The sequence below is a fragment of the Episyrphus balteatus genome, chromosome 1 (genome assembly GCF_945859705.1).
Source record: "Episyrphus balteatus chromosome 1, idEpiBalt1.1, whole genome shotgun sequence".
Taxonomy (NCBI): Eukaryota; Metazoa; Arthropoda; class Insecta; order Diptera; family Syrphidae; genus Episyrphus; species Episyrphus balteatus.
In genome coordinates, this window is record NC_079134.1 from 166,795,689 (window position 1) to 166,939,867 (window position 144,179).

General features: G+C 30.3%; 12 protein-coding genes and 4 non-coding genes across 16 annotated transcripts; 10 read left to right on the forward strand and 6 right to left on the reverse strand.

The window, feature by feature from the left end:
* Window positions 1–1,121: 1,121 nt before the first annotated feature.
* Window positions 1,122–10,022, forward strand: LOC129912031 (UDP-glycosyltransferase UGT5-like). Its single transcript, XM_055990118.1, has 4 exons — window positions 1,122–1,789; window positions 1,854–2,022; window positions 2,083–2,760; window positions 9,840–10,022. The coding sequence occupies exons 1-4, from the start codon at window positions 1,122–1,124 to the stop codon at window positions 10,020–10,022; spliced, it is 1,698 nt and encodes a 565-aa protein (XP_055846093.1).
* Window positions 10,023–12,185: 2,163 nt separating this feature from the next.
* Window positions 12,186–12,269, reverse strand: Trnal-uaa (transfer RNA leucine (anticodon UAA)). The gene has a single exon. It is a non-coding gene; the product is annotated as a tRNA-Leu (tRNA).
* A 9,696-nt stretch (window positions 12,270–21,965) lies between these two features.
* Window positions 21,966–23,844, forward strand: LOC129912039 (UDP-glycosyltransferase UGT5-like). The gene is made up of 3 exons (XM_055990131.1): window positions 21,966–22,647; window positions 22,708–22,876; window positions 23,125–23,844. The coding sequence occupies exons 1-3, from the start codon at window positions 21,986–21,988 to the stop codon at window positions 23,842–23,844; spliced, it is 1,551 nt and encodes a 516-aa protein (XP_055846106.1). The 5' UTR covers window positions 21,966–21,985.
* Window positions 23,845–31,011: 7,167 nt separating this feature from the next.
* LOC129912046 (UDP-glycosyltransferase UGT5-like) lies at window positions 31,012–38,772 on the forward strand. The gene is made up of 7 exons (XM_055990144.1): window positions 31,012–31,025; window positions 31,492–32,028; window positions 32,085–32,253; window positions 32,313–32,950; window positions 37,240–37,776; window positions 37,827–37,995; window positions 38,053–38,772. Exons 1-7 carry the CDS (start codon window positions 31,012–31,014, stop codon window positions 38,770–38,772), a joined length of 2,784 nt encoding a protein of 927 aa, XP_055846119.1.
* A 554-nt stretch (window positions 38,773–39,326) lies between these two features.
* Window positions 39,327–39,401, forward strand: Trnav-aac (transfer RNA valine (anticodon AAC)). The gene has a single exon. It is a non-coding gene; the product is annotated as a tRNA-Val (tRNA).
* Window positions 39,402–39,462: 61 nt separating this feature from the next.
* Window positions 39,463–41,198, reverse strand: LOC129921509 (UDP-glycosyltransferase UGT5-like). Its single transcript, XM_056003367.1, has 3 exons — window positions 40,523–41,198; window positions 40,271–40,439; window positions 39,463–40,203 (listed from the first exon to the last, which is right to left on the reverse strand). Exons 1-3 carry the CDS (start codon window positions 41,185–41,187, stop codon window positions 39,478–39,480), a joined length of 1,560 nt encoding a protein of 519 aa, XP_055859342.1. The 5' UTR covers window positions 41,188–41,198; the 3' UTR covers window positions 39,463–39,477.
* A 2,008-nt stretch (window positions 41,199–43,206) lies between these two features.
* LOC129912054 (UDP-glucosyltransferase 2-like) lies at window positions 43,207–43,878 on the reverse strand. Its single transcript, XM_055990156.1, has one exon. The coding sequence runs from the start codon at window positions 43,876–43,878 to the stop codon at window positions 43,207–43,209; it is 672 nt and encodes a 223-aa protein (XP_055846131.1).
* A 1,129-nt stretch (window positions 43,879–45,007) lies between these two features.
* LOC129912062 (UDP-glycosyltransferase UGT5-like) lies at window positions 45,008–46,715 on the reverse strand. The gene is made up of 3 exons (XM_055990169.1): window positions 46,037–46,715; window positions 45,787–45,955; window positions 45,008–45,733 (listed from the first exon to the last, which is right to left on the reverse strand). The coding sequence occupies exons 1-3, from the start codon at window positions 46,699–46,701 to the stop codon at window positions 45,008–45,010; spliced, it is 1,560 nt and encodes a 519-aa protein (XP_055846144.1). The 5' UTR covers window positions 46,702–46,715.
* A 2,328-nt stretch (window positions 46,716–49,043) lies between these two features.
* LOC129905884 (UDP-glucosyltransferase 2-like) lies at window positions 49,044–50,822 on the forward strand. Its single transcript, XM_055981510.1, has 3 exons — window positions 49,044–49,738; window positions 49,826–49,994; window positions 50,057–50,822. Exons 1-3 carry the CDS (start codon window positions 49,074–49,076, stop codon window positions 50,780–50,782), a joined length of 1,560 nt encoding a protein of 519 aa, XP_055837485.1. The 5' UTR covers window positions 49,044–49,073; the 3' UTR covers window positions 50,783–50,822.
* Window positions 50,823–52,071: 1,249 nt separating this feature from the next.
* On the reverse strand, window positions 52,072–52,144 carry Trnav-aac (transfer RNA valine (anticodon AAC)). The gene has a single exon. It is a non-coding gene; the product is annotated as a tRNA-Val (tRNA).
* A 4,746-nt stretch (window positions 52,145–56,890) lies between these two features.
* Window positions 56,891–63,363, forward strand: LOC129912071 (UDP-glycosyltransferase UGT5-like). Its single transcript, XM_055990179.1, has 3 exons — window positions 56,891–57,693; window positions 61,895–62,063; window positions 62,121–63,363. The coding sequence occupies exons 1-3, from the start codon at window positions 57,032–57,034 to the stop codon at window positions 62,841–62,843; spliced, it is 1,554 nt and encodes a 517-aa protein (XP_055846154.1). The 5' UTR covers window positions 56,891–57,031; the 3' UTR covers window positions 62,844–63,363.
* An 11,371-nt stretch (window positions 63,364–74,734) lies between these two features.
* LOC129912079 (uncharacterized) lies at window positions 74,735–106,149 on the forward strand. Its single transcript, XM_055990191.1, has 9 exons — window positions 74,735–75,447; window positions 94,020–94,188; window positions 94,261–94,978; window positions 95,421–96,012; window positions 101,564–101,732; window positions 101,793–102,498; window positions 103,276–103,711; window positions 105,202–105,370; window positions 105,430–106,149. The coding sequence occupies exons 1-9, from the start codon at window positions 74,783–74,785 to the stop codon at window positions 106,147–106,149; spliced, it is 4,344 nt and encodes a 1,447-aa protein (XP_055846166.1). The 5' UTR covers window positions 74,735–74,782.
* Window positions 84,328–88,131, forward strand: LOC129921445 (UDP-glucosyltransferase 2-like). Its single transcript, XM_056003274.1, has one exon. The coding sequence runs from the start codon at window positions 87,138–87,140 to the stop codon at window positions 87,804–87,806; it is 669 nt and encodes a 222-aa protein (XP_055859249.1). The 5' UTR covers window positions 84,328–87,137; the 3' UTR covers window positions 87,807–88,131.
* Window positions 106,150–114,324: 8,175 nt separating the features above from the next.
* Trnak-uuu (transfer RNA lysine (anticodon UUU)) lies at window positions 114,325–114,397 on the forward strand. Its single transcript has one exon. It is a non-coding gene; the product is annotated as a tRNA-Lys (tRNA).
* An 18,337-nt stretch (window positions 114,398–132,734) lies between these two features.
* On the reverse strand, window positions 132,735–133,570 carry LOC129906156 (glutathione S-transferase 1-like). Its single transcript, XM_055981812.1, has 2 exons — window positions 133,430–133,570; window positions 132,735–133,309 (listed from the first exon to the last, which is right to left on the reverse strand). Exons 1-2 carry the CDS (start codon window positions 133,525–133,527, stop codon window positions 132,736–132,738), a joined length of 672 nt encoding a protein of 223 aa, XP_055837787.1. The 5' UTR covers window positions 133,528–133,570; the 3' UTR covers window position 132,735.
* A 2,994-nt stretch (window positions 133,571–136,564) lies between these two features.
* Window positions 136,565–137,399, forward strand: LOC129921485 (glutathione S-transferase 1-like). Its single transcript, XM_056003326.1, has 2 exons — window positions 136,565–136,747; window positions 136,808–137,399. The coding sequence occupies exons 1-2, from the start codon at window positions 136,650–136,652 to the stop codon at window positions 137,376–137,378; spliced, it is 669 nt and encodes a 222-aa protein (XP_055859301.1). The 5' UTR covers window positions 136,565–136,649; the 3' UTR covers window positions 137,379–137,399.
* The last annotated feature ends 6,780 nt before the right edge of the window (window positions 137,400–144,179 follow it).

Consider the following 144,179-nt stretch of genomic DNA (forward strand, 5'->3'; position numbering starts at 1 on the left):
CAAGTCTTAACCCAAGAAATATAAACTGATCAAAAACCGAGATTCGACACAAAGCTTACCATTTGACAATAAATAAAGACAGAAACGGAAAGAACACGAAAAAGAACTGCAGCACTGAGAAGACTGATGGAAAACATGGTAGAGCCAACGGCGAGTTGGCGAAGGCTACTCGACTAACAATTTTGCTTCTATAAAGTCTTACAGTTGCTACTATTGCTTCGGTAAAGCTTAGAGAAGCAAAATTGTGGATGCACTTAATCAAGAGAAGTATCGGAAACAGTTGGCGGCAGTGCAAAGATATGAGTTCTATATGGTGACAAGATCTTACATAACTGTGCCAAAATCAGCCGTTTTTGTAGTTGTTGGAGTAACCTCTGTCGATCTCCTAGCGACGGAAAAAACGTGCACGATAAAAAGGTAGAAATGGATTCTAAGCAGCTGACGAAACAGAAGTGAGCGTTGGAGTTCTGAAAGCAGAAGGCGAGACTGATTAGGAATATAGCTGATTGAAATGACCGGAAACACAGTGAGGTTAACTCAACATCACCCAATTACTCACTAGACATGGATACTTCAATGCTTTTTTTTACGAGGAGTCCAGCCTGCCAGGGACTCTCAAGTAGCCGACGTGCATCATACCTTCTTTGTCTGGAGCAGATGTAGAACCGAAAGAAATAAACTGGACAGCATTGTCGAAAAGGTGCCTGATAGCGAACAGAGCTTGAAGAAAAGAAAAGGGGAACAGTTCTTGAGCCAAGACTAAATTCTAAAATAGATACCTACTATCTACACAAACAAATGATTAATCTTTCGATCTAAAATTAAAAAAAAAAAAATGAGGTCTCACGCCTTATCTTCTTCAGTCAGGTTCATAATTTCTTCAACTGCCTCTACTAAATACCCTTTTCCAAATTTTAAGTTAAACGATTTTCAATTAAAATCTTCAACAAGATCTCAATTAAAAAGCTGCCATTAAACAATATCATTTTCCCCCATCTCAGCCGATAAGACTTATCAATTTCACCAAAAATCTGATAGCCCCCTGAGAGAAGTAAATATAGAGCCAATTTAGAAAATTGTTCCATACTTCAGTAGATTTTAGTCTACCGTAGTGAATAAACATGGCCAATCCACGGTGTGATCTAATAGTTGCTAGTTTTGTAATCCTTACGACTTTTTGTGTTGTGTCGGATTCAGCACGAATTCTCGGTCTCTTCCCAACGCCAATGAAAAGTCATCTAATAATTCACAGTGCAATTGCTGAAGCTTTAGCCGAACGTGGTCACGATGTAACAGTTGTTTCATCACATCCCCCGCTAAAAAAGAATCTTCCCTATCGATATATTCAGTTAAGTGTTCCGGGTATTTCGTCAAATGTTATGGCCGAAGCAGTTAATAACCCACCACCATGGTACAAAAAGATGTTCTTCTTCTTGGAATCTATGAATCACTTTGCAAATGCAAGTTTACATCAGCCACCACTTCAGAAATTGATGAAAGAAGAATCCTTCGATTTGGTTGTTCATGGATATTTCTTCAATGAATTTCTACTAGGTGTTTCGGCACATTTCAAATGTCCTGTTGTGATGTCCTTTACAATACAAACTGTTCCGAATATTAATAATTTGGTTGGAAATCCTCAAGAGAAGTCTTATGTACCGACTGTAATGGCAGGTGGTAAGCAGCCATTGGGTTTCTGGGAAAGAGTGAAAAACTTCCTCTTTGTCGGTTTCTTGGAAGAAATTGCTTTGGAACTTTATCTGTACTGGGCTCAAACGGAGTTGTACCAGTAAGTGGTTGGCAACAATTTGGAAGAAGTAGAAATCCAACTGATTTTGTACATTTTCTTCCAGAGCCAACTTCCCATCGGACAAGTATCCTTCGTTAGCAGACATGAAGAAGAATATTTCACTGATAATGACAAATCATCATTTTAGTCAGAAACCAATTCGTCCAAATGTTCCTGGTTTGGTAGAAGTTGGTGGAATTCAAATCAAAAGTAAACCAGATCCATTGCCAGAGGTAAGAATCTATCAACTTTATCGAAGTGAAAAAATTTCTTATCATGCCAATTTTTTTCAGGACATTAAGGAAATTCTTGGCAATTCCACTCAAAATGGAGTAATCTACTTCAGTCTTGGTACCAACATCCACAAAAGTCATCTTGATAGTTCAAAAGTCAAAATCATATTCGAAGTTCTTTCGAAACTTCCACAAAAAGTTCTATGGAAATGGGGTGATTCAGAGGTTCCCGGGGAGTCGCCAAACATATTCTTCAAGAAATGGTTACCACAAGATGATATTCTCGCCCACCCGAATGTAAGACTTTTCATTACTCATGGTGGTCAAGGAAGTGTTGTTGAATCTCAATACCATGGTGTTCCAATGGTGGGAATTCCCCTATTTAGTGAACAAGGTACCAATGTTGGTAATCTTGTTAAGGAAGGTTTTGGTTTGGGAGTGGATTATGCCACTTTAACGCATGATGAATTCAGCAAAACAGTCAACGAAGTCCTGACAAATAACCGATACAGAGATAATGTTCAACGGTTTGCTAGAATCTACAAGGATCGACCAATGACTGCTAAGGAAACAGCTGTTTATTGGGTGGAATATGTTTTGAGGCATCGTGGTGCACCGCATATGCAAAGTCCTGCGATACATTTGAATCACTTCCAATTAATGTCATTGGATGTTATTGGATTTTTTATTGTCGTTGCTTATGTTAGTTTTAAGATAGTCAAAATTCTATTTAAATTGGTGATAAAGTTGGTTTTCAAGTTAGTCAAAGGAAAGAATAAAACAGATTAAAATTTAACACAAAATTACTATTCATAAAAAACTAACGATTTTTTAATAAATTTTTTTAAATTTGTAAAATTAAAGGCCATAAAAATACTCAAGTACTCATTAAGTATTTATTTAAGTGTGTATGAATAATTATTTATCTTGTTTCTGATTGATCTTAATCATGATGATGAAGCAGAAAAGTGAACTTGAAATTTCTATCGAGTGCTTTTTTTGGGTTTGTTTATTATCAAAGAAGTATATTCCTAAATTTTACTGTGATGTAGATTTGGTCAAGTATGTTATTAGTTTTGATGATATCTGCATTTTGAATTTCTTTAGTTTTGATATTTTCCACAGCAATAGTGTTGACACTTGTTTATAAAAATTGAAAAAAAAAAAAAAATAAATTTATCAGGGAGTGCTGAAATTTTTCCCGCCGACACACGTTCCCTAAATTAATGGTACCTACTTTCCATAAGACTAAAATCTAAATTGTTGTTTTTTTTTTAACGGCTTTATCGATTTTGATTATACATGTTATTTGCCAAATAAAATTGTGCTTTTGAAATTGAAAATATTTTTTGGACCGTTATTAACGGAAGGTAACATTTTTTTATGAATGTTATTTTCGTAAATGACACAAGCGTCAGCTAGGAAAATTTTTGAAGAACAACATTTAACTAACGTTAGTAATAAATTTATGAAAGATTTAAAAAAAAAAAATTTTTTTTTTTTTTGAAAAATCAATTTTTTTTAAAACGGCCAGTGAATTTTTTTTAAAACTTTGTTTTTATGTTTTGATTAATATTAGGTTAAGCATTCCAGTTTTATTTTAGTTTTTCAAAATTCTTATATAAAAAAAAAATGTTACAAGAACGGCTATAACGATTTTCAAAAAAAAAAATCTAAAAATAAAACAATAAATCAAATGGAATGCTTCATTTGAAGGTCGAATTCTTTTAAAGGTATGTTTTTGTAGCTTCAGACCAAATTTTATATTAATTTTTAAGTTTTTTTATTTAAAAAAATTCCTTTTACGAATTTTTAAACGGCTTTAATATTCTTAGCAACTTTTAACATAAGAGCAAGTACGTGTCGCAGGGGCGTACACTCCCTTGGGGCAAGCGGGGCGGCGCCCCGGGGCCCCCGACCGACCCCAAAGCCCACACTGGCGACAATGCAGAGAAGGAAACTGTTAGCATAAATTGAGTAACGAAGTAAATTAAAATGTATTTGAATCACTTCGGGAAACAAATTATGTCATTCAGTGTAATGTAGGTATAATGCATTGGTAGCCACACAATATATATTGATTTAAAAAAAAGGTTACCCCAGGGGCCCCAAAAAAATAACTTGCTTTTTTGAAAGAAAAATTATAATTTTATCTTAGGGACCCAAAAAATATTACTTGAAAAATCCTTGCAACCACAAATAATACATTAGGGGCCCCAAAAAAGCAAAAAAAAAGTTTTGTTAATGGCATACCAAATATAACTTCAAGTCAATACATAAGCAAACAACTTCAGGGCGTCAAAAAAAAATTTAATTAAAAAAAAATTGTTTTTTTTAATTAGGTACATTACATTTGTTGATGGATTAATAAAATTAAGTAGCGCCAAAAAATATGAATTTGGGGCTCCAAAAATATTATATAAAGGGTCCCAAAAAATAATTTTTCAAGAACCCCGTTAGTTGAGGGGCAATCAAATATTAATTTGGGGGCCCAAAAATATTCATCAAATTTTCTGATGGCATGACGACAAATATAATTTGAGGATCCTCAAAAGCTATTACTTCAGTGGTTCAGAACAATCAAATGGAAAATTAAATATCAATTAAGGGGCCCCAACATAAATACATCAGGGCCCAAAATAAAAATATTACGTTATTGGTGGCATTCCGAATATTACTTCAGAACAGAGGCCCCAATACCTATTAATTCTTGGCTTATTTTATATTTTGAAAAATTATTTTTGGGGCTATGTTTGATGATGGAAAAACCAATGTGTACATATTACTTCAGAACAGAAGAACTATCAATTCTATGCTAAACAAATTTTTATTTTAGGGGTCTCTAAATATTTAAGTTTGGGGCCCCTACTACAAGTATTTACTACTTTTATGATAGACATTTTAAGTAAGTAAATAAACCTAAAAATAAATAAGCCATACAAAAAAAAAATTGTATGGCGTACCTATACGTACTTTTTCTTTTTGTATCTAAGGGGCCCCAAAATTTAGTCTTGCCCCGAGCCCGGCGACTCAACGTACGCCACTGACGTGTCGTGCATTTTATTTGAGAAACCGACAAAGTTACGAATACCAGAGTCATGAGCGACAGAGTTATGCTCGTCAATGTTATGAAAACCCGAAGTTATGAAACACCGAAGTTATGAAAACCAGAGCTATGAACACCAAAGCTATGAAGCGTGTTTTTATTTTTGGTGCAGCCGTTGATTTTTCTCTGGTTTTTCATAACTTTGACGCGCATTATTCTGTCGATCATATTGTTTTTGGAAAAAGTCACTCAGCATTGTTTTTTTTTTTTTTTTGCTAAAATGACAAAAAATTTTCCTTTTATATTTCTTGCTCATTAAATCAATGATTTTTTATTTGAACCTTACACGACATAAAGTACAAAAATCCTTGTGGGGGGTTCTCCGAACATCGTTACCTACTCAAAACTCAAACAAGTTTACGATGACAAAAAATTCTCTTTCTTTGGTCAATATATTCAGTCTCAGTCAGGATGGGGATAAAACTTTGAAATTAAATTATGACACTCATTTTCATTATGAACAGGGCGATTCGTCTTTGGTTCTAAACAATCTTCATTTATTCTTCCAATTGACTAACGTTGTCGTTCTCGTCGTTGTCGTGTTGGATTTTATAGACAGACGCGTCTGTCCCCCTCAAAATTGATTGCATTCAATTATATTTTCTTCCTTTTTGTTTCTTTTATTATAAAACTCCCTTCCACCCAGAGGCTTCTATAAGTCATCAAGGATGATGTATCCAGAGGAGAACAAACAAAATCTCTGTTAGATTTTCAATTAAAAAAATTTCAAAGCTATAGGAAAATGCCAAAAGCAGAAAACTGGGGTCCCCAAAAAAACTGAAGCAATTTTATTAGAAAACTTTCCAATTGACCATTTCATGGGAATAGAAGCCAAAGCCATGTCATATAACATTCTATACTTTATTTTATACATCAAATACCCCTAAACTAGGAAAATTGAAGTTGAAGTATTTCGAATAGGTATGAATGTGTGTGTGTGTGATTTTGGTTCGCATTACAAAAAAACACCAAAAGTGACCAACTCACAAAGACCTAACCGAAAATATATTGAAATTATTTTGGCAGGAAGTTTTTTTTTATTTTTTTCTTTCTATTTCTTTGTTCAAATGGATAACAAAAAGCCTTATCGAAGAGAGCTCAAGCCAAGAAGAGTGTCAGTCTAAAAGCTGTCAGGATTGAGTGACATATTTTCCATTTTGAAAACTAGCGAGTCTAATTGAAATTCCGGAAATTCTTTCTTTCATTTTCATTTTGTTATAGTTCAGTTGAGTAGAGAGAGAGTATACGAGTATGTACCAAGTTTTCTGATTGTGTATGAGAGGGAACTTTTTAATGCTCAAGCAAGGTATAGACTTGTGACAAGAATGGCATTATGTTTGGTAGTTAGACATACTTTTCCAATTTGGTTCGAATTCAAAATAGAATAGGAATATAAAGATAACGAGATGGGTTTTTGTCATAAAAATTTATATCTTGAGATTTATTTGGAAATTTTAATTTGATTATGAAACACATGAGTGAGTTTGGTAATTATCGATAGATTTTTAAATTTTCACGATTTCAGAATTGTTGTTTATAAGACGTTCATGGGTTTTTATTGCAGGAATCGTTCAATGAGTCATAAAAGAAAAAATTGATAAAAAAAAAATCCTTACCAAAACATTCAAAACAATCATAAACAAAATCAAAAAATTCCATTTTTTGAGTTTTTTTTTACCTTTTTGGCTGTGTCTCTTTTTTGGGCTGAGATAGGCATTAACATTGCTCTAATAAAAGAAAGGAGATTAAATTTCCTTCAAAATGCGTTGCATATTATTTTTTTTCCATTGAAGCTAACCGAAGTATGGCCATTTGAACCTATATTTTTTTCTTACTTTTTTTGGGGGGAAAGTACGATAACTTAGCAACCAAGAATTGATAGCGGTTTTTTTATAGAGTTGTTAAATGCAATCATTTTTTACTATGGGAGAGGGTGTCTGCGGGAAGGGCAATTCAAAAAATACTTAAAATCAAAAAGAATTATTAAAAAACAACGGCAACACTTACAGTTATGAATGATACTTTTTTCGAAAACTTGAATTATACACTTAATTTAAATTTTACAACCAATTTATTTAAACCAACCAAAATTTTAGAAAAAAAAAGTTTAAAAACCACACTGGAATACTATTTTAAAAAGGACTGTGGATTTCAACACGAAGTTTATCGATAAAGTAAATTGCCTCAATTGATTTCTGATCAAACACTGAAAATCATTATGTTCATATGCCTTCTTGTTTTCTTAGAAAATTGAAATATAGAAAAACTACTATCTTAACCAGGCTCGCCCATTTATTTTGAAAAAACAATTGATTGAAATAACCTAACTTAAAAATTTAAATTAAGTGTATAATTCAAGCTTTCGAAAAAAGTATCATATGGTTTAATATGATAATAAAATCTTTTTTAATACTAATTCAGCTTTGTATCTTAGCAAAAAAAAAATTGAAATAGATTATATGTGTTTGAAAGTTTCAATTTTCTCAAAAACTAGAAGACATAGAAACATATAGTTTTCACTGTTCGATAAGGAATCAATTGAGGCAGTTTTCTGCGTGAGTAATTTTTTTTACTAAAATTCACAGTCTGGACAAAAATAGTATAAAATGAGTTTAAAAAAAATTTTTTCGCCTATTTTTAACTTTGAAATCGATTATTTCAAAAACTATTGGTTATATTATATTGATTTAAAAACTAGAATCAAATGTACAATTTTGCCTTTCGGAAATGGTATAATTTATTACTGTAAGTGTTGAAGTTGTTTTTTAATAATTTATTTTTATTTTGATAATTTTTTTTTAGAAAATTGCCTTTCCCACCTAAACGGGGAGAGATAGACCCCCCTCCCAGAGAAAAAAATGTTTGTATTGAGCTCCTCTACAAAAACCCGTTTTCAAATCCTGGCACCCAAGTTATCCTACTACGTTCCGAAACAACATTTTTGTTCTATACCTAAAAGTTCGAATTTCTGTATCTGGGTTGAAATCGAAATTTTTTTTTCTAAGACAATTTTGAAGTGATTTTCATAAAAAATACTTCAATTGATTGGAAAATAGATATTGTTTTAGAATATATTTTTTAAATAGCATGTTGTTTTGAAAACATATACTTTAATTTAATGCCGAAGTTGGGCTAATGACGAAAAAAATGTAATTTTTGAACTTTGACAGCTTATAAATTCTAAGTGGTTTAACCGAGTTACATGTTTTATACATTGTTAAAAAGGTATATTTTTTTTCTATCGGAAACTGTAAAAAAATCGAAAATGGGTAAAAAATTGATGAAGCTAGAATTTTTTCAATGGGGGAAGGTCCAAAAAACCGTTATTTGGCCGTAACTCCAGATTTTGGGGGTGTTAGGGGATTTTCAAATACCGTTTCGTAATCAGTGCGACTAGCTCTACAAAACCTGATAGGTCTCCGCCCGCGTATATTTTGAAACCTCATTTTTGTAACACCGTGTCATCAGCGTTCAAAGGAAACGTACGAGCTCATGATTTCATGGATTCGAGCGATAGACTTTGGCAATCAGACGCATCGTTGCAAAACCGCAATTTGGAGGCTAGTTTCAGCGCTTGTATCGAAGAATATATCCAAATTTGCCATATAAGCTGAGATGACAGCAACCTGATTCTTTAAATTATATCCAAGCTTAAGAGACCGGTGGTGTGCATCCTCAACCTGTTTTTTAAAGAAGATTTCCCATTAAGTCATCCTCGATGAAATCGTAATAACGTATCTGCTGGGGTCATTGGCAGGGTTCTTTAGTAGAGGTCTGTTCAATGCATCGAATTAGTTCTCCTTGTCTAAAATTTGAATTCAACCGAAAAAAAATGGTTGTTGAACTTAACAGATGTATGCTTTATCGTCTCCTGATTGTTACTGTCTGGTTTATTCAACAAAAAACCTAACTGTTTTTCCTTCAAAGTTGTCAACACTTGCTATCAAGACCACATTCATGTGCTCATAAACTTATTAAAACCTTTGCAAAAAGATAAAACCCTAGAGAGAGCCAAATTACTACTTTTCTACATTTTATTGCCACGCCCCTTCACTCGACAAGAAGTGTAGAAAATTAAATTTGTCACCATTTTCAATTGCTAACTGAATAAATGCACACAAAAGAAATGAAAAACCCGAATGAACTCTCTCTCAAGTGACTCTTTACAGAATGAAAAACTATACTTTTGAATCAAGTCGAGAGGTAGGTAGGCGTACAAATAGGCTAGGCTAGAGGAAGTGGGAAAATGTCTGAAACGGACAGATATACCCTCTGGAGTGGTGTTAAGTTATCCATTTATCCGATTCAAAGGAGAATTCTGCACACACAAAAGATTTCCTTTTTCCCATTTTCCCTTATTTTCGTCTCATCAACCATTCTAACGAAAGTGGTCCTTTTCTCTCACTATTTCAAACGACATTCTAGACAAAAAAAAAATACATCCAACTCACCCTTAAACTAAGTATTTTTTTTTTTTTTTCTTAACATGCACCATCCTTCGAATTGGAATTTAATTGAATTTCAAGAATCTCCTTTCTACCATTCCAAATATCAAGATCCTGTGATGTAAAGAACTTAGGTACAATTGTCCGGAATATAGCGAAATTGGTAAAAGAGTGTGATGGAATATAAAATAAACCAAAGAACACCAAAAACTCTCAAGAATTGAAATAAACACATTCAACCCTCGTCACGTCCTTATTTGCATAAGGAGGACTTTATTCATTTTTTGTGTGTGAGAAGTGAGAGTGTCATCTTGAGTGGCAAAGATTACTGTCAAACTGTTCTGCAATTCGAATTATTCACACGTCAAGCTCAGCAGCCCATCTTCACCTCCGATGTTTCCAACCAAGAGAGAATACGAGAATACGATGATGATGACGACACAAACTAGAGAGACATCCATCGGGGACAGACGGCACTATTCTAGTGACATTTAGCTTATTTTCAGATTTGTCATCAAAAAGGACCAAAAAGGACTCAAAAAAAAAATTAAAAAAAAAGCTTGTTCCTGTGGTAGCGCATATAATGCCATTCAGTCTGATGTCGTACCCATCTAGGAGTTGGGAGAGGGAAATTTATTCAAATATTATGTCGCCTTATCATAGGAAAATATACCTTTTTGGACCAAAATACTTGACTTTTGTCGTCTTCGTACAGTATTTTATTGAATTTCTGTAAAATGTATATCCACCGCATATCACACTGATGTTGCCGATGCCAATGCTGCCGACAAAACAAAACAAAAAAGAAGGGACTTGTGTATTCTTCCAGTCTTTTGAACACGTAAGAGCCTTTAGGGGCTTGTCAAGTTCAAATGTCAATGAATTCAAACAACAAAAAGCTACAAGAGAAAACAAGAAAATGGAAAATGGCAAAAACACCGGAGTGATGCGAGGAACTTCGATCCCAAGGGTCTCTGCTCTGCTTCCCTCTGAAGGAAGCAAACGCTTCCACCTCTGATGTGTAACCAGCAGCAGGCGGTTAAGTGGTTGTTGAGGAGTTCTCTGGAGGGTACTTTAGAACTTGTTCTAAAGCGAAACATTATCATTTTTGTTTTTTTTTTTTATTTGCTGGTCCGAAATGTACATATTTATTAAAGTGTCATCGTTCGTCGATATGATTTTTTAGGAATATCTAACTAACCTGTTAGCGAGATAAGTGATTTGATTTTTGATTTGTGATAGAAGGAGACAGGTGGTTTGTTCAGTTGGCTTTTATAGAAATTAATATACATTTTTTGGAGGTATTTCAATTATTTTACTGTCTTATGTGAACAATCGGAAAAAATTTCAAGGCAGTGGTTGTTTTTCGACGGTCTTTATTAGTCTTTATTAAAAAAAAAGTCTTTTAATGCCTTTCTCTATTTTATAAAACATTTTTGAAAAAAAAACTTATCCTAACTTTATTTAACATTAACCCTCTACTGCATACGAAGCCAAATATGGTTTTGTCTATTTGTATGCACTTTTCTCTTCTCTGTCACAAAAAAATGGTAAAGATTCAATACAATCCTCTTCTTTGTGTTTCTGAGAACCCATAGAGATAGTTTTTTCGTGTGTCCGCGCGCACTTTTTTACATTATCAAAACGATATTTTTTTACAGCATTTTTACAGAATTTTGATTTACAGAATTTTGATGTACAGAATTTTGAAATACAGTATTTTGACCAACCAGAATTTTGCTATACAGAATTTTGACTTTCAGAATTTTGTTCCTACCTACAGCATTTTGCACATACAGAATTTTGACATACAGTATTTTGGCATACAGTATTTTGAATACAAAATTTTGCAACATACAGAATTTCGATCAAAACGATATTTTTTTACAGCATTTTTACAGAATTTTGATGGGTTGGGGTCGAAATTCTGTATGTTGCAAAATTCTGTATTCAAAATACTGTATGCCAAAATACTGTATGTCAAAATTCTGTATGTGCAAAATGCTGTAGGAACAAAATTCTGAAAGTCAAAATTCTGTATAGCAAAATTCTGGTTGGTCAAAATACTGTATTTCAAAATTCTGTACATCAAAATTCTGTAAATCAAAATTCTGTAAAAATGCTGTAAAAAAATATCGATATTTTTTTACAGCATTTTTACAGAATTTTGATATACAGTATTTTGCCGTACAGAATTTTACAAAACAGAATTTTGCATGTCAGTATTTTGTTCATACAGTATTTTGACGTACAGAATTTTGTATTTACAGTATAATGACGTACAGAATTATGGTATTACAGTATTTTGACCCCACAGAATTTTGTCGTACAGAATTTTGACAAGCAGAATTATGACCCGCTCCCAAAAAAAATTATTGGCCTGGTCTTGGGAGGGCAAAAAGTACGGAAGCCATATTTGGCTTCGTATGCATTAAGGGGTTTTAAATCTACAAAATTTGTTAAATTTTTTTGTTGTAAATTTCGTTCCTTTACATTTTTACTTTGCTTGGAAGCTATGTTTTACTTCAGAAATGGAGCCCCTTCGCTTTTAGAGACATTTTTTTAATGTAGAGGGTTAGCAAAAATAAAAAAAAAAATATAATAAAAAAGTTTGTCAGGTGTGGGGTTCGAACCCACGCTCCCTCTCGGGAACCAGAGCTTAAATCTGGCGCCTTAGACCGCTCGGCCAACCTGACGTTGAAAATGTCTTGTCTTATTGCATTTTGGAACCGTTTCATAAATATTTATGTACCTATTGTTGGTTTTTGAGTTCATTCTTATTCAAATAATATTTTTCTTTTGTTTTTTTTTTTTTGTTCTGAAAAATATTTCAATTGAAAAGAAACAAACAAATAACATCATGAGTGTTCAATGGGTACGATTATGGATTTGAAAAAAAAAAAATTGAATTTAACATAACAATCAAACTCGACATTCAGATGATAGAGTAGGCAAAAAAGGTGAGACCGGCAATTCTTTGACCGTCTTCTATTCGTAACTGTTTTATTCGTAACTCAGTTCACAATTGCCAATAAAACACGGCTTTTGTTTCTGTTCTATTGGGAGCTACATGTCTTTAAGGATAGGATGAATGACTTCAAATTTGGTATGGAGAGTTTTTTTTTTTTTTTTGAGATTTTCTTGAAAAGTTTTCGGAATTGAGGCTCTTCCAAACCAACGCAACGGCGACCGACGACTGAATACTCTGCTAACTGCGTTTTTTATGACAAAAAATTGCTTGTGGCAATCATAAATAAAATGCACGACTGGGTCGCACGAACTTGCTCTTAGAGTTAAAGTTGCTTAAATTTTTAAGACTTTTTATATAGAAATTTGGAAAAAAAAAATTAAATAAAATCTGAAATTAAATTGCCCTCCAAAACAAGTATGCAGTTTTGATTGATATATTAAGATGCATTTTTAGAAAAAAAAATTTCAAAATCGTTTGAGCCGTTTTTAAAAAAAAACTAATTTTTTATAAATGTTTTTTTTGGCAAAAAGTTTTAAAATAAAATTGGTACCTATGCCATTTTGTAGAAATCAATAATCAACATCTGAAAACAAAATTTCAAAAAAATTCAATGTCCCGTTTTCGAAGATTTGATTTTTCAAAAAAATTTTTTAAAGATTTTCTCGATTTTTGGACCATATCTATTCAACGGTTAGATAAACGAAAAAAGTGTATAAGGCCTTTTTTGTAGAGCGTTCAATTTCCTACAAGAATATGAAAAGAAATTTGGTAAAAAGTCTATTAATAAAAAAATTATTTTTTTTTAGTAGAAGCTTGATGTAAAAATGGAAAATTGCAAAGCGGAGGACCTTCCCATTAATATAAAGAGCTCATATTTGGTGTGTATATTCTAGAGGTGTCTAGCAATCGATTTTTCGCAGTACCAAATCAAAAAAAAAGAATTTCGATTTTTTTGACCCACCCCAATGTATAGTACCTATATCGCAAGTAAAAAATTCAGTTTAGGAGAAAAGTATTTTCAAATTAACTCTAAAAAATATGGGTCAGAGAATAATTTATTAAGACAAAAGTTGTAGAAAATAGAATCTTCGAAAATATTTAAGATGGCGGCTTTGGTTCAAGCTCAATTTTAACAAAAAACTAGTTTTAAGCTCCCAGTGACTCTCTTTACCGTTCTATGTAAAAAATTTCAGGATTAAATTTTTTCCATTTGAAATGTGACTTTCTCGTAAACTTGAAATTTTATACGGTGATAGGACTTGTGGTGTATACAAAAAAATTTGAGATTTTCAATTCAGGGGGCGTGGCATCCGCCCATTTCCGCTGGATTTTCATAAAATATTATAGAGCACTTCTGATTATCGTAGAATCTTGAAATTTAGTAGAATGGTAGAGCTGGTAGTTTTTTATACAAAGGAAAAAACTTAAAGTTTGAGAATTTCGGCCAGGGGGCGTGGCAACCGCCCATTTTCACTGAATTGTCATCAAATATAGAGATTTTTAATTCTGCAGCCATGCCTTGCAAAAAGTAGTGAAATCACAACAAAAACACTACTGTTAAAAAAAGAGCCAAGTTCTCCTATGTTGAAATTATGCTGGCACAAAAAGTATTGAAATGTAAAAGTGTACCAAGTTCTAAAGTTTTTGTTCAAATTCGTATCAATAAAATTTTGATTGTTTACTTGGCAATTTTTGAAATAACTTTAAAAATCGATGGTTAAGAAAAATTGTCAAGAGAACAATCAAAATTTTATTGATACGAATTTGAACCCAAACTTTAGAACTTGGTACACTTTTACAGCTCAATACTTTTTGTGCCAGCATAATTTCAACATAGGAGAACTTGGCTCTTTTTTTAACAGTAATGTTTTTGTTGTGATTATATTTAACAAAATATTCCAAGTGTAAAATTTGGCAATTTAGACAATATAAATAAGGTACCTACAAAAAAAAAATCCAAATAGAAAAATTTGAAAGTTTCAGGACCTTTGCAAAAGACGGCTTCCTGTAAACTTAAATCTTCACAATTTTCACACTATCCACATTTAAGTGTATCAAACAGCAAAGTTCATTAGGAAACCACAATACCTGAGTTGCATGTAAGTTCTGTCATTCGAAAAATATCAGTTCATCTATTTAACATGTCTAGCCGCCTACTTTCTCATACAACGAAAGAATCCTTTTTTGTATTCAATACTGAAATATCATCCTGGTCATGGTAAAAATCTAATCACAGCTCCAACAAGATACCTTCCACATCCACTTCCACACCCTCCTTTAGTTCCACCCACACATTGTAGCCTAGGTATATGAGTACATTGGTCCAATATATTTAGTAGTTCCAAACATTTTATGTCCAGCCAAATGCTACAGTGTGGTTAGACATAATTTCCAGTCTGTATAACTTCCGAAAAGAGAGTCTCTCCCTTAGCCAACGTTATCTTGTTGCAATTTTTGGCAAATTTTGCACAAAAAAATGATAGAAAAAAAGACCGACCCAAACCTTAACAGAAAAATTCCCCAGACACAACCGGAGGCAGGATGAAACCCATCTGGACGTTTCCTGCGGTTTTTTGTTAAGTGATGGAAATGATGGTATACAATTTTTCCTCGTACTCATTCATACACAAGGACGAAGGAGGCTGGCAAAAGCAACAACAAAATAATAAAAAAAAAAACAGAACTTATTTATGACGCCCCGACAAAAATTTCAATCTCAAAAGGTTGATTTATTATTGCACTTTCCAAAAAGATGGAGTTTCGTCCTTTTGTCCTCGGATGGTAAAAAAATGGACAAAAAAAACAACACAAAACTCATCATGAATGGACCCAGGAAATTCATAAAAAACTCAGATCTCAACGAAAGACCGTATCCTTGTTGGTTCTGATAGAGCTCTACTATATCTCTGATGTTGCGTGAATTGATGAGTGTATTGTTTGTGTGCGTGTTGCGTGCGAAGAAAAGGCCAGTCTTCTCTGCTGTTTGGTCATAAATCAAAGATTTCACATGTCAAGCCAAACAAACAGGAACTCTCGCTCCGCATTTGAGCACAGTGATACCAATAAACAATCGACCTGATTTTCGTCCTTTTCCATGGCATTTGTTATTGAGTCCTCGCTCATTTCCTGCATATCGATTGGTAATCAATTACAACCCACAAAGCTTTTTGTCCGAAAATGGTCACTATAACTGTTATATATATCTCTTCGATATATATCTTTCTATGAGGCTGTGTACCCAAAACCAACATCTTTATCATCCTTCGTCCTTTTTTGGTTTGATCTAAGTCAATTCTTCTTTTTCTTGGTAGAAATTTCTATACCGACCGAAGAACGGACCCCGAGAAGAAAGAAGAAGAGAAGCCACACAACTTGTTTGCTTTAAGAAGAAATTAATTGAAAAAGTTTTATGTTAACAGCCGCAGAAGAAAAGTCGGAAGAATAGGTTTTGGGAGATTGTGGAAGAAGAAAAAGTGCAGGCAGGAAGCAAAAAAATAATAAGGAGCCTATATAGATTTTTTAAAATACCGGATCTGTGGAAAATACAAAACAAATCCAAAGAAAACTTTGTTTGTTGTTGTTTTTGTTTTTCTATTTTTTATCAGCTTTATCGAGCTTAGTTGAGGGTTTAAGAGTCTTGGCGTTACGAATCAGAGATGGCGACGAAGATATAGGAATACAAAGGAAATGATACAATGGTATGAATGGTTGTAAAAAGGATTTTCCCCGTTCTGGTTGTTTAGTTTACTTTTTTCTTTTTTTTTGTCATAGAGCTTCCTTCTAGCTTTGTAATGTTGACAAATAGCCCCTTAGTGTGAGGCCATTATTCTTTTTCTCTGGATGGAATGATTCGATTGGGGGGAGGAAGTAGGATTTTCTTTTGGTTTGTGTTCATTATTTTTTTGGAGAAATAAATGCAAATCATCTTAGATTAGCAATTTGTTGTATAGGAAGCCACAATTAGTTGGGTGAGATGGAGATATCGATTGATTGTTGTGAAAATTACGATTTTTGATTCCGTGAGAGAACTTTTTCGATTATTTAAGGATTTAAGGATGGCTTATTTCTATTGTTCTTTTGTCAGCGTAAAAGAAGAAAGTTTGGAATGCTAACTTGAAGTTTCATTTTTTTTTTTTTCAATATCAATACAACACACGAATTTCAAAAAGAATTTTATCAAAAAAAATAATGTCTGGTTGATAGTGCAGATATTATCTAATTAATTGAAGGTGGACTGTTGATTGAAAATCACAAACGCTAAGGAAGAGATATAATCAAATCGTAAGAGATTAAACGGTTCATCTAATTATTTATCTATCTATAGAAGCACAATAATCTAAGTGTGTGGTAGACTATCATGAGTAAGCAGATTACTTGAAAGTTCAAACCGCTATCGCTGGACTTAATATGATTTTAATAGTTCGATTAAGTTTTAGGAAAAGAAAAACTACAAAAGTTAGAAAGTATACAGTGTATACTAGCTTAAGATTTATTGTTTTATTTTCACACACAAAATTTATTATAAGTATGAAACAACAACTTTTGAAGAAAAAAAAAATAAATTAAAAAAACTAAAATAATTAAATTAAAGTTGATATATATATATAATATAATCATTATATCAATAGGTACCTAAAAGAACCGAAAATTTCGTAAAATAGAAATTTGATGCCCTTATTTGAAAGTGAATAAATAGAAATAATTTTTAAAACCTTCATTAGCTCTAAAAACCCTCTTAAAAAGTCGACTTTGGCGTTTTAACTAAAAGGTCGTTTAAATTTAATGCTCTATTACTTAATGATGTCAAACTTCAAAAAAAATCCTTAAAAGAGAATGAATAAAAGAATTTTGTTTTTAAATTTAAAAATTTTTTTAATGACCATTTTAAATTTAATGGAGACTCAATAAATTGGCTCTTAAACAAATTTCAGAACTTCTGTTATAATTTTTTCTACAAAATATTTAATGGCATGTTTCAATTGAAAGGCAAGACTATGATTTTTGGTAATTTTAAAATCAGTTTTTTATTTTTATTTTAAAATTAATTTTAAAAATATATAAAGCTTATATTTATATACATAACTTTCAATATAATGCTTAAATGCTTAAAAACCACCGCATAGGTACAAATTTTATAAATTTTTTGAACTATAAAAATGGTTTAGCTCAAAAAAAATTTTCATGATCGGTGCACAAAGAATCGAAAACTACATTTACACTTTTTTTTACTTGCGATATAGGTACTATATATCAAGTTATGCATTCGTACAAAAAAAAAAGTTGAGATAACATTTTTCCATGACATTACGATGATAGAGAATGCCAAAAAAGTGGGTCCCGGAAGTCCTACTATCTGTATGTCTGTCCATAGGCGGATCCAGGGGGGGGGCACGGGGGCACGTACCCCCCCAGAACTTAAAGTCCATACTTAAAGGAAATCAAACTATAAGAGTTTTAAAAATATATGAATAATAACAGAAAGAACTTGAGTGAAACTCTTGTCTATTTCTGGCTGAAAATGCGAATGTTGTTGATTGTTGCATCCCTTTCCCATGAAAAGCTCCACCTCAAAAATTTGCACTTTTTTCGTTGTTTTTTTTTTTTTAACATTAGTGTTTTTAAAATAGCGGAACAAGTCACAAAATTGCATAAACTATATATTATAGAACTGCTGAATATGTAGAACAAACTTGCATTTCAGAAGTTTGCCCAAGTTTGCACCCCGAAAATAAAGACCCCTTGAAAAAAACTCCTCAAAAGCGACCCTTACTTATAGATTTTTATAAATGTTATATTATTGAGAAAATTTCTCCAGGGATACCTCTAACAATATGTAAAAAAAATAGTGTTCCAAATTTCAAAAGAATCGGTGCAGTAGTTTTGAAGTTATGAGGAGCACCGGCGTTGAAAACATTAGTTGTGGGGATAACGATTTAAAGTTTTGAACTCTGGACTAAAAGACTAAAACGTTCCTAAGGGAAGTATTAAAATACTCATAACTTGGCCAATTTGGCTCCAAGAGACCCACAATTTGAACACAATATTCTTGAGGTATAAAACAATTTAACCCCTAGCTTCTAATATTATAATCTTTAAGTATTGCTTTATCGAAATAGTACTTCAAATTTCTAATAAATAGCACCGATAGTTTTTAATTGACAGTTAATGTTGAAAGTTGGACTTTTTTTGAAAATAAGCAAATTTGTGTAAAAACTACGAAATTCAGAAAAAAAAATAGTTTTTGTTAGTAAACCCCACGGGGTTTTATTTTTGGATTTTAGGAAAGTGCCTAAAAATTAATATTAGATAGTTTTTTGCTTGAATTTTTGCATTTTTATATAAAAATAAATTATTTAAACTTTTTTTTTACTCCCAAAATATCGAAATAACTAAGTAAATAATGACTTTATTGAATTTTTAAAAAAATACGTGTTTTATTAAAGATAAAGGCCAATCGATTGACTTATTTATTTTTAAATTTACGACCTTGGGTTACAAAAGGTTAATGCAAATTAAAAAAAACAAAACTGGGTTTCCCGGCAAAAAAGTATGATTCAGTTTTTTTTTTGTTATTCTGAGGAACTTTTATATTTATTAGAATGAAGTCTTTAGTATTTGACTAAAAACTACTAGGTCATTAACTAATGGTATAATTATGTCCATAATATTGCAAAATTTTATACAAAATCAATTAAAAAACGTAAACATTTTTTTTTTCAAAATTTCATCTTTAAAACTTAATTTCTCAAAAACTATTTGGTGAAACAACTTAAGTAAAAAATTAAATAAAGAATAGATTACTAACTTTAATATAGCACAGAATTGTACGTGCATTTTCTGATTTTTTATATTTTTTTTCTTCCGGCTAATCCAGGAGTAAGAGGGTTAGCACTTAAGTGGCTTTTACTGTAACAAGAAAATGAAAATTTTTCCTTCCGAATAACTTTTTGGTCATTTGGTACCTATTTTATGTGGGAAATGTCCCTAAATATTTTTGGCCAGGTTTTAGACCACTGTGGGTCGTTAAAATTTTCTGCTTGTTAGTCAGTCGTATGGTACTTCACTTTATTTCTAACTGTTATTGCTGTTTTTTTTTGCCAATCCGTCCCTTGTGCCCCCCCCAGAAAAAAATCCTGGATCCGCCCCTGTGTCTGTCTGTCTGTATAAGGAGCTACAGCCTAAACGGATAGACCGATTAATGTCAAACTTGGTATGTAGCGTTATTTAGCGACTCTATAGAGGGGTTTCTGGAATTAATGTTTTTGAACCAAAAATAACGGTACTTGTCATATAACGATTTTAGTAAATTTTAAATTCCTCAAAAACGGCTCCAACGATTTTGTTTAAAAAATTCAAATCTAAGTTTTAAGGCAAGATCTATCTTTAAATGGAAATTTTTTTTTTGAAAATCATTATTGACGGTACCTGCCATAGAACCGTTTTTTTTTTTTAAACCCAATTTGCTCCGAAACTGCTTATTCGATTTCAACGAAATTTTTTGTGAAGAATCATTTATATTATTTTAATATAAGCCAAGAATAAAATTTCGAAAAAAAATAATTTTTGGATTTTTGAAAATTTTTTTTTGAAAAATCAAATTTTCAAAAACGGGACATTAAATTTTGTTGAAATTTTGTTTTTAGATGTTAATTAGTGATTTCTACAAAATGACATACCAATTTTATTTAAAAATTTTTTTTTTCAGAAAAATATTTATAAAATATTAGTTTTTTAAAAAACGGCTTTAACGATTTTCAAATTTTTTTTTCTAAAAATGCATCTTTATATATCAATCAAAACTGCATACTTGTTTTGAGGGGCAATTTGATTTCAGATTTTATTAAAAAAAAAAACGAATTTTAAAAAATTCCATCATTTAATAGGGTAAATAGGTGCAACGCGGCGTTGTAGAAAGTTGATTTTTTTTTAATCGATAGAAAAATTTACCCTGACAGTAGTATTGAAAAAATTCTAAAAAAAATTCGAAACCAATGGGTTTTTAAAACTAAAATATGAGGTAGACCTTTGACAAAGGAGTGATTATAGGTAGGGAAATTTTTGTTTGACAATTTGAAAAACGTTATTCAAAAGATAATAAAAAACAAAGTAAGGGGTGTCATACGGTTTTTTTTTTTTTTTGAGATAACGGTAAAAAAAATGGATTTTTGGATGTTGGAAGTGACAAACCGACTTTACAGACAACCACTTTTTTAGTTGACAACATTGGACTAAAAAGAGAAAAGAAGCAAGAATCAAAACGATTTTTTCGAAAGCGTGTTTTTTTTTTTTTTTTTGATGAACTAACTAACTTAAATTTCTTCTCATTTGTATAATATGCACATTATTCCCATTCCCATATATTTATGTGAACCTATAAATATGTCGAAAATCCACAATTTAACTATTTTTATCACCTTACACCTCTATTAAGTACCTACCTACTATTTTTGATCTGCTACTGTGCTCTCAAATTGTTTGAATGACGAATAAATTTGTAGAAAATTTATGGTATTATTAGTCAAATAAATTTTCAAAATTGTTTTTCTTTTTTTATATAGGTATAGTGAGCAATAACTTTATTTTTGATCAAAAACCCAAAACCTTCTTTGACGTAAATATTCAATTCATAAAGCTCTTTGTTAAAAATTTGCTTTTTATTAAAATTAAATCGATAGTAATCAATCGATATTATATTATTAGACTCTGGTTAATGACAGATATTTCTCTTGCAGTTCTTATCATATAAAATATTTATTAGTTTATAGAACCCATTGTTGATTAATAACAAAACTTTATTGAAATGAGCTGTTCGGTACCTGATTAGATCTTTGACACATGCTGTAGCCTGCGCTACATTTACTATCAAAATAGCCTAAAGGTCACAAACTAATAATTTTTGAATGAATCAGCAAAAAACTTGTTACTCGTAGATAGTTTTATCACCCACGAAACTACAATTTATCTTCAATTTATTGTTCTCGCTGGGTTCTATTTAATCAGCCTTTGAAAACTAAATAAAAGAACCTAAATTAATAATAGTCGACTTTCACATGAAAATTAAATCAAACACCTGATTTATTTTCATAAAACTAATTTTGTTTAATACGTCGAAAATATTAGAAAATGTTGATAGAATAGAAAAATATTTATGTGACAATGACCTTTTATTCAATAACAAATATTAACATTGAGAACACCCTGTTACTAAGGGTAGCTAAATTGGGTTTATCTTAAATCATTATCAATTTTTAAAATTTTATTTTCATCTAAATTTGTTTATTTTTTCGTTTTTAATTCATAAATGAAAAGGCACAACATCATGATAGATAGCAAAAATATTTAATTAGGTTTTTAAAATTATTCCCTACTATATCATTTCATTTTTGCTTCAGTGTTGACTATCAGTATTAATTGAACTGCTTTCCTATTAACACCGAAATAATGAATCTTTCCATGAAATTAATTTTCGGTTTGATTTGTATCATTTCCGTTTTCAACTCAATTAATTCCGCTAGAATTCTCGGTCTATTTCCGACACATTCGAAAAGTCATTTGATAATTCACAGTGCAATAGCTGAAGCTTTAGCTGAACACGGTCACGATGTAACAGTTGTAACCAATCATCCACCTTCTAAAAAGAAACTTCCGTACCGTTATATTTATGTGGATGTTCCACCAATATCAGCGGAAATATTTTCAGAAGCTGTTAATAAACGACCACCATTTTACAAAACTATAACCGCCTTTATTAAAGGCACTTCGGAAATATCAAATTCAAGCTTGCATCATCCTTTGATGCAAAAATTAATGAAGGAAGAGTCTTTCGATCTGGTTCTTCATGGATACTTTTTGAATGATTTTCTATTCGGTGTGGCAGCACATTTCAAGTGTCCTATTATTTTATCATTTACAATGAGACCATTTACCAATGTTAATGATTTGGTGGGAAATCCTCAGGAATATTCTTATGTTCCGACTTTGGCGTCCAGTACAAAGCAACCGATACGATTTTTTGATAGAGTGAGAAACTTTATCTACGTTACGATTGGAAGAGAACTCGGTTATCGGCCTTATTTAAGATGGACTCAGGAACAGTATTACAGGTGGGTTTACATTTCCGGTAGAATCAAAGCAAAATTCTACTACTTTTTTCCAAATTTCAGGGCAAATTTCCCATCGGACAAGTTTCCTTCGTTAGATGCTATGATGAAGAATGTTTCACTTATCTTTACGGCCACCCATTTCAGCCAAGGTCCGATTCGTCCTGATGTCCCGGCAATGATTGAAATTGGTGGAATTCAAATTAAAGAAAAACCTGATCCTCTTCCCGAGGTAAACAAACTTTTAAAATAGTTTCTTTCGCTTCTAATAAAGGGTTGGGGTCAAAATTCCGAAAACCCAAAATCCCGAATGGGATCCCGAAATCCAGAAAAATTATATATGTAAAATGAAAAATTTAAGCAAATTTTTCGGGATTCTGGATTTTCGGGATTTTGGATTTTTGGGATTCTGGGTTTACTGTATTCAAAATTTCGGGATTGTGTCCGTCTTCCTTTAGTACAATCTTTCTATGTTTTTAGGACATCAAATCGATTTTAGACAATTCTAATGAAAACGGAGCAATCTACTTCAGTCTTGGAACAAATATATTCAAAGGACATTTGGATCCTTCCAAAGTCAAGATTATATTCGAAGTCCTTTCGAAACTACCTCAAACAGTTTTATGCAAATGGAGTGATGCCGAGTTTCCCATAGAATCTCCGAATATATTTTATAAAAAATGGTTGCCACAGGACGATGTTCTCCATCATCATAATGTTAAGCTATTTGTTACCCACGGAGGTTTAGGTGGTGTTGCTGAATCACAATATCATGGTGTTCCAATGGTTGGAATTCCCCTTTTAAATGATCAACATGTAAATGTGGAGAATATGGAAAATGCTGGTTTTGGTTTAAGTTTAGATTATGCGACTTTGACTGAAGAAAGTGTGCGGAAAACGATTGTTGAAGTTTTATCAAATCAGACATACACGGATAATGTTCAACGATTTTCTAGACTTTATAAAGATAGACCCTTGACTGCTAAGCAAACAGCTGTTTATTGGGTGGAGTATGTACTTCGCCATCATGGTGCACCGCAATTACAAAGTCCAGCAATCCATATGAATAGTTTACAGCTATTGTCACTTGATGTTATTGGATTTTTGCTTGCTATTTTGTATGTTGTGTTTAAGATCATAAAAATTATTTTTTTCTTTGTGGAAGGATTGTGGTGTAGAAATAAGCTAAAAAAAGAATAACAAAAATTTAAGAGCTGTGTTTTCTTTTAGGGAAAGTGGGGGCAAGACCGTTTTTGGACTGTTTGTATGAAAAAAACGCGTTTCACAAGCGTTTTAGACGCTTTCCACACGCGTTTCAGACGCGTTTTGTACGCGTTTCAGACGCGTTTTGGACGCATTTCGGACGCATTTCGGACGCGTTTTGGACGCGTTTCAGACGCGTTTTGTACGCGTTTCAGACGCGTTTTGGACGCATTTCGGACGCGTTTCGGACGTTATGGATAGTGATGGGAACTATCGAATGATTTGAACTATCGATAGTTAGTAACTGAATGATTTGAAATATCGAATAGTTCATTCATTCATTCATTTATTCATTCCAATAAAAACTATCGAGTACACTATCGAATAAACTATCGAAAAAACGTGTTTCGGACTCGTTTTGGATGCGTTTTGGACGCGTTTCAAACGCGTTTCAGACGAGTTTTGGACGCGTTTTGGACGCGTTTTGGGCGTGTTTTGGACGCGTTTCAGACGCGTTTCGGACGTGTTTTGGACGCGTTATGGACGACTTTCGGACGCGTTTTGGACGCTTTTCTGACGTTTTACTGCTGTACTATCTCACTTTTGGAAATGAGTATGATAAACTGCAAGTAAAGCTAAAGTGTGACTATAATAATTTTAAAATATTTATTTTTGGACGGTTTTTTTAAAGATGAACATTCACATTAAAATAAGATGAAGTTCACATTACATTTAACTGAGTTTAAGTGGAATCACTTTATTTGAAGCGGATTGGACCTTATTTTAAGGTGGTGAAATTTAATGTGCGAACCATCTTATTTTAAGATAACACTTTTTTCTCCGTGTGCTTTTCGATTCTTTTAGTATTGCAATCTTTATCATAATTAATGACTTTCCAAGAAAAGAAATTTTTAAATAAAAAAAAAAATTCAATTTAAAAATCTTAATTCTAGTAGAAAAGTCTTATCAAGTGAACCGGACTGTTTAGAAACCAACTATTTGGATTATGTTAATTAAAATTTTTTATGAAATTGTTGGGTTGAACCTCTTTTTAATGAAAAAAATTGTTTATTTCGTAACATTAGGAAAGAACGCTTATTAAAAGGGTGACCCTTATAGGGTAACGTACCCAGTGACCGACACCCTTAAGGGATAATTTGTGTTTGAAAATTCATAACTTTCCCTACATTGCTTCAATTTTAATTATTTAAATGGTTAATTTAACTATAAGAAATGGTTTTTAAGTATAATGAAAGCAAATATAATTTAGTAATTCCTTAAAAATATCAAAATTAAAAATGTAATACCTTACCGGTTTTTTAGTTACCGACACCATTTTTTCAGTAGTGGACACCCGATTTTTTTAGTAATGGACACCCATATCTAAGCTGCATTTACACTCTTGGTTTTATCGCCGGTGTGTAAGATGTCCGTTTTTGAATTAGAACCAAACAACAAGACGGTTTTACTACTGACATTCTCTCGTTGTACGGTGTTAGTTCAAGAAGGAACATCGTACACCGGCGATAAAACTGAGAATGTAAATGCAGCTAAGCATTCAACTACATTTAATGCACTTTGCAGATCTTCGTCTTTGTTTTTCTTCTGTTTTTGGCCTTTTTAAATAATAGCCTGAAATGTCGACGCCGACGAACACTCAAGTATACTTGAAAATACTGTTTAAACCTAGCTTACAGTTCAACTTATAACAAAACTTAATTTTCAATACCTGGGGTCGAATCACGGTAAAAGAAAAAGGTAGGAACAGATAGCGTTCATACGTTAACAACCGTGTGCCGTGATTTGACCCCTGTTCTCTGTTCTACTTTAGGTGGGCTATTCTGGTTCTGTAAAAAGTTTGATGAAAATAGTTTTCATCGATTCTGATTCAGTGGAAACATGGAAATTAAAGTCAAAATTCTATCATATGAAAATAATTTTCTCATCGAAATATTTTCTGTGAAAAGAACAATACGTACCTGCCATGAAAGCAAAAAAAAAGGAGCTCGAGCCCAAATAAAAAGATTAGCAGTCGAGCAATACAAACAACCGTTGAACTGCGTACCCACATTATATATCAAAACACAAATTTTGATGGAAAAAGGAAATACATCCTTTTTTTAACAAGAAAATTAAAAGTTGCCATAGAATACGTCAAAAATTATATTTTTACGATCATAAGTTAACGTTTTGACTATTGCCGTATCTATTTAATCAGTAGAAAAATGTAGGGACAGGTAGCTTAAAAGCAAAAATGGAATGATAAAATGAAAAGTCGAATGAAAACTCCGATGGTGAAAATTTTATCATTTCATTTTTTCACAGAACCAGAATAAGGACCCAGACAAAACGTTACATGCCTTAAAATTAAAAAGAAAGACTTAGGAACACAAAGAAGATTTGACCTCAAACTTGAAGGTGGAAGTTTTTTTTGTAAATTAAACGCTAGTACCTACCTATGTGTGAACTTAAGGGAAATAAAAATAGGCAAACAAGGGCTAAGTTTTTAGCGTGTGCATAAAAATGACTGTCAAAAAAAAAAGAGTGTGTGTACACATGTACACGCGACTGAAGTTATACTTCTCATTCAGTTTATGTAAATGAATTTCATTTGATATTTTTAATTTCTATTATTAAATTAATTAACCCACACTTCGTTTTTTTACATTTTTATCAAGTGAACAATAAATTAATTCTTTCATCCTCCTTGCGTCCATGTAGTTTTCAATTTATTCTGTGAAATTTACTCATGTTGTGCGGTTCAGAACGTACGGTATATGGTCAGTGGCGGATCCAGAATTTTTTTCTGGGGGGGGGCACAAGGGACGCCTTGTCGCCATGTCGCCATGTCGCCTTGTCGCCATGTCGCCTTGTCGCCATGTCGCCCTGTCGCCATGTCGCCATGTCGCCTTGTCGCCATGTCGCCATGTCGCCATGTCGCCTTGTCGCCATGTCGCCTTGTCGCCATGTCGCCTTGTCGCCATGTCGCCTTGTCGCCATGTCTCCCTGTCGCCATGTCGCCTTGTCGCCATGTCACCTTGTCGCCTTGTCGCCATGTCGCCATCAGAGAACCAAACGAGTCGAGTATTGTTTACGAACATCGAGTGCTTACTCGAAAAAAAACGATCTCGAACAAACAGAATCAACACAACTCAAATATGTTCGAGCTTTCCTGTTTAGGAGTATGATGACTCGTACCGTTTAGAAGATAATCGTATTCAAATCGCAATGCATACTTGTCATAAGAAAACTATTGAAATCAGTGGGCATTGATTTTGATACGAATATCTTTTTAACGGTTAAAGCAATTAATTTGCTGCCAGGGAACTTTTTATAGAACGTTTAAGTCCCTACAAGAAAACATCTTGCTAATTTGAAAATATTGAATTTTCAGTGAATTAGAAAATTTTGAAATTGAAAATTGATTTTTTAATTTTTTTCTCGATTTAAATCGTGAATAACTTCTTTAGAACTCAATTTAGAAAAAATTACTATGAGACCTTTTTTGTAGAGAATTAAATTTCCTATAAGAATCTGTCGTGGTTTTATTTTTCTATTCACTTATTTGCTCATCACAAAATTCCAAAGTGAAACAGTCAAATTGAAAAAAACACTTCGATTTAAAAAGCTTAATTACTCGAATACGGCTCGTCTGACGAAAATTTTCAATCAGATCTTTTTTGTAGAAAATTTAATTTTTTATAAGAAAAAATGAACAGAATTTTTTTTTACTTTGATCGTCTAGCAGTTCTGTTGTAAAACATCATATCATGTATAAAAATAAAAATAAACCGATGATAGACCTCTTAAAATTTTTTTTAACGGCTCAAATTTTCACCAAATTTTTTTTTCATCATCCTGAACAAGATTTTCGAAGTAACTTTCAAAAAAAAATATTTTTTTTTTTGGCCCAGTCTAATATACAATTATTTTTTTTTTAGAATACCATTCATACCTTGGTTGTTGATGTCCATAGGTATCAAAATTTTTCACCAAAATCACTTTGAAGTAAAAAAAAAAACACTTAGAAAATTGAAAAAAAATTTCGTGTTTAGTTATTCGTTTATTTATTTGTGAGGTGGTAAAGGGATGCAACAAACAATAAAATTCGCATTTCCAGCCAGAAATAGACAAGAGTTTCACTCAAGTACTTTCTGCAATTATTCATATAATTTAACAACTCTATTAATTTGATTTGCTTAAAGTATGAACCAGTTCTGGGGGGGGGCACGTGCCCCCGTGCCCCCCCCCCGGATCCGCCGTTGTATATGGTTAACGAAAGTAAATGAATTTTATGAGAATTGTGTGTGCTTCAGCACTAGTAGTAGCAATATGGAACTTGCAGGGTTGCTACAAAGCTCAAAAGTGAGCTGAGCCCAGCTCACATCTCAGCTCAAATTTTGAGCTAGCTCACTTTTGAGCTATGTACCATAGCTCCAGCTCATTTGAGCTGAGCTGAAAGTGAGCTGAGCTGATGGTTGAGCTGAGCTGTTGTGTGAGCTAAGTAAAGTGAGCTGAGCTGTGGTGGGTGAGAGGATACATTGATTTTTATTTGGAAAGTATAATGAAATTTGAAGATATTTTAAACTTTTATAAAACACCATAGCTTAAGATGTTTGGTTCTAGTTATTAATGGAATTATTTTAACACATGGATATTTTTATAAATAAAACAGATAATTTTTCGTGATCTTTTCTCTTGGGTTTTTTAATAGTTAATATATTTTTCTATTTTTTTAGTAAAATATTTCTTTTTTTATCATAAAAAAAAATTCCGGTACAATCCGGTTTTTCGACTATTTTCAAAATTCCGAGAAAATCGCGTTTGAAAATTTGGGTAAAATTTTTGTTCGAAAAATCCCCGAATCTTTGAACGCTCCTGGAAGCTAAACCGCTTGAGAGCAATTTTTGGGAGTGATGCCAAATGATAGCTTTTGTCATGGGCCTACGCTTTGCACATTTTCAGATTTTTAAAAAATCGCCTTCCATGTTAAACCGCCACATCATGCCTATTTTTTCAGAATCGTGCCCATTTTTTTTTTTTTTTACTTTTAAGTTCTCCCGGTTTGAGAACGCGTGGACCTACAGGGATGGGAGTTGTACCCAAATGTAGGTTTGAGTCCCCGCTACCTTTTGGCATCAAAAATTTTATTTCCATTTTCTTCAAAATTCCGCGATATAGGCGTTGGAACGCTTTGATCTAGAGACAGGGGAGTGGTGCCATATGAAAGCTTATATTCTCAGCTACCCGATAGTGGTATAATCCGGTTTTTCGATTTTTTTCAAAATTCCGAGAAAATCGCGTTTGAAAGTTGGGGTAAAATTTTTTTTCGAAAAATCCCCGAATCTTTGAACGCTCCTGGAAGCTAAACCGCTTGAGAGCAATTTTCGGGAGTGATGCCAAATGATAGCTTGTATCATAAGCCTACGCTTTGCACATTGTCAGATTTTTTAAAAATCGCCTTCCATGTTAAACCGCCACATCATGCCTATTTTTTCAGAATCGTGCCTATTTTTTTTTTTACTTTTAAGTTCTCCCGGTTTGAGAACGCGTGGACCTACAGGGATGAGAGTTGTACCCAAATGTAGGTTAGAGTCCCCGCTACCTTTTGGCATCAAAAATTTTTTTTTCATTTTCTTCAAAATTTCGAGATACAGGCGTTGGAAGTTAGGGCGCTCACTTTCAGCTCAGCTCACTTCCAGCTCAGCTCAAATGAGCTTAGCTATGGTACCTAGCTCAAATTTGAGCTGAGCTGAAATGTGAGCTTTTTGCAACTCGGGCAACTTGCCACATGGAAATTATCACATGCAACTTGCCACATGTAACTTGCCACATGCAACTTGCCACACGCAACTTGCCACATGCAACTTGCCACACGCAACTTGCCACATGCAGCTTGCCACATGCAACTTGCCACACGCAACTTGCCACATACAACTTGCCACATGCAACTTGCCACATGTAACTTGCCACATACAACTTGCCACATGAAACATATAACTTGCAACGTGTTGTGTGTTTTATGTTTGCCGTACTGCGGCGTACTGCATTTTTAAATACTAAAGTACTGCCTACTATAAAGGTGAAACGACAGCCCTGCTACCCAGGGTGATCGCGTCATAATCCCTTTGACATTCTTGTCAAAAAGTAAATTTTCATACCCACCCTCCCATAAGAAGTATAACTTCAACAATACACACACCTTGCATAAATCGAATGAATCGTTTTCAGATTCCTTTCACACTTTTTCAAAGTAATTTTACACAGTCGAAAGGAAACCCACTTATAAACTTATTAAAAAGCGCTACGCGATGCTTTGAATCTTTTGTTTTTTTACACGGTGAACTGTAAACTAGGCCTTAGGGGCAAACAAAAAGTGGTTTGAAAATAATTGGGCCTATTTGGCGAGATCTTTTATACTGTTATTCTGCAGAAAAAGAACGGTGTCCATAACTAATATCATCAAACGTGCCTAATTGCGCCAGTTATGGACACCAGTGTCAGTCACTGAATTTCGTTGAACATTATATTCTAGTTATGAACACCCCACGTAAAATTAAATTATGTTATTATTTTTGTAATAACTTAAATTGAAATAGATCTACAAAGCAATTCTCTAACAAAATATTCAATTTTAATTTTTGTACCATATACAAATATATTGTTTAAACAATGATTTGTACTTACGTCTTTCTTAAGAATTTCTCAAGTTTCATGCACTTCACAGAGGTTCGAAACTTGCTACTTTTATTACTACAAAACCAATCACTACCAACCATGAAGTAAAGTGTTTTCTGATAGAACATACATGCCTGAACGCGTTAAAAATAGTTTTCGTACGCTACACCCTAACAAAACCTTAAGAAAACGGAAAAACTGTGCCAGGTGTCGGTAACTGGCAAGGGTGTCGGTCACTGGGTAGTTTACCCTATTATAATTTGTTTGTTTTTATTTGTTTTAATTAAAAATATTTTGCTATACTTTTTTTTAAATTTTATATTTGTGCAAGGGTTTGTTATTATGTCTTCTTTTATTAAACACAGCAGTTTGCATGCATTCAATAAATTTTTTTAAAGTCATGTGTGCATATGCAACAAATTCTGACAGCAGTCATCCGTCAAAAAAACTGCGAACCCGAAGACTTTCTTAAGAAATAAATAGACAATGCCTTTAAATGAGTAAATTAAAATTTGAAAGAAATTTTATAGCCTCCAAAAATAGGATATTAGTAAAAATTATACATTTAACCCACTAATATTTATGTTCTAAAATAAAATCCTTCTTAACTCACCAAATTTTGTAACCACCCTGTTCTTAAGATATCTGTTATTGTTTATCAAAAGTATTCAAAATACAAATCTTATATTCATCAAAATTTGGGTTCTATCAGCTTGATAAGGTATTAGAGAACCTTCCTCCAAAACTATGATAACAGCGCATATGAAACAAATAACATATTGCCTTCCAACGTATTTCGTAACAGTTTTATTACGGTCACTGTGCTATTAACAACGATATCATGAAACTTTCCTTAAATTCTGCTTTCAGTTTAGTTTGTTTGGTTTCTTTTTTGGTCGGGATAGACTCCGCTAGAATTCTCGGTTTATTTCCTACACATTCAAAAAGTCATTTAATAATTCACAGTGCAATAGCTGAAGCTTTAGCTGAAAATGGACACAATGTCACAGTCGTTACCAACCATTTACCTTCGAAAAAGAATCTCCCATATCGCTATATCTATCTGGATGTTCCACAAATTTCAGCTGAAATTTATTCTGAAGCTGTCAATAAACGACCAGCATATTACAGAACAATAACCTCTTTTATTGATGCAGCTTCGGAAATTTCAAATTCAAGTTTACATCATCCGTTAATGCAGAAATTAATGGACGAAGAGTCCTTTGACTTAGTTCTACATGGATATTTATTTAATGAATTTTTATTTGGTGTTGCGGCTCATTTCAAATGTCCACTTGTTCTGTCATTCTCAGTAAGACCGATAACAAGTGTCAATGATATGATAGGAAATCCGCAGGAGTTTTCTTATGTCCCAACTTTGGCTACCAGTGCAAAACAACCAATAGGATTTTTTGATCGAGTTGAAAATTTCATCTACGTTAGAATTGGAAGAGAATTGATATTTCGTCCTTATTTATGGTTTAGGCAGGAAATGTATTACAGGTGAGCCTTATTTCTTCCAGTGAAGACCCTTCAATAATATTTCATTCCAATTTCAGAGCAAATTTCCCATCTGACAAGTTTCCATCGTTGGATACCATGATGAAGAATATTTCACTGATCTTTACAGCCCATCATTTTAGTCAGGGACCAATTCGTCCAGATGTCCCGGCAATGGTTGAAATTGGTGGAATTCAAATTAAAGAAAAACCTGATCCACTTCCTGAGGCAAGTTCAATTTTTCAACATTTTGTTCAGCTTCTAAACAAATCTTTCTCACTTTTTAGGACATAAAATCAATTTTAGACAATTCCACTGAAAACGGAGCGATTTTCTTCAGTCTTGGGACAAACATATTTAAAAGCCATTTAGATCCGTCTAAAGTCAAGATCATTTTTGAAGTTCTATCAAAACTTCCACAAACAGTTCTGTGCAAATGGAGTGATGACGAATTCCCAATACAATCCAATAACATTTTTTATAGAAAATGGTTGCCTCAGGATGATATTCTAAATCATCCGAATTTGAAACTTTTTGTTACTCATGGAGGTTTGGGTGGTATTACCGAAGCCCAATATCATGGTGTTCCAATGGTTGGAATTCCCCTAGTAAATGATCAACCTGTCAATGTTAGGAATATGGAAAATGCTGGTTTTGGATTAAGTGTGGATTATGCAGCTCTAACTGAGGAAAGTGTGCGTGGAACGATCATAGAAGTTTTATCAAATCAGACATACAGAGATAATGTTCGAAGATTTGCTAGACTTTATAGAGATAGACCCTTGAGTGCTAAGCAAACAGCTGTATATTGGGTGGAGTATGTACTTCGGCATCGTGGTGCTCAACATTTGCAAAGTCCTGCAATCTATATGAATACTTTCCAGCTGATGTCACTTGATGTTATCGGATTTTTGATTGCTGTTTCGTATGTAATTTATAGGGTTTTGAAAATTTTGTGTTTGTTTCTGATAGGAATGTGCTGTAGAAATAAATTAAAAAGAGAATAAATTTAAAAAACTCTATTGAAATAAATGTCTTTATGATAACTTATCTACTTGTTAAACTTATGTTTTTAGAAATATTGCGTCTGTGGAAAAGATACTTAACGGGACATCGATCGGTCTAAACTACCTCTATACCATCAATTCAATGACCATTGCCGACTAATAATGGAACTCAAACAAAAACCATCGTTTTTGAGAGCCAAATCGCCGGGGAACTAACGCTGAAGTACCGCTCCCGAACAAAGAAGGGAATTTCGTCAATTGAGCGCCGACGCACTTTGCACAGTTTTAAAAGCATTGAACCATCACTGTACAACGGGTTCGCGACTGTCAGAAATTACTTTTTTGCTGAAATGGATGTGGTCAAAAAATGAATATTCTTAAAAAATTCAAGTTTGACTTTTTACTTAGGACGTCTCTTTTTTTTTGAAAACTTGACGACCAATAACTCTCTACCAGGGTTACATAGACCTGATAAGTAATTTCGACGAAAAGGCGTTTTTCGAGCTGATTTTCAACAGAAGTTAGCACTGCGCAAACTGTATCTTTCATCATGTGTTATATTGAGCTCAGGATATCTTCGTGCGGTTACGCTGCGGTGTTTTGGGAACCTGCGGCGTTACCGTCCGATTGGTTTTAGTAATCAACACCGAGGCTAAGGGTTTCGATAGAGTTACGGTCGCGTTTTTAGCAGCTGTTTGCTCTTATTTCATGATAAAGGTTTTGGTAAGTAGCGGGATCCTTTAGTTTATTGATGTTAAATTAAAGCACTCAAGTGGTTTCATTTTAACGTAGCTGTCATGGTTGTCTCCAGAAAGCCCAGTCTATGCATCGGCAAGTTTATTTGTTGACACGTCTAGTGCCTAAGGAATGTAAGGGCTAAACGGTACCTTTTTGACTGTAAGAGATCTTCTTCTCTTCATCAGTTGCTAGTTCTTTTGGGCGTAACATTGTACGATCGTGAGGGTTACGTCAGGTACTCCAAACGGTTACACTATTGACTCTCATGAAATAAGGCTATTAAAATAAAATAAATACATTTTTTGTGGCATGTGTAAGGCAAGGCCTTACTAACTAATTCGTAAGAATTATTAAGGGAACCTAGAATTTGCATTTTAGAAATCAGTCTGAAATGCAAGGAAAAGTTGCACTTTCGTATGATAATCATATTTTTGAAAGCTTTGTCAAGTCTCAGAAAGATTCATTACCCTCGAAATTATAAGTGAAAGTGATGATCGCACTACACAAACGACACGAAGAAATTAGTCTTACTGAATTCTTCCCGTGCGGGAAGCCTTTTCGGAGACGCGTGGTACAGTATTACGAGTTGGTGACTTATAGCTGCTTAATCCATCTCATAACGCATAAACTCTATGTAAATCTACTTGTATGAATGTCGAGTTGTGGGGGTCCTTCATACCTAGCGTCAAAAAGTGTCTTTATATTTCAGAAAAATCAATCTTTGCCCGAGTAAAATGACCAAATATAATTAATGTATGAACATTTTTTATCAGTTCCGTAAGCAGATTGCTTCAATCATGAATCCTATCCTTGTTAATAAATCTATCTTAAAGAATCCGAAGAAATTAACACCTGTAACTTTGTCTTATTCATGTATAAAGTGAGACACTAAAAACGGAAGGCCTACCCACTAGTCGGAAGGGCGACCGTCGAGTTACTTAGCTCATATGGTTAGAGGTTAAAATTAGTGTCAAATGAAAGATAAGTTGATACTGAAAACAAAAAAAATAGTTTTGCCACTTCTAAAATGGGAACTTCCATGTGGCAACCCTATTTTAAAGGAAAAATTGTCACATAACTAACACATTCATATCTTTGTTGTTTGGCCAGATAAAAAAAATTTTTTAAATGTCAAACGAAAGTCAACGAAATAGTAAAAACAAATAATAAAATAATATAGAGAACGTAACCCAACAAATGTGGCAACCCCATCCAAATTAAAACAACACTGACAAAAGTCTTCTTTGAACAAAACAGTATAACTTTTTATGCACTAGAAAGCTAAACCATACACCATATTTTAGATAATACTCTCTTCTATCTAAAAAATATCGGGTGCCACCCCGCAAATGCACACAAGTACTCGGCAACCCTACTCAAATGCTAAAAAACGCAAAAATCACTTGTTTTTTAGATAGAAGAGAGTCTTAGCTAAAATGTTATGTATGTTATAGCCTTTTACTCTATCAAATATTATACACAAAACAAGTGATTTTTGCGTTTTTTAGCATTTGAGTAGGGTTGCCGAGTACTTGTGTGCATTTGCGGGGTGGCACCCGATATTTTTTAGATAGAAGAGAGTATTATCTAAAATATGGTGTATGGTTTAGCTTTCTAGTGCATACAAAGTTATACTGTTTTGTTCAAAGAAGACTTTTGTCAGTGTTGTTTTAATTTGGATGGGGTTGCCACATTTGTTGGGTTACGTTCTCTACATTATTTTATTTTTTTTTTTTACTATTTTGACTTTCGTTTGACATTTCAAAATTTTTTTTTATCTGGCCAAACAACAAAGATATGAATGTGTTAGTTATGTGACAATCTTTCCTTTAAAATAGGGTTGCCACATGGAAGTTCCCATCTTAGAAGTGGCAAAACTATTTTTTTGTTTTTAGTATCAACTTATCTTTCATTTGACATTAATTTTAACCTTTAACGTTATGAGCTAAGTAACTCGACGGTCGCCGCTTGGACTATACGACTATACCTTAAACTAATCTATCAGGAACGAAATAGCAATTTTTGTATACCTACCTATTGTTAAAAAAAATTAAATTGCACGACTGGGGTCACACGTACTTGCTCTTATGCTTAAAGTAACTATAATGTTAAAGCTTTTTATTCAAGAAATTTAAAATTTGATATTTTGAAGAAATTTCATAAGTAGTATAAAAAAATAAATCTGTTTTTATAATTAATAAAACTCCATTTTAAATTATCTTAAAAAAAAAAAACAAATATGCCATTTTATTTCTCGTATAAAAAGGTATTTTTAGAAAAAAATTTTTGAAAATTGTAGGAGAAGTTTTTTAAAAAAATAGTTTTTTATATATAAAATTTTTTTAACATTTTTCAAAAAAAAAGTTGGTATGCCATATTGAAGAAATAATTAATTTACACATAAAAACTAAATTTCAAAATTTTTCATTGATCCGTTTTCAAAAAATTGATTTTTCAAAAAAAAATTTTGAAATATTTTTTAAAAATCCAAAATTGCGTTTTTTGAAAATTTTCTAAAATTTAAATATTATCTTTACTTACACACGTTTGTATAAAAATTTTCATTTAAATCGGGTTAATGTTGTACGAGATATTCAGAAACGAAAAAAACCGTTCTATGACAGGTACCGTTAATAACGGTACAAAAAATATTTTTTTTATTTAAAACGTTGGCTATTATGTGTAGTACTACACACAAAAATTTTAACCAAATCGTTAGAGCCGTTTTTGAAAAAAATTAACTTTTCTATTTCCGTTATATGGCAGGTACCGTTAGTTTTGGTCATAAAAAAAAAATTTCAATTTCCCCTCTAGGGAATCACCAAAAACTGCTAACTACCAAGTTTGAAGAAAATCACTTCACTCGTGTAGGCTGCAGCTCCAGATAGAGACAGACACACAGACAGACAGACAGACAGACAGAATTGCCGGACCCACTTTTTTGGCATTCTCCATCATCGTAATGTCATGTAAAATTGTTATCTCGAGTTCGATTTTTTTTACGAATCCTAAACTTGCCCTATAGTACCTATATCGCAAGTAATATTAGGGGCTACCTAAGGGCAAAGCAAAACCGGTGAAATCTACACGACTCCTAAAAGTAATTTCCACTAGGTAATTCACCTTCATTGTTGAAGTTAGCAAAAATGCTATTTCTGATACTTGAACTTATATTAGGTAATTATTATTGATTTAATCAAAAAACAATAATTAATACTAACTGGTATTGCCCTCGAACAAACTATTAAAAATTTTTTTAATTAATAAGATCAAGATTTATACAACCCCCTTAAGTAACAACTTGCTGAATAGAGTATCAGTGTAACTTATATATTCCCTCAGATATGAACTATTTCACCAAATTGTTTATCGGATTACTTTGTATCGCTTCAAATTTGTATTCTATCGATTCTGCAAGAATTCTCGGTCTATTTATTACTCATTCCAAAAGTCACTTAATAATTAACAGTGCAATAGCAGAAGCCTTAGCTGAACGTGGACATAATGTCACAGTTGTATCAACACATCCATCAATCAAAGCAAACCTCCCATATCGATATATTTATTTGAATGTTCCACTAGTATCAGCTGAAATTCTTGCAGAAGCTGTCAATAAACGACCTTCATTTTTAAAAGCTTTAACCTCATTCATTAAAGCGACTTCTATTATTACAAATGAAAGCTTACATCATCCACTTATGCAGAAATTAATGAAAGAAGAATCTTTCGATCTGGTTATACAGGGATATTTTCTTAATGATTTTCTATTCGGTGTAGCTGCAAATTTCAAGTGTCCAATTATTCTATCGTATCCAACGAGGCCTACATCCAATGTCAACGATTTTGTGGGAAATCCTCAAGAATTCGCTTATGTTCCAAATATGTTAAGTCCTGCAAAACAACCAATAGGATTTTTTGATCGAGTAAAAAATTTCATCTATGTTAGAATGGGAAAAGAAGTGGCTTTTCGGTCTTTACTAAAGATAAGCCAGGAATACTATTACAGGTAAGTCATATATTTATAGTCAAGATCAACTTCTCTCGAATCATTTTTAGGGCCAATTTTCCATCAGACAAATTTCCATCGTTAGATACCATGAAGAAGAATATTTCGATAATCTTCACGGCTCATCATTTTAGTCAGGGACCAATTCGACCAGATGTACCGGCAATGGTTGAAATTGGTGGAATTCAAATAAAGGATAAGCCTGATCCTCTTCCTGAGGTAAGTTAACTTTCTTCAAGAGTTTATTAAGTCTATAATTATAAGATCTATTTTTAGGATTTAAGATCAATTTTAGACAATTCCACTGAAAACGGAGCAATCTACTTCAGTCTTGGAACAAATATATTAAAAAGCCATTTGGATCCTTCGAAAGTGAAGATCATATTTAAAGTTCTTTCGAAACTACCTCAAACAGTTTTGTGCAAATGGAGTGATGATGAATTTCCAATAGAATCTCCAAACATCTTTTATAGAAAATGGTTACCACAGGCTGATGTTCTGCATCATCCTAACGTCAAGCTTTTTATTACCCATGGCGGTTTGGGTGGTATTACTGAAGCAAAATATCATGGTGTTCCAATGGTTGGAATTGCTTTATTTAATGATCAACATGCTAATATGGAAAATGTTCAAACTGATGTCTTTGGCTTGAGTTTGGATTACAAGACTCTTACAGAGAAAGTTATGAGTAATGCCATAAAAGAAGTCCTATCCAACAGAACTTATTCAGATAATGTTAAACGGTTTTCAAGACTCTACAGAGATCGACCCTTGACTCCAAAACAAACAGTTGTTTATTGGGTTGAGTATGTGCTGCGATATCATGGTGCTTCACATTTGCAAAGTCCAACAATTCACATGAATAGTTTCCAGCTATTGTCACTCGATGTGATTGGTTTCTTGATTGCTGTTTCGTATGTAATTTTAAAGGCTACTAAAATGATTTATTTTATCTTGAAAAGGATATTGTGTGAGAATAAAATTAAAAATGAGTAAATATAAGTAACTTTTTGTTATTCCGATCAAAATAAAATGCACGACTGGGTCGCACGAACTGGTTCTTGACACACTTTTGTGAAAACCGACGAGCGTCTCTTTTGTGAAAACTGACGCGCGTCACTTTTTGAAAACTGACGGTCGTCAACGGTATGAATGAGTAGGTATATTTTCTTTAATTAAAAATAATTAGAGAACAAGGTCCCCTAAATTTAGTCTAAGATCCAGATAAAAGATCCAATAGAGTGCATTTTATTTAGAGTTAACGATTTGTTTGGATGCAAACCAGCTTTATAATATTCTTTGATTTTTCACGGGCTGTGAACTGTGTCAAAAGAAAAATGTGTATGCATTGAACCTTCCCAAAGTTAAAAATTGTTCTTGTATTTTTTTTCTTCCGTTCGTTTTTCTACTTCAAATTTGAAAGAAGTTTTTGTTTGGTCTCCTTAGCATCATTCGTTTCTTTCCACTAAGAACTACTTCTACCTCGTAATAAATCAGTCTCGTTTGAATGAAAAGACCCATTGATTAAATTAGAATTAAAACTATTAAGTGTTTCCGTGGTGTATAGTGGTTATCACATCCGCCTAACACGCGGAAGGCCCCCGGTTCGATCCCGGGCGGAAACAGTTTTTTAAATTTATCATATATTTTTAATAATTAAGTTTATAAATTTAAAATAAACTCGTATTAAATTAGTTTTCTTTATTCTTTTTTACTCTTTGACTTCGTTCTCCAAATCATTGATTTTACAAACAAAAAGATAAACTTGAAAACTTTGTAAATAACATAAATGCAAGCTACCAAAAATCCAATAACATCAAGTGAAGCCAGTTGGAAGAAATTCATATGTACTGCAGGACTTTGCATATGAGGAGCTCCATGATGTCTAAGGACATATTCCAACCAAAATACAGCTGTCTGCTTGGCTGTCATTGGACGATCTTTGTAGACCTTGGAGAATCTTTGAACATTTTCTCGGTACATTTTATTTGACATTACTTCGTTGACAGCACTTCTCAGTCCCTCCTCAGTTAGTACTGAGTAGTCAATTGACAATCCAAATCCTTGTTTGACAACACCTTCCATATTCGAGCTTTGGTCAGCAAATATTGGAATACCGACCATTGGCACTCCGTGGAACGATGACTCAACAACACTACCACCACCTCCGTGAGTGATGAAAAGTTTAACATTTTGATGTGGCAGGATATCATCTTGGGGCAACCAACTTTTGTAAATAATATTTGGAGATTCTCCTGGAAGAACAGAATCACCCCATTTCCAAAGAACGGTTTGTGGTAGTTGCGAGAGAACATTGAATAACGCTTGTAATTTGACAGGATCTAAAGTGCTTCCTTGAACATTTGATCCAAGACTGAAATAAACAACTCCATGTTCGGTTGCATTGTCCATAATTGATTTTAAATCCTTAAAATGAAAATTAGAAATATTAGGTACTTCAGGAATTTGAATAATCCATAAATAGTTTTCTTACCTCTGGCAATGGATCAGGCTTTTCCTTGATCTGAATTCCACCAATTTCTACCATACCAGGGACATTTGGACGAATCGTTCCTTGACTAAAATGACTATTTGTCAGAACAAGTGAAACATTCTTCTTCATTTCTTCGAATGATGGATACTTATCAGCGGGGAAATTCTTGCTAGAAAAGAAAACAATAGTTATTAACTTCAAAGTGATTCAACCTTTATGTTTTTTGGACCGGAAAACATTTGTAAAACCTACTTGTATAAATCTTCCTGATACCATTCTTGCAAATACTTTAAAGCAAATCGCTCCCCAATATTTACAAACAAAAAGTTAACAACTCTTTTGAAAAATCCCAGCGGTTGTTTGCCACCAAACAACGTGCTCGGTACATAAGCCGCTTCATTAGGGTTGCCAACGAGCCCATTTAAAAATGGCACAGTTTGAACCATAAATGACATCACAACGGGACATTTAAAATGTGCCGGAATTCCCAAGAGAAATTCATTGAAAAAATATCCCAAAATAACCAAATCAAAAGATTCTTCAGCCATTAGCTTTTTCACCTTTGGATGATTTACACTTGAATTCGCATAGCTATTAAATATGTCCATCATAACTTGAATTTTCTTATAAAATGGTGGTGGATTGACAACAGTTTCTGACATTTTACTAGCAGAATATCCATCGATATCGAGTTGTATGTAACGGTAGGGGGGATTTTTTTTTATCAGTTTGTGAGTTGAGACCACTGTGACGTCATGACCTTGTTCAGCTATAGCATTTGCAATGGCGCTATGAATGATCAGATGGCTTTTGGAGGGGGTTGGAAAGAAACCTAGAATACGTGCTCCATCACAAGACGCAGTGAGAGAAACTATGACTAATACACTTGAAAGCACTAATTTGATTGCGAACGACATGATGGCGTGGCACTACCGTTCGGCTGGAGAACTTGTTCGATACTGAATTTCGAACGACAAGTTGCAGAGCTTTTGTGTGAAAAGATATTATTTATCATTCTGCATGGGAATAATAAATGATCGATAGCAAAAAGCGATAAGTTTTAACCGATAGAGGCGATTATTGTATTAAAGCTTTGAAGAGCTTCAAGATATGATATTTTTAAACTTCAAAATTAGCACGGAGCCAGATTTTTTTTTATCGATGAAACGACAGAAAGGGTGCAATGAAAATTCCAAGTTTTCGACTTTGCACGCAGGATTTCTTCTTTAGCTAAGTTTTTACCATGTTTCGTTAAGATCCCAATTTTCTTTTATAGAAATGATGATTAAAGCCGGTACCAAATTTTTGGTTTTCTCTTTTTTTGAAAAATCTTAATTTAGCAAATTCATTGATTAACTTGAGACATGACTATGCAAAAGTTTCGTTTTTTTTTTTGTTTCTTATCAAAACTATTATTGGAGTTGAATTATTTCGTGTCATGGTCTAACGACTACTTGCGATATGCAAAAAGTAATTAATAATTAGACTCGTGATGTATGTATAGAATTTAAATAAAATATAATCATGATGATAAGGAATTTCTGTTTGCTTGTCAACCAACCTGTTTTGATTTTAATTACAAGCGATTTATTTTTAACTCAGTAACTTAAGTGGATAAAATTGATATTTTTGCTATTTTTGATATTTTTGACAATTTTTATGTTTTAATTTTAATTTTAATTTTAATTTTAATTTTAATTTTAATTTTAATTTTAATTTTAATTTTAATTTTAATTTTAATTTTAATTTTAATTTTAATTTTAATTTTAATTTTAATTTTAATTTTAATTTTAATTTTAATTTTAATTTTAATTTTAATTTTAATTTTAATTTTAATTTTAATTTTAATTTTAATTTTAATTTTAATTTTAATTTTAATTTTAATTTTAATTTTAATTTTAATTTTAATTTTAATTTTAATTTTAATTTTAATTTTAATTTTAATTTTAATTTTAATTTTAATTTTAATTTTAATTTTAATTTTAATTTTAATTTTAATTTTAATTTTAATTTTAATTTTAATTTTAATTTTAATTTTAATTTTAATTTTAATTTTAATTTTAATTTTAATTTTAATTTTAATTTTAATTTTAATTTTAATTTTAATTTTAATTTTAATTTTAATTTTAATTTTAATTTTAATTTTAATTTTAATTTTAATTTTAATTTTAATTTTAATTTTAATTTTAATTTTAATTTTAATTTTAATTTTAATTTTAATTTTAATTTTAATTTTAATTTTAATTTTAATTTTAATTTTAATTTTAATTTTAATTTTAATTTTAATTTTAATTTTAATTTTAATTTTAATTTTAATTTTAATTTTAATTTTAATTTTAATTTTAATTTTAATTTTAATTTTAATTTTAATTTTAATTTTAATTTTAATTTTAATTTTAATTTTAATTTTAATTTTAATTTTAATTTTAATTTTAATTTTAATTTTAATTTTAATTTTAATTTTAATTTTAATTTTAATTTTAATTTTAATTTTAATTTTAATTTTAATTTTAATTTTAATTTTAATTTTAATTTTAATTTTAATTTTAATTTTAATTTTAATTTTAATTTTAATTTTAATTTTAATTTTAATTTTAATTTTAATTTTAATTTTAATTTTAATTTTAATTTTAATTTTAATTTTAATTTTAATTTTAATTTTAATTTTAATTTTAATTTTAATTTTAATTTTAATTTTAATTTTAATTTTAATTTTAATTTTAATTTTAATTTTAATTTTAATTTTAATTTTAATTTTAATTTTAATTTTAATTTTAATTTTAATTTTAATTTTAATTTTAATTTTAATTTTAATTTTAATTTTAATTTTAATTTTAATTTTAATTTTAATTTTAATTTTAATTTTAATTTTAATTTTAATTTTAATTTTAATTTTAATTTTTTAATTTTATTTTTAATCAATTTGTATGGAAATCTTACCTGTATGCATCAGCTTGAAACCAATTGATTAAATTATTCAGCACAACACCTTCAATAAAACCAACAAACAGGAAATTCTTAACTCGATCAACAAATCCCATTGGTTGAGTTCCGCCACCCATCAAACTAGGAACATAACTGAGCTCCTGAGGATTTCCCAAAAAATCATTAATCTGTCCAACTGCACGCACTTGGAATGACAGCACAACGGGACACTTAAAATGTGCCCCAACACCCAATAGAAAATCATTGGTAAAATATCCCAAAATCACCAAATCAAAGGATTCGTCTTTCATTAATTTCTGCATTGCAGGATCACTTAAACAATTCTCAGCATAGTCACTCATAGATTCGATGAATTGAGTCAACTTTTTATACCATGGCAATGGATTGTCAGATCCTTGTGTGACAACATCTAGAGAAAATTTTGGCACAGTTTTTAGGTGAATGTGACGAATTTGTGAATTCTTGGTCTTCCATGGAATACTTGTGACGACAGTAATTTCATGTCCTTGTTTGGCTAAAGCTTCAATAACAGCTCCATGAATTATCAAATGACTTTTGGATGGAGTTGGAAAAAATCCCAACACTCGTTTCGAATCACTATTGGCGATCAAAAATGTCGTCAGAATAACACACAAAAACACAAATTTAAATGACAGCAACATAATCAAGTCCGTTTGGTTTGATTAACTTCTTGCTATTGAATTAGAATTTTGTCTTGATAAGATATTTATTTGATTTTTTCTTATCTTTAAAAGTTTAAAAATAATTTAGGTAAGCGTTTTGGTTTGTTTACCTTCAAAATTGAATGTTTCAATGATAACAGATAAACTTTAAATTTTCTTGTAATTTAATCTTTTTACAAAATCTTGAAATTTAAGTTATTTAATCTTCTTAATAAATTGATCGAATCATTTGCATTTTTGACGTGATAACGTCTAATACATCGATTAGTCTCAGGAGCATACAAAAAAAATCATGACTCATCCTCAGGTTCCATTTCCTATTAGCAGTGTGCTATAGATTGCAATTTTATTTTAAATGCCAAGTCCAACCCTACTAGCAGTTTTTCTATAATGCTTTACAGAAGCAACAGTAGGATCTGTAAGGCTTTATAGAAGCAAAATTGTGTGTCGGGAACTCAAGAAAAAATAAATATGTATCATGAACACTAAGAAAAGATTTTTTTAAATTAATTTATTAAATAGGGTAAATAGCGGTAAAATGACATGGTAACAAAAAAATATTTTCTAAACGCTAAGTCATAGAAAATTGAATTCTTTTTTATCCGTTGGATAAATTTATCAGGAGTTGGATAAACTTAGCAGACAAAATTCGTAAACTATGTAATTGGTAGGTAGACCTTTGTTAATGTGATTTTTAGGTAGAGGAATTTTTTTACATAAACTTGAGTTATAGCAATGTAAAGATAGAACACGGATTTTTTCTGAGGTCTGGTTTTCGAAATATGAATTTTTCGAAAAAAAAAAAATATTTTTTGGGATATTTTTGAGTGATCTTTTATTTTTAGAAATTTTTGAAAAATTTCAAACTCAAAAATTTAAAACTAGTACACGGAAAAAAAGATCACCTTAAATTAATCGGATTTCTGCATGGTTTTCAGCGAAGATGACTTCCCGTGGATTTCCGCTTAATTTAAGACGGGAAGAGCTTCTGCCATTTTGAAAAACGCATTTGTCTCTAGAGAGACAGAGAGAGAAGAAGCGAAAAAGAAAGTTTTATGATTTAAAATTTTTCACAACTGCAATGTAAAAAATAAAATATTTATTTTCCTTATTCCTCTTTACTCTTTGTCTTAACTTTCCAAATTTTTGATTTCACAAACAAAAAGATGAGCTTGAAAACCTTATAAACTACATAAACACAAGCCACCAAAAATCCAATAACGTCAAGTGAATTTAGTTGGAAGAAATTCATATTCACTGCAGGACTCTGCATATGAGGAGCTCCATGATGTCTAAGGACATATTCCAACCAAAATACAGCTGTCTGCTTGGCTGTCATAGGTCGATCTTTGTAAAGCTTGGAGAATCTTTGAATATTTTCTCGGTACATTTTATTTGACATGACTTCATTAACAGCACTTCTAAGTCCTTCCTCAGTCAGGTCCGAGTAATCAATTGACAATCCAAATCCTTGTTTGACTACTCCTTCCATATTCGAACTTTGATCACCAAATATTGGAATACCCACCATAGGAACCCCATGGAACGATGACTCCACAACACTACCACCACCACCGTGAGTGATGAAAAGTTTAACATTTGGATGGGGAAGGATATCATCCTGGGGTAGCCAACTCTTGTAAACAATATTTGGAGATTGTCCCGGAAGAACAGAATCACTCCATTTCCAAAGAACTGTTTGTTTAAGTTGCGAAAGAACATTGAACAAAGCTTGCAATTTGACAGGATCCAGAGTGCTTCCTTGAACATTTGATCCAAGACTGAAATAAACAACTCCGTGTTCGGTTGCATTGTCCATAATTGATTTTAGATCCTTAAAATAAAAATTCTAAAATTAAAGGAATGATCATAAAATATCTTTCTTACCTCAGGCAATGGATCTGGCTTGTCCTTGATCTGGATTCCACCAATCTCGATTAAAGCGGGAACATTTGGACGAATCGTTCCTTGACTAAAATGGCTGTTCGTCAGAACAAGAGAAACATTCTTCTTCATTTCTTCGAATGATGGATACTTATCAGCTGGGAAGTTCTTGCTGCAAAAGAAAACCTTTGCATTGTATTTTCAGGCTTTTGTCAACAAACTTTAAAGAAAAATAGCTGAGCCATAAACTTACTTGTACAAATCTGCCTGATATGATTGTTGTATATTATTCACCAATAATATCTCAAAAACATTCACATACAAAAAATTCTTAACTCTATCGAAAAATCCCAGCGGTTGTTTGCCTCCTCCTATTGAACTCGGAACATAAGCCGCTTCATTAGGATTGCCAACGAGTCCATTTGTAGCTGGAACAGGATGCATCATAAATGACACCACAACAGGACATTTAAAATGTGCCCCAAGTCCCAAAAGAAAATCATTTGAAATATATCCCAAAATGACCAAATCAAAGGATTCTTCAGCCATTAACTTTTTTACCTTTGGATGATTCAAACTATCATTGGAATACTTATTGAATGTTTCCAGCATAGTTTGAATTTTCTTATAAAATGGAGTTCGATTGACAACAGTTTGTGAGTGCTTATTTGAAGAAAATCCATCAATATCAAGTTGTATGTATCGGTAAGGAGGATTTTTGTTAATCAAATTGTGTGTTGAGACCACTGTAACGTCATGACCTTGTTCAGCTATAGCATTCGCAATGGAACTATGGATGATCAGATGGCTTTTGGAATTGGTTGGAAAAAATCCAAGAATACGTGCTCCATCACTTGAAGCAGTGAGAAAAGCTATGACTAATACACTTGAAAACACTAATTTTATTTTGAACGACATGTTGGCTTTGAAAAATTGTTCGACACTGAATTTCGAACGACAAGTTGCAGAACTTTTGTATGGTCATGATAATGATCAGTAAACACCTGATAATAACTAACAAATTTGCAATTTTTGGTGTTTGAAAATAAATTTTTGATAAATGATATCTTTAGAGATAAGGATTTTGATGAATTGAGATTTCCCTGAATGAATGTTTTTAGTTTGTTTGTTTGCATATCATCATGACAAGTCAGATTGAATTTTCGTTTTAATGATGACTATTCATTAAAATTTTAATTTTAATATTATAAGAATTTATTTTTTAAGGTATGAAAGGTCAATCAATTCCTTAAAGTTTTTCCTCCACAGGGCAGCTGGTTGATTTCAAAGCAGCTACACATTGCCTTCAACCAGCGAAAAAGTAAGTCCAATGATATCTCATTTTTTCAGAATATAATAAGTAGTTTAAACGTTATGAATGTTTAAATGAATAAACATCAATACATTACATTCATAGCGATCAAATTTTCATGTGATGAGAAAAGTTGCATGAAGTGACAAAATGCATCAAACTGTTTTGCCATCTTCAACCTCAAATATCTCGGCAATACTTTGCTTCAGGAAAGTTTATCATTAAGCTCTTTTTGTTTCGCATCAATAAACTTTTCATGAAAAAAGCTACAAAAATTAACTTTTTTTCTAAAGACAATATTTCCTCAATATTATTCTCTGACAACCTACTATAAATGTTATACCATCTGAAAGCTTATTATTTCAGCTAAAAATATTTTCCAAAATCATGACTGTCCGATATCTTCAAAAAATAAGTTTTCATCAAAAAACAAAACAAAAACAAAAAAAAATTATACATTTTTTTCCTATCATTAGGTACCTACCCGTTTGTCCATTTTTTTTTTTATATGTACCTATTTTTTATATGTACCTATTTTTTGATATGATTTTAATATTTTTTTGGATATTCATCATCAAAAAATAGATAATGTAAAAAAACAAATCGCATATCGTAAATTTTTGACATTTTTGATCGATATCTCGAAAACGGTTCATGATACGCAAAAAATGTGAATGCACGAATTGTAGAATATGGTAAAAGCTACAAAAAAACTTGTAGTAAAATGTTCGTATCTCGAAGGAAAGCCGAGTTATTGTCAAAAATATTATTGCGGAAAAAGCTCATAGGAAATCTTGGTCGAAAACTTTAAGTTAAGCTTTTTTAAGCATCCCCTACAACATATCCAAAATTTAGTCTTCTCGGTCATTTTGCATTTCCAAATGTATATAATGACTGGACTAAAATTGCATCACTACTTTAGAACCTGGGGTTCCACTTCTGGATTCTAACATTCTAGGTCATTTTTAAAAGTGGAGGAGCACTCTATATACACAAGATTGGCACTTTCCTAACGCAAGAACAACTCGATTAGTACTAGATTTTATACGGTGTCTCATGATTATTTCTGTAATAACTTCTGTAATAACCAGAAGATGTGAACTGTAAGAAACAAAAAAAAAAAATCCAGCACAATGTTTTGCTTCACTTTGTGTTTTTCTTTTGTGATGGAAGTTCAGCGTTGTTATGTTCCTAGCTTCAGCTTGTATCTTGATAATGATCTTCTTGAATACCAAAACCAAGTAGAAGGTCTTTGAGGTGACTGCCCAGTCAATCCTGAGCATCTTATCCAAAAAGCTATGTCACTTTTTTAATCTAATCTTACACGACAAGAGATATTCCTAACCTAATAATTTAACACCCTACTAAAATTAGATGTGTTGCTGAGCAATTTAGCAGAAAATAAGAGGCACTTGAGTATCCATTCGTCGAGACTTCCCTACCCAGCCGCATTTCGAGCAAGAAGAAGTCGATTGAAAGAGTATAAATAGGAAGTAAACAACAAAAACGGAGCTCTAAAAACTGAAATTCTTTTGGCCATTGTTTGTTCATAAATGGAAAGAAGTTTTACTTTGACAGCAACTCGGCATTGCATTGGTGCGACTGAGAATTTGGATTGTCATTGTAACAGCAGAAAGTAAAAGGTTTCAAAATTAATATTAATAATTTTTTCGAAAAGTCATCATGACATGTTAAATTGATATGCAAACCCCAACAATCAAACTAGGTACCTTATTCTCACTTTGTTTGAGGAAAACCCCCAATTCATTCAAATCTTTATCTTCAAAGATATGATTTATCAAAAACCTATTTTTTTCAAAAACCAAAGATTTAAAATTTGTAAAATTTAATAATCGACACACATTTTTACTATCATTTTGGTTATTGATCATTATCAAACCCATACAAAAGCTCTGCAACTTGTCGTTCGAAATTCAGTTTCGAACAATTTCTCAAGCCGAACGGTAGTGATGCCAACATGTCGTTCGCAATAAAATTAGTATTTTCGAGTTTCTTAGTGATAGCTTCTCTCACTGTAGCTTGTGATGGAGCACGTATTCTTGGTTTCTTTCCAACCACTTCCAAAAGCCATCTAATCATTCATAGTGCCGTTGCTAAAGCTATTGCCGAACAAGGTCATGACGTCACAGTGGTCTCAACTCACAAATCGATTCAAAAAAATCCCCCCTTCCGCTACATTCAACTCGATATCGATGGATTTTCTGCTAGTAAATTGTCAGAAATGGTTGTTAATCCGCCGCCATTTTATAAAAAAATGCATGTCATGCTGACGACATTTAATGGCTATGCGAACTCAAGTTTAAATCATCCAGAAGTGAAAAAGCTGATGGCTGAAGAATCCTTCGATTTGGTAATTTTAGGATACTTTTTCAATGATTTTCTTTTGGGACTTGGGGCACATTTTAAATGTCCCGTTGTGTTGTCATTTATGATCAACACCGTTCCAGCTGTAAATGGGTACGTTGGTAATCCTAATGAAGTGTCTTATGTTCCGAGTACATTGGCGGGAGGTAAACAACCGATGGGATTTTTCCAAAGAGTTATCAACTTTTTATTTGTAAATGTTGGGGAGCGATTGCTTGTAAGCAATTTGCATTATTGGTACCAGGAGGATTTGTACAGGTGAGTTTTGTCTCGGGAATTTTTGAGTTACGTTTCTGTCTGATTTGTTAACCAATTTTTTTAACTATTTTTTTTTTTGCTTTGCAGAGAGAATTTCCCTGCTGATAAGTATCCATCATTCGATGAAATAAAGAAGAATGTTTCTTTAGTTCTGGCAAACAGTCATTTTAGTCAAGGAACGATTCGTCCAGATGTTCCTGCTTTAGTCGAGATTGGTGGAATTCAGATCAAGGAGAAGCCAGATCCTTTGCCAGAGGTAAAAACAAATTTGTAAATCAATATCTTGAAAAACCAATTTTTTGAATTTTTTTGTTTAAGGATATCAAATCAATTATGGACAATGCAACCGAACATGGAGTTGTTTATTTCAGTCTTGGATCAAATGTTCAAGGAAGCACTTTAGATCCTGTCAAATTACAAGCCTTATTCAATGTTCTCTCGCAACTACCACAAACCGTTCTGTGGAAATGGGGTGATTCTGTTCTTCCAGGAGAATCTCCAAATATTGTCTACAAGAATTGGTTGCCCCAGGATGATATCCTTCCTCATCCAAATGTAAAACTTTTCATCACTCACGGTGGTGGTGGTAGTGTTGTTGAGTCATCTTTTCATGGAGTGCCAATGGTTGGTATTCCAATATTCGGTGATCAAAGTTCAAATATGGAAGGTGTTGTTAAACAAAGATTTGGATTGTCAATTGATTACTCAGATCTTACTGAAGAAGGATTAAGAAAAGCTGTCAACGAAGTTATGTCAAATAAAATGTACCGGGATAATGTTCAAAGGTTCTCCAAGCTCTACAAAGATCGACCAATGACATCCAGGCAAACAGCTGTATTTTGGTTGGAATATGTTCTTCGGCATCATGGAGCTCCTCATATGCAAAGTCCTGCAGTGCATATGAATTTTTTCCAACTGGCTTCACTTGATGTTATTGGATTTTTATTAGCTTGTTTTTATGTTGTTTATAGAGTAATCAAGTACATATTTTTGTTAGTTAAATCGAAGGTTTGGAAAGCGAAGACAAAGAGTAAAAACGAATAAAGAAAATAAATGCAAATATTTTCATATTGCAGTTGTGAAAGTGGCAAAATAGAAAATGTTCTTATGTTTATTTTCATCACTGTCCGGTTTCTTCCGTATCTGTAACATATAATTTTTGGCATTTGGGAATAAACAACCAAAATTTTGACGAAAGAAACATGCACGAAATAGAAACTAAAACGAAAGCAAGAAAAACAATAAAACCTACCTCAACAGCTTTTTTTCCAGTTTAAAAGAAAGAATATTAATTTTAATAAAATTAATTTTAACTTGTTGCAACCTCCTGAAAAATAGGCTCTATAAAAATTATTATTAAAATGTAATCATAATATGAAATCAATAATAAATATTCAAAAATACACCTTTTTTAGTTTTAATTTTGCTTTTACAACACTGAGAGTGTACCCTTTTTTTCGAATACATATTGTTTGAAAAAAAATTTTATTCGACGAATTAAAAAAAAAAAACATTCGAAGCACACATTTTGCATTAATTTTTTTTGTTTAATGCAGAAACTTATTTGCAATTAAAACTTGATTTTCGATGCAAAATTTTTCTTAGTTGCAATTACCTTTTTTTTTGTAAATTTTTTTTTTATTTCCTATAAAAATATTTTTTTTTTGTTTTAAATCCTAATGGAAAGCAAATGCATTAAAAAAGAAATAGTTATTTACATTAACGTTCCACACTTCAGAGAAAAGAGTAAATCCGAAGTAAAACGGTATTAATTTTGTAGCTCTAAGCTTAATGTTACTTGAAATAGAATGCACGACTGGGTCGCACGTACTTGCTCTTGTAGTTCACAGTATCCTTATCTTAAATATTTATTGGAAACAGTGTCGAGAAAAAAAAAATAAACGGGTCTAGGGAATAACGTCAAAATCATCTGTACCAAGTTTCAAGCAAATCCATCCATCCGTTCAGGCCCTAGCTCGATGTACAGATGGACGCACAGACCGACGGACGGCATGACGAAAACCACTTTTTTGATCTTCTCCATCATCGTAATGTTGGTTTTGATTAAAACCTCAAATTTTTTTTTTTCTACACGAAACCAATACTTGCCCTATAGAGCAAGTAAAAATAAAAACATAAAAACCATAAAACATTAAACTAAAATAATACCTAGATATCTTTGTACTAACTTCTGAAAAATTATTCAATTTACCTACTGTCGGTCAGAGAATTAAATTTATTGCCATTTAATTTCTCATGGTATGTTCTTGTTAGCGTCCGTCAAGTTTAATCGATTCTATTAAAAAAATATAAAAAAAAAGTAAACAAAAAATTGTTTCCGCCCGGGATCGAACCGGGGGCCTTCCGCGTGTTAGGCGGATGTGATAACCACTACACCACGGAAACACTTAACAACTCCTTATTCGATTTTGTTTTTTTTTGGAAATTAAATCAAGGGCTTCTATTTTATATTCCCAGCTCCAGGATATTCATTTATGATTATTTTAAAATTGTGTCATTAAAAGGACACTGAATTGCATCACACTTAAAAAATAAAATTAGTAAAGATTTTCGGAATTCTTATTTTTTTAAGATATGCAAATATGAATCCTATAAAAAATTGTACAAACAAATAAATTTTTAATATTTTTATTAAATCTTGAAAAAACTCCTAATTTAAAAATATATTTAACACTCAAAAATACACTGAGGGAAAAAGCAAATTAAAATCAACAACGGCGTATACAAGGGGGGGGGGGGTCACGGGGTCATGACCCCCCCCCCCCCCCCCCCCCCAAGAACTCAAAACTTAAACAAGAAATTGTTATGTTATACTCAATTCCTTGAAAAAAGACCGTTTTCAAAATATTGAAGTTTTAGAACATGAACGAAAATGAAAAGTGAAAAAAATTTTTGGTATTCAAACAACCTATTTTACCATTTTTTGGGGATGCGATGATATTTTTAGCGAATGCTATGCTGGATTAGGATTATTTTCATTAGTTCGATAATATTACAAATTGACAGACACTAAGTTGAGTTCTGCTGTAGAGTTTTGTGTAGATTTAAAATCCGAACAAGAATACATATTTAGAGCTTTAAAAAAAAAATTGAATTGGGTATGTAAAAAAAAATCATCACTACAGCAACCTTCCCTATAAAAATAAACGGATTAATCCTCAAGAACTCATCGATTTTCATACATTACTCAATCTTCAATCGCGTTTTAAGGCAAACTATAATTTTAGTCCAGTGAATAGAGACATTTTACTATGAAGCAAATGGAAAAAATAGGGACAGGCTGAAATCTTGCAGAACTGAAGTTTTTTGAGGTTTGTTCAATTTTTGGCAAAAATCTCAGTTTTTACTATAACTACATAATTGAATCATCTGAGAATATTCGGAAAGCATTGATATTTCATAAATAAGTACATTTTTACAAAAAAAATTTTGGCCGCCATTTTGAAAAATGCCTTTTTGTGATTTTCTCGGCTTCCGTTTGTTGTAGAAAAGATTGTTTTGTCTTGTTTTGTAGAAAAACTCATTCTCTATTTTTTTTTTAATTAAAAAACTTTTTTTTTTGTAATGTTTCCGTATAAAAAGTTTTCAAAGAAAAAATGTAGGTAAAATTTTCGGAGATAGTCGTCAATATTACATTTTTTTCTCGATTAAGGTTCATCTTACCGAAAAAATCTTATCATAATTTTTGTACAAATCTAAATTTACATTTATATTATGTTTTTTTTTTGCACGCCCAAAACTGTTTAAGTTATAACGAGAAAAAATTCACGACCACCCCGAAAATTTTACATTTTTGTGTCACTTCTAATACGAAAACAATACAACAAAAAATTATTTAAAACAAAAATTAGACAGTTAATTTTTAATTTTGTCTGTACTGAGGTAATTTATTCAAAAATTATCTTTAAGGTGTAATAGCACCGTGTAGACACGAAACCGAGTGTCATTTTCATCAGTAATATAAAACAAAGAAGAAACTTTATTTTCTTTTAAGTTTTTTCTTAGCTCGATTTGGTGTATCAAACTCCAAACTAAATTTTTTCATTCAATTTTAAAACAAAATTAAAAAACAAAATTATTTTCAAATGCGATTCGTTTGCCTGAGGTTAAGAAGACTTTTAATTCAAAAGTTACCACTGTTTATTACATAAAAAAAGATTTTATTTTTTATTGTAACTTTTAAAATTACTTTAGGCTAGGGGAAAAAATATATACATAGTTGCTTTTAGGCAAATTATTCAATGGAAGCAAACGAATCACATTCCGTTTTTGTTCGATTCAACTATCACATTTTCCACCTATCAAAATTGTTGTGCCAAAAATGTTGGCATGACCCCCCCCCCCAAGAAGTAAACCTGTATACGCCCCTGAAATCAATCACGTTGATTCAACTATTTTTCGGAATGATTTTGCGTTGAAGACGAAAATTTTTAAATCAAAATAGAACATCGTTCGTTTAAAGTGTTTAACCGTTATGAAACATCTTTAAATCAAAGTAGAAGTGAAACCTTAAAAAAAAATTTTCTTGCAAAAAAAAAGAAAAAATCTACCTATTTTTATTCTATCTCCTTTAAATACATGTTTTTTAGATGACAACCTATATTCATTTTATATCATCTGAAAGCTTATTGCTTCAGCTCAAAATATTATAGAGTCGTTCGTGGTAAGTGTGCGCAGCCGGTAAGTGTGCGCATTGCTATTTTCTCGAAACTAGTGTAAAAATTTTAATTTCTGCTGATGCACAATTAATTAAATATCTGATCTTCGTCGAAGTCCGTTATATTTATGCTTCTGTTGTTTTTAATGTTTCGAGAAAAAGCAAAAGAAAAAAAAGTTAACTTTCCTTAAAATTTTTCACACTTTTCAAACTGTGACAGTGACCTGTCTTTGACTTAAAGTGAAATCAATTGATTTTTTTTATTGAGCTTACTATTTAAACTTTATGTTCCAATAAAAATGTTATTGTTTTTTGTATTTATTTATTAATATTTTATCAAAAACAATAAAAAACTGCATTTGGGGTAAGTGTACGCAAAAATTTGGGGGCAAGTGTGCGCATGCAAATGCATGGGATTCCACTGAAAATATATATACTTGCATAAAATGCTTCAAAATGCATCAAAATTTCACAGTGTACAGAATGGATCAAAATAATGAGAAAATCGTATGGGAGCGGGAGTCTCAGACCCCTCGTTTGGTTTTTATATGTCTTTAAAAAATGAAAAAAAAGAACAATAGATATTCATTTAGATTACTAAGCAAAAGTACCTGCGCACACTTACCGTACACCCTGCGCACACTTACCCCTTCGAAGGGGTAAGTGTGCGCAATATGACCTGTTTTGGTTTTCTTAGGAAAACATAAATAATTTTATAAATATTAGTTAAATTTTAATTGAATTTAAGAAGTCAAAACATGTATCTGTAATAATCAATTTACTTTTTTTATGTACATCCTATATTATGCTTGTAATACTTATTCAAAGTCAAAAGTGCGCACACTTACCACAAACGACTCTACAATATCTGAGCTGAGATTACGGTACTTTCTACACTGGTCATCGGCAACAGATCTCCACAGGTGTTTTGAGGTATTTTTCAATTTAAGATTGTGTAACTTGAAGAGCACGTACCGTTATGTGTGATATATCAAACAAAAGGTTATGTTATCAGCATGCGTATTAAAGTTAAATCAAATTTGTATGTGCAATAGATCAAAAGATATAACGTGTGTAGAAAAAGAACATCTTTTTACCGTTATCTCAGAATTTTGAATATGAAATCATTTATAGTTTTTTTAATTACCTAAGAGTACAAATTTCATTCATCTATCTATTAAAACAAAAAAAATTGTAACAAGTTGAATGTTCGTGTCGCGTTTTCGTTTCATCTTGTTTCAAATCACTACGATATAATACTAAAGAAGTTTTCACTTCAAAAAGCATCAATTTATTTAAAAAAAAAAGAAAAAATGGGCAGCCGCTGGGGATCGAACCTACAACTCTTGGGTAACTAGGCAAATGCTTTACCAACGTGCTACTTCACTGTTGAAAATTAGAGTGAGAAAATGCAACAAAAGATAAAGTCCGACAAAAAAAAAAGTTTCTTACGTTGCAACGCGTTGTTTCAATTTTATTTTGAAGAAGTTTCATGTTAATTTTTTCAACATTAAATCAACGTGGAACATTTTACATTTTACGTTGCATTTTTTCCCTCAATATATTGAAAATTAATTAAATCCTCTTTGATAAAAATTCCTGGAACTCCTTTAGATAAACAGGAACAAGTTGAGGATGAAAAAAAAAACTAAAAGTATTAAAATCAGTTGAAGTTTGGCAAAACTAGAACTACTTAAAAACAACAGCACTGAGAAACATATTTAAACTGTATCTTCGCTTTCGAAATTTAAGTTTTCAAAAAGTAACATCAATTTGTCTCAAAAAACAAAAACACATTTTTTTAACTTTAATTTTTTATTCATATTAAAATTATAAAAATGCTTTTGTATACAAAATATCTCAGGAGATAGATTTTGTTAAAAAGAAAACTAACATTTGATTTAAAAAAAAAAAACCTTATGAGCCATTTTTAAGAAAATGATGGTTACCTACTTTTCTGTGCCGTTATTTTTGGCCCTCTGTACAATCTGTGTCTGTGAGGCTAATACTAATTAGAAGTGTATCCAGGGAAAAGGGAATTATGTAGTCTTTATCCAAGCACAGAATGAATTGGTTCTGAATTTGTTATTTTTTTTAATACATGGTGCTTCTAAGGCACCATTATTAGCCTGTTATATTTTGTTTTTTTGTTTGATTTAAATTTTAGATTCTACCAAAAACTTGAGATAAAATCGTGTTGCTTAACTTAACAAATTCCATCCAATACCTATCGCGGTTTCCCCCTATCTTAATCACTACACTTATCGAATGCTTATCTACGGCCCTGACAATAAATTTAAATAATTTTTTTTTTTTCTTCTAATAAATTAATTATACCTATAATTTGATAATAAACACTAAAAGCTTTTTTTCCATAAACAAATTTTGTGATTATGACTTTTGGTTGAAAATCATCTGGCGGTAAACAAATGTTTTATAGTTTAACCATTATCAGCTAATGAAAGTCAACGCCCTGACTAATAAACCATTTATTGTATTATTAAGTCTACAAATCATTTCAAACGAAAGCTCTATCAGTCCCCAAAATTGATGTTGAGTGCCAATATAAATTTAATACGCATAACAAAAAAGTTTATATTTTTGACAACTCCACAATGTCGCTCGGAATAAAGTTAATCTATGCGAGTTTTTGTTTAGCTACACTTATTGTAGCCAGTGAATCAGCACGTGTACTCGGTTTCTTTCCAACACCCTCAAAAAGCCATTTGATCATACATAGTGCGGTTGCAAGTGCTTTAGCCGAACGCGGTCATGACGTCACAGTGGTCTCGACACACAAATCGGTCCAAGAGAATCCCCCATATCGTTACATTCAACTCAATGTGCCCGGCTTCTCTCATAATGAATTCTCAAAATCAATGGCAAAACCATTACCTTGGTATCAGAAAATGAATTCGAATATGCAAATTTGGAATAATTACGCGAATATCAGTTTAAATCAACCAGAAATGCAAGAGTTGATGGCTAATGAATCTTTTGATATGGTGATATTGGGATACTTTTATAATCAATTTCTATTGGGAGTTGGGGCACATTTTAAGTGTCCGATTGTAATGTCTTTCATGATCCGACCAAATCCAAGTTTGAGTGAACTGGTTGGTAATCCGGACGAAGCTGCGTATGTTCCGAGTATTCTGATCCAAACCGATCAACCATTGGGATTCTTTGATAGAGTTCGAAATTTCATATCGATTAATTTGTTGGAGAAATTTCTTTTGAAGCGTTTATTAATGTCTTATCAATCTGAATTATATAAGTGAGTAGAAAATTAAAATTTTAGTCGTTAAGATTAATAAATAAATGCTTATTCATTGCGAAGATAATTTATGAGATCGAAATTTGATTTATATAGGTATTAATTTAGCATCAAACACAAAAAGAGCTTTGTAACAGCTGACAAGAACTATACTCATATCATCTCTTAATATTATAACAAAGAGAAAGTTTCAGAGGTTACAAAGCTTTTAAATATTCTCTTTGTGAAGATAAAACTAGTAAAAAAGGGAGAATTTAGTGTTGAGATAAAACTTAATGACACTTATTGAGTAGTTTTGAATAAGTTGTTAATGGATCAGCGTTACCGCTGTGCTTTAATTTATATAGCTTTCCCTAATGTTTTGAAAAATATTCAAGATATAATAAAATGAAATTTGGAAAGAACATTGATATTGGGATAGAAATCAAGAATAAAGAGTTTTTTAAAAAAAATTTTGGTGAAAGGGTGTTTTTTTCAAAGAATCAGTAAAATCTGCATTTGGACCCAAAGAGCCAATGATTCGCGTAAAACGTGTAAGAACTTATCTATTAATGTTTAATTTGTCATCAAAACCATTAATAAAATGAATCATTGGCTTTTTGGGACCAATTGCAGATTTTACTGTCTCTTCGAAAAAAACACCCTTTCACCAAAATTTTTTTTATAAAAACTCTTTATTCTTGCTTTCTATCCCAATATTAATATTCTTACCAAATTTCATTAGGGTGACCCATCATTTTTGTTTTCACAAAAAAAAAAAAAACACACTTTTAACCATGATATTTTTATAGACACTTTAGATTCTTGTTTCTTATCTTAAAAGTAACATAATTGCTAAGTTTCAATAGGGTACCACTAATATTACTCTAGTATTACACACTTTTTCAAATATACCCATATTTTCTTTACTTCTAAAAAACACCCTTTCACATAAAAAAAATTTATAGACTTACATTATTCGTAATTTCCATTGGAAAGAGAACATATTTAATGAATTTCGTAAGAGTAACATTTATACCATTGATTTTATCGGACTTATCGCGGATTTTTCCCTATTTCCCAAAAAAACACCCTTAAACCTAAAATATTCGTATAGACTTTTTGGGTTCTTGGTTTCTGTTATAAATGAAACATTTTTCCCAAATTTCATTGGTGTAACAATTTTTTCCTAGTTTTTGTGGTACTAATTCCGAATTTCATCATTTCTTAAAAAAAAAAAACACCCTTTCACTCAAGATAATTTTGTACACTTTCTAGATTCTTAATTCTTATACCAACCAAAACATTTACACCAAGTTTTAAAACTTAATAAATTTTAAGTCAGCTTTTATGATATTTTCCTCACACACAACTTAACCCATCAAAAAAACACCCTTTCCCCAAAAATAATTTTAAGAACTTTATGAATCCTTTGTCCCTGCTTTATTTAAAACCTTCATCCCGAATTTCATAAGTGTAGCATGTTTTTCCCATGGGTTTCGGTTATATTTTACCTGTTGAAGTAAAAAAACAAGCACCCTTGTTTTCAATCGGCTATAACTATTTTAGAGCAATCGTATTGACTTTATTTTTATGTCATTAGAATTAGCATCAAAAAATATGTACGTTGAAAACATGTGTCATATGATGATACTCGACAAACAATTTTGTTCAGTATATTTTTGACCTTTACCCCCTCCCTCTTGTTCGCGAAAAAACACCCTTTCACCCAACTTTTTTTTATAGACTTTTTTTTGTACTTGGTTCTTATCCCAAAAGCAAACTTTTTGCCAAGTTTCATGAGTGTAACAATTTTTTTGAAGTGAAAACTTCTTTAGTATCGTAGTGAGTTGAAACAAGATGAAACGAAAACGCGACACGACTTCAACTTGTTATAACTTTTTTGTTTTAATTGATAGATGAATGAAATTTGTACTGTAGGTAGGTAATTAAATAAATTATAATTGTGCAAAATTTCAATTAATTTCATACCCAAAATTAGGAGATAACGGTAAAAAGATGTTCTTTTCCAACACACGTTATATCTTTTGATCTAGTGCACATACAAATTTGATTTAACCTTAATACGCATGCTGATAACATAACCTTTTATTTGATATATCACACATAACGGTACGTGCTCTTAAAGTTACACAATCTTAAATTGAAAAAATTGAAACATACCTCAAAACACCTGTGGAGATCTGTTGGCGATGACCAGCTACCAGTGTAGGAAGCACCGTAATCTCAGTCTGGAAATTCGACATGGTTGACTTTAAAAAATTCTAACTTCTCTTGTAGACATCTTTGAAATAAGATTTATACATCATTATGCAAGGTGAAAAAATAAGCTTTCACATGGTATAAAATTTTTTATAGGTTGTCAAACAAAAAAATTGAATTAATAGCATGAGAACATAAAAACAAATGTTTTTTTTGCTTTTTTTGATGAAATTTCATCGAGTTTAAAAAATTCTAGCTCTTTTTGTAGATGTCTCATAGACCTGATCGATATATATATATTTTGAGCTTAGACAATAAGCTTTCAGATGATATAAAATTTATATAAGTTGTCATATAAAAGACAAGGATTTGAAGGTGATAGAATAAAAATAGGTAGATTTTTTTCAATTTTTTTTTTTTTTGCAAGAAAAATGATTTTTTAAGGTTTCACTTCTACCACGTGTGAATTGCACACATGATTTTTTTTTTTTTCTTTTAAATGCCTATTTTACCTGTACTATAGTGGCTTTCGATTTTATCGAATACATAAGCCTGTAAGACGATACGGTACGGATAATTTTTTTGCAACATAGCTTATTTTTTTTTGTTTGTAATATCTCCTTACCACCTCCCATACAAATTTTTCGAATAATTGCAATTTTATGGAAAACGACTTTAAAGATTTTGATTAATCTGAAATGATTAAAAACCATAGGTTTGGCAGACCTCCAAATTTAAAGTTTTTCAATACTTTTCAATTCCACAAACTTGGTTTTTAGGCTCAACAGTTTTTTTGTTATTCAAAATCCAGCGAATATAAGACTGTAGTTAGCGGACAAAAATAGGAAAATTATTATTTTGTTGAAGTCCAAAATTGTAGCTTGTGTTGTAATTGATGCATTTTTGAATTTTTTTCTTTTCTCATAATTTGTATAATTTGACTTTTGTAGTGTGTGTTTTTTTTTTTGCCATATAATCCTACATTCGCTAAGTAATTTTTTCATCACTATTAAAGCTTTTGTTTGGCATTCTAAAAATTTGCCGAAGTTTAAAATTTTATTCATTTTTAAATGAAAAAAAAAAAAACAAAGAGACCCACATCAAATCCATAAGATACATAAAATATATCTATTTTGATTTTGATTTTGTTTTTTTTTTTTTTTTGAAGTGAAAACTTCTTTAGTATCGTAGTGATTTGAAATAAGATGAAACGAAAAAGCGACACGAAAAATCAATTGATCATAACTTGTTTGTTTTAATAGATAGATGAATGAAATTTATACAGTAGATAGGTAATTAAATAATTTATGATTGTGCAAAATTTCAATTAATTTCATATTCAAAATTCTGAGATAACAGTGAAAAAATGTTTTTACTTTTTCTAAACACGTTATAACATTTGATCTAGAGCACATAACAAATTTTAACTTTAATACGCATGCTGATAATATTACCTTTCATTTAATATATCATACATAACGGTACGTGCTCTAAAAGTTATATTATCTTTAATTGAAAAACTTGAAAAATACCTGAAAACACCTGTGAAGATTTGTTGCCAGCAGTATTGTATAGGAAGTACCGTAATCTCAGTTTGAAATTTCGACATGGTTGGCTTTAAGGAATTCTTACTTTTTTTGTAGGCATGGTAGAAATATGATTGAAGCGTCATCTAAAAGGTGAAATAATAATGATATAAAATTTATTATAGGTTGTCTTTTAAAAAATGGATTTAATGGCGTTAGAAGAGAAAAGAGATTGATTGGTTTGCTTTTTTATGAAAACTAATTGGGTTAAAAAAAATGTAGATGTTGTATAGACATGGTCGATATAAATATTTTGAGCTAAAACAATAAGCTTTCAGATGGTATAAAATTTATTGTAGGTTGTCATTATTGAATAAAAAAAAGTTAGATTTTTTCGATTTTTCTTAAATGATTTTTAAGGTTTCACTTCAACCACGTGTGAATTGCACACATGATTTTTTTTTTCCTTGCAGCAAAAACTTCCCTGCCGACAAGTATCCACCATTCGAGGACATGCTGAAGAATGTTTCTCTTGTTCTGACTAACCATCATTTTAGTCAAGGCCTTGTTCGTCCATATGTTCCTGCTTTAGTGGAAATTGGAGGAATTCAAATAAAAAACGAGCCAGATCCATTACCAGAGGTAAGAATTCTTTACAAATATTTTTATTGTCTCGAATAAGTCTTGAATTTTTTTAAGGATATTAAATCAATTTTGGATAATTCCTCAGAGCATGGAGTTGTTTTCTTCAGTCTTGGAACTACCATTGAAGGAAATACACTTGAACCTGCCAAATTGCAAGCCATATTCAATGCTCTTTCAAAACTCAAAGAAACCATTCTTTGGAAATGGAGTGATTCCAAGTTGCCAGGAAAATCTCCAAACATTGTCTATAAGAGTTGGGTACCACAAAATGATGTCCTTGCACATCAAAATGTCAAACTCTTTATCACCCATGGTGGTCAAGGAAGTGTTGTAGAGTCTTCATTCCATGGAGTACCAATGGTTGGTATTCCAATTTATGCTGATCAAAAATCAAACATGGAAAGTGTTACCAAACAGGGTTTTGGTTTGTTAGTAGATTTTCACACTTTGCAAGAAGAAGAACTTAGTAGAACGATTAACGAAGTTCTGAGTGATAAAAAATACACAGAAAAAGTTCAGAAGTTCGCAAGGGTCTATAAAGATCGCCCAATGACAGCAAAGGAAACAGCTGTTTTTTGGATGGAATATGTCCTTCGGCATCATGGTGCTATTCATATGCAAAGTCCAGCAGTTCATATGAATTTCTTCCAGCTAAAGTCACTCGATGTTATTGGATTCCTAGCAGCTTGCATTTATCTTGTCTACAGGGCTATCAAGTTCATCATTTTGTTTGTTAAATCAAAACTTTGGGATGCGAGGAAGATTAAAGCAGAATAAAGTTATTTGTCTTTTTATTTTTCATGGAATTAATAGCTTGAGGGTAAGGAAGCATAATCACTCGCCAACCGGAAAATATTGTCGAAATAATGAAAAAAATAAATTCCGACTAAGTTGACGCTTGATGATGCCTTAAATTCCCTAAAATTAAGGAAGTGATTCTCTCCATTTCATCGAATAAAAGTATAATAAATTATACCAGAGGACCTCTTTTTGCTTGGTTGGGTTTGTTCGAAATCCTTTTTTCCATTATTAAAGCCTGTCCCTGCTACCCACATATATTTTATTGTTTATGGCTACAACACAAAACTTGGTCTTGTCATCATGAGAGTGTAGGTTTATTTATGGTGTTATAAATGCGAGGAAATTCTGTATATGTGTTACTGTTGAATTGCTTATAATATTCCATCACATACCTACACATTTTGTGGGGATATTGTTAATTGCCAAACAAGAGCTGCAAGTCACATTATAGTTTCCCTCATCAAGAGAGAGAGAAAGAGACGTTATCCTTGAGAGAATTTGCAATTAATAATCGTAAATGCGAATGGCTTTTAATTGAATTATACGCTCATAACAAATTCATTAAGACGTCAACAATTAAGGTATAGTTTTCGGCGATGGTGGATGTCGAATAAGGAACATTATTTATCATGGAGAAAGAGGAATGAGTTTTTGGTAATGGCATAATGCAAAAAGTCTTTTCTGTGTTGGGCAATTTTATTTTTTCTGATATTATATTAAGAAATTTATTTTGTTACCTACTTATACAACGGTCGTTCATACTGAGTTAAATGAATTGGAAATGCAATCATAATAAAGTACCCTTATTGTAAATTTTCGATTCTACGATTCTCTAAACGAACATCAACCAAAAATATTTCTCCGCACAAGAATACAACATTCTGTTGAATATGGCTTAAAGCTTCAAAATTTAAAAGTAAAAATAAATATTTAGAACTTTTTTTTAATAATTGGGTGTTTCAAAAGTAGATGTTTAGATGGAATAAGCTTAAACATGTAAGGGCTTTAAAGTCGGAGAGGCGACCGTCGAGTTACTTAGCTCATAAGGTTAGAGGTTAAAATTAAAGTCAAATGAAAGATAAGTTAATAATGAAAATAAAAAAAAAAATAGGGTTGCCACTTCTAAAATGGAAACATGCATGTGGCAACCCTATTTTAAAGGAAAAATTGTCACATAACTAATACATTCATATCTTTGTTGTTTGGCCGGATATAAAAATTTTTGAAATCCCAAACGAAAGTCAAAAAAGCAGAAAAAATAATAAAATAATATTGAGAACGTAACCCTACAAATGTAGCAACCCCATTCAAACGAAAACAACACTGACAAAAAACTTCTGTGAACAAAAGAATAAACTTTTTATGCACTAGAAAGCTAAACTAAATATACACCATATTTTATATAATACTCTCTCTATCTAAAAAATGTCGGCTGCCACCTCGCAAATGCAGACACGGCAACCCTACTCAAAAGGTAAAAAACGCAAAAATCACTTGTTTTTTTACATTACATTACAATTAAAGTTTTGTTCCTAAAAATTTATAAAAGAATATTTTCAATTTAATTTTATAAAAGAACTACTAAAAAACTTGAAAAATAACATAGTATATAATTTATTATAAAAATTACAAAAATAATTTTTAATTTTTGAATTTCTTAAGTGACAAAGGATAACACTGGTCGGCAACGGATATGGAGCAAGAACCAAACCCTACTTTTCGAGAGGAGTTTTGTGTGCTGAGTCTTAATCTGAAGTCAAAATTTCACTGGCACGTCACGTTTTTGAAATAATTGAATATTAATAGGTCAAAAACGCGTTTTTTTTTTTTTGGTACATTTGACATCGAATTACATCACCGTTAATTTTTTTTTTTTTGTAAAACTACTTATGCAATCTCAAAACGCCATATCAACACGTCCTTAAGGTGTTTATATTTTTTCAAAATTATTTTTTTTCTCAAAAAGATTTTGGAAAAAGAAATTTATGATAGATATCTCAAAATCTTGATTATTTTTTTCAAAGTAATGAATGGTTTTTTGAATCAAATTCAATCTTGCGTCTTCTGATTTGGACTTATAAAGAGCAACATTAGGGTGGGTCAAAAAAATCGAATTTTTTTTTTTTTGATTTGGTACTCCGAAAAATCGATTGCTAGACCCCTCTAGAATATACACACCAAATATGAGCTCTTTATATTAATGGGAAGGTCCTCCGCTTTGCAATTTTCCATTTTTACATCAAGCTTCTACTAAAAAAAAATAATTTTTTTTATTAATTGACTTTTTAGCAAATTTCTTTTCATATTCTTGTAGGAAATTGAACGCTCTACAAAAAAGGTCTAATACACTTTTTTCGTTTATCTAACCGTTGAATAGATATTTGAGGTCCAAAAATCGAGAAAATCTATAAAAATTCGTTTTTTGTTCTTAATTTTGTAACAAATTGAAAAATTATAATGATCAAACGCGCAAGACATATTCTTGTTAAAAATTGATTGCTCCACAAAAAAGAGCTTATTAACTTTTTTCATTAATCTAACCATTCTTAAGATATTCGAGGTCAAAGTAAAAAAAAAATATAAAAACATTTTATATTTTTAAAAAATTTCTAATTCACTGAAACTTCATTATTTTCAAATTAGCAAGATATATTCTTGTAGGGGCTTAAACGTTCTACAAAAAATTCCTTGGAATGAAATTGATTGCTTTAATCGTTTAGAAGATATCGCAATGCATACGGGTCATAAGAAAACTATTGAAATCAGTGAGCATTGGTTTGGATACGAATATCTAAACGGTTAAAGCAATCAATTTCATTCCAAGGAATTTTTTGTAGAACGTTTAAGCTCCTACAAGAATATATCTTGCTAATTTGAAAATAATACAGTTTCAGTGAATTAGAAATTTTTTAAAAATATAAAATGTTTTTATATTTTTTTTTAACTTTGACCTCGAATATCTTTAGAATGGTTAGATTAATGAAAAAAGTTAACAAGACCTTTTTTGTGGAGCAATCAATTTTCAACAAGAATATGTCTTGCGCGTTTGATCATTATAATTTTTCAATTTGTTACAAAATTAAGAACAAAAAACGAATTTTTAAAGATTTTCTCGATTTTTGGACCTCAAATATCTATTCAACGGTTAGATAAACGAAAAAAGTGTATAAGGCCTTTTTTGTAGAGCGTTCAATTTCCTACAAGAATATGAAAAGAAATTTGCTAAAAAGTCAATTAATAAAAAAAATATTTTTTTTTAGTAGAAGCTTGATGTAAAAATGGAAAATTGCAAAGCGGAGGACCTTCCCATTAATATAAAGAGCTCATATTTGGTGTGTATATCCTAGAGGGGTCTAGCAATCGATTTTTCGGAGTACCAATTCAAAAAAAAGAATTTCGATTTTTTTGACCCACCCTAAGCAACATATTACGGAAAATATATATTTTTGACTAAACATAAAAAAACTCAATTAAAAATTAGTTTTTAAAGCTTTATAGCGAAAATAGTGATGAGTGTAGCCCAAAAACTAGACGTGATAGAAAAAATCTGTAAACAGTTTTGAATTCAGCACACTAAAGTCAATCAAAATCACCTTATAAAGTTCTTGCTCCCGACTTTTTTTAGTTTTTTTGCCAGTGTAATCAAAAAGTTTTTATTTACAGTGAAATGAAAAAAAAAAGCATTTTTGTATTTAAAAATTAAGAGTTTTTGTACAATTTATCCTGTAAGTATTAATCTGAAATGTTTAACTATTAGCATTGTAGAAATAAAATGCACGACTGGGGTCGCACGTACTTGCTCTTAGAGTTAAAGTTGCTTAAATGTTTAAGACTTTTTATATAGAAATTTGGAAAAAAAATAAAATTCGTTAAAAAAAAAAAATAAAATAAAATCTGAAATTAAATTGCCCTCCAAAACAAGTATGCAGTTTTGATTGATATATTAACATGCATTTTTAGAAAAAAAATTTTCAAAATCGTTAGAGCCGTTTTTTTAAAAACTAATTTTTTATAAATAATTTTTTGGAAAAAAAGTTTTAAAATAAAATTGGTATGCCATTTTGTAGAAATCACTAATCAACATCTAAAAACAAAATTTGAAAAAAATTCAATGTCCCGTTTTCGAAAATTTGATTTTTCAAAAAAAAATTTTCAAATTTTTTTTAAAAATCCAAAAATTATTTTTTTGGAAATTTTATTTTAAAATTTACATTAAAATTATAAAAATGCTTCTTCACAAAAAGTTTCGTTGAAATCGAATAAGCAGTTTCGGAGATAATCCTATTTGAAAAAAACGGTTCTATGGCAGGTACCGTTAATAATGATTTTCAAAACAAATTTTTTTCATCGAAAGATAGACCTTAGCTTAAAACTAACATTTGAATTTTTTAAACAAAATCGTTGGAGCCGTTTTTGAGATATTTCAATCTTACTAAAATCGCTATATGACAAGTACCGTTATTTTTGGTCCAAAAAAATTAATTCCAAAAACCCCTCTGGAGAGTCGCCAAATAACGCTACATACCAAATTTGACATTAATCATTCCATCCGTTTAGGCTGTAGCTTCTTATACAGACAGACAGACAGACAGACGGACCTCCGGGACCCACTTTTTTGGCATTGTCTACCATCGTAATGTCATGGAAAAATGTTATCTCAACTTTTTTTTTTTGTACGAATGCATAACTTGATATATAGTACCTATATCGCAAGTAAAAATGTTATATATATATTTAATTATGTATGTAAACTTAAATTTTTTTTTTAATTTTTACAACTGCCTTACAAAAACAGGAAATATCGAAAACTTGAAATAAGTATAGATTTTTTATTTTACAGCAATACCTTGTATTGAAATCACAACGACAACAAAAAAAGAGCCAAGTTCTCCTTTCTTGAAATTTTTCTGGCTCAAAAAACACTGAGATACAAACGTGTACATACCAAGTTCTTAAGTTTGGCTTTAAATTTGAATCGATTTAATTTTGATTGTTTACATCGGTAATAAGAAAAAAATTTGTCAAGAGAACAATCAAAATTTAATTGATACAAATTTAAAACTAAACTTGGTACACTTTTATATCCCAGTTTTTTGTGCCAAAAAAATTTCAGCAAAGGAGAACTTGGCTCTTTTTTTAACAGTTATGTTTTTGTTGTGATTCAATTCTCCCAATTCAACCAGTCTTTTCAAAAAGAGATTTTGAACTTTCCTGATTCTCCCAAAGACCTCTGTTTTCCGATTGAAATAGATGTTCTTTTTTAATAAATTCTGTATGACTATTTAATTATTATTTTAAATGAATTATCATTTTATATTCTAAACTAAGTTACTTGAATGCTCAAGTTTATTGCTACTTCAGTTTTTGAAGACTTATCTCACAGAATTATGTCCAAAGAAGTTATAATTGGTATGCTTGAAGGTATAGTTTCTATACATTTGAAATTTCGAAAAACCCAAATGCTGCCTATGCATTCGATAGGTACCATAGAAAATTGATATCGTTTGAGAATCACCTTCCAAAAGCAACCCTGTACAACCTACTTCAATAAGTTTGAGCTTGAATGATGGTTTGGTATATGATAGGAACTTTATTCCATACATATATCAATTTCTTTTTTGTAGGTATCAAAAATCTAATAAAGCTATGAGAGTTGGTGCTCGAATTTCCTCTTCCTGAATGGATGAGTTGGCAGAGTTCGTTTGTTTATTTGAGTAAAGTGCAATCGGATATCATATCTCTCTCTCTTTCTATTTCCCTCTCCTGAGGAGGATAATATTGAATATTGCCACTTGAAGGCCAACTCTTAATCAATTTACCATTCGATTAATGCTGCTGGTTGCATTGGCAACCTTATACACTTCAGGATTCATAAAACAAGGCAGAAAGCAAGGCAAACGTAGGAGCCGAGTATCATCATCATCATCATCATCCAGAGATGTTGTATCTATCACTCTTCTGTCTATATATCTTCTCGTTTTCATATATTGATAATATCCATTGGAATGCTGGCTGAACTGAAGGAGTGTTGAAATTATGTGTGTTTGAAGAATAAAGACGATGATGTTGATGATGATGATGATAAGTTGTTGATGTGAAGAGAGCTCTTTTCGGGATATGAACTTCATTTAAAATGAGAGCCTCCTTGAAATTGGATATTCTTCTTCTTGTTCTTCTTGTCGATGTGGAAAATTAAATTTTGTATATCTTCTTCAATGTTCAATTGATTGCTTCGTTAAGGATTATGGTTTTGAGTATATTTTATTTTAAGGATAAATATTATTTAGATATGAGTAAAGTAAGTACCCTACCTATATTTTGTTTGAACCTAATAATATTTCCAAGAACTCTATATATTTATTTATTATTGAATATTGACGATTGGATATACTGACAATATTATATTCAATTTGTTTCGTATTTTGAAATATAAAATAAATTGAAATGATCGACAAGAAAGTTTGGAAATTGCAATTAAAAATTAAATTGACATGGAATGGATATTTTTGGCACAAGGATACTTGAGATGAATCTAGTTTGGGATTTATTTTCTATTTTTGGTCTATCAATTTTTTATACAGATTACCAGTTACAGGACAACTGAATAACTAAACGCATGGATTGATTTACTTCAAATCTACTTATATGATTTTTATCGAATTCTAGAATTTTCTAATAACTATTTAAAATGGATGCCGCCCATAACATAACATTTTTGAGGTATTACAGTTTTCTCAAAAACGGCCCTTTTGATTATGAATGATGAAAATGATTTTGAATTTTTACAAACAAAACAATAGGTACTAACCGTAATATCCACGAAACGATTTTTTTTAATTTTCGATATCTTTTAAATGATTAAAATATCAATCTAAAACAAAATTTTCAAATGAGATAACATTTTTCCATGATATTACGATGGTAGAGATGGACCGAATGACTTCAAAATTGGTATGTAGCATTTTTTGGAGTCTCTCCAGGGGGGTTTTTGGAATTAATTTTCTTGGACCAAAAATAACGGTACTTGTCATATACCGATTTTGTTTAAAAAAATCAAATGTAAGTTTTAGGAAAAATAATTTTTTTTAAATCATTATTATTAACGGTACTTGCCATAGAACCGTTTATTTTTTTTAAATCTGATATTCTCCGATACGGCTTATTCGATTTCAACGAAACTTTTTGCGATTAAGCATTTATATAATTTTAATATAAGCCAAAAATAAAATTTCGAAAAAATGTTTGGATTCTTAAGAAAAATTTTAAAATTTTTTTTTGAAAAATCAAATTTTCGAAAACTGGACGTTGTATTTTTTTTAAATTTTGGTTTTAGATGTTGATTAGTGATTTCTACAAAATGACATACCAATTTTATTTTAAAACTATTTTTCCAAATCTAATGATTTTGAAATTTTTTTTTGTAAAAATGCATCTTAATATATCAATCAAAACTGCATACTTGTTTTGTGTGGCGATTTAATTTCAGATTTTTTTTTATTAAAAAAAAAAATTATGTATTTTTTTTGTAGGTAGGGTAGAAGGGGGAGGATTTGCCAGGATTTAGGAAAATTGTCTAAACGCAAAGCTTTTACGTTTCTTTTAATTTTCTTGTATCTGACATTATTATTGACTTAATTATCTTCACTTAAATATTTTTTTCATTTTATTTAGGTATTACCTTCTTTGTTTTGCTTCTTTTAGTTCAGATTATTAAAAACGCATCTTTTTATTTTAGAAAATTATTTATTTTTTTGCCTATATATTTCGAGGTCTTACTTGCCTCATCTTCAGGGTCTAAAAATTACAATATGCGTTTTAATAAATTATATTAACAAATAATTTGAAATAAAAAATAAATTACCATTGAAATATTTTTGAAAAAATATGAACAATTTTCTAAAAAGTTATTTCGACATTTAAAACAATTGAAAAAAAAAAAATAAATAATTTTCTAAAATAAAAAGATGCGTTTTTAATAATCTGAACTAAAAGAAGCAAAACAAAGAAGGTAATAAATAAAATAATTACATATAAAGGTCAACATAAAAAACAAATAAAATATATATTTTTTTCATCTTGATATATTACTTATTTCTATTTTTAATAATTTATTCAAAAAAACGAAAAGTGATGTGGCAAAGCCTCCCCAGGTGGGAGGCTTTGCCACGGGGGTGGGGAGGGATTGCCAGTTACCTAGATATTAAAGTTAATACAAATAAAACCAATAATCATAAACAAAACTTCTTTTTACCTGAAAATACAAAGACGGGATTGATTTTTTAGGATTCCGTCATCCTCTTTTGAGGAAGCTCGCTTCTGGCAAATGTACCCCATGGGGTGCATTTGCCACAGCAAAACCTACCCAAAAACAAATGGCAAATGCACCCCACAAGCTAATCTTTCAAAAATGTACTTATAACTTTTTTATAACTTAAACAATAAAAAAATCACTTCTACACAGCATAGTACACATAATTTTCAAAAGATATTTGTATGAAAAAGTAATTTAACAAGACAAATACCTAAAATTTACGACGGTTATGTACCTTCATATTTTGGTTCTCAACATTAAAAAACTAACACAAGCGTCTAATTTATTTCGTGTCCAGCCAAAAGCTGTCAAACTTTGTGGAAAGTTTTCAATCATAAATGTGCAACAGAAAATGATTTTTCGGAATTTAATATTCTTTTGGTTTGGAAAAAAACCTGGACTGGCAAAGGCACCCCCTTCTACCCTACCTACATAAATATAGTACCTACATTACCTACCTAAATTTCTATTAAAAAAGTCTTAAGAATTTAAGCAACTTTTTTTTTTTAATAATCTGAACTCTAAGAGCAAGTTCGTGCGACGCAGTAGTGCATTTTATTTTTTTCCATTTTGGTTAAAACGGATCTTACAATTTTGATTAAAAAATCAAGTAATAAATTTCTATCTTTTAATGAAAAAAGTTTTTTTTTCAAAAACTGTTATTAACGCTACCTCCCATAGAATTTTTTTTAAAGTTTCTTACTATCTCTCAAATAACTTGTGCAATTTTAATGATATTGCCTATAATACCTACAGAAACAAAACATTGACAAAAATATATTTTAAGTAATAAAATTTCGAAAACGTGACATAGAATTTTTTTTAAATTTGGGTTTTAAGTGTCAATTAGTAGCTGTTGCAAAATGGCATGCCTACCAACTTTATTTAAGTTTTTTTTTTGTTTTTTTTTTTTTCAAAAAATTATTTGTAAAAAATTAAAATGTTGTTTTTTTCAAAAAATTTTGTTTTTTTTTTTTCATTTTAACAACGAATCAAGGGGCACTATAGTGCCCAGCCAAGTTCTCTAGCAACTTTGGCACTACACCCTTATTTACAGGATACAACTCAAGCCATTTTCGACCCCCCTCTAACTTCCACACCAAAGATGCCAGAAATTTTAAAATTTGTTGAGCTGGTCAAAACCAAACACCTCACAAAATTTCAGCCTCCTACGATGAGTAGTTTCTGAGATATAGGGCTTCAAAAATAGCAAAAACCGTAACTGACTCACTGACTCACTGATTCACTGACTCACTGACTCACTGACAGATCATCAAAATTATGGAGAACTTCCCGATATCGTAGAAACTTGAAATTTTACACGGTGATAGGACTTGTGGTGTATACATAGGAAAAAATCGAAAATTTGGTGTGGAAGTTAGAGGGGGGTCGAAAATGGCCTGAGTTGTTTCCTGTAAATAAGGGTGTAGTGCCAAAGTTGCTAGAGAACTTGGCTGGGCACTACCGTGCCCCTTGATATCTTAAGTTCTAAGAGAAAGTTCGTGCGACCCAGTCTTGCATTTCATTTTTTTTTTTTTTTTTTTTTAATTTTTGTCAAAAGTAAGTTGACTTTAACAGAAATGTTTGTATAAAAGCGTTTAGATATCCATAATATTAAAATTGTATGAAATTCACTTAAAACTCATTTTTGGATTTCTTAAATAAAAACATTTTTTTGTTTTTAATATGTACCGGTTTTATGAGTTTTTTTTTTTTTGAAATTTCGATTAGTGTAGACAAAAATATTTTCTTAAAAATAGCACATCAATTTTTTGTATTTAAAACTTTAAATTATTTATTAAAAAACAGCTCTGGGATTTTGCTTCTTTTTTAATTTTTGTATCTGCAAGAATGAAATCGAATCGCATTTATTTCGTTTTATTAGTAAAAGCTTTTAAATTAGAGCTCCTTTTACCATAAAAGTTAGTATTTTATTATTTTTTAGATTTTTAAAAATTATGTTAAAGCTTTAAAAATAATAAAAATAATTTTTTTCATTTTGGGGGAAAGTTAGAGATTGAAAAAATAATGATTTCAATTAAAAAAAAAGTCTTTTCGTTGATAACATTGTCATTAAAATCACTTCCACAGTTAAAACATTTAAAGTGTTTAAAAATCAAAAAATGATTTACAAACAGAAAAAAAATATAAAACACAAAACCACTGTCCATTTTATTAAAATAAAAACTTCATTTATAATATTTTTTTATTTAAACGCATCAGCGCAGTTACTATAAAAGTAGGTGCAATAAGCTTTTTGTATAATATAATGAACAATATTTATATATTTTTTTTTTACATTTAAATCCCTCAAGGGAGTAAGTACTCTGTTTCATAGTCAGTTTCAACACCATAATAAAAAGTAAATGAGTTGAATTAACTCGATTCCCTATTACATTTTTTTTTATTATAAATATTCGTTGTAATGGAATATGGAATTGTGAGGCGATGCAAGTTGAATTGAGTTGTGAAAGTCCCAAATGAACTTGAGGCTTTTTATTATAAAAGAATTATAGTTATAAATATCATCAGCACATCATCATCATTGTGGTTGGTTATCATTATCACACATGGGGCTACTTAGTAGAATTTAAAAAGGGAGTGAGTAAATGTGTGTTTTATAAATGAGAGCTGGAATATCATAAAAATTATTGTGAGGGTATAATTGGGTGGTATTTGAATACATGAATATAGACTTCATAAAGGTTCAAAGCATTTGAAAACAAAAACACTTGTTAATAGTTTTATAAATATTTCTAAAAGAGTTATCACAGGTTTACATATTTAACGAAAATGTGATTCACTTATAAGAGTATAAAAGATAATGTAAATCTATCTGAGAACCACATCAAAGGTATCACAATAAGCAGGATAACGCATAACGATAACGTAACATTTTTGAAGACCAAATTTATCCTTGTGGAAAATCCAAATAAGAAAAAAAGTGACAATTAAGTATAAATCAAAGAAAAATAAAAATACGTTACGTAACGTAACGAAAAATTAACGTAACGTAACGTAACGTAGGGTAAAGTAAATATATAATCGTTGGTCGAATAATTCATTTGTAAAAAAATTTATTACATAACGTTAAAAAAATTAATGTATTTTATACAACGTAGTGTTAAGTAACGTAACATAATCTTAAATTCATTGTTGGAATAATTCATTTTAAAAAAAATCTGCAAGGAACAAAAAATAATCTCCCAAGTCTATTCTATGAACTATATTAACAGCTCGCTATCGCTGCCATTAATTCAAATAACTTATCCACCCAATTTAGATCATGATAATAATTCATTAAGTCAAAGTCTCTTATAAAATAAATTTACTATATCAACTTCATGTATTTATGCATTTTTTGCATATTTCAAAACATGATATATTTCAAGAACAATAAGAAACCATATCAGCGAGCTTTTGAGCTCAACAGAGCACCAATAAAGGCCAGCTATTCTAAATGAAGTACCTACCTCTTATACACCGATAAGAGCAATGATATATTAATATATTCTAGTCAACAATTTCCGTGTATTAAAATAAAAACAATTTTTTTCAACTTCAATTAGTTTCAAAACATTCGTTCAACGGTCATCATCGAAGCATGTCGTCGCGTTCGGTGCAAATAGTTAATGCGTTTTGCATATTAACTACGTTAATTGTCGTTACTGATTCAGCACGTATACTTGGTCTATTTGCGACGCCATCAAAAAGTCATTTAATCATTCACACTGCAATTGTTGATGCATTGGTTGAGCGGGGACATGACGTCACAGTGGCTACTACTATTCCCTTGATCAAGAAAAACCATCGATTTCGTCATGTTCAGCTGGATCCTCCGGTAGGAGTTGAACAATTTATGTCCTCAGAAATTAACGATCCTCCACCATTTTACAAGAAAATTACGAAAATTGCTAATTTTCTCACAGACTATTCCGAACAGAGTTTAAATCAAACAAAAATGAGGAAATTAATGGACGAAGAGTCTTATGATCTGGTCATTCTGGGATATTTTATGAGTGATTTAATGCTGGGCGTTGCAGCGCATTTTAAGTGTCCAGTTGTTGTGTCGTTTATGATCCAAACTAATAGCATGACCAACTATCTTGTTGGTAATCCAAATGAAGTTTCTTATGTTCCGAGTATATTTCTTGGAGTGAAACAACCAATGGGATTTGTGAATAGATTGAAGAATTTTCTTATTGTGAATATTGTTGAAGAAATGGTGATGAAAAATTTGTTTAATTGGTATCAAGAAGCTGTTTACACGTGAGTTTAATTATTAGTTTATGATTTTTTTTTGTGAAAGTGTGTGTGAGTGCGAGAGAGAATTTATCAAAACAACCATTGTGTGTTTATTTATGGAAATAAATTAAGCAATTGAATATTGTTTTGTATTTGAGTGATCTTATCTTGCATTTTGTTTTTATCTGTCTGCTACTCTGTTCCTGATCTTGAACAACAAGTTCTTTTATTATCAGAGAATGTTTATTTATTATTTAATGGTTTTCCAATAAGTTTGAATTTTAATCAGTGCAGTTATCTTTAATATACACAATATGTGACTTGCATTATTGAGTTTGAAAAGAGCTCATTGTAGGTACATTAACATTACTGTGATGGTTTTAACGTGCGGTGACCATATTTTTAAATTAAAAATAATGACCTAACGATTTTGATTTTTTGTATGTAATGAAAAAAATAAAAAAAAAATTTTTTGAACCGTTATTAGAAATGTTTTGAACCGTTACAGAAATGTTAAAACAATCATTATATCAACATTTTTAATTTTTTCAAAAAATACATTTTTGGACTTTTATAAAATACTAGCTGACCCGGCGGACTTCGTTACACCTCTTCTGCTATTTACTTCCAATTTGGAGTGTGTCAATCTTTTCCAAAACAAAATCGGGTCAAAAAATTAAATATAGGTCTTTATAAATAAAAGAACGTGTTTTTTGAGTTGTATTGATCGCATTATCAAGAAAGATGTTTGTAGGCTTAAAGTTTCTGTGTTTAGAATATGAAATATTACGAATTTAGGCTATTCAAATTAGAGTGGACCACCCTAACCATTTAATGATATGAAATCTATTTTCAATTGGTCGATTCTTAGACTTACCCGATGTACCCACAACATTTCATAAAAATCGTTCCAAAAATATATAAAAAAAATTTGTTTTTGAAAAATCAATTTTTGAAAACGGGTTGATGAATTTTATCGAAGTTTCAGTTTTATGTTTTGAATACTATTTTCTTAAAAATGGCACAGCAACTTTTTTTTTGAAAAATGTTAGAAAATTTTTATGTATTAAAAAATTATTTTTTTTTTTTTAAACGGCTCTAACGATATACGAAATTGTTTACTAAAAATTCCTTTTTTATGCAAAAAAACAAATGACATACTTGGATTTTTGTAAAAGATCATTCAAAACGAAGTTTAATTAATTATTTTTTTTTTTATTTTGGCACTACTCATGAAATTCTTACAAAATATCAAATTTTGAATTTTTCCTAATTTTGTTCAATAAAATACTTTAACATTAGAGTTACTTTTACCATATGAGCAAGTACGTGTAACTCCAGTCGTACCATTTAGTTAGTCAAAAATCATATTACTGAAGGATCTTGAACTATTTTCTTTCATAAATTTTTTGAAACATTATTTAAGATTTAAAAAATTCCCAGTTTTTAAATTCTTTTTTGAATTTTTTATGTTTTTCAATAAAATGTTTGAAACTTTCCATTTAACCTATACTTCTTGTGGTCTTTTGACTATCTTCCCATTTTATTATTTTCACCTAAGTAACAGTTTTTAACGCAAGAATATTCGTCAAAAGCCTCAGGGTCATCAAGATTAAATTCGCCCTTCTTTTTAATAATGTAGGCTCATTTCATTACATTACGATTTTTGGACTAAAATTAATGGTACTTGCCTTATGACCAAAATGAAAAAAGTTGCTTTTATCAAAAATGGCTCTAATGATTTTGATTAAAAAATACCTGTTAATACTAAAGTAAATAAAATCGTAGTTTTGAAATAAAAAAAAATTTGAACTGTTATTAACGGTAGTAACGAGTACCTACTTCGTATAGATATCGTGATTGTAACACTCTCCTTAGCGGCACGGTTGAGATTTCAATCAACATTTTTTAACTTTTAAGCAATTCAAATGTTAAAATTAAGATAATTTTTCAAAAAATAAAATGCACGACTGGGTCGCACGAACTTGCTCTTAGAGTTGAAGTTGCTTAAATTTTTAAGACTTTTTATATAGAAACTTGGGAAATGTAGGTAAATAAAAACAAAAAAAAAAAACAAAAATAAAATAAAATAAAATTCATTTTTCAAAAAAATAAAACAATATCTGAAATTAAATCGCCCCACAAAACAAGTATGCAGTTTTATTTGATATATTAAGGTGCATTTTTAGAAAAAAAATTTTCAAAATCGTTAGAGCCGTTTTTTAAAAAACTAATTTTTTATAAATAATTTTTTGAATAAAAATTCAATGTCCCGTTTTCGAAAATTTGATTTTTCAAAAAAAAATTTTCAAAATTTTTTTAAAAACCCAAAAATTATTTTTTTCAAAATTTTATTTTTGGCTTATATTTAAATTATATAAATGCTTTTGTATAAAAAATTTCGTTGAAATGCAATAAGTAGTTTTGTAGAAAATCCGATTTGAAAAAAGCGGTCCTATGGCAGGTACCGTTAATAACGATTTTCAAAAAAAAAATTTTTCTTCAAAAGATAGACATTGTTTAAAAACTAACATTTGAATTTTTTTAACAAAATCGTTGGAGCCGTTTTCGTGAAATTAAACTTTTCCGAAATTTTTGTATGACAGATACCGTTATTTTTGGTCCGAAAAAATTAATTCCAAAAACCCCTCTGGAGAGTCTCCAAAAACTACTACATAGCAAGTTTGGAGTCAATCGGTCCATCCGTTTAGGCTCTAGTTCCTTATACAGACAGACAGACTGACAGACTGACAGACAGACGGACAGACGGACTTCCGGGACCCACTTTTTTGGCATTGTCTATCATCGTAATGTCATGGAAAAATGTTATCTCAACTTTTTTTTTTGTACGAATGCATAACTTGATAATAGTACCTATATCGCAAGTAAAAATTATTTTTGGAATTTTTGGATTTTTTTTTTGAAAAATCGATTTTTGGAAAATGGATAAATGAATGTCATTTAAATTTAGTTTTTATGTGTTGATTAATATTTCCTTTTAAATGGGATACCAAACTTATTTTCAAACATTTTTGAATATTTTTATAAAAAAAAAACTATTAAAAGAACGGTCCTAACGATTTTCCAAAAACTATTGTAAAAATTTTTTACTATACAAGAAATTAAATGGCATAAGAACGATGAAGACCATTCAAGGAGATTATTTTGTAGCTTTAAATTTTATAATATTTTTTATAAAACCAGGTCAGCCATCATTTTAACTTTGAGGGCATTTTGACGTTGTTATCTTGTTTATCTCGTTGGAGAAGCAATCTTTTTTCTTGGTGCTCAAAACTTATTAAAAGTAGCTAAACTACTCATCGACAATGAGATTTTTTTCAAATAACAAATGATTGCATTTAGATTCAATAACTGCGTCTATTATATATTTAATTAGGGTGGGCCATCAATTTTTTTTCATTTCTTCATTTGAACCTTTTAACCATAAAATTCACAAGACACTTTCTTGCTTTCATCAATCTCAAACGTAACATGAATTTTAATAGGGTATCATTATTATTAATTGTTTTTTCAATATATCAAATTTTGGCTTAGTCTAAAAAAAACACCCATTCACATGAAAAAATGTAAAATAAGTAAAATTTAACCTCCCCACCCCCTCCCTCTGTCACTCGCGAAAAAAACACCCTTCCATTCAATTGATTTTTGATTCTTATTTTAAAAGCTAATTTTTTGTCAACTTTAACAAATACTGGACATATTTCTTCTATTGCCATATAAATATACCTACAACTCTTCGATTTCTATTTCATTATCTTTATTATACGTAATTGTATGTTTTATGGAAATGCCTTATCCAAATTATGAAAGATTAAAACACTAATTTTGGCTCATTGATAAATACAAGAATTTGAGTCAAATTGATGAAGTTCAAAGCCAATTTTGTAATCAGTATTCAAAAATACATCTAGCCGTTAACATGGGCCCGTCGAATAAGTTAATTATAATCACTTGTGTTTTTCTATCGTCACAATTAGTTATTAGTGAATCAGCTCGTATCCTAGGACTTTTTATCAGTCCAAGTAAAAGTCATCTCATAATTCACGATGCTATAATGAGTGCTTTAGCAGATCGTGGTCATAATGTGACAATGATAACAACACTACCATTTGCAACAAGAAATCCAAATATTCGTCATATTCAGCTGCAGCAACATCAAGCCTCAGTTCAATTCTACAATAATCTAATAAATACACGTCCTTCCTGGTATCAGAGAGTTTACGATACCATACGCATTATTGCAGCTTATACTAGTTTTGCTTTCGATGATCCACAAATTAAACAACTGAGGGAGGAAGAATCATTCGATTTGATAATTCAAGGATACCTGTTTAATGATTTTCTATTCGGTTTGCAAAATCATTTCAAATGCCCGATTATATTGTCGTTGGTAGTGAGACAGATTGGTTCTGTAAATGGATTTGTTGGAAATCCTCTTGAAGCTGCATATGTTCCTAGTTTGCTGAGTGGCAATAAACAGCCTTTGGACTTTTTAAACAGAGTAAAGAATTTCTTTTATATTAACTTTTTGGAAGATATGTTGCTTTCATCTTTTTATGAGTGGTATCAATCGGATATTTATAGGTAAGTTTATACCTACTTTCTTCTTCTTCTTCTTCTTCTTCTTCCTAACCAAATGTTTTAATTTCTAACTTGGAAAAAATAAGAATGCTTTCATAAAAACCAATAGTAGCACTTATAAAAGCCTCTACTTTCATTCTGATGCTAAAAATTATTATCAATTTTTCTCAAATTATCCCAGAGGATTACGTTGAGCTACTGGGTCCCAGGGCAATGACTAAACTTGGGGCCCTTTTTCTTTTTTCTACTGTTTTATTAAGAATGCATGCACTTTTTATTTTTACTTTCAATATAGGTACAGTAGGGTGTCCGTTATTTCCCAAAGTGATGTTTTCGGGGATGACACCCCCTAGATCGAAAGCTTAGGACTTAAATAAGGGAAATTAAGCAAAAAAAAATTTTTTGGAGGTCATTAACCCGTGCCTCTAGGGTCATACGTTCCCCATACAAATTTGTATGGGAAATTTTTAACTCATACATAAATTTTTTTTTCTCTCGAGTTAAATCATATTTTTTTTTAATGTTTGATAATTCTGGTTGGAAAACAGTTACTTTAAAAGATCACCTTCAAAATTTCCCGTTAAAAATTTTGTTTATATTTTATTTCGGTTTTTGAGATTATTAGCTGTTTTCGTGGTTTTTGCTTTCACCTATCACACAATTTTAAATGCAGTTTTATTGGTTTTTAATTCTTTTCAAATATTGCATTCAAAAATTTGTAAATAAATCAAAGATTTCAATTTTTTGAAATTTTTTTTGAAATTTTTTTTGAAAATTTTGCCGTTTTTATACGTTTAAATTTATTTTTCTCGAACTACAAAAGATATGTTTACAATATTTTTATTGAATTTTGTTAAAAAATTATTCACCTAAAAACTTACATCAAAAAAGTTGCAAACAAGAAAGGGTTAAGTATTTAATAATAATTATTCATTATAAAAACGGCAAAAATTCAAAAAAAAAAATTTTTTTAATTGAAATTTTTGATTTATTCACAAATTTTTGAATGCAATATTTGAAAAGAATTAAAAACCAATAAAACTGCATTTAAAATTGTGTGATAGGTGAAAGCAAAAACCACGAAAACAGCTAATAATCTCAAAAACCGAAATAAAATATAAACAAAATTTTTAACGGGAAATTTTGAATGTGATCTTTTAAAGTAACTGTTTTCCAACCAGAATTATCAAACATTAAAAAAAAATATGATTTAACTCGAGAGAAAAAAAAATTTATGTATGAGTTAAAAATTTCCCATACAAATTTGTATGGGGAACGTATGACCCTAGAGGCACGGGTTAATGACCTCCAAAAAATTTTTTTTTGCTTAATTTCCCTTATTTAGGTCCTAAACTTTCGATCTAGGGGGTGTCATCCCCGAAAACATCACTTTGGGAAATAACGGACACCCTAAGGTACAGTCAAACCCGCATAAGAGAAACTACAAAATTTGACAGTTTGTTACTCTTTCACTTAAGCGGGTTTTTCACTTAAACAAACCCCATTTAAGTGAAAAAAAGATTTTTGGGGATGACAAAAGTGTTTCAAATAAGCGGGTTATCTTCTTAAACGGGTTTCTCTCAAGCGGGTTTTACGTTATAGACTATAGGGCAAGTTTAAAATTCGAAAAAAAAAATTGAACTCGAGATAACAATTTTACATGATATTACGATGATGGAGAATGAAAAAAAGTGGGTGCGGCAATTCTGTCTGTCTATCTGTATGTACCTCGAGCTACAGCCTTAACTAGTTAAGCCATTTTCTTCAAACTTGGTAGTTAGCTGTTTTGGTTTTTTTTTTTGGTTTCTGAATATCTCGTATATGACTAACCAGATTTTTATGCAAAACCTTTTAAGGGGTTATATCTAGTAGTAAGTGCGAAAAAACGTTCTTTTTGCGGATTTTTTGTGAAGAGGCATTTCATTATACAAACATAAAGAATACATGTACATATAGCAAATTTAATGTATAAAAATAATTCGCTGTGTATTTAGAAAAATATTGGGTTCCGTTATTTTTGTAGTAGATCTCCTAGACGACCTCCAAAAAAAGCTGTCTGGCGGTGAGCAAGATATCTCTGATACAAATCACCCAAAATTGAAAATTCCAAAATATTCATTTCCAGGATAGACAAATGCAGGTAATGAACGAAGGAATAGTCAAAATTTTGATTTTTGACAAAATGGCGGCTTCTCAAAGACAAAAATCGTTTTTTTCACGAAAATTTACACTTTAAAATGGCATAAAAAATCCAATTATTGTCAAAAACCTTTTTTCTTCGTTCATTACCTGACAAAAGTATCAAAGAAAATTCAGTAAAAATTTCAAGCCGATCGGTCCAGCCGTTCCGGAGTAATCGTGCTCACCGCCAGACACATTTTTTTTGGAGGTCGTCTAGGAGATCTACTACAAAAATAACGGAACCCAATATTTTTTTAAATACACAGCGAATTCTTTTTATACATTAAATTTGCTATAGGGATATGTATTCTTTAGGTTTATATAATTAAATGCCTCTTTACAAAAAATCCACAAAAAAGAAGGTTTTTTTTGCACTTACAACTAGATATAACCCCTTAAGTAATCATAATAATAAAGTTTTAGAAAATTTTCAAAAAACCGATTTTAAATTTAAAAAAAAAAATATTTAAAATTTTGTTATTTGAAAAATCAATTTTTTGAAATATGTATTTCGAAATTATGTTTTTAAGTGTTATTTAATTACACTGGCTTACAGCTCAATCCCACTATATGATTTTTCAAAGTTTTTTGTCGTTGTTTTTTCCAGCATACTTAGTATTCAGGCTTTTTCTTGAGTAATACACGACTAATCTGAACAGAAAAGCCGGCGCCTGAAAGCTGAGTAAATAAGCAAGAAACACTTGAACAACTTTTCTGGGTCACTCCAGATGTTTAAGTGCAATGAATTAAAACATTTTAATAGAATCGATTTTTTAAAAGGAAATTTTTGCAAAAAAAAAAAACATGTGTAGTACTCTTTCTGGCAAAGATAAAAAGATAATTTTCCATGGATAAAAAAATGAGAAAAAAACGAAATTTTTGATGTTTTTACTAAATGGTCTATTTTTATCCTTTGAGCATTTATAGATATTGAACATTTAAAGGAGAAAAGAAAATATTTTATCTTTCAACATAATGGTCACAAAAAGACCAAAAACAGTAGATTTTGAAAGTCCATATTTTATCCAATTTTAACCGTAGGTATACAAAGTGTATGTAAAAGTGTCACTTTGCCTATCGGTCGGAATTTCTTCTAATCTCGTTGAATAAAAGTTAAATATTCAAGAAAGCTACCTTTTCGTCGTTTTTTGTTTTTCTATCTTTATAATAAGATCTTATTTTCTGAGCATATCCTTATCAAAATATTGAAAGATTACAAAAACTATTTTTAATTAGTAGATAAAACAAGAATCTTAACAAAATTGATGAAGTTCAAAACCAATTTTGTAATCAGTTTTTAAACATACATTCAAAGGCCAACATGGTGCCTTCGGTAAAATTAATTTTAATCGGTTGTGTGTTTCTATTGTCACAATTACATATAAGTGATTCAGCTCGTATCCTAGGACATTTTATCACTCCAAGTAAAAGTCATCTTATAATTCACGATGCTATAATGAGTGCATTGGCAGATCGTGGTCATAATGTGACAATGATAACAACAATTCCATTTGCACCAAGAAATCCTAATATTCGTCATATTCAGCTGCAACAACATGAAGCCTCAATTCCATTCTACAATAATCTAATAAATACTCGTCCTCCGTGGTATCAGCGAGTTTACGATACCATACGCATTGTTGCAGCTTATACTAGTTTTGCTTTCGATGATCCGCAAATTAATCAACTGAGAGAGGAAGAATCATTTGATTTGATAATTCAAGGATACCGGTTTAATGATTTTCTATTCGGTTTGCAAAATCATTTCAAATGTCCGATTATATTGTCGTTGGTTGTGAGACAGATTGGTTCTATAAATGGATTTGTTGGAAATCCTCAGGAAGCTGCATATGTTCCTAGTTTGCTGAGTGGTGATAAACAACCTTTGGACTTTTTAGATAGAGTTAAAAATTTCTTTTATATTAACATTTTGGAAGATATGTTGCTTTCATCTTATTATGAGTGGTATCAGTCAGATATTTATAGGTAAGTTAACCTACTCTACCCTAACCAAATGTTTTAATTCCTAATTTAGAAAAAATAAGAATGCCAATAAAAAAAATCAATAGAAGCACTTATAAGTCCTACAAGGGTTCTGTGGCTGAAAATTATTCCCTGGGCAGAATTGTTCTCAATTTATCCAATAGGCTGACTTTGAGCTAATGGGGCCCAAAGCAAAGACTAAACTTTTCTCTATTGTTTTTTTTTTTTTTAAGGAAATGCATGCAGTTTTTATTATTTTTACTTGCGATATAGGTACAGTTAAACCCGTCTTAAAAGAAACTACAAAATGTTACAGTTACTCTTACACTTAAGCGGGTTTTTCACTTAACAGAAACCCCATTTAAATGAAAAGAGATTTTTAAGGATAACAAAAGTGTTTCAGATAAGCGGGTACTAACCGTACTTTCCATATAACGGAAATAGAAAAGTACCTTTTTTTCAAAAATGGCTTTAACTATTTTGATTAAATTTTCGCAGGTAATGTTATAAAAAAGACACAAAAAATTTTCTGCACCGTTATTAACGGTACCTTCTTGCCATAGAAGCGTTTTTTTTTTTGTTTCCGAATATCTCCGATATGACTAACCGGATTTCAACCAAAATTTTTATGCATAAGCGTTTAAGTAATCATAAAATTTTAGAAAATTTTCAAAACACATAATTTTGGACGTAAAAATAAAATTAAAACATTTTTTATTTATGAAAAATCAATTTTCTGAAAAGGTCTCAGTGAAATATTTCGAAATTTTGTTTTTAAGTGTTATTCAATTATCTCTACAAAATGGCATAGGTACCATTTTTTTTTTGTTTGAAAAATGCAAAAAAAAATTCATAGCTATACAAAAAAGAGGTTGTCTCTAAAGCCCGTTTACGGACGATGATTTTACGTGATAACATCGTCAGAAAATAGGTTGTGTGCTTTTGTTAAAAATGAGTCAATTGAAGCGTTTACTTTTTTCAAACAATCATAATATACAAGAAAAAGCTAAAATAAAATATCTTTTTTATTTTCTCATTATATTAATTTTTTTATTTTAAAAGCTTACAAAACAAAATATGCATTTTAAAAGCCAAGTACCTATTCTTCTTAAGAATAAAACCATTTTAAAATTTTTACAATGCGCAAAAAGTATAAAAATAATTTATTGAAAACAATCATTTTCATCAAAAAAAGCAAAAGAAAAAAAAACATGAATTATTATCTTCTCATGTCATTTATTCCATTTTGTTCCCTAACAACCTATAAAAAATTTTATACCATCTGAAAGCTTATTGTCTTAGCTCAAAATATATCGATCAGGTCTATGAGACATCTACAAAAAGAGCTAGAATTTTTTGAACTCGATCAAATTTCATTAAAAAAAGCAAAAAAAAACATTTATTTTTATGCTCTCACGCTATGGAATCAATTTTTTTGTTTGACAACCTATACTTATAGCTTATTATTTCACCTTTCATATGACGTATCAATCTCATTTCAAAGATGCCTACAAGAGAAGTTAGAATTTTTAAAATCAACCATGTCGAATTTCCAGACTGAGATTACGGTACTTCCCACACTGGTGGCTGTTCGGGGGGCAACAGATCTCCACTGGTGTTTTGAGGTTTTTCGCAAGTTTCTTGATTTAACATTGTGTAGCTTGTAGTTAGTCCGTTATGTGTGATATACCAAATGTAAGGTAATTGTATCAGGATGCTCATAAAATAATAAAATTTCTATTAGCTCTTGGTCAAAAGTAATAACCTGTTGAATTCTAAAATTTTATTTTACCTTTATCTCAAAATTGTGTTTACAAAAATGAATGAAACTTCGCACACATTTAGTCGTAGTCATGGTCTATCATTAATCCACATACTTTATTCCTGTATCTATTAAAGTAAAAAAGATAAAAATAAAAAACGATGAAAATCGGTTAAAAACGGTCAAAAAACGTGTTTTTTTAAAACTTGTTTCTTCCGTTATTCAGTCAAAACTCACTAAACGATTCCAAGTTTTTGAACATGTATGCATTAGGCCAAAACCTAAGTTTGAGATTTTTCGAACACTCCAAAAAAAAGCTAAAAATCAAAAATTACCCAAAAATACCCCTAAAAAATAAGGTGTTTTTCAAAAATTCATATTTCGAAACGCAGAGTGTTGGAAAAAAATCCGTATCAGACCCCTAATTTTTTTTTCCCTCATCTTTCACCTGGCATCTTTAGAATTGTCATACAAAATTTCCTTTACCCAAAATCATCATTTTGTCATAGCCCCAACACGTGTACAACGTTTAAACAAAACGTTATAGCTTAGTTTCTTAATTAGTTTTTTTTTTAAACCGCAATTTTCAATTTTTTTGTCTAAAATTTCCTTTTCATACAAGAAATCAGAGGGAATACATCGTTTTTTGACCAAACTCATTAAAAACGGTGTTTAATTAATTAAAACAGATTTATTTTATTTTATTAAAAAAAATGCTAGACAAAATCTAATTATAATTTTCGCTGATTTTATTTTTTTTTTTTCATAAGAAGCTTAGTTATTTTAAGTGGTACTTTTAACAAATGTAAGAGAAAGTACGTGCGACCCAGTCGTCCATTTTATTTATTTTTATCCAAGTGTGACATGTGCAACAATTGGGACCAATGAGCTTTTACATACATACAAATTATGTATGTAGAAGTGTCTGTTTTCTTATCAATTGGAATTTCTTCTAAACCCGTCAAATCAACGCAAATAAAATTAAATATTCAAAAAAACTACCTTTTCTTCGACTTCTCTTTTTCTATCTTTAAAATAAGATCTCATTCAGCATATCCTTATCAAAATATTGAAAGATTACAAAAACTATTTTTAATTAGTAGATAAAAACAAGAATCGCATCAAAATTGATGAAGTTTAAAACCAATTTTGTAATCAGTTTTTAAAAATATATTAAACCACCAACATGGTACCTTCGGTAAAATTAATTTTAATCGGTTGTGTGTTTCTATTGTCACAATTTTCAATAAGCGATTCAGCTCGTATCCTAGGACATTTTATCACTCCAAGTAAAAGTCATCTTATAATTCACGATGCCATAATGAGTGCTTTAGCAGATCGTGGCCATAATGTTACAATGATAACAACAATACCATTTGCAACAAGAAATCCAAATATTCGTCACATTCAACTGCAACAACATACACCTTCAATTCAATATTATAGTACACTGATAAATACTCGTCCGCCGTGGTATCATAGAGTTTACGATAACATTAAAATCATATCAACTTATACAAATTTCGCTTTCAATGATCCGCAAATGAAACAGTTAATGGATGAAGAGCCTTTCGATTTGGTGATACAAGGTTATCTTTTTAATGATTTCCTTTTTGGTCTTAAAGCACATTTTAAATGTCCGATTGTATTGTCATTGGTTGTGAGGCAGATTGGTGCTATAAATGGATTTGTTGGAAATCCTCAAGAAGCTGCATATGTTCCTAGTTTACTGAGCGGTGATAAACAGCCTTTGGGCTTTTTTAACAGAGTTAAAAATTTCGTGTATATTAAATTTTTGGAAGATATGTTGCTTTCATCGTATTATGAGTGGTATCAATCGGATATTTATAGGTAAGTTTTTTACCCTTACCAAATCTAATATTTCTTGATTTGGAAGGAATAAAAATTTATTAAAACCATTACATAAAAAATCTTACCAGATTTTATGGTTTTGCGGTAGAATTTGTCTCTAATTGGTACCGAAAAGAAAAGTTTAGAAAAACCGATTCTTTAACTGCGAAAATTTTCCATGAACAGTTTTTGATTTTACTGATACACAAATTGGGAATTTTGTTTATTATTTTATTTATCTTTTACTGAAAAAAATTAATTTCTCATTGAGAACAATTAATTAACTACCGACACCGGCACATCAAGAAACAAATGGTAAAAGTTTGATTATCCCTCAAAAAGATTTTATCAATATTTTATTTATTTTTTTTTTTTTGATGATTTCTATCAACAATTTATCTGAAATTATTTTAACACTCATTCAGCTTTACAGATAACGAAAAATATAGTATTCATTAAAACTTATTGCTATCGTATTGTAAACTTTTGTTGCTGGTTCTTATAGATTTCACGATTATACACTTAGCCAGAAGACCTGTCTACAATAATTATAGTTAAGGTAGCTTAGATTGTTAAAAACCTGTTTTTGAATGTTTGACCTTATGAAAATATAAACAAACAAACAACTAATTTTTCCAATGAACCATTAACTATTACCTATAAACCATTTAATTTTAACCTTTAACCACTAACCATTAACCATTACCATAAACCATTACCATTAACCATTACCATTAACCGTTACCATTAACCATTACCATTAACCATTATAATTATATCTTCTGTCAATATAACTTGTCACTTTTATAGTTTTCACATATTACATATTATTTGAAGCGTTGAGAATGAAAGGGGATAAGTGACATTTTTAATGTTTTCGTTTTTTTTTTTTCAGCGGATAAAGGTGAAAGATAGCAACTAAAGTTTTGATGTTATTGCCATTCATCTAGTGTCATTTAATTAACTTTAGACATTTTTTACCGATTTCAAAAAAGCAGGATTTGTTCAATTCGTCTGTATGTATTAATTTATTTTTTTTTTTTAAATCTCTCTTAATTTAAACAACGCACGATTGCTTCAAACTCAAAATGTGTCACTTAACCCCTTCTTATTCCCACCGTTCATTTATTACTTGTCACTTTATCACTTATCGTATTATGTATCGCTTTTCTGTTATAATTTATCTGTTATCACTTATCAATTATCACTTATCAATTATCAGAAATCATTCATCACTTATCACTTCCCATAGAGTGACCAAGGCAAAATTCTGGGTTTTCCCTATTGTCACTTCCTGTTGCCACAGATTGATTTCACAACAATATGGAATCATGAAGAAATATAAAACAAAAGTTAACTCTCCGAATAAAGATCAAAATCAAATCCAAATCAATCGAAATTACGAAAGATAAAAAATAATTATTTTACTATGATGATAACGCACAAAAACGGGATAGAATATAATTGAAGTTCAAAGACAATAAAATCAGTTTCATTCAGAACATTCAGTTGCTAACATGGCGTCTTCAGTGAAGTTCATTCTAATCGGTTGTGTGTTCCTGTCATCACAATTAGTCCTAAGTGATTCGGCTCGTATCATGGGACTTTATATCGCGGGCAGTAAAAGTCACCTTCTGATTCACGATGCATTGATGAGTGCTTTAGCAGATCGTGGACATAATGTCACTGTTCTAACAACACTACCATATTCATTTAGAAATCCTAATATTCGACACATTCAGTTGCAACAACATAAATTAGTAAATGACTATTACAATAATCTCATCAATAAACGTACTCCCTGGTATCAAAGGATGTATGAAAATATCCAATTAATAACTGATTACACTGAATTTGCTTTCAATGATCCACAACTGAAGAAGCTAATGGATGAAGAATCATTCGATTTGATAGTTCAGGGATACATTTTTAATGAATTTCTGCTCGGTCTTCAGGCTCATTTCAACTGTCCGATTATATTGTCATTGGTAGTGAGACCGCTTGGTGCTATAAATGGACTTGTTGGAAATCCTCAAGAAGCTGCATATAGTCCTAGTTTGATGAGTGGTGATAAGCAGCCTTTGCACTTCTTAGGCAGAGTTAAAAATTTCATGTATATTAACGTTTTGGAGGATCTCTTGTTTACGACGTTTTATCACTGGTATCAATCGGATGTTTATAAGTAAGTTTTTTTATATCTTGCGGAAAGATCTAGGCTTGTCGACTTATATATGCCTTGAGGTTTACTTACTTTTGTTAATAGACGGAAATGGAAGTTGATATCACGGAAATGGTAGTTGATATCAGCAAACAAAATCTGAAAATTAAATAGCAAAGTCATAGAACGATTATATCGATTTTGCTTCGACAGGTCTGTTCATTCAAAAAAAAAAAAAAAAACCTGTTAGATCTTATCCTCTCATAGACACAAAATACAATTTATTAACTTCCCGCACAATAACGAATCTAAAAAGTTTGATTACCAAAGAGATGTTATCAATAATGCTATTTCAATTTGTTGCCGATTTTCATCAACAACTTGTCGGTTAGTTCTTAAACATAAATTTTTGGAAAAAATAATTAAATACATAGGTATATATTAATTAAATAATATTGAGCTTTTCTGTACTAATTTTTAGATTATCCTAAAACGAGGCTTTGAAGTGCTTTTTACCGACTTCCAAAAAGGAGGAAGTATTCAATTCGTCTGTATTTTTTTTTTTGTACCTATTGTTTTGTGTTTGTTACCTCATAACATTGGACTGAGAGAACCAATTTTGATAATTATTTTTGTATTTTGGAAAGCTTGTGGCTGCATTTCAATTTCGTTCAGTTCTGGCCATAGGAACTATTAAAAAAAAAAACTATACATCCAGTTTGTTCCATGGATGTCGGTTTTGTTTTTTGATACAAATTATTATTCATTGTTATAACCCATTTTTTAGTGTTTTAGCTAGTGATGGGAACTATCGATAGTTAGTAACTGAATCATTCGAACTATGGAATAGTTTATTCATTCACTCATTTATTCATTCGAAAAAAAACTATCGAATAAAATATATATCGAATAAAAAAAAACTATTCGAATGAAAAAAAATATCGTTTAATAAAACTATTCGAAAAAGAAAACTATCGTTGAATAAAACTATTTGAATGAAAAAACTATCGAATAAAAAAAGCTATTCGAATGAAAAAACTATTGAATAAAAAACTATCAAATGAAAAAAACTATTCGAATGAAAATAGTAACTAAATGAATGAATGAATGATGAATGGATGATTTAAAACTATGGAATGAATGAATATTGTACAACTATCGATAATTTGATAGTTTTTATTCGATAGTTTTTATTCGATAGTTCCCATCACTAGTTTTAGCTTCACATATACGATTTATTTTAACAATGGCTAAAATATTTTATGAAAAGAACTTTATTTACAAACAAAATATTATTTCATTCATTTATTTAAACTAAACTAAACTGCGTGTTTAGTTTTTCTACACAAGTTTGGATAAAAGAAATAGCCATTTCTTTTAGAAAATTGATTCATTGTTTGATTGTATTTGCGTACCCTTCGTAGTGAACCTATTATATCCAATTTTTACAAGAAGATATTTCTTCTAATTCTATCGTTTTTTATACTACATTATGTTAAAAAATTAATTTGGAAAACAATTTAAAAAAAGATTTGATCAATTTTTGTTCTTGATTCACAATTAGTAGGTATAGGTAAATAGGCATTAAAAAAAAATTGTCATCCTTATGAAATTTGGCAAAAATTGTCCCTATGCAATAAGAATGAAGGATCAGAAGAGTTTATTAATGTTTTTCTTTTGGGTTGAAGGGTATTTTTTCGAGCAAGTGCAATGTTGAGATTTTGCTCTTTGCCGCTTATTAAAGAAATCATTTCCGCTTCGAAAAAAAAAGCATTTCAAAATATTATTTAATGAAGTCGAGAGACTTCTTTCTCTTTCTATTCTTGTTTTCGATTCCAAAAGTAAGGTTAGTACAACATTTTATTAGCATGACTCAACAATTTTTTTATTAATTTAAAAAATAGGTACCCTTTTAACCATGATAATTTAAGAGACACTTCTTGCTTTAGAATCTTACTTTCAATCTCAAATCTAACATTATTCTTGATTTTCAAAAGGGTACCATTATTAGGTGTAACTGAGTTTTTGCAACAAACACATATTTTCTCCACAGTACAAAATAACAACCTTTGACGAGAAAAAAAAATTTATACATCTATTCTATTCGTAATTCCGATGGCAAGTGCAACATTTTTAATACAGTTCGTTCCTTTATACCATTGATTTTTTTCACAAAGTTTAAAAATCAAAAATATTTATGTCAGCTTTTATGGAAACACCCTTTTGCCCTTATAAGGGCTCTATTGATTCTTTTTTTTTTGCTATTCCTTCATTCCGAATTTTATCAGTACCTAGATATACGTAACATATATCATATTCTCACATGGATGTTGGTTATATTTTAGCTGTTTTAGTAAAGACAATAATTGAAATCAAATTCCCATAATTTTACGTTATGACATATTTTTGATTTTATCATTTTTAAGAAAAATACACCAGACGGATAAAATAGAAAATTATAAATTTTTCAAATAATTTTTTGAAAATTTAATATAGGTACTTTATGCGCAGGTTTTAATGTGTTTTTCTTACAGATCTATATTGGTGTTTATGAAAGAGACTCAAAATCTATATTGCAATTTTATTAACAATGTTTTCGGTAAAAACGTATTTTTTTACCATTTTGTATTTAGAATATCTTAACTCCAGTCTCCAGGAGGGATCGGGTCAAAATTCTGGCTTCAAAATTCTGCTTTTCAAAATTCTGCTTTTTCAGCGAAAATTCTGTTTTTCAAAATTCTGCTTTTTTTCTATTCTGTTTTTCAAAATTCTGCTTTTTAAAATTCTGCTTTTCAAAATTCTGCCAGCATTATATTTGAACAAAAAAAATTCTGCTAATTCTGTTTTTTTTTGTTATAGCATATGCGCTGGCTAAAGAAAAATACACCTCATCAATGTAATTCAACATTGGTACTTTCTTAAATTTTTTTATTAAGTGTCGCAAATATTTTTTGAAATGCATATACTGACTTTCTTTCAAATAAAATATGTATACTAGTTGGAACCGATGTTGTATATTCCTTTTCTTATTCAAATTTTTGAATATTCATCTTTATTTGATAAATTAATAAATTTTTAGTTATCTTCGGAAATGTTTAATATTAAAAACCTTTTCTTAATATTTTCAAATTTATTCATTTATAAAACAAAAATTAATTCGCATTTAAAAAATGACAAATTATGTGTGTAAGTAATCAAATAAGCAGATAATTTTTCAAAAAGATGATTTTACAGAATTCTGCAAAAAATTAAAAAAGGGTTTGGAAAATGTTTAAAAGCGCGCGCTTTTTAACATTTTCCAAACCCTTTTTTAATTTTTTGCAGAATTTTGAAAATCAGAATTATGAAAAGCAGAATTTTGAAAAACAGAATTTTGAAAAACAGAATTTTGAAAAGCAGAATTTTGAAAGCAGAATTTTGTTAAGCAGAATTTTGAAAGCAGAATTTTGACAAAAGAATTTTGACCCCGGCAGAATTTTGACCCCAACCCCTCAAGGATTCAGTATTATTCATAAATAAAAAATAATATAGGTACCTACTTTAGGAAAAAATTGCAAATATATATTTTGTGATGTTTTCATTGGATTTGAAACAAAAATGCTATACAATAAATGACTCAAAGAATTTTTTTTAGAGAAAAAAATATACAATGTAACAATAATTTTTTGCTTAAATTGTATTTATTTGTTTTCCTGAAGCAAATACATTTTTCGTGCCACCGGATTGACATTTCACAGAAAATGAAACAAATCGTTCTTATGAAGTGTTTCATAGGATCCTGAAGTAAATATCCGTTTTTTTGAAATAAATTTTTTAGCAATAACCTCTCCCTTGTCTAAATAAAAAAACTTTGAAAACAGCCAAAAATAGGGAAAGAAAAAAATCGGAATTATTTTACTTTTTGTAGAACAATTCCCAGTTTTTTTATTAGTTTACCAAACAAAGGTCGAATCTTACTCTGTTATGACTTTTTTTCAAGTATAGTCTTTTTATCTCTTAAGATTATATAATAGTTTGTATGTTTTCTTTTTTTTTTTACTTTTCACCTTTTTTTTCCAGAGCAAACTTCCCTCCAGACAAATATCCACCATTCGACGAAGTGAAGAAGAATATTTCCCTAATTTTGACAAATCATCATTTCAGTCAAACACCAATTCGTCCAAATGTCCCAGCTATGGTAGAAGTTGGTGGAATTCAAATTAAAGAAAAACCAGATCCATTACCTGAGGTAAACAAAAACACAACCAAAATTTCCTTCAAACTAATGTCCTTAATCTATCGATTTTTTTGATTTTTTCAGGATATAAAAGGCATTTTAGACAATTCAACCAAACACGGAGTTATCTACTTCAGTCTTGGATCAAATGTAAAAGGTAGTTACTTAGATACCTCAAAAGTCAAAATCATCTTTGATGTCCTATCGAAACTTCCACATACCGTTCTCTGGAAATGGGGCGACGCAGAAGTCCCCGGAACATCACCAAACATTGTCTACAAAAGTTGGTTACCTCAAGATGATGTCTTAAATCACAAAAATATTAAACTTTTCGTCACTCATGGTGGTCAAGGTAGTGTTGTTGAGTCTCAATACCATGGAGTACCAATGGTTGGTATTCCGTTATTTGGTGAACAATCTTCAAACATGGAAAGTGTTGTTAAAGATGGTTTTGGATTATCCGTTGACTATCTAACTTTGAATGAGAAAGATTTTGACTACGCTGTGAAAGAAGTTTTGACAAATCCGAAATACACTGACAATGTTCGAAGATTTGCTAAAATCTACAAAGATCGCCCGATGACAGCGAGGGAAACTGCTGTCTTTTGGGTGGAATATGTTCTGAGACATCGTGGTGCTCCTCATATGCAAAGTCCTGCTGTCCATTTGAATGCGTTCCAATTAATGTCACTCGATGTTATTGGATTTTTATTGGCTGTGATTTACGTTACCTACAAGATTATAAAAATTGTATTTAAATTTTTGATTGGTTTGTGTCGAAAGAAGAAAAGTAAAGTAGAGTAAAAATAATCTAACATTTAGGATTTAAATTTTTGGTATTAGGAGTAACTACAACTTTTTAAAGGAAGTGGATCGTAGTTGCTTCGTTTTTCAATAAAAATGAAATTTTCGAAAACATTTCTTCAATCTTTTGGTTTAAAAGTTACTTATTTAACTTATCAACAATGAAGGTAAAGATAATAATAATCATCTTGAAGAAAATCATAATTTAACAATAGGAGAGCGTGTCAAATCAGTTTATCTAAACATTAAAACTCGCAAACAACGATAAGACTATTTAAATTGATAAACTGTTTCAAAAACTTGGCAAGGCAGGTTCATTAAATTAGTTTAAAAATATTCCTCAAACTTTTAACACCAATCTCATCGAGTGATGTCGCGATTGGTGGCAATTGTAAGTGCATTTTGCATATTAACTACGCTAATTGTCAACACTGATTCAGCTCGAATTCTCGGTTTATTTTCGACAACATCAAAAAGTCATTTAATCATTCACACTGCAATTGTTAATGCCTTGGTAGATCGTGGACATAATGTCACAGTGGCAACAACTATTCCTTTAGTAACAAAAAATCATGGCTTCCGTCACATTCAACTAGATACTCCTTTTGGAATTCAAAATATGCTGGCTTCAGATATAAAAAATCCACCAAAATGGTATAAAAAGATCATAACAATGTCCAACTTCTTGACAAATTATGCTGAAAAAACTCTAAATCAAACAAAAATTCAGCAACTTATGGATGAAGAAACTTTTGATCTTATTATTCTTGGATATTTTATGAATGATTTGTTATTGGGTCTTGGAGCACATTTTAAGTGTCCTGTTGTTGTGTCGTTTGTAGTTCGATCTATCAGTGCGACCAACTTTCTTATTGCCAATCCAAATGAAGCAAGTTATGTGCCAAGTTTATTTCTTGGAGTCAAACAACCAATGGATTTTATGACAAGATTGAAGAATTATTTTGTTGTGAATTTTATCGAAGGTATTTTTATGGAGAAATTGTTTTATTGGTATCAGGAGGCTGTTTATAGGTAAGTAAAAATGTTTTGTTTATGTTTGTATGTAAAAGTGCACTATCGAATCTTGATAGTTTTGTTTAAGCTTAAAATCTCACCAAAATTTAGCTACATACAGATAAAATTTTATGACACAAATGGGTTTTATGAACAGTTTGGAACGATATTAGGTTTATTTTTTAAATTGAACTACGAATTCGTTGCAACGTCTTTTATATTTCATTTTTTTAATTCTGCATTACAAAAACTAGAATACATATTTTTATTTCCTTATTTGAATGGTTACTCTTAAGACCATATTCATAATTTGTGTGGGTTCTGTCTTGACTAGAGCTGAGGCTGCTATTCCGATAGCTGCTTTCAATCACTCTGCCATTCCACTGAGTACAAAACAGTTGCAATTGCTCTTCAATATATAGCTGTTTACTGCTCAATCCTCAGTCTTAAAAAATCCAACCCAATCAAATTTGCTGTGTTCTTTTTTTTATATACCTACAATGATGAATATGAAGCGATGAATTGAACAGTCAAAACAGTAAAAATGTTTTATACTCTTAAGAATTTCACTGTTTTTTTAAGCAAAACTGCTCTCTGTTCTTTGTGTTCTTTGTAACTTAACTGTTCTGTTTAGTGATGGGAAAACTATCGAATGATTTGAACTATCGATTGTTAGTAACTGAATGATTTGAACTATCGAATAGTTCATTCATTTATTCATTCGAATAAAAACTATCGAATAAAACTATCGAATCAACTATCGTTGAAAAACTATCGAATAAACTATTGTTTAAAAAAACTACTCGGATGAAAAAAACTATCGAAAAAAAAAACTATTCGAGTGAAAAAAGTATTTGAATGAAAAAACTATCGTTTAAAAAAACTATTCGAATGAAAAACTATCGAATCAAAAAATGTATTTGAATGAAAAAACTATCGTTTAGAAAACTATTCGAATGAAAAAAACTATCGAATAAAAAAACTATTCGAATGAAAAAACTATTCAAATGAAAATAGTAACTAAATGAATGATTTCAAACTATCGAATGTATGAATATTTAACAACAACTATCGATAGTTTTTATTCGATAGTTCCCATCACTTAGTATTGACTTATTTTCCTTTTTGACTAGGTTGAACAATTTTCTATTTATCTGGATGCTGACAAAGTAAAATATTCAGCATGTGGCTTATTTTATTTGGACAATCGATGCTTGCTTATGATGGGTCAATATTTGTTAACATCAATGCTTATTTTAATACAATTTGATAAAGTTTTGAAATAATAGTCGATTTTGAGTAAATGTTTTAGATTTCAAATTATATACGTATTTTGTATTTTTTTATTTTAAAACATAAAGTTTGGAGAACAATTGGATGGATAAATTATATTTTCAAATGAAAAAGAGTTCCTACCTAAAGATTGCGAGTCTTGTTTCATAATAAATTTTTATTATTATTTTATTTGGTTTCGAAGAGTATAAAAGTTTCTGTCCATTTCGCAGTGAGTACCTAATACAAGGAAATAAATGTGTCGATCAACAAGGATCAGCATTTTATGACTGACTTCAAATAAGAAGAATTTTACTGTTTTCTATTTACAAAATAATTTTTTATTTCTATTTATTCCAAATATCCTCTATAATACATTTTAGGCAAAAGTCTCCTAACTTCGTTGATATATTCTTCATTCCCATAAAGATTTTTTCTTGATTCTTCGGATGTCATAATATCATCAGGATTTAAATCACCAGTTACAAATGCAATCCACATTGGCAATAATGTTGTCATCAAGAATAACTCCCAATGCCTATGTCTTAAAATATCAATAAAGAAATCAGAAATTTTTGGTATTTCTCCATGGAATTTCAACTTTTTCAAAGTCTCAATTAAATTTGAACTGTAGTAGTAAATTAGTTCATCGTAATGATTTAATCGTATATTTTCATCTGCGAGCATATACATTCCATAAAAAACATCCAATATTGCAGGTCCGTAATAACTAACTTGGAAATCAATCAACATAACATCTTCAATTTTACCACTCGAATCATGTTTAAACATCATATTCTTTCGATGGAAATCTCCATGACACAATACGAAAACTCCTTTTGATCCTTTTTGTTGAGCTATTTTTGTTGAATTTATTGAGCGTTTCAGTACATCTTTTTGTATTGCACGCAATTTCGGTACATATTGTTTTAGATCATCAATTGTGTCTATTTTATTAATGAAATTTTCAATTCCTGTAACCATAAATGGCATTTCTTCGATATCTTTAAATGCCAAAAAACTTTCCTTAAGGCTAGTAATTGAAGTATCGCCTTCAGTAGCAAGCTTATAGCTCACAGCATGCCATTTGGCAAGTTTCAAAAATGCTAACTTGACTTCTTCCATGCTGACGTTTCTGCCTCGTAACACTTGATATCCCTTCGGACAGATATCTTCAAAAATTATCACCTTCCTTGGTATCAGAGAGTGGTACAATACTTTTGCTCCCAATACTGTTTGATCACCAATTTTCCTTAATTCAGCTTGAAATTTTGGTATTGTTTCTGAATACATGGAAATTTCTGTTTCAAAAATGTACGATTCTCCAAACATATCCATTTTAGTGCCTTCCATTTCTGGCATGGTTTTGATAATCAGGGATTTTGAATTTGATTTAGATTTTTCTGTTTCATAAGTAACATTTCCTCTGAACATAACACTTGCATAATGATCACCTTGAGCTGATGCTGGTGATATTTTCACTTCTTTAACCTTTTATTAAAAAAAGAAAATTCAATAAAAATTAATAAACACTAGATTTGAAAAGTAAAACGCACCAAAATTTGATCAGTTTTTTCACATTTCTTCAAAACTTTTGCAAAAAATTTATCATCCATCCAACTTGGAGGATGTAATTCATCTTCGTTGAATTTACTCATTATTTTACTAAGTTCGAAGAGGTCTAACCGAAGCGTTACGATCTATCAATTGAATTTTTCAAACTCTCAGTTCTAGAGCAACAGTACTCTGCTTTTTATGTGATTTCATTTAAATCCTCAATTTGAGTGGTAACATTTTTGATTTGTTGAGTTAATAATTGAGTGATGGTGAAATAGATAAGAGTTTTTTTTTAGAAGAAAATTTGAATTTCATCATATTGTTTAGGAGATTAGCTCTCTTTGGCTCTCTTGTTTTCTTTTTTTTTTTTTATCAATTTTGATCTATGTAGCAATGTTCAATGAGTGATTATTTAAAGTTTTCATTAACATTTAATTGTTTGGCATCAGATAAAATAAGGCATTGGCTTTTGTTTAAACATGAATTTTAACTGATATCGAATCAGCAACAAAATATTGAATTGATTAGATTTTATAGTAAACAAAAATATGTAGGTATTTAGATAAAAAACATATGTAAAGTTCTATTATTAGAGGAGTAACTTAAGCAAACTACTAGGCAACTTGGCCTTAAAGTTACGATTTTGATGATTTTTTTTTTTCAAACGTTGTTTTTTTTTAATTCAAGTTATTTCGTTTTTGACTTTTATTAAATTTCATAACTTAAATGATATCAAAAGATTGTCTTTTTATGTGAGTGAGGGAGACTGCAAAAAGCAAACACCTTGAAGGTTATTTCAAACGCAAAAAAAAAAATATTTTATTACAACGGCAACACCAACAATATTAAAATATGCAATATTGAAAAGTAGTGATGGGAACTATCGAATGATTTGTGCTATAATAGTTCATTCATTTATTTATTGGAATAAAAACTATCGAATAAACTATCGAATAAAAATTATCGTATAAAAAAACTATTCAAATGAAAAAACTATCGTTTAAAAAAACTATTGGAATGAAAAAACTATCGCATAAAAGAAACTATTCGAATGAAAATAGTAACCAAACTATCGAACGAAAAACCTATTCGAATGAAAATAGTAACCAAACTATCGAATGAAAAAACTATTCGAATGAAAATAGTAACTAAATGAATGAATGATTTAAAACTATCGAATGAATGAATATTTTACAACTATCGATAGTTTGATAGTTTTTATTCGATAGTTCCCATCACTAGTTCTGTTCAGCTTTTTTGTAAGCATTTATGAAACTATGAAAAAGCAGAGATGCAGAGAAAATATTACAATGATGATGACGAAACAGAAAGTTCATTTTGAAATACAATTGTGTCAGGCATTCAAGGAGTTATGTCTTATTATTAAAATTCAAAAACGGTCACTTTCCTTTTATTTTTTTTTTTTTTGTATTTCATATTTTCAATCATATTTCAAATCAGGAAGAAATTTAAAGAAGAATTTGCGGCGTTAACTGTTATTAAAAGAGTGATTAAATGGAATCTATTTGAAGCTGCTCTTTTTATAAGCTGCTCACTGCTATCGCTCTTTAGCATACCCCTAGTCTTGACGTCAATATAGCACCTACAAACGTTTGACTAACTAGGTAAGTTAGAGCAAAAAATTCAAAATTGAAGCAAACAAGTATCTGCTTACCCAGATTTTGTAAATTTCGTTGTGTGGGTGCTATCTTGACGCACAAATATAGATGTTGCATGTTTGGTATTTGGTTTCAAGTGCAAACAACGCCAAGTGTCTTTGGAGTACTATATATCAAGGAATCGGACACGGCTAAGCACCTTGTGCTTTTTTGCTCCGAAGTTAGTATAATCTGGAATAAGTTCCCAAATGTGATGCCATGATATAACCTGAAAACGACGCCGACCAACGTTCTTGGTGGACTATGATGAAACCGATTCTCAAAAAGTTGTTTCCATCCATTCAGAGTTCAGACCATTGATTTCGTGCACCTAAAAGTATATTGTGGTAACATCAAACCCATTTTAATTTGTATCCGTAGCTGTCCGGGAAACATTTATCTACTTCCCACATTTAATATACCTACTGAGAAATCTTTTAAAGAAATTTCGTAAGTATTTTTATCTTCATTTTTTGATTGATAGGGAATTAAAAAAAATTATCATTGACTTAAAAAGTTTTATTGCTAACTTAAACGATCACCCAACGATTAGATCAATATAGCATGACGGAGGAAGATTTTATCAAAAATATATTTCTTTTCTTATTTCTAAGGGAACTTGGTAGCCACACTTTGATTTCTACAATTTCGCACATTAAATTTCAATTAACACCACCTTAGACTGGTCCAGCGATGAGTTGAAGATCCAAGATGAAGAGTACATTTTCAAACATCTCAGTTCTCAGCGATCCCATATCAGTCATTCCAAATTTCGGATTCAAGCCCAATAACGCGTTTGACACATTTATTGGTATATCAGTCCAAAGCAGCGATGGTCAACTGCTCATTCCCGCTTATATGTACTTTCCTAAACTTAACTCTAGGCTAGAAGAAGTTTAAAAATAAGAATTAAAGAAAGTATCTAATCCATAGTCACAATCTCTGACCAAGCTCAAATATTTTCAGGTCGTTTTTCTTACATACCTAGATACCTACATTATAACAAACCTTCAACTTTTTTAAGGTACAATTTAAGACTATTTTCGTTTTTTAGAAAAATTTTGTATTATCTTATTTTTTAGAACATACTTTCCGCCAAATAAATATCCATCTTTTGACGAAGTAAGAAAAAACGTTTCTCTACTTTTGACAAATCATCATTTTAGTCAAACACCAATTCGTCCAAATGTCCCAGCTATGGTAGAAATTGGAGGAATTCAAATCAAAGAAAAACCAGATCCATTACCTGAGGTAAATAAAACACCTAATTTCCTTGACAGTCGTTTAATCTATTGATTTGTTATTTTCCAGGATATAAAAAGCATTTTAGATAATTCAACCCAACACGGAGTTGTTTACTTCAGTCTTGGATCAAACATTCAAGGCCATAACTTAGATACCTCAAAAGTCAAAATCATCTTTGATGTTCTTTCGAAACTTCCACAAACTGTTCTCTGGAAATGGGGTGATGCAGAAGTCCCCGGAACATCACCAAATATAGTCTACAAAAGCTGGTTACCTCAGGATGATATTTTGAATCATAAAAATGTTAAACTTTTCATCACTCATGGTGGTCAGGGTGGTGTTGTTGAGGCCCAATACCATGGGGTGCCAATGGTTGGTATTCCGTTATTTGGTGAACAACATTCAAATATGGAAAGTGTTGTTAAGGATGGCTTTGGATTATCCGTGAATTACCAAACCTTGACTGAGAAAGATTTCCACAACGCCATAAATGAGGTTTTGACAAATAAAAAGTACACAGACAATGTTCGAAGGTTTTCTAAAATCTACAAAGATCGACCGATGACAGCGAGAGAAACTGCTGTCTTTTGGGTGGAATATGTTCTGAGACATCGTGGTGCTCCTCATATGCAAAGTCCTGCTGTTCATTTGAATGCATTCCAATTGATGTCACTCGATGTTATTGGATTTATATTGGCTGTGATTTATATTATTTACAAGATTATCAAAATTGTATTTAAGTTTATGCTTCGTTTATGTCAGAAGAAGAAAAGTAAAGTAGATTAAAATTTGTTAAGAGTTAAGGTTAAAGTTAAATAAAAAGCACGAAAACACTGGATTTTACAGAAGAGTATTTTTAATTGAACGAAGAATGTTTTCAGAAATTTTTAATTCTCCTCCAAATCAGCCAAGAAATTACGTAAAATGTCATTCCATACAAAATGTTTACTCGATTAATTGATTTTTCGTGATTTAAAGTATCGAAGTACCTACCTATCAAAATAAAGTAATTAGAGGCAAGTGTGTTTATCGATGTATCGATGTTTTTTCTTCATAGGCATCGAATGACTTATCATATTTTTTTTTTCAATTTCTTGGACTGTTTTTCTGAGATTTGTGAACACACACACACACACACACGTAAATTCATATCATAAATTCGTATCAATGAAGATTAAGTTTAAGTTGATAGTTAAAGCAGTTTATCTGAATATTAAAACTCGCAAACAACGATAAGGCCAATGACATCGGGATATTCCTTCAAAACTTAGCAAAGCAGTTTCAAAATTTTCGCCAAACTATCAACACCACTTTCATCGAGTTATGTCACGCTTTGTGGCAATAGTGAGTGCATTTTGCATATTAACTACGCTTATTGCCAACACTGATTCAGCGCGAATTCTCGGTTTATTTTCGACAACATCAAAAAGTCATTTAATCATTCACACTGCAATTGTTAATGCCTTGGTAGAACTTGGACATGACGTCACAGTGGCAACAACTATTCCTTTAGTAACGAAAAATCATAAATTCCGTCATATTCAACTAGACTCTCCGCCCGGGATTGAACATATGATAGCAGAAGATATTAAAAATCCACCACCATGGTATAAAAAGATCACAGAAATTGCTGACTTCTTGACAAACTACGCCGTGAAAACCATAAATCAACCAAAAATGCAGAAACTTATGGATGAAGAATCTTTTGATCTTGTCATTCTTGGATATTTAATGAATGATCTGGTATTGGGTCTTGGAGCACATTTTAAGTGTCCTGTTGTGGTCTCATTTGTGATCCAAACTAATAGTGTGACCAACGAACTAGTTGGCAATCCAAACGAAGCAAGTTATGTACCGAGTTTATTTCTTGGAGTCAAACAACCTATGGGCTTTGTGGATAGATTTAAGAACTTTTTCGCTATGAATATTGCCGAAGACTTATTCATGGGCAATGTGTTTTATTGGTATCAAGAGGCTGCTTATAAGTGAGTACTAGAAATGTTTTGTACAAAACAGTCAATATCTAATCTTGGTCAGTATGTGATAAGTTGTTTAAGAGTTGAAATTTTTGTGAGACAGATGTTCTACAGACAACTTGAATCGATTGAGGTTTGAGGTTGCCAAAAAGTGGGTCCGGCAATTCTGTCTGTCTGTCGGTATGAAACTCGATCTAAAGCCTTAACTACTGGATCGTTTTTCTTCAAACTTTGAAGTAAACGAGTTTGAGTGATTCTCTAGAAAACACATTGGATTTGAAAAAAAAGGGATATCGAACCCAACCCCTAAAAATGGGATACAATCATAAAATGTTAGAAAAATTTTACATATCTAATACATAGAATTCTCCTGTCGCAGTGTTTGTTATAAAACTCCTCCGAAAAGGATGGACCGATTTTTATGAAACTTTGTGTGCTTATCGGATAGGTCTGAGAATCGGCCAACATCTATTTTTCATACCTATAAATTGTTAGGGTGGCCCAGTCAATTTTTTTTTTATCTTTTTGGAACGATCCTTAAAAACGAACGAAAATCCTTAAAAAATCGAAATATGTATAAATTTCCATAATTTTGTTCAGTAAAAAGTCTTAAAATTTGAGTTACTTAAACCATAAGACCAAGAACATGGGACCTAGTCTTGCATTTGATTGCCAAAATATATTTTTTTGAAAAAAAAAAAACTTTGCTTTACAGTGTTTATTAGGCTGTGCCATTTTGAGGCAACTTTCGTTTTTCAAATAAAAAACAGGCTCAATATTTTCAAAAATATGAAGCAAATAATCTCTCAAAAAATGAGCTCTTATATTAATATTTAGAGGTGCCTTTTTCTAATTTTCTATTTTTTCTATAAATAACATGGGAACAAAATCATTCAGCAACCCAAAAACCACTAGAAAAGTATATCTTAGTTCTTGTGGCAAAAAAAAAGTTCAATCAATCAGTATTAGTTTACCCAAACAAGTCATAATTTCATTTATTTTGAACTTTAAGTTTGAATAAATTCAAATGGGTTCACTCTATGAAAAAATTTCTGAAAGATATTTTGTAAAGCGCTCAATTTACCATAAGAATAATATTACAGTTAATTTTTACAATGCCTTATTGCAAAGTTACAAAAATTAGAACAAAAAATGATTTTTTCCCATGTTATTTATATGAAAAATAGAAAATTAGAAAAAGGCACCTCTAAATATTAATATTAAGAGCTCATTTTTTGAGAGATTATTTGCTTCATATTTTCGAAAATATTGAGCCTGTTTTTTATTTGAAAAACGAAAGTTGCCTCAAAATGGCACAGCCTAGTGTTTATTTTCAGATTTTCAATATTTTAGCTTTTAGAAGGTTTTAGTTAATTTTAGTACAGTGAACGAAATTCTTACTTACAACTTTCAATTGATTTGGCGCATACAACTTCACATACCAAAAATATTTGTGTGGTTGTTGAAGACATCATTTTTTACAAAATTTTTTTTTTCAGAAAGCTGTTCCCGCCAGATAAATATCCAACTTTTGACCAAGTAAGGAAAAACGTTTCGCTAGTTTTGACGAATCATCACTTTAGTCAAACACCGATTCGTCCAAATGTCCCGGCTATGGTAGAAATTGGAGGAATTCAAATCAAAGAAAAACCAGATCCATTACCTGAGGTAAAAAAAACTTATTTTTCTTTAGAACTAAAGCCGTTTATTGTTATAACTATTTTCAGGATATAAAAGCCATTTTAGACAATTCAACCAAAACCGGAGTTGTTTACTTCAGTTTTGGATCAAACGTAAAAGCAAGTAGTTTAGAAAGCTCAAAAGTCAAAATCATCTTTGATGTCCTATCGAAACTTCCACAAACTGTTCTCTGGAAATGGGGTGATTCCGAATTACCTGGTACATCACCAAACATAGTTTACAAAAGCTGGTTACCTCAGGATGATGTCTTGAATCATAAAAATGTCAAACTATTCGTTACCCATGGTGGCCTAGGTAGTGTTGTTGAGTCCCAATATCATGGTGTACCAATGGTTGGTATTCCGCTGTTTGCTGATCAATCGGCTAATATGGAAAGTGTTGTTAAAGATGGTTTTGGATTATTGTTGGACTATCAAACTCTTAACGAGGAGGGTTTAGACAAAGCTGTTAAAGAAGTTTTGACAAATCAAAAATATACCAACAATGTTCGAAGGTTTGCAAAACTCTACAAAGATCGCCCAATGACAGCGAGGGAAACTGCTGTCTTTTGGGTGGAATATGTCCTGAGACATCGTGGTGCTCCTCATATGCAAAGTCCTGCTGTTCATTTGAATGCATTCCAATTGATGTCACTTGATGTTATTGGATTTTTATTGGCTGTGATTTATATTATTTACAAGATTATCAAAATTGTATTTAAGTTTATGATTGGTTTGTGTCGGAAGAAGAAAACTAAAATAGAGTAAAATTAAAGCTTTTTTTTATTAAAAAATTGCATGAGTTGGAATTAAAATTTTCCTTCTTTGAAGGAATTTCTCAGGAGACAACTTGCATATTTTTTAACATTCTTCGTCCTTCTCCATCCTTCTCCAAAATTATTTAAGTATCTCATTCTCATCCTTCAAAAAAGAAAATCTCTTTAGTCCTGATGAAATTAAATAGTTGCTTTTGTGTCCTTAGTCTTTCCAATCAAGACACACGAAGAAATTGCAGTCAGAGGAAGAAGTAGAAAAAATGAAATTCCGCATCATCCTCACCGCACAAACTACTACAATTTTTATCCTTTTTCCATATAATCAGTGCGCGCTCACTGGTTTCTTATAAATAGGATTACATTGATTAATGATGTCGACCATTATCCTGTTTATGAGCTAAACTTTTCCTTATAAATCTAGGGAAAAAAAAAAAATAAAAAAAAATAAAAAGAAATACAAGATAAAAATCCACTCTCTGACTAAGAGAAAAGAAAAAAAAAAAACCTGAATAATTATGCTAGATGGACAAAAATGTCCTTTGACAGGTTCCATCATTAATTTGCCGGGGACAAATCCTTTTCGTTTATTGTTTTCCCGCACATTGGAATTTTTCTTTTAATCACATTAGTATATATATAACCATAGCAGAAATGGACTTTTATATGCTTCATATAAATTTTTTCTTGTTATTTTGTCTTATATCCTTCTCTCTCAAGGATTGCGGCGGATTTATTCATGAGTTAAGTGTGCACTGGAGCAAGGATACTATTTTTCGTTGAAAAATCTGGCAAAAGAATTTCCATTTGGATGTCGTCTATACAACAAAAGTCATATACAGACAACTATTTTTCTTGACTATGTTTTAGAGGTAAGAGGTCCATATTTCATATTAGGCGTATTATTGGTTTTAATAACGTCCTAGGACAAAAAAAAAAGGATCGTCTCTCATCTTTTTATACCGCATCGGAAAAAAGATGAGCAAACTGAAAATCCATCTGTAAGGATTCGATGTCATAAAAATCACAAAACTGTCTTTATTACTTTTGCTTTTGAGAGGGAGTATCCTTTGTGGTATTGCGGTAACAAGTTTTGAAAAAGAAGGACTCCTCCATGTGGGTAGACATCTTCGCCTCTATATTCTGGGTTGACTGTTTTTTTTCAAAAAAAAAAAAAAAAACGGAAATTGTGGGTAATAAAAGAATGCATGCCAAGGATATAGCCTCATAAATTGCCACATGGCTAGTTTGCTAGAGTATAAGCAAAAGGATATAGAGCTTTTGCATTTTTAGAATCACTTGGTTGGATTTAGAAGGTAATTCATTACGAGGAAGCAATTTTTTTTTGTTGCGGGTGCCGCAAATTTCAATGGACTCTATGAGTATCCTTTTCCGTGTTACAGTTCAGTTGAGCCTCCATAATATATTTACGTACTGGTACATATATGCTTGGCTGTTTGTCCCGGTTCTATACATTGGGAGGATGTGCTAAATAATAAAGCGATTTGATACTTAAAGATTTATGAGGTTGCACTATTGAATATGTGAGACTTTTTCAAGACTGCGGCGGGCGGTCGTGATTTACCGATTAAAAATTGAGATTGGGTTTCCGCATTGGCAAAGAGAAGCTTTTTTGAATGATAAGCGGTTTTAAGTGCTGTATTTTAAAGACTATTTGGTAAGTTATGGATTTATTAATAAAATTAATTCGAAATTCATTTGGATGTTTTTAGGTACGGATAGTGTATAGTATAGTATAAATACAAGAACAAATTAAGATAGACAGTACTTAGAAGGAGCGTCTCAGGCGGATCAAAAAGCTAAAGAACGATTAATTGAAGAATTACACGCAGAAAAAAGACCACATAAAATTAAGCGGATTTTTACATGGTTTTTTGCTAAGATTACGTCCGCCTTAAAATAAGGTGACAAATCACATTAATATCTTGAATGCGCAAATAAGATGATCTCCCATTTAATTTAAGCGGGAGATCATCTTATTTTTATGTGGAAACATTTTAATAAAAAAAAAGAACTGGCATCTACTGGGGATTGAACCTACAACTTTTGGGTCACTAGGCGAGTGCTATCTCATGAAAATTCACATTAAAATAAGATGAAGTTAACCTAAAATTTAACTTAGTTTAAGTGAGAATCACCTTATTGTGGATATCCTTATACCTATTTTAAACCTTTCAGTCCCAGCGTTACTGTCATGTAGTATATATTTAAAAATTCGTAAAAAATATTCCATTAAATAATTGTTTAGGTTTCGATGGGTTAATTGAAAGATAATAATGCCTAGTTACTGGATAAGTACCTACAAAATAAAATGCACGACTGGGGTCGCACGTACTTGCTCTTATGCTTAAAGTTACTCTAATGTTAAAGCTTTTTATTCAAGAAAATTAAGAAAATTTAAAATTTGATATTTTCAAGAAATTAAAAAAATAAAATCTGTTTTTATAATTAATTAAATACCGTTTTAAATGACCTTTCACAAAAACCAAGTATGCATGTTTACTTCTTGTGTAAAAAAGAATTTTTGGAAAAAATTTTTCGAAAATCGTTAGAGCCATTTTTTAAAAAAATAATTTTTTATATATAAAAATTTTCTTACATTTTTCAAAAAAAAAGTTGGTATGCCATTTTGAAGAAATAATTTATTTACGCATAAAAACGAAATTTCGAAATTTTTCATTAACCCGTTTTCAAAAAATTGATTTTTCAAAAAAAAAATTTGAAATATTTTTTAAAAATCCAAAAATGAGGTTTTTGAAAACTTTCTAAAATTTTAATATCACCTTCACCTAATTGCTTTTGTATAAAAATTTTCGTTGAAATCGGGGTGGTCTTGAACGAGATATTCATAAATAAAAAAAGCCGTTCTATGACAGGTACCGTTAATAAAGGTAAAAAAAAAATTTTTTTTATATCGAAAGTTGGCTCTTATGTGTAATATTACACTCAAAAATTTTAATCAAAATCGTTAGAGCCGTTTTTGAAAAAAATTAACTTTTCTATTTCCGTTATATGACAGATACCGTTAGTTTTGGTCCTAAAAAAAAAAATTTGAATTAGTCCTCTAGGGAATCACCCAAAACTGTTAACTACCAAGTTTGAACAAAATCACTCGAATAGTTTAGGCTGTAGCTCGAGGTACATACAGACAGACAGACAGACAGACGGACAGACAGACAGAATTGCCGGACCCACTTTTTTGGCATTCTCCATCATCTTAATGTCATGTAAAATTGTTATCTCGAGTTCGATTTTTTTTACGAATCCTAAACTTGCCCTATACTTACGGTGACCATATTTCTAAAAGTGAAACCCGGGACCAGTAAAAAATTTGTTGGATCGTTTTGAAAACTTTGTTTTATCAAAAAAAAAAAAAATAATAATAAAATAAATAAAACAAAATAAAATAAAATAAAATAAAATAAAATAAAATAAAATAAAATAAAATAAAATAAAATAAAATAAAATAAAATAAAATAAAATAAAATAAAATAAAATAAAATAAAATAAAATAAAATAAAATAAAATAAAATAAAATAAAATAAAATAAAATAAAATAAAATAAAATAAAATAAAATAAAATAAAATAAAATAAAATAAAATAAAATAAAATAAAATAAAATAAAATAAAATAAAATAAAATAAAATAAAATAAAATAAAATAAAATAAAATAAAATAAAATAAAATAAAATAAAATAAAATAAAATAAAATAAAATAAAATAAAATAAAATAAAATAAAATAAAATAAAATAAAATAAAATAAAATAAAATAAAATAAAATAAAATAAAATAAAATAAAATAAAATAAAATAAAATAAAATAAAATAAAATAAAATAAAATAAAATAAAATAAAATAAAATAAAATAAAATAAAATAAAATAAAATAAAATAAAATAAAATAAAATAAAATAAAATAAAATAAAATAAAATAAAATAAAATAAAATGCTTAAACAAACATTTTCGTTGAAATCATTTAAGTCGTTTACGAGGAAGTCAAAAATCAAGAAAACGGTTTTATAATAGGAAATGTTAATAACTTCTGAAAAAAATTGTTTTATTAAAATTGTGAGAGCTGTTTTTTAACATTTTAATTTTATTTTAAATGATTTTGAAATTTTGTAATATGGAATTCAACTGTCCTTAAAAGTTTTGAAATTTAGCTGGGTTCTTTCTCATTCATATGTTGTTCATTATTCGACTTATATTAGTGTAGCTTTCCAAACTGACAAAAACAAGCTGGAATTAAATTATAATTTATGAAGAATTTTTAAAAACTAATGCTTTTATTCGAAAAATTAAAAAAAAACTTTTATTTTTCAACCACTGTTTTCTTGTTTTTCGTATAAAGTAATGAAATTACAATTTTTGAATACAAAAATCAGAGAATGTTGAAATACGGGACAATCACGGGACACATTACAAAATACGGGACACTGATACGTCCCGGGTTTCCTGAATAAAAACCAGGGACAAGCTATAGAAATACGGGACAGTCCCGGGTAAACCGGGACGGATGGTCACCGTACCTATACTAGTACCTATATCGCAAGTAAAAATAGTAAAATATCATACTTTTATTTTTTTTATCGAAAAAGGGACCGAAATTCACATTTCTTTTTTTTGCTAAAATTTTAAATTATTGTTATATAAAAAGTTATTTTCTCAGTTGTCCAGCTTTTGTTGGTGGTCATAGATAGTGCATGTTATTTACATGCAACATGAAAGTAACACATTAGTTTTGCTTTTTATTAGTTTGGAAAATATCTTTTTGCTATTAATTTTTCTTAGTTGTGATGTTTTTGACACGATAGTACTGAAAGAAATGTTTTTAATATTTGTTTTCATAGTTTGGATTCGAAAGGGTTAAAGTGGTGAAAGCACATGACCCAGGACGTACACCGACAAAACTAGTATCAAATGAAAGCTTATATAAAGTTCTATAATTGAGTTAAATATTTTCAAAATTGGTTTTGGTTATTTCAAGATATTTCAGTCTGAAGTTTGGGACGGAAAAATAAAAAAAATCGGATATTTTTGAAACAATTTTTCATAGCACCCGAATTATAGAACCTAGAAAAACAATTTTGGTTCCAAATGAAGGATTAAAGTAGTACCTTTCGACTAGTACTAATATCTTTTTTCTACGCTCAGTATTTTTTCATATTACCTATGGTTTTTAGAATTTTTTTTGAAAAAAAAAATTCTTAAGACTGATTTCTACGACTGATATTTAAAAAAAATAAGTTATGAAATAGATCAGAAATTTTTTTAAAAATTGTTCTGCTTGAAAAAAAGAAATATTTCCTATGTGTCTATATGTGTCTTTGGTTATGTATGGTACCTACAGTGGTTAGTGCGATGGACTGTCACACCAGAGGTTCTGAGTTCAAATCTCGATTCCACGATTATTCCATTTTGTTTTGGGGTACTTTCTCTACCGAAGAACTCACAAAGCGTCCTAAAGTAACATTGTCATACAAAAATGGATCACTTTTCATTCTTGTTTCTTGCTAACTATTGACAAGTGATACCCACACCCGAATCATTGAGAGATGTAAGTAACTGGACTTTGCCCTGGTTGACTGCATCAAATCAGAGGCGACTTTAGGGAATCGGACACAATCTTGAAATTTGGAATCCAGAAAACCCAGAATCCCGGAAATCTAGAAAATCCAAAATCCCAAAAACTCCGAATCTCGAAAACTTAAAATCCTATAATCCCTATGGGCCAAAATCTCGAAAATAAAACAGAAAGAGAAAAAATTTGAAAAAAGTCCGTCTACAATAACAAAACAAATCTTATTTCAAATTATGACGGATTTTCTGGATTTTGGGTTTTCGGGATTTCAGTTTTCAAGATTTTGATTTTCGGTGTTCCAACCGCCAACACCAAATCAGTGACTAAGTTTTATACACATATAGAACTCCTCTTTCATACGTGATTATTGTATTGTTTTTAATTAGGTACTTTCCAAAACTGCAGGTAAGATTTAAAGCAGCTTTTATTAAGAAAGTCTAGAGCTTAAAGAGGGTCTTTTAGAGACCCTCAAAAAGATAGTCACTTCACTGGAGTTGGAAAATATGCGAAGCCAATAAAATCATTCGAATGTATTTCTCGTAGGTATACATACAAAAACACAATTTTCTTACCATAAGTTATTTTCTTTACTAAGTTGGAAAAACAAATTTTGATGTTATATTTTCAATAACCCAAAATAAAGAAAAACAACAACACTTTCCAAAAGTCACATACTTATTTTTTTTTTTTTTTTCTTATTAAAACGAAATGGAATTTCATTACTATACAAAAAATCTAACCTCATTTTACCTCAACCATGCACCTGTTCATCTGTAATTTTCCAGAATTATCCTTACTTAAAAACTCTCCATGCGCTTGCAGCAACCTGACCAAAGGATAACAATTATATTACAAAATGAATAAAATCCTCTTATACCTATATGAGACCAAAAAGCTTACTATACCAAACCAACCACTCTACTTTGCTGGGGTAGATAACACAACAAAACCAACCAATTCACTCTTTTACCCCACTTTTGTGTTATCCTTTTTTCCCTATGCTAGGTTATACGGTCAGGATTTCAAACCTACTTATCATAAATTCACGTGTGTGTAAGCAATTTTTGTCCGAAACCCAGAACGTGTCTAAAATTCAAATCAGATTCCATTAGCTTCGTGTTCTTATTCGCTCATTCAATATTATGAGCTCGCTCTGCCTTATATAGTTGGTTAATTTGTGTTCGAATATACCCGAGAGAGAGTCCAGTGTGCATTTATTATGAAAGTCGAAAGAGAATGCAATCACATTTAAAAAGGATCTGGAGTGGAGTCCTCTGTTTGTGTTATACAATTAAAATGGAATTACATTATATAATTGAGAGTTGCATGGGAATGAACTGGACATTTTAACAGGCTTAAAAAAGAAAATCACAGGGAAGGCTGGATCTAATTAAGGGATGATCCGAAAGCCTTGAAAGAATCCTTTTAACTTTACATGTATTTGAGTACTTAATACGAGACTTGAGCAGACTAAAAAAGGAGATAAATCGCTTTGACAAATCAAAATGAAGGATAAAAAAAATAATGTTGCATACTTTTAGTAGTAAAAGTCGTAGGAGAGCTTCATATCGCTTTGAATAATCTCACCCGGGCGCCATTTCATTATTTTAATTCCATCCCTGAAACTATGCAATGCTTGATATAATGGCAACGTCATAAAAACGGTTCTCACATTAGAATTTAGGAAATGGAATTCAATAAATTGAAGGCTGTCCTGGGTTATTATGGCCAGTTTTTTTTTCCTATTGAATGAGTTCGAAGTGAAAAAAAAAATTAATTAAATTTCTGTATGCATCTTCTGTGTGTGTGAACAAGAAAGGTAGTTAGAAAGCAATTTCTTAAATAAGTCAACGTGATTTAAATATGAAAACTAAGAACAGTAGCTTGAGGCTAATGAAGAGAAATAATCTACCTTTTACCAACATAATATTCAATTCTGAAGTTGACAAGTTAATAATTTTTGCTCAAGGCATTGTGTTAAGTTTTTGGTCAAAGCTCTTAATATTGTATTGAGTGTATATAGAATGATTTTCTTTGGATATGTAGAAGTTTTGTTTTTGGTATCTATAATGAAAATATAACAAAATTGTTTCATATGATGGTAGACAAAAGAGGGTGTCTTTTGAAAGGATAACAATTATTTATTAACATTTTCGAATTGACTAGATTTTATAATGCAAGTGACAGCAATTTTCAATTATATTATAGAAAACTCATTTTGTGAACTGCAAGTGATGGTATAGAAGATTATTATGCTGGAAAATCTGTTTACATAAAGAAAATAGAAACATTGTTTATTTTAAGAATTAATACAAATAATAAACACTGAAGGAGCAATCAAATAAAAATAAATACCTTCCAAATCATAATATGAATAAAGTTACTAGATGTTATAATGTTTCAATATGTTGGTTTGGTACCTATATTTAAAATAAAATTATTTTGGAATATTGATTAGAAAAATGTGCTAAAAATACTTTTTTTTAATGATTCACTCGTTATAAGAAAACAAATTATAAAAATTGATTAAATTTTCGTGTGAGGCAATTTCGTCACAATTTCTATGTGCCCGGGTAGCTCAGTTGGTAGAGCGTTGGACTTTTAATCCAACGGTCCAGGGTTCAAGTCCCTGCTCGGGCGGTCTTTTTTTTTATTTTTTTTTTTTATATTGGTTGTTGCTACCTAATTACGAGAATAATATTCTTTGTGTCAAGTAATGTACATACATATAAATAATAGATATTTAGATAAAAATCAACCATCACATCAGTAATGCAAATACAACCCACAGTCTCCTTCTTCTTAAAAAATAATAGGTATTTTTATAAGAATATTTTTTTGATAGTTAGCTATGAGTTATATAACTATTTACAAAAAAAAAAATTCATAAAAAAAATTGTATATTAAAAAGTTATAAATAATCCAGTCAAATAAGGATTTAACCTCGGAATGAATGTTAGTAGAAATTTTTTTTGCTCAATATCTTCCTTGTGCCATTCTATAACATAACTCAAAAGTCTAGAAAAATCTCATGTCCGCTTGTCGCGATTTCAAGGTCAAATCGCGAAATGGAGATTTTCAAAATTAGCAAAAATAGGCTATGGTATTATATACACATATGATACATGAGTTATACCTGTTTTGACATAAGTTATAGAATATCCAAACAAAGATAGAAACAAAAAAATTAGCCTATTAGCACTAATTCCAAGATTGTACCAGGATGTTTTTTAGTGCACATCCCAAAATTTCCCCTTTTCTCAAAAAATACCATTTTGTCATAGATATAAATGTTTTTTTGCATTGCATTGTTTTGATTCTTAATGATAATGGATATGAAAACCCTCATGCAAAATATGATTCCGCTACCATTACTTTTAAGGGTTTTTCGATATTAAGGTAGCAACTGTTATAATAATATGGGTTGAAAGATGAAAAACAGGTATAACTTTTTTCAGAGGCGTCAGATTGCCTTGATTTTAGATTTTTTGGAATCAGCATTAAAAAATACCTTGAAATCATGTATCATATGTGTATATAATACCATAGCCTATTTTTGCTAATTTTGAAAATCTCCATTTCGCGATTTGACCTTGAAATCTCGACAAGCGGATATGAGATTTTTCTAGACTTTTGAGATATGTTATAGAATGGTAAAAGGAAGATATGGAGCAAAACAAATTTCTACTAACATTCATTCCGAGATTTACCCCTTTTTTCTCCTTATTTTACTGTATTAAAAAGAAAATAGGAAATTCTTTTATAAAGAAGGAATTTAAGTATATTCAAATTGGTTAGAGCTGTTATTTTTTTCTTAAAAAAAAAATTTCTACATGATAGCATAATAGGTATTTTCAAAAAATATCTTGAAACCCATGGTATAAAAAGACAAGGTATGATCATTAGAGCCGCCATCTTACAAAATGAGGTAATAAGGTTTTGATGTTTGGCATTTGGCAAAGTCAAAAGCAACAACAATTTCGAAGACAAATTTGTTTACAACAACAATTTCAATGGCCTGGGCTGTCAAAACCTTAAGTAGCCATAAGTTTTGACAGTTCTCGATACTGAGTTTTTTCTAATGATCATACCTTCTCTTTTTATACCATGCTTGAAACCTATGCCATTATCAACAAAAATTGAAAAATAAATAGAAAATTCATTCAATAAATTCTTAACAACCAGATTTTTCAAAAGAAATAAAATATTTTTTGAAGTGAAAACTTCTTTAGTATCGTAGTGATTTGAAACAAGATGAAACGAAAACGCGACACGACTTCAACTTGTTATAACTTTTTTGTTTTAATAGATAGATGAATGAAATTTGTACTGTAGATAGGTAATTAAATAAATTATAATTGTACAAAATTTCAATTAATTTCATATTCAAAATTCGGAGATAAGGGTAAAAAGATGTTCTTTTCCAACACACGTAATATCTTTGGATCTAGTGCACATACAAATTTGATTTAACTTTAATACGCATGCTTATAACATAACCTTTTATTTTATATATCACACATGACGTTACGTGCTCTACAAGTTACACAATCTTAAATTGAAAAATTTAAAAATACCTCAAAACACCTGTGGAGATCTGTTGGCGATGACCAGTAGGAAGTACCGTAATCTCAGTCTGGAAATTCGACATGGTTGACTTTAAAAAATTCTAACTTCTCTTGTCGACATCTTTGAAATAAGATTTACGCATCATTATACAAGGTGAAACAATAAGCTTTCACATGGTATAAAATTTTTTATAGGTTGTCAAACAAAAAAATTGATTTAATAGCATGAGAACATAAAAATAAATGTTTTTTTTTTGCTTTTTGGATGAAATTTCATCGAGTTTAAAAAATTCTAGCTCTTTTTGTAGATGTCTCGTACACCTGATCGATATATATATTTTGAGCTAAGACAATAAGCTTTCAGATGGTATAACATTTTTTATAGTTTGTTAGGGAAAAAATGCATTTAATAGCGTGAGAAGATAAAATTACGTGTTTTTTTCGCTTTTTTTTGATGAAAATGATTGGTTTCAATAAATTATTTTTATACTTTTTGCGCATTGTAAAAATTTTAGAATGGCTTTATTCTTTAGGAAAATTTTGTAAGCTTTTTAATGGTTTTAATTTTTTTTTTTTTTTTCAAAAAAAAAAATGATTTTTTAAGGTTTCACTTCTACCACGTGTAGTGCATTCGTACAAAAAAAAAGAGTTGAGAAAACATTTTTCCATGACATTACGATGGTAGACAATGCCAAAAAAGTGGGTCCCGGAAGTCCGTCTGTCTGTCTGTCTGTATAAGGAGCTACAGCCTAAACGGATGGACTGATTTATGTCAAACTTGGTATGTAGCGTTATTTGGCGACTCTCCAGAGGGATTTTTGGAATAAATTTTTTTGGACCAAAAATAACGGTACTTGTCATATACCGATTTTAGTAAAATTTAAATATCTCGAAAACGGCTCTAACGACTTTGTTTAAAAAATTCAAATGTTAGTTTTAAGCTAAGGTCTATCTTTCAATGAAAATTGTTTTTTTGAAAATCATTATTAACGGTACCTGCCATAGAACCGCTTTTTCAAATCCGATTTTCTCCGAAACTGCTTTCAACGAAACTTTTTGTGAAAAAGCATTTATATAATATTTTATATATATATATAATAATTTATATATATAATAATATAATTTTGAAAAAAATAATTTTTGGATTTTTAAAAAAATTTTGAATTTTTTTTTTTTTTGAAAAATCAAATTTTCGAAAACGGGACATTGAATTTTTTTGAAATTTTGTTTTAGATGTTGATTAGTGATTTCTACAAAATGGCATACCAATTTTATTTTAAAACTTTTTTTCCAAAAAATTATTTATAAAAAATTAATTTTTAAAAAAACGACTCTAACGATTTTGAAAATTTTTTTCTAAAAATGCATGTTAATATATCAATCAAAACTGTATACTTGTTTTGGAGGGCAATTTAATTTCAGATTTTATTTTATTTTTTTTTTTAAACGAATTTTATTTTTTTTTTTTTTCAAATTTCTATATAAAAAGTCCTAAAAATTTAAGCAACTTTAACTCTAAGAGCAAGTTCGTGCGACCCAGTCGTGCATTTTATTTTCTTTGAACCCAGTGCTATCATTGCAGGTATAGGAATCTTGGAACAACTGATTTCAATTTATGAAAGAACATTTGCATTTAAAAAAAATTCAAAAACAAATCTTAATTTGTTTTTTTTTTTTTTTTTTTTTGATTCTAGATAACAAAAAATTTGAAAATTTACTATTTTGAGAGTTAACCTATGTATTTTTGGAAATGTAATTTTTTTTCGTCGGGAAAAAATTGAATACAATAAAGTGCGGAATAATAAATAATTTATTAAGAGCCGATTTTTCAATCTCCTAATAAACAGTGAGTTAACTGTTCCACGAATAAAGTTATTAGACTCATAAACAATCAGATAACAACATTGTATTTTTCAATCAAGAATAGTTTAGTCTACAGACTAACAAAAAATAAATTGTCAAATTCAAAAATATTCAAAATTAAACGTCATTTTTATTCATAATTGTTTTTTTTTTTTTCTTGTGTTCCCCTGTATTTTTTGTCAAAATTTTTTCAAATCAGCTTCTACAACTGACATAATATTTTTGTTGAAATTATTCCTTATAGAATAATTTTTATTCGTCTCTGAAAGAAGCAGATAGTTTTATTCCTAGAAATAAGCTATATATCTGCCTGTTCTCTATCAGGGGAATAAGTACTAACTGGCTGTTTAACTGACTATTGAAAAATTGACCCAAAGTATTTCAAAATGATATTTGAAAAAAGAAAATCATTAGAAAAATAAAAAGATTTTTCTTTTTTTCTTAAAATGCACACATTTGAACGTTTATTTATTTAATAATTTTTAATTAAACATTATTATAAATTTTAAATTTTCTCGAAAACGGCTTCAGCGATTTTCTCAAGAAAGTCTAATGTTAGTCTCAAAACAAGGTCTATCTTTTAATTAAAATTTGTTTTTTTTTTTTAACGGTGTGAATGCCATAGAAGGTACTTTTTTTAAATCTGATTTTCCCTAAGCGACTTATTCATTAGCAAAGAAGTTTTTATAAAAAGCATTTAAATTGTTTAAATCAAAAACTTATTTTGAAAAAATTAATTTTTTAATTTTTTTTTCATTGATTTTTTTCAAATTTTGGTGTAAGTTGTTGTTGATTGCTTAAAGACTGCATAGGTACCAATATTATTTATTTAAAAAAAAGTTTAAAAAAAATAATTTAACTTTGAAATATCGTAAGGCTCCAGCAAAAAAAGAAATTAAAGCATTGCACGGAATTATGTAAGTAATTTATTGATATGCATCGGACATCGAAATTTTCCACCTCAATGTTTTTGACTCATAAGCTTATGACCAGATGTAAAATTGTTCACAAATGCCTACAACTAGGTACTGTATCCATTTTTAAACTTATCAATAAAATATATATTTTTCATTTTTTTTTATCATAAGAAAATATTACTCATACACCACCGTGACCATTAAAACTAAAAAAAAAATTTTCTATCGCTGATGAAATCACTTACCTAACTTATTTTCTTATTTTTTTTAATTTTAGCAGAAAGGACACAAGTTATTTAATATACAGATGAACATGCCCTTACGAAGTTTAAGAATTTTAAACGAAGATATGTAAACAGAAATCTTAGCGAAATTTCGCGTTTGAAATTATAACTTCGAAAGTACATATTTTACTCTAAGAATAATTCCAGAGATTTGTTTTGTTATTGAATTCAATAAAACTCAGAGAACTTTTATTGCAAAAAAAAAAGGCGAAACCTTTCGAACGAAAAGTTTTGCTTATTAATAATTTCAGAAATCTTACGATTTCTTAAGTCACATTTGACAAAAAAATGGATGGTGTTGCCACACCTTTCAAAACTGCAATAATATTGGTATGCATAAGGTCAATTTAAAAAAAAGAAACCATAATTTATGTACCTACTTTCTGAAAGACTAAGTGGCTTGAATTTGGGTTTTTTTCATATATAATTCATAAATAAGTGAAGCACTCTTCCGGTCGTTCTTTTAGCTCCAATACCTGAACTCTAAAAAAAACAAGACAAAAAAGTAAACTTAATATGATTAACTGAACAAATGTGTTTCACAATTGGATTTTTATGCTGTTGTTATTTTTTGTTTTTTTTCTTTGAAATCCTTAACTCCTGTGCTCCTGTCAATTGCCATTATTTTCCTCCCGACAAACAGAGCAGAGAGAAATTCAATTTCAAGTTAAAAGGTTGTGAAAACGAATTCTCTTTTCGTTGAAATTCAGAAAAACAGGACGCGTCTGTTCCGCTCTATACCATATAAACCGTGTTGTTATCACTTCACCTCGCTCAAATTCTACCGCTCGCTCCTTTGGCACCATCATCATCATCATCGTTATATTTGTGCCATATATTCGTATAGGTATTTTTAGGTGTATAGAGAAGTATTATGATGTGCGGAATGTTTGTATCCTTCGGGAAAAGTGTCGAAAATCCAGTTCTCACACACAAAAGAAATTAATTTCATGCACCGTAGAACTTAAATTGAAAATAATTGTTTGAAACTTCAACCAAGTGTATAATGGTTTAACTGCTTTTTTGGAGGTACGAGTAGTTATAGGTTTATATATAGAAAAGTATAGAAACGACACTGAAAAGTCGTCGTCGCCGTAGTATTGTGTATAGCTTTTAGCTTTAGAAAGTTCATGTACCTATTTTATTGTAAAGAGTCAAATCCCTGGCACCTATGTAGATTATATTGCAGCAGTTGAAAATGAAGTCTATACAAAAATATATTCCCTCCCATTTTTTGGCTAAGGTAAATTATGATTAAAACACTAAAATTAAATGAAATATATTTGAAGGAGGGTGACTCCGTATCCGAATTTATATTCAAAGCTTTATTTAACTTTTCAATTTCAAAGTAGGAGAACGAATAAATATTATAATTTAATTGGATATAGGTAAGGAACTCCTCTGTTTTAAAATTATAAATGATATTTTCCAAGAATTTGTTTTTTTTTTTGAAAAATATTTCTAAGAAATTTAATTTCGAGAGGAAACATTCCGTACCAAGTTTACTCTTAAATCTGTCTGAAAATTTGTGGAAGTTCATAAACTTTCTTTACCAATGACTCCGATTTACGCTTTATTAGGTTATTTTGAAAAAAAAAAAACTTCCACAATTCAGCTATAAAAAGTTTTGATTCATTGACTAAAAGAAAAATAATTTTAATTTAGTGATAAAGAACTTTTATTTAATTATGTCCTGAGGATTGTTTATTAACGAAAAAGATTTTGCTTTTAAATCATCAAATTTCATGTTTGACTTATAAATCGATGAACCATGGCAGCCACCACCAAAAAAATGACGCCATTTTCTCCCGTTCCACTCTCGCACTTTCGCAGTGCGGCAAAAATTTCAATTCAAAATAAACTATTAGAGATACAAAAATCTTCTATAGCCTATTTGAAATGTAATAAGAATAACCTAAAATTAAATAAATTTGAAGGATTTTAAAAAATTCCATCTTTGATATATAGTAAATAGGGGTAAAACAAAATTTCAAAAATTGACTATTTTCTAGACGCGACAATGTAAAGAGTTGAATTTTTTTTAATCAATAGATAAATTTATTGCAAGACTGACAATGGTATTGAAAAAATTCTAAAAAATTTCAATACCAAGCTATTAATGGTTTTCTAAAACTAAAACATGAGGTAGACCTTTGACAAAGTAGTTATAACAGGTAGGGGAATTTTTTTTGACAATTTGAAAAACGTCATTCGAAAGATAATAACAAAAAAAAAATTAGGGGTCTGATACGGATTTTTTTTTTAAGTCTCTGCGTTTCGAAATATGAATTTTTGAAAAACATCTACTTATTTTGGGGTATTTTTGGGTGAGTTTTTATTATTTAAATTTTTTTTGTAGCATTCAAAAAATTTCAAGCTTATAGAACATGTAGTCTATGACTGTGCGCATACATGTGCAAGAAAATTGGTATTTCAAAATGGTTTTTGACCGAATAACGGGAAAAACAAGTTTTTTTGTCCCAAGTTTTTTGACCTTTTTTAACCGTTTTTTATTTTTTTTTTCTTCAACAGATAAATAAATGAAATTTATATCATAGATAGATAATAGACAGGACTAAATCTGCGCAATATTTCAATCAATTTTGTAGTCACAACTTTGAGATAACGGTAAAATAAAGTTTTATTATTCAACAGGTTCTATCTTTTGATTTAAAGCAAATACAAATTTGATTTAACTTTATTGAGCATCCTGATGATGTTACCTTTCATTTGTTATATCACACATAACTCTACATTCTTGCGAAATACCTCTAAACACCTGTGGAGATCTGTTGATCATGAACAGCCACCAGTGTGGGAAGTACCGTAATCTCAGTTTGGAATTTCGACATGGTTGGCTTTAAAAAATTCTAACTTTTTTACTACGCATCGCAGAAATAAGATTGAAACGTCATATGAAAGGTGAAATTGTAAGCTTTTACAGGATATAAATTTTTTTATAGGTTGTTTAAAAAAAAATTGATTCAATAACGTGAGAACATAAAATTATATGTTTTTTTTTTGCTTTTTTGATGAAAAGTGATCAAGTTCAAAAAATTCTAGCTCTTTTTGTAGATGTGTAATAGACATGATCGATATATATATTTTGAGCTGAAGCAATAAGCTTTCAGGTGGTATAAAATGTATTATAGATTGTTGTTTCAAAAAAAAATGAATTTTCGGGTGATTGAAATGATTTTTTCACTTTTTTCATATGAAATGATTGTTTTTAATAAGCGCTAACTTCATACACTCAAAAAACATTACATTAATTTTGTACTGTTTAAGTGTTTACTGCTTTACATCTTTGAGAAATTTGGTAACATTTAATAATTTGAGCATTTAAATATTTTTTTTGTTGTTCCTCTTTTTAATGTAACTTAACCTTGAACTAGACCTTAACCTCAGATTTTTTTAACTTACATAATTACAAGATGAATGATGTCTTCGAAGTCTACAAATTGGGCCGTATTCATTTACGACTAACAATTTTACTTCTGTAAAGCTTTATACATGCTTCTTTTGCTTCTATAAAGCTTTATAGTTATGGTTAACCCAATCGTTGTAATATAATTGATCGGGGAAATCAAATCTTTGACTGCAAAAGTACCTTTTTGATCTTGAAGATTTTTAAAAAGGCTTTATCTTCATCGATAGAAAAAGAACTATCGTAAGAATGTACCCAGTACTTCGTACTCAAGTTACCCAGACTTACAGAATCGATGGTTCGATGTAATCTCAATATGCAAGTTCTGTTGTAGTTAATTGCAAGTGGCTTTCTGAGAAATTACAAAATTGTTGCCTCTGGTCTTTGTGAACTGAAGCTAATAGGTAATCCAAGTCAAAAAGTTACTTCTACATGAAATCTAGCGGAAACCGATAAAGTCTTGCAAAAACAACTTCTAATTTTCTAATTAAATAGTTTCAATAATTTTAAAGACACGTCAACTTCCCAACCAAGAAAGCTCCTATGAAATTTCATATCCTTTTTCGATAAAATCTTAACAATTCTATTTATAAAGAGAAGTCAGTAATTATGATTATTATTGCTCAGCAAAGTCATATTAGTCTTTGTGTATTTAAGACTTCCTTTTATACAATTTGATCTATTATGGAACTTATTACAGTTCCTTGAACATATGATATTCCATACAAGTTACTCCAACTCCTTGCTGCTCTAATGTGCATATATATATGAAGTTCTGTGAACTGAGAGTGCATAATATTATTTGCAAATCATTTGCATACCTTTCGTATTTATATGCAAAGCTCAGTCATCACTTTCCATTTCACCAGACAAAAGGATATATGTAAATATAATTCACCATCCAGACAAAGAGCCAGATCAAGCCTTATACTATACAAATTCCACATCTAACCAACCCAACCAGCAATAACCGAGGGAGTAAATATCAATTTGTATCAATTAGACAAGAGAGTTATCTATGATTTACGATTATAAATTGTTTGTGTGTGTGTTCATTGCGATTGCTATGAATGCACATTGCATTGCATTGAATTGAATGACTCTTTGGTATTTGATGCATTTGTCTATATATCAATTAATATCCTTAAAATTCAGGGTTTGAGTTTGGAAGACAGCAGGATAACATCACAAAATTGTGTATATTGGAAACTGTTTAAAATCAATAAAGACCCAATGGGTTGCCTAAAAATTTCATCCATGCATATTTTTTTGGACAAAAACAACATCCAGCAACAAACTATTTTAACAACTGGAAAACCACAAGCCGCACCCTTGCCACGCCATCGATCGCCAGCCAGTAACAGTATACAGAGACTACCGCACGGAAACCATACGAAAGCATTTAAATTATGACCAGACTGTGCGCGAAAAAGGACATCTGACCGCACTATCGTTATTATTATTACCAATGTTGTTGCACACACAAGCCAATTTGTTGACGAGCTGGCATAAGCCGTTTTGCAGCATGACTTTATCCTCTCCCAGAGCCCACGGGTGTTAAATTATGTTTATCTGAACGGCTTCAGGACCCTGTATCGCATGTAATCACGACCAAATAAAAACAGACCTTAATAGCTTTCCCACTAACGATCTCAGAGCTCATATCGACATCAGAGTGTAACTATACTTTGTATGCAGCAGCATTACCATCATCATCATATGCAACATCATAATAAAGGACGACCGACGACGAAAACACTAAAGGCAACCGCCAGAGCTCAATGACAACAATCCTTTTGCCAAATACCTACAACAACACCCGCCAAATATACCGAACCATCCTCCCACACCGCCATCTACCGGACTTTCGGGTTAAACATTTTCATTTTGATGAAGAGAGGCCATTATTATGCTCCTGATGGTTGCACATCATATCACATATGTGATGTTTTTTTGGGGGAACCCAATTGCCCTCAAGGCTAGGCTACAAAATTTTTACAAAATAAAAAAACACAAAATGAGTTCCAGTCCATTCTACAGGACAACATTACGAGGCACGGGTAGCGAAAATAAATTAATTTTTGTCGTCCTTTTTATCTTATTTTTGTTGATAATGTAGCTTCAGCTGTTTGTGTAGATAATAATGACAATATGTTGTGTTTGTATGAGCTCCCCAAAAAAGGACCTATCTTCAAAACCACTGTATTAAATGAGCTATTTAACTATGAAAACCCCTAAAGGCTGTTTATTTTAAACTATGATTTAGATTGGCATACAGAAGAGTGCGTTTGGAGCTGAAAAGGCAAAAAACCTTAAATCACATCTTCATTTAGGATATTCAAATTTTTGGGAATATACTTGTCTATTGGTATCAGGATGACGGAAATGATTCTAATCAAAATGTTTGTTTGTTTAGGATTTTTGGGGAAATTGAAAAGAAAAAAAAAATTGATTGATCGATTTGTTTGCATTTGGAATGAAAATAACAAATAAATCAGGTCAACTAATTTGAATTTTTAGTTTAGGGTTATTGGAGCAAAAAGAAATTCAAAAAACCTTGGAACCTAAAAAATTTTCCAGCTCAAGGCTCGTTCTTGCTAAGCAAAACAAATTGTTAAAGTAATGAATTTCTATAAGAGTTTAAAAAGAACATTTAAAACGCCTTTATTTTGATTTCTATTCGAGGACCTACAAGCTTGAAATCAACGAAGTTTTAAAATTAAATGTATTTTTTTCGCCGAAAAAAAAGTCCTTTCCTTTTGAAATTCGTTATTGTAATGTATATGACAACAAAAACATTACTGTTAAAAAAAGAGCCAAGTTCTGTTATGTTGAAATTATGCTGGCACAAAAAGTATTGAGATGTAAGAGTGTACCAAAATTCTAAAGTTTGGGTTCAAATTCGTATCAATAAAATTTTGATTGTTCTCTTGACAATTTTTTTTTTTTAATTACCGATTTTTAAAGTTATTTCAAAAATTGCCAAGTAAACAATCAAAATTTTATTGATACGAATTTGAACCCAAACTTTAGAATTTTGGTACACTTTTACATCTCAATACTTTTTGTGCCAGCATAATTTCAACATAACAGAACTTGGCTCTTTTTTTACCAGTAATGTTTTTGTTGTGATTTCACTACTTTTTGCAAGGTATCTATGGCTGTAGAATTGAAAATCTCTATATTTGATGAAAATTCAGTGAAAATGGGCGGTTGCCACGCCCCCTGGCTGAAATTCTCAAATTTTAAATTTTTTCCTTTGTATAAACTACCAGCTCTACCATTCTACTAAATTTCAAGATTCTACGATAATCAGAAGTGCTCTATAATATTTGATGAAAATTCAGCGGAAATGGGCGGATGCCATATGCCCCCTGAATTGAAAATCTCAAATTTTCGATTTTTTCCTTTGTATACACCAAAAGTCCTATCACCGTGTAAAATTTCAAGTTTCTACGATATCGGGAATTTCTCCATAATTTTGATGATCTGTCAGTGAGTTAGTGAATCAGTGAGTCAGTGAGTCAGTTACGGTTTTTGCGATGTTTGGAGCCCTATATCTCAGAAACTACTCATCGTAGGAGGCTGAAATTTTGTGAGGTGTTGCTCAACAAATGTAGCGAGTTTGAAATTTCAAGCATTTTTAGTGTGGAAGTTAGAGGGGGGTCGAAAATGGCCTGAGTTGTTTCCTGTAAATAAGGGTGTAGTGCCAAAGTTGCTAGAAAACTTGGCTGGGCACTACCGTGCCCCTTCATAAATTATAATTTTGGCATTTTAGACATTTATGGCTATACTATACCGTGGTAAGTGTCACAAATTTTTTTGAAAAGTATAGGTTTCTCAAATAGGTATCACAGAATGTCTTACAAGTATCAAAGGATCCCACGAAAAGTATTAAGGTAGTCATATGGTAAGTATCAAAGGTTATCCCGCTGATTAAACTGGTCTGCAAAATTTAACTTTTTTTCTCCTTCAAATAATTTTTTAATATTATGAAAGATTAGACTTTCTTGAATTTAAATCTGGTTTCAGAAAAATTCTATCAGGTACCATTTTTGAAAAATGTAAAAAGTTTCTAAAAAATCACCCTTTTAGATTCATTTGAACTTGTATAAAATTAAAAGTATTTGTCGCATTGAGCTCATATTTGGAGAACTTATTCTTCGTAATATGACCTATCGATTGACACCAAATATGTTCTTTTACATTCATGTTTACTCATTTTTTAAAATACTGATTGACAAAAAAAGCAGACATTTCAAAATCCTTCATTTAATGTAAAATATCAATGCCAATTATATTTAAAAAGTCAAATATGTAAAGAAAACCAAAATAAAATATATTAAACAAAATTTTTACGTGTTTTGTAATTTTATAATACTATTTTTCTATTTAGAAATATCTTATTTGTATAATAAACTATTCGATAAACTGCCTTGTAAAGCTTCAGATTTGTTACACCTAGAAACAATAGTACACTTTTCTTATAGTTTTAGATGTGTTGAGTTAGAATCCAAAGTCAAAAAAATTGTATCACGTCAGGATCTTAAATATTCGCATTAATGTATCACAAAATCAAGTTTTTTTTTTTTAGAAAATCTCAAAAAAACTACTATATCTCGAAAACAGCAAAAAAAAATGGGTTTTTGAGATTTTCTAACGGGAATATCTAAAAAATGTGATGTGCTAGGTCAATTCTGACTTCAGATTCGGAATCAGCATACAAAAAAGTATAGTTTTATTTAAAGAAGGATTTCCTTGCAGACCAGTGTTATCATAGCTTGCCTTGATAAATATTACAGTTTGACCTGTTAAAAATCACAGGTGTCACCTCCAAGTCGCACAATTTATTCTGGTAAGTATCACAGATTCACCCACTAAGTATCACCCCTGTAAGTATCACAAAATGTCTTGATAAATATCAAACGTTGCCAACCATGCCATTGTAAATATTAATGATTACCCCGGTAAGTATCATAGGTTGCCCTAGTATAGGTATCACAGAATGTCATAGAAGTATCATAGGTTGCCACGAAAAGTATCGCAGGTAGCCATGGTAGGTAAGTATCAAGAATTAACTCGTAGGCTATCATAGCTTGCCTTCCTGTTTACCCTGTTAAATATCACAGGTTAAAATAGGTTGTCGCGGTAAATATAACAGTTAACTTTATAAAGCATCACTTGTTCCACTACTAAGTATCACATATTGTCCTAGTAAATATCACAGGTTGCCCTAGGCTGCAAAGTGTTAAAGAATTTAAGTAGATATGTTAGTAAAAGACTGAGTTTCAATTACTTCAGGAGCTTATAAGATCGCTTAAACCACCCTAACTACTTAATAAATTGCTCTTAATCACGTGTTCATGACGTTTTCAAAGGCTACATACAAAAAAAAGTATAAATTCCTTTTAGAAAAAACATTCTTTGCTATGTCTCACGCAACACTCACCAAGAACTTCTACAACGAAGTTATGTATGTCACACCTGCAACAGTGGGAAAACGATAGTTTTTGATAGATCTTGTAGCTTTTGGTCTAATCTTCAGTGGTGGTTGAAGTTTCACATCCGTAGTTCAACATTATTTGAATTGGAACTTATTTAATATAATATGTAGTACAGTCAAATAAGGTGATAAAAGGGGTGAAAAATTCATAAGATCAAGTGTCACACCCGTAACGAAGGAGCTAAACGTTAGCAATTAAATGAATTATATTGTCAATTTCATTAAGTTTCTTCGTCCTTAGACTTAGCGCCCTTAGAGCCTAGAACCTCACCATTGATAATCCGTTTTCTTACTTGGATACCTGAAGATGGTCTGTTAAATGCAAATTGGACTCCCATTTTAAAGAATTCTATCTTTAAAAACTCAACTATTCATGTCTTCATCCAACTCAAAAAACTAATTAAAAAATAAATAAAATTTCTTTGGTTTATCTAGCTTTTTGAATGCATATCCTTCTACCATTAAGGCCATCATTCATATAAAAAAAAATAAAAGTGACTTCGTTAAGTTACACGTCTGTCGGGAGAGGTCATTCTGCTTGTATTACTTCAAAGGTGTCAAAGGAAAACAAGGACACTCTCACAAAAAATTACACCTAAATCATTCTGTCGTTTTCGTTTATCATCCAACGGATGCTGACGATGATGAAGTTCAAAAAAAAATGTGTAAAAAAAAAACAAACATCAACTCACATCAGGAACTACTCTCCTTGGTCTCAGAGTTCTTATATTTTTTCAGAAAAATGCTGCCTCTAACCAAATACCAAAGTTATCTTCAAAGGCATCTCTCTGACGTTTGTGAAAACTTTAATTGCTTTGGGGGCGCTGATGTTAAACCTTCTCTCTTTTCATCCTTAGCTGCTGCCATCATCTATTCAACTACTATGTGTGATATAATGCACAAACTTGAGCAAGCCAGGTACAGTCCAGGACATATATAAAGGAGGATCTTGATCAACACTAGGAGAAGGTATTCCACACACACAGAATGAATGGATATGTTTGGTTTTGGTGGCGTTGGCGGTGCGGTGGTGGCCATAAAGGCAATCCTCGGGTGCATTTTGCGCAAAAGCACTTTAAAACAATCAGCAAAAGTTTTAATGGATCCTGTTGTCTTTTGGCAAACTAACTTGATTGGATTTCTATTGACATTGCATTTTCTATGTTTACCTGCAAGCACATTCCTATCACTCACACATTCCCTCTCAAAAACTTAATCCTCTCTCTCTCTTTTTCGTCTCATCTAGAAACAAACTCTGCAAAGGTGCATTAAGTCACCAAAGAGGTATAATGTAGTGACGACGATGTCATTTATACCTTGAAACTCGAGTATGACTTAATCTCTGTGTATGTTTGTTGGATTCTTGTGTACACCACCTGTAAGGACTCAAAATGTGAAATTAAATGTGACTAGCAGACAGACACAACTCAGAGATGAGCCACTCTATGACATTTATATTATCATCTTCTTTGCTCTTCTTTCCCCAGGTAAGTAACCTATCTCCGAATATGATGAACACAATAATGAGGTTTGGCAGGGTGAATTTTTGAAATCACGTGTTTACATCTCGAATTGTAAGCGAGAGACAGACGATGTAAATCTGGGATATTCTCTGGGATGAAATCAAATTAACTTGAGGTGACTGAGGGATTTCAAAGGAAAGATATTTTTGCAATAGGACACAGATATGCTTTAGTGTGGGCTGTTGAAAGTGGATTATTTTATAATGGATTGTTCATTTGGTTAAAGGGAAACATAAATATTATACCGAGAGAGAGAATAGATCATAATCGTATGCTGAATTTAGACAGTTAAAAATCTGCCAATTCTCTGCGATTTTGTAAAAACATGAAATTTTGAAAACCCGAAACTTTCTGTTAATTTTTTTGGTTGTAGAAGATAATTTAACGTTTTTTAACATATCTTATAACTTGCGTACAAATAAGGTGCTTGCAACGATACATCTTTTTTTAAATTCAAATAAACGGTTTGGATGAACATAATAAAGTTGAAAATTGTCTTTTACTGCTGCAAAACTTCCCCTGACCATTTTAAGCAATAGAGAATCCTCTGAATACTTCAGTTCGTGTGTTAATTACTGCAGAATAACATAAATCCAATAACATTTTTCAATAAAAAAAAAAAAATAGTTACTCATACGCCACAGTGACTCATTTAATTGAACTGAAAATAAATTATAAAATTAAAAATACTGCTCACATTCAGTAAAACCAGTTGACACTGACTAATAAAATTAATAGTTGCTCGAACAAAACTTTACAATTTAGGAACACTCAAATTTTAAAATCATGTTTTTGTCTATAAAAGGCAATTTATTGTTACCTCACATATTTTATAACATTCGGACAATTAAAAAGCTTGCAACGATATACTTTTTTTTAAATTATTATAAATTGTTTAGAAGTTTTTACGGCACGTATGAACAGAAATATGATAAAAATTGCCTTTTATTGCTGCGAATCTTCTCATGGCCAGTTCTAGTTTTAATAATAATAGCATAATAATACCAGAAGAGTAAAATAAATTAGATAAGATTTTTCAATAAAAAAAGGTTACACATACGCCACAGTGACCCATCTAAAAATTAAAACAAATTTTAAAAGAAAAAATACCACTAACATTCAGTGAAAAAAATGACAAATTAAATAAATCTTTGAAACAAAATTTTACTATTGCGGTCCTCAAATTTTGGAACAATTAAGTTTTATGGGTCAAAATAATTGTGGTGGGAAATTTCGATGACCGAATTCTTAAAAAATCAACTTTGTTTTATGATAAAAATTTCATGCTCAAATGTTCGCTTTAGTCATAATTTGTCGGTTCATAAACGGGCAGATCACAAAAATGTGTATTTTTCACTTTACCTCAAAACCCCAAAAATTAGTACTAGAAAAACGTTCCTCGAAATGGTTGTAATCTCTTCAAAACGACTTTAGGGGTCCAGAAATCCAGTATCAATGTGAATGATACACTATTAGGTATATTAAGGTAGTATGTCCTAAATTAATTAAATATAACTTTATTTCTTAAGACAGAGACCGATTTCTACAAAAAAATGCTTTTATGCACCTCCGAAACACTTAGGCCATAAGCAATTTTTTCTTTTGTTTTCTTTTAACTTTTTTGATAAAAGTGTATATTACAGCCATACTTAGTTAGACTCCTAAGTAAAAATACCCAAAAAAATGCAAAATTATGAGTGTTAGACTACATTATTTATTCAGATTCTAAGAGCGTTCCCGGAAATGACGTTCCCGGAAATGACGTTTTGAACTTAATTTATTTTTATTTTTTATGTCACAAAGTTAAACGAAATATTTTTGAGATTATATTGCAGTGGCCTCGATTTTCGATCATTATATCACCAAAAAATTAAAATTTCAATCTAACTATACCCCAAAACAAGCGTTCCCGGAATGACGGTTAATTGATGTACGCTACTTAAAAATGAAACTAAATCTAGCTTCTTACATACATTTTATATATTTATCCATAAAAATAAGCGTGGAATGATAAATCTATATAAAATCAAATTTAAAAACTGCTAGCAGCACAATTTGTACGTTAGATGATTAAAATATTGATACATTAAGAAATGTTGGTTTTATGCGTCATTTTTCTTGGGACAACTTTTATTAATGTATAAAAAATAACAAAACTTAATTTTTTTGTAAGAGATGTACCAATTTATAAAAAGTATATATGTAGTATTCAGAAAAGAAATACTTAAAAATAATTGACTTTAATGTGTTTTTAAGTCATTTGAATATCAGTTTTTGAGTTATGGACATGTCCGGGAACGCTGTTTTTGGGTATATAAGATGAAAAAGAAATTTAAACTTTTCTAACCGAAACAAATATATTCGTAGATGCGTGCCTACTATTTTAATTGGTAAATGAGAAAAAAACTTTAAATAAATGTTATTCTGATTTAAAAAAATGCATGGACATCAAATTTTCCACCTCCATGATTTTGACCCTTATAGTCATAATTTATTGTTCTCATAAAATACAGTTTAGTGTTGTGTCACGTATTTTATAACTTGCGGACAGTTAAGGAGCTCCAAACGATATCTTTTTTTTAGAATTATAATAAATGGTCTAGAAGTTACGAAGGAACATGTGAAAATAAATATGTTAAAAAGGGCCTTTTAGTCCTTCAAATCTTTCCATGAAGAACGTCAGCATTTGAAGGGTTATAGAATGGTCACTAAACTTCAATTCGTTCAGTAATTAGTGAGGAATAACACAAATACAATAAGATTTTTCAATAAAAAAAGTTACACATACACCACAGTGACCCACAAAGTTTAACAGTAAAACAAATAAAAAGACAACAAGTGAAGATTACAAAGATTTAAAATTATTTTATTAACAAAAAGCAATAGTCAATTTTCACTTATTTTTATTCTCTTCCGTCTTTTGATCAATAAAAGCTTTAAGTTGTTTAGCAAATTCACCATTGCATTTTTCATAATATCTTAAAGCTGACATACGATCAATCCATGCTGATAAATTGGGGAAAGTCTTCTTATCAATTGGTGCTAAATCATTAGCAGTTGAAATCGAAGCAATACAACATAAATCAGCTATTGTCAAATTCTTTCCACAAACATATAAATTTCCAGTTAGATAATTTTCCAAACCATCATATGATTTTTGAATATATTCAATAGTATCTTGAGATATACCAGACTTTCCATGGAATATTACCGGCTCCAGTGCCATTCGAAGTCTTGGAAAAATATGACCACAATCGTAGTACATTAATGTCATAACATTATTGCGTGCAACCAATTCTTTTGGAAAGAGATTCACGTTCTTGGAGTATTTGTCAGCAAGATAGGCACAAATAACATGACTGTCAGTTAAAATGATGCCATTGTCATCCACAACTGGAATAGTGTGTTGGGGGTTGATTTTTAAGAATTCTGGTTTTCTATGGTCACCGGCTATAAGATCCACTTCACTGTTGAAGAAAGTTAGAAGTTTTAAAATTTAAGCGATTATTAATCCAATTTCATATAAGAAAGTGAATATACGCCACTTATAATGCAAAATGACGTCACCAAGTATTGATGTTCCTTACCGAAGATCGAATTCAATGCCAATTTCTGCCCCTGCTAATAAAACAGCTCGGCAAGGAGGACTTTGAGGAGTGTAGTATAGAATTGGTTTGGCTGACATAGTTGTACAGATTGTTTCTTAGACTTGACGTTTCTGCTGTGAGAGAAATACTGAATAATTTTTACAAAAGTTAAGTTGATTATGTAGGTACTCTGAGGTTTTTTTTCCTAATCAACAAATAAGTCAATAACAAAAAACTTAAGAAAAACTCAAATAACTACCAATATAAATATGTTTTATCTCTTCAAACAATTAAATTAAATATTTTATTTGTGTTCTAGTGTGACCAGTTTAGTTTTTTTGCAAATGTAAAATTTTTATTGATTTTCTTCATTTTCGAAAAAAAGTCCTTTAGTTTTCGAATCCCAATACAATTTGAATGATTTTTCCAATTTATAAAAGAAACTATTAGATGAAAATAATTAAATTATTATTGTGTTATATAACGTTTTTTTTTTTTATTTTTGCAAACCTAATCCATTTTATACTAACAAAATATTAATGTAATATGGTCACACTGTATAAAAATTGAAAACAAAAATTAAGATAAGATACCAAGTACCAATCTGCATTGAACTATGTGAGATTTTTTAAGAAGATTTTGTTATCATACAAATGTTCACCTATACAAAGCAATCATTTTAAATGTTGGTTAATTATTAAAGCTTTATTTATATCATTTCTTGCATATGCATTTGTTAGAAATTTATATTAATAAAAAAAGTTGACATGCTTTCAAAATATTGTTGTTATTAATTCGATGAAATAAACAATTTATCTCACAATAAAATATCATAATGACTATAATATAGAATTCTTGATTAAAAATGTCGGTCTGTTTTTAATGCTAAACAGGAAATCGATAAATACGATTGCTGGCGAACTTAAGTGATTTGACGTCAAAAATTATAAGATTTATTGTAATACCTTTAACAATCAAGGGTCTACGGAAGTCACAAGTCTGCATCAGAAATTTATTCATTAAAGTTATGTCAATTATAATTTAGTAGTTATAAATAGTGTGAACAAAAAAATATTTAAAAGAAAATAACATAAATAAGGTAAAACTTTTTTTTTGGAAATTTGATTACATTTTACATTTCAGAATAATGTGTTTGGAAATTTTGAATAAAATTGGCTTAATTTTTTGAAGAAATAGCTATTCGATATTTAACAAAAATATCTCAAATTATAGCTAGTTACGAACTAAATATAATGTGAATTTCATGTTATAATCTTTTGTCAAACATAGTGAAATCATAGCCTTAAAAAAGGTTTTTTTCGACTTTTTACCGTTTTTGGGTTTTTCAACCATTTTTGTGAGCATTATAATGAAAGATAAAGTATCTTCTTTTCTTCTTTAGATACATGTTCAATATCTATAAATGCTCAAAGGATAAAAATAGACTATATTTAGCAGAAACATCAAAAATATCGTTTTATTTATCATTTTTGAATAGTTTTTCACAATATTTCAATTTTAATTTTTCTTAAAAGAATACATGTCGATAGAAAATTTAATTATCTACAAAAAAATTACTTAATAAAAATTTTCAAATTCAGCTTGCTTTTCATGTTATAGACTTAAATTCAAAAAGTAACAAAAAGAGTCGAAAATATTGATCGTTAAAACATTGGTCATATCTTCATAACTTATACATAGATTTTGAAGACAATTATTTTCTTATCTTTGCCAGAAAGTATAAACACATGCTAAATTTAAAACTATGAGGACTCGAAAGATTTTGATTTTTCCTTTCAGCAAGAAGTTTTTTTTTTTGGTAAAAATTTCCGTTAAAAAATCGAGTTTTCTTAAATGTTTTGATACATTTTTCTGTTCAGATTGATCGTTTATTACTCAAGATACATCCCGAAAGTATGCTGCGAAAACCAATGACAAAAAACTTTCAAAAATTTATATCTCGAAAACGTTTCCATAAACATTTTTTTAGATAAGATTTTCGAGTTTTCTGAACCTATACCTATACGGAAAGTATTACCGCACTTGGTGTCCAATTTTTTTTATTTTTTTGTAAACTTGTGTAATTAAAGCATAAAATCATCTGTGGTACAACCAAATGGTTTCCAAAATATTACTTTCCAAACTATCCAATTTTTCAATGGCTTTTCTATACCGGTTTTTTGAGAAATGAAAAAAAATTTGTTTTATCCCCTCATTTACTATAATTAGCCAAGTCAATGAGTCGTTTTTCCTTAGATATATATTGACCCTTTATTGAAACTGCAATTTTTCAACATCGAATGGTTAAGATCGATCCACCGTTTTTAAAGTTTCTAAAAAGTTTCAAAATACTATAAAACAAAACAATATTTTAAGAGTATAAAATAATGAATCTTTTTTGATCAAAATCATGTTAACAAACAATTTTACACTGTATTAGTAAATTATTCAAGTTCTCGAAGTGCAGGGAAGCTGTCATAACTATAAGTAGCTACTTTTCAAATTATAATGACTTGGATTTTTGTGAACAAACACATTTTTTGTTCTATAGTTTATAGAAGTCTTATAATTCAAGTGATACTTAAAAAACTTTATTTTTATTTTTTTCATGCAAGGGATTTCTATGTTCTTTACTTAAAGATTATTTATCGCAACTTAAAAAAAAAAAACAACCACTCGACAAATAATAACAACTAAATCTTAAAAATTGATAACAAAAATTATGCTTATTCATTTTTCAAACTCTTACTTGAAACTTATCGATTCCAAGTGGCAGTCATTTGCATTCACAAAAATTTTAATGCATTAGAAAAATTGCCTTGAGGAGGTTGAAAACACGGCATTTTTGTTTTTAAATCGTCTTACAGAAACCACTGTCTTTCAAATTTTTTTTGTTAAGGTTTCTGAGTGATTTCACGAATTTACTGAAATTTTTTTACACGTAAACTATTAAACTAATTTACATGAATTTACATTAAAATTGTGAAAAATTTAATAACAATTATCAAACAAGTACGCACGACCCATTCGTTGGCTTTAATAATTTTTCTGATCAGCTGATAACATTCGATAATGAATGAGGTAAGCCCAAACGGAGAACAACAGCTCTCGCACAAGTTAATAGTCGACACAAATTCAGTATAAACTCGATTTCCAAACGTTGAGGTTGGAAAGTTCGTCGTAACTTGTGTGAGTTGAATCTAAAGAAACCGGTTGAACCATGTCTCCCAAACCAATTTTGTATTATGCTGCCCGAAGCCCTCCCTGCCGAGCTGTATTGTTAGCTGCTGCAGAAATTGGCATTGAATTGGATCTTCGGTAAAAAAAAAACACCTTGTAAATGTTATAAATAGAAATAAAATTTCATTCCAAAAATAGTCCAATGAATCTGGCTGGCGGAGAACACAAAACACCAGAATTCTTAAAACTCAACCCACAACACACAATTCCCGTATTGGATGACAATGGAGTCGTTATTACAGACAGCCACGTAATTTGTGCCTATCTGGCCGACAAGTACTCCAAGAATGACAACCTCTTTCCCAAAGAACTGGTTGCACGCAACAACGTCATGACGCGTCTCTACTACGATTGTGGTCATCTCTTTCCAAGACTTCGAATGGCAGTTGAGCCAGTCTTTTACTTTGGAAAAAAAGGTATACCTCTGGAAACCATTGAATATATTACAAAGGCTTACGATGGCTTGGAGTTCTGTCTAACCGGACAGCCATTTGTGTGTGGGCAGCATATGACCATTGCTGATCTTTGTTGCATTGCTTCGATGTCGACAGCACATGATTTAGCTCCAATTGATAAAAAGACATTCCCCAATTTGTTTGCATGGATGGAACGTATGTCAGCGTTGCCGTATTATGAGAAATGCAATGGAGAAGGTGCTAGGTTATTGAAAGAGGCTCTTGATCAAAGATTGGAAGCCAATAACAAGTGATTGTGTTTTGTTGATTGTTATAAGAAGTGCATTTTCGTTTTGAAATAAAAGATCAAATAATTTACATTTTTTTGTCGGTGTTTTTGTGAGGTTGTTGGATTATTTTTTGTTATATAAGAAGTTTGAAAATGTTTACAATTTTAAAAGACTAATTTCTGTTCAAAGATTTACTATGTTCAAAACTTAAATGAAAAACACAATTTTTAACAAAAAAATGTTCATTTAAATTAAGTTTAGATAAAACATTTTCTTTGTCTTATCTCCGAAATGTCGGTCGTTATGTTGACGACGTCTTTAGTTTGTTGTGAAATGCTAAGTTTTTCAAAAGTAGAGAATTTCACAACTAATTACATTTATGGTAGTCAAATCAATCATAAAACATGACAGAAGGATGATCGAGAAATATAAAAAGAATGTTTCACAATAATGTCTCTTTGTCAAATGCCGAAAAGAAAAAAATATTTAGATACATTTTTTTTGACGTGATAACGTCTTATAAATCGATGAACCATGGCAGCCACCACGAAAAAGTGACGCCATTTTCTATCGTTCCAATTGAAATTTTTAGCAGTGCGGCAAAAATTTCAATTCCAAATTAAAAATAAACTATCAGAGATACAAAAAAAAGTTAGGGGTCTAATACGGATTTTTTTTAAGTCTCTGCGTTTCGAAATATGAATTTTTGAAAAACACCTACTTATTTTGGGGTATTTTTGGGTTAGTTTTTATTTTTTGAAATTTTTGTAGCATTCAAAAAATCTCAAGCTTATAGAAAATGTAGTCTAACGCATACATGTGCAAAAAATTGGTATTTCGAAATGTTTTTTGACCGAATAACGGGAAAAAACAAGTTTTTTGACCTTTTTTAACCTTTTTTTCTTCAACAGAAAAAAATTATGACATTTATATTATAGATAGATAATAGACAGGACTATATCTGTTCAAAATTTCAATCAATTTTGGAGTCAGAATTTTGAGATAAGGGTAAAATATTATTCATTAGGTTGTATCTTTTGATCTAAAACAAATACAAATTTGATTTAACTTTGTTGAGCATCCTTATGATGTTACTTTTCATTTGGTATATCACACATAACTGTATATTCTTTACAAGCTACACAATGTTAAATTAAAAAACTTGCGAAATACCTCAAAACACCTGTGGAGATCCGTTGATCATGAACAGCCACCAGTGTGGGAAGTACCGTAATCTCAGTTTGGAATTTCGACATGGTTGGCTTTAAAAAATTATAACTTTTTGTCTAGGCATCGCAGAAATTAGATTCAAACGTCATATGAAAGGTGAAATTATAAGCTTTTACATGATATAAAATTTTTATAGGTTGTCTAAAAAAAATTGATTTAATAGCGTGAGAACATAAAATTATATGTTTTTTTTTTTTGCTTTTTTTGATGAAAATTGATCGAGTTCAAAAAATTCTAGCTCTTTTTGTAGATGTCTAATAGACATGATTGATACATATATTTTGAGCTAAAGCAATAAGCTTTCAGGTGGTATAAAATTTATTATAGGTTGTTACATCAAAAAAATGAATTTTTGGGTGATGGAAATGATTTTTTCACTTTTTTCATAAGAAATGATTGTTTTCAATAAATTATTTTAATACTTTTTGCGCATTGTAAAAATTTTAAAATGGTTTTATTATTTAGAAGAAATATTTGGCTTTTTAATGGTATAATTTTTTTTTGTAAGCTTTTAAAATAAAAAAAATTAAAAGAAATTAAAAGAGAAAAGAAAAGAGGCAATTTTTTTAGCTTTTTCTTGTAAATTATGATTGTTTGAAATAAATAAATGCTTCAATTGACTCATTTTAAAAGCACACAATCTGTTTTCTTACGACGTTATTACGTAAAATCATCGTCCGTAAACCGGCTTTACAGACAACCTCTTTTTTTTTAATTTACTGAAAAAAAATATAAGATTAAAAAGTTTCAAATTTGCACATTTATTATTTTCAGTTTCCAACGAAAGAGATATTATTAAAAAAAAAAAAGTTCCTGTCTTACGTGTTAAACCAAATTATCTATAATGTTCCAAATTTAGTTTCAACGTAAAAAAAAAATTAGGACTTTCTTTAAAATTTTTTGTTTCTTGAAGTCGTATAATGCTATACCATGTGACATTTCTGTAACAAACCAAAAAAGATCCAACAAAAAACAACATACCAAGCTTATTAATATCTTTTGTCTTTTAAAACTTAGTTTTTAAATACTTTTTTATCGAAATACCTTCTACAAAATATTTTATAGACATTACATTACAAGTATTTTAATGACAGTCTATTTTGAAAGTATGGTTTTCTTCAAAATATATGCCTACAAAAATAAGATATTTAGAAAATGTATTTTTTCTCTTTTAACTTACAACTTTTTCTTTTTGGACTTTCGGTGTGTAAAAGAAAATATTTAATTACCTATTTGTTGTTTATATTTTTCGCATTTTTGTACTTGAAAACAGCATTTTACACTTTTTATTTTAATTTCAAAATGTCGAAATTAATGACTAAAAAAAAAACGGTTCGAATTTCGGGAACTTTGTGCCCTTAATTCTCTTAAGCAGTAACGAATCGCTTACTAAACGTCTTAAGGTATCGGGAAATATTTCCAATATTTAGAGTTTAAGATCATCTTTGTGGTATACCAAAAAAAAAAAAATGACTGGTAAAAACTGGGTAAAATGTTTCATCTACCACAAGCACCAAGAATCTAAGCAGTCTTAAGTTTTTTATTTGGTAAAAGGGTATTACAAAATTTATTCTTACGAAATTTATTAAAAATGTTTTCTCTGAGCTTAAATAAGTCTATAAACTTTTTTTTATGTTAAAGATTTTTTTTAGGCATAGAGAAAATATGGCTACTGAAAAACTAATTCTTACATTAAGTCTTAAACTAAGTCTCAAAAAGCCAATGATTTGTTAAGAAGTATAGTTAAGTTAAGACTGATTCAAAAAAATTTTTTTTTTTTTTTTGTTCAAAGCATTGTTGAAAATATTGTTGGAAATGACGAAAAAAAATACTGTAAAAGTTTCAGCCCTTAATGTTATCATTAAGTAATGCCGCATCGCAAATTTCTATTTCCCATACGATTTTTATAGGAAAGATTGTGTATTTGTGTTTAGAATTTTTTATCTTTTTAATGGTTCATCAAAAAGGCTAGATTTAATCATTTTCTTGTATAAAATTGAACGCTCTACAAAATTGCATTTATAAAATTTTAAAAAAAACGGATGCAAAAAATTATTAAAATAATGTTTAGTTGAAAAATAGAAAGAAAGGTAGGCCTAAAAACTCCTGGTACAAGCAAATGCAAAACCACCAGCATTCAGTTGGCCTTAGAAATGGAACAATACAAAACCGGGAGGCTTGCCGCCGATTTCTGAGGTCAACCCGGCGAACTCCACAGGCGGATCACTAGTGTGAAGCAGTTACGTGGGATAGTTATGATCCCCTCGACATCGAGATCATAACAGCGCCGAGAAAAAGGAAGAAGAAGAATGTTTAGTTGAAAAAATGAATAATTCGAATTTATTGAAGAATAATTCGAATTTATTGAAGAAATCTAATATGATAGTATTAGGGGTTTGAGAGATATATAAAAGGATCTGTGAAACCAAAACACAACATAGAATACAAATATTCGAAAATTTTGCCAAAGTTTTTGAAAAACCTAATAATTTCGTCAAAAAATCGGAAAAAAATGAGAAAAAATTACTTTTTATATTTTAAAGTTGAATAACTTCGAAACGTGGGGGTAAATCAAAAAAATTAAAAAACAAACTTTTTTGTAGAGCGGACATTTTTAGAAAAGATAATGATTTTGTCAAGCCTTTTGGATGAACCATTAAAAAAAAAATTCTAAACACAAATACACAATCTTTCCCATACAAATCGTATGGGAAATAGAAATTTGCGATGCGGCGGTACTTAATGATAACATTAAGATCTGAACCTTTTACAGTATTTTTTTTCGTCATTTCCAACAATAATTTCAACAATGCTTTGAACAAAAAAAAAAATTTTTTTTTGAATCAGTCTAGTCTATATACTTCTTAACAAATCATTGGCTTTTTGAGACTTAGTTTAAGACTTAATGTAAGAATTAGTTTTTCAGTAGCCAAATTTTTTGGAATCAGTCTAATATAGACATTCTTTATGTAATCGGGATCTAAAATAAAATGCCTTTTGGTGAAAAAGTGTTTTTTTTTTTTAATGAACGAAATAAAAATGCAAATTTCTGTTCAAAATTTCTACTTTTCCCTTGCTCGAAAAACACTCTTTCATCCAAAAAAAAATTTAATGGACTCCAAAAATATCAAAACTGATTTTTGATTCCCTTCTTCTGCCTATTTTACTTGTACTATATCAACTATCGACCTCATTTCATTTTGAAATAAATATCTTAATTTAAATGCTTAGGAATAGTTTCAAAATTTTAAAGGAAATTTTTATGAATTAAGGATTTATTAACGAAATTAAACACAAGTCTAACTTACTTATCAATTTATTATAAGTGTAGAAATTATTTTATGTTTTTTTTTTTTATAGTGAAAAGTCTTTTCCGAACTCTTCACTTATTTGTTAATAAAACCATGAAACCCTACTGTTGATTTAGTACTAAAAAACAAAACGAAAAAACAAATCAAATTTCGTATAACATGCACAATAAAACCAACATAAAAGGGTAGATGAAGTATATAGTGGAGTTGTATTTCCAAGAAAATGTGCTACTTGTCTATGTTTGCCAGAAAAATTGGACTTTTATGTAAATTCATGTCAACCAAATAGAATATTGTTCACTATCATGTTGGGTTGTATAAATATATTTTTTCTTGCTTCTTTTATCATTTCATTGATTGGAAGAAGAAAAAAAAAGTCTTGGCGCCAACATGAATTTACTTCTTTCCTAAGGATTTGTCTATAATGTAATTCCCTTTTGGTAATATTGTTGCAGTCCAATGACTGTCATGTTGATAGTTTTTTATATACTTTTTGCATGGCGAATCTAGTATAAGTAAAGAGTGTAACCCTTCTAATTCCATAAGTGTTTCCGGCGACATTGCAGAAGATTTATAGCAAATTGAAATGTAAATTTTTGCTGTCATGGTTAATAGAAAGTGAATGAGTCAGTGAAATATCTAATTTTTAAATGAAAAAAAAAAAAAAAAAAACAATGGGATTGAGTTTTTGTACAAAAATACTGGCCATAGAAATAAACGGTCACCGTGGTGTATGCGTAACTTTTCATTCATAAAAACCATTTAACGGTTGGAAGAGCATAGACCATTGAAACGTAATACATTATAACAATTATAACTCAGTTTTCAAACTTTAACTACAAACGAAGATTATACTAGGCAACAAATAAAAAAAAAAATTGTAGGTATTTTTGCTTCCAATTACATAATTTCCTTAACAATTCATTAATTTTCAATTCATAAAAATATCCACAAAGTATTTTTGTTAATTTTATCATGTCACGAAATTATTTTCTGAGTGTACAAAAACTAATTTCAATTTACGAACTATTAAAATGTCATTATTTAAACTCCCACCTTTTTTTATAATTATTCTAAGTTCTATCGACATCGAATATAAAATGAATTTTGACTCAAGCAATTATGATATCATTAAATATTTCTAACTAAAAATGTATGAATTAAATTTTTCTATAAAAATTTTAGAAGAAGTTTCATAGTCTATTTTATATCTTTGAAACTTAAACTTTCATACGTTATTATTCGAAACAAAGCATAGTAATTTATTATGAATGAAAAATATTAATGAATATGTCGAAAAGATTCATAGTTTGAGGCAAAACACATGAGGAACTAAAAGAAACCCTTGAATGCATATAGGGTTCATTATACCCTTTTGTATATGCAATGAATTTTGTTTTCTTTATTTTAGGAGTTTTAAGCAAGGAAATTATTATGTCTTTAAAATCATATTGGGAACTGCATTTAATAAAGATGCACAAAATTGTTTAATATTAGGAATTTAACTTTAAACACAAAATCAATCGATATTATTCATAGAATTTTTATTGAAATAATTTTACTTCGATCTAATGGCTTCATCATACAAAAAACCAATCCAACTTTTCCAATGACAACAAAACAAATACAAAAAAAAAAAACTTCAATCTAAGTTAAATGTCGTTGCTAAGCAAAGATTAGTAAAAGCATCACACAAAAACGTTTGTCCCAAAGATGAAAAAACTTATTTTTACTTCCACAATATTGCCTACTTTTAGGCTTTCACAGAATATTCATGGTTTAATTTTTTTTTCTATGAGTAGATATTGAACAAGGAATACCAACAAAAAAAGAAAGCCATAACAAAACAAAAACAAAAAAAAAAAGAAAGTCATAAGTCGTTAAGTCCTTTTTTTTGCTTACTAAATTGATTTTGTTATTTCAGGATAACGTTGTTTTTAAATATTATGAGGGCACTGTGTATATACACATTCTCTCTTGTTGCTTGAAGCTTGTTTCCAGAGGCTTCTAGAAAAACTTTTTCAATTAATAATTTTTTTTCTCTTTTATTATTGGACAAACAATACAAGTTTGTTTTTATATTATTGTATTCATGAAATGGAGGAGGAGGAGTGAATAATTTTTTTTATATTGAATTTTAATAGGTTTCTTTGAATATAAAAAAGAAATATTTTTTTAGGTCAAAATGGCAATGTTTGGCAATTATAAAAAGAAGGTCTTCAACAAATAAAAAATGGCTTTAATATTTGTAAACTATATAAGACAAAATTATTTTGATTCTTCC

What these genes read in the sequence shown, in the direction of transcription:
- LOC129912031 (XM_055990118.1), top strand. Translation starts at nt 1,122, where the DNA reads ATGGCCAATCCACGGTGTGATCTAATAGTTGCTAGTTTTGTAATCCTT. An exon ending in GCTCAAACGGAGTTGTACCA is followed by an intron (nt 1,790 to 1,853) that starts GTAAGTGGTTGG and finishes ATTTTCTTCCAG; the next exon opens with AGCCAACTTCCCATCGGACA. An exon ending in TCAAAATTCTATTTAAATTG is followed by an intron (nt 2,761 to 9,839) that starts GTGATAAAGTTG and finishes TATTTGCATAAG; the next exon opens with GAGGACTTTATTCATTTTTT.
- LOC129912039 (XM_055990131.1), top strand. Translation starts at nt 21,986, where the DNA reads ATGAATCTTTCCATGAAATTAATTTTCGGTTTGATTTGTATCATTTCC. An exon ending in ACTCAGGAACAGTATTACAG is followed by an intron (nt 22,648 to 22,707) that starts GTGGGTTTACAT and finishes TCCAAATTTCAG; the next exon opens with GGCAAATTTCCCATCGGACA. An exon ending in AACCTGATCCTCTTCCCGAG is followed by an intron (nt 22,877 to 23,124) that starts GTAAACAAACTT and finishes CTATGTTTTTAG; the next exon opens with GACATCAAATCGATTTTAGA.
- LOC129912046 (XM_055990144.1), top strand. An exon ending in GGATTTTTGATTGCTGTTTC is followed by an intron (nt 32,951 to 37,239) that starts GTATGTAATTTA and finishes AATAATTAACAG; the next exon opens with TGCAATAGCAGAAGCCTTAG. An exon ending in AGCCAGGAATACTATTACAG is followed by an intron (nt 37,777 to 37,826) that starts GTAAGTCATATA and finishes AATCATTTTTAG; the next exon opens with GGCCAATTTTCCATCAGACA.
- LOC129921509 (XM_056003367.1), bottom strand. Translation starts at nt 41,187, where the DNA reads ATGTCGTTCGCAATCAAATTAGTGCTTTCAAGTGTATTAGTCATAGTT. An exon ending in TATCAGGAAGATTTATACAA is followed by an intron (nt 40,440 to 40,522) that starts GTAGGTTTTACA and finishes TTTCTTTTCTAG; the next exon opens with CAAGAATTTCCCCGCTGATA. An exon ending in AGCCTGATCCATTGCCAGAG is followed by an intron (nt 40,204 to 40,270) that starts GTAAGAAAACTA and finishes TTTCATTTTAAG; the next exon opens with GATTTAAAATCAATTATGGA.
- LOC129912054 (XM_055990156.1), bottom strand. Translation starts at nt 43,878, where the DNA reads ATGTTGCTGTCATTTAAATTTGTGTTTTTGTGTGTTATTCTGACGACA.
- LOC129912062 (XM_055990169.1), bottom strand. Translation starts at nt 46,701, where the DNA reads ATGTCGTTCAAAATAAAATTAGTGTTTTCAAGTGTATTAGTCATAGCT. An exon ending in TATCAGGCAGATTTGTACAA is followed by an intron (nt 45,956 to 46,036) that starts GTAAGTTTATGG and finishes TTTCTTTTGCAG; the next exon opens with CAAGAACTTCCCAGCTGATA. An exon ending in AGCCAGATCCATTGCCTGAG is followed by an intron (nt 45,734 to 45,786) that starts GTAAGAAAGATA and finishes TTTTATTTTAAG; the next exon opens with GATCTAAAATCAATTATGGA.
- LOC129905884 (XM_055981510.1), top strand. Translation starts at nt 49,074, where the DNA reads ATGTCGTTCGCAATAAAATTAGTATTTTCGAGTTTCTTAGTGATAGCT. An exon ending in TACCAGGAGGATTTGTACAG is followed by an intron (nt 49,739 to 49,825) that starts GTGAGTTTTGTC and finishes TTTGCTTTGCAG; the next exon opens with AGAGAATTTCCCTGCTGATA. An exon ending in AGCCAGATCCTTTGCCAGAG is followed by an intron (nt 49,995 to 50,056) that starts GTAAAAACAAAT and finishes TTTTTGTTTAAG; the next exon opens with GATATCAAATCAATTATGGA.
- LOC129912071 (XM_055990179.1), top strand. Translation starts at nt 57,032, where the DNA reads ATGTCGCTCGGAATAAAGTTAATCTATGCGAGTTTTTGTTTAGCTACA. An exon ending in TATCAATCTGAATTATATAA is followed by an intron (nt 57,694 to 61,894) that starts GTGAGTAGAAAA and finishes TTTTCCTTGCAG; the next exon opens with CAAAAACTTCCCTGCCGACA. An exon ending in AGCCAGATCCATTACCAGAG is followed by an intron (nt 62,064 to 62,120) that starts GTAAGAATTCTT and finishes AATTTTTTTAAG; the next exon opens with GATATTAAATCAATTTTGGA.
- LOC129912079 (XM_055990191.1), top strand. Translation starts at nt 74,783, where the DNA reads ATGTCGTCGCGTTCGGTGCAAATAGTTAATGCGTTTTGCATATTAACT. An exon ending in GAAGAAAAGTAAAGTAGAGT is followed by an intron (nt 94,979 to 95,420) that starts AAAAATAATCTA and finishes ACACTGATTCAG; the next exon opens with CTCGAATTCTCGGTTTATTT. An exon ending in TATCAGGAGGCTGTTTATAG is followed by an intron (nt 96,013 to 101,563) that starts GTAAGTAAAAAT and finishes CTTATTTTTTAG; the next exon opens with AACATACTTTCCGCCAAATA.
- LOC129921445 (XM_056003274.1), top strand. Translation starts at nt 87,138, where the DNA reads ATGGTACCTTCGGTAAAATTAATTTTAATCGGTTGTGTGTTTCTATTG.
- LOC129906156 (XM_055981812.1), bottom strand. Translation starts at nt 133,527, where the DNA reads ATGTCAGCCAAACCAATTCTATACTACACTCCTCAAAGTCCTCCTTGC. An exon ending in GGCATTGAATTCGATCTTCG is followed by an intron (nt 133,310 to 133,429) that starts GTAAGGAACATC and finishes TTTCTTCAACAG; the next exon opens with TGAAGTGGATCTTATAGCCG.
- LOC129921485 (XM_056003326.1), top strand. Translation starts at nt 136,650, where the DNA reads ATGTCTCCCAAACCAATTTTGTATTATGCTGCCCGAAGCCCTCCCTGC. An exon ending in GGCATTGAATTGGATCTTCG is followed by an intron (nt 136,748 to 136,807) that starts GTAAAAAAAAAA and finishes TTCCAAAAATAG; the next exon opens with TCCAATGAATCTGGCTGGCG.